This window comes from Malaclemys terrapin, unplaced genomic scaffold (genome assembly GCF_027887155.1).
Source record: "Malaclemys terrapin pileata isolate rMalTer1 unplaced genomic scaffold, rMalTer1.hap1 H_1, whole genome shotgun sequence".
Classification (NCBI taxonomy): Eukaryota; Metazoa; Chordata; order Testudines; family Emydidae; genus Malaclemys; species Malaclemys terrapin.
Genome location: NW_026530195.1, coordinates 844,459 through 980,899, shown reverse-complemented (window position 1 = coordinate 980,899; position 136,441 = coordinate 844,459). Strand labels below are relative to the sequence as shown.

Here is a 136,441-nt window from a genome sequence, read left to right as displayed (position 1 = left end):
CACTCCAACCAGCGTTTGCACAGGCAGGCACACACCCAGCTGCAGGTGCATGCAGGCTGTGGCCAGCCACTGCATGAACCAACAATCGAGAGGCTACAGCCAAGATAACCCCCAGCCTCCCAGGCTAGGACCCCAGAGCTGAACCATCCTGCCCTGGTCAAAACCCCACCAGTATGAATGTATTACCCGATTCAACACTTCTACAAAGGAAAGTGGATGTGCACCAACTCTTGTTCATGAGCTGAGATCTAGCCCCTTTGCACTTCGAACAACACACAGTGTCTTAGGTAAAATCTAAAATAGATTTACTAACTACAGAAAATAGATTTTAAGTGATTATAAGTGATAGCAAACGGATCAAAGGAGATTATTTAGCAAATAAACAAAACTGCCAACTGAGCCTAAAATACAAGAAAGATTGGGTTTGAATTAGCAGTTTCTCACCCTGGCTGATGTTACAAACAGTCCACCAGGTTTCCGGCTAGAAATCCTCTTAGCCTGGGATCAGCACTTCCCCCGGTTCAGTCTTTTTCCTCTGGTACTTTCAGGTGTGTGGTTGTAGGAAGAGTGACATGTAGTCATGATGTTATTTCTCCCTTTTATATCTTCTCCTCACTTGCTGGAAAGCTCTTTTGCTATGACCTGGGTCAGACAGTTCCCAGTGTGCAGTACAATCTCTGAGAGGTTTCTATTGCACACAGTTCCTGGGGTAATCCTTGTGCTTGTGAGCATTTCCTCAATAAGGCATTAACATTGTTTGGCCTTTTTACCGTCGTACCTGAAAGGCTGCTTGTGGGTGTTTTCAGCCTCACAACATGTTTGAGTAACACATACATAGCCAAACTTCATAACGTCACATATAACAATAGCACATCCAATCCAATGAAATATTAATGCCTAGCAGATCAAGACTTTTAGAATAATACCTCACAAGACAGACTTTCTACAAAACATATCCTAATTATTATTATATGACCATATTTAATATGGGGGTGTCACAGGGAGCTGGATGTGTTGGGGGCTGGGTGCATGGTGGGATCTGGGTGCATTGGATGGAGTATCGGGGGGGCTGGGTGCACGGGGGGAGTTGGGTGCATTGTGGGTTGGGTGGATTGGAGGGAGCTGGGTGCATTGGGGGCTGGGTGCACGGGGGGAGTTGGGTGCATTGTGGGTTGGGTGGATTGGAGGGAGCTGGGTGCATTGGGTGGTGTATTGAGGTGCGGGGGCCAGGTGCACAGGGGGAGCTGGGTGCATTGGGAGTTGGGTGCATGGGGGATCCGGGTGTGACGGTGCTGCCCGTAGGAGCCAGCTGAGGTCACTCAATCAGGGTGAACTGCAAACAAAACGGGGCAGACAAACCCCAAACGCTGGTGGATCTTCCAATACTTAGATTTACCAACCAGCACAAAACAGCTTCTATAGAACTTCACTGGTTACTCAGAAGTCCAAACAATGCAGTTCCCTTGAAGTGCCCAGCCTCAGGCCTCCGTCCAGACACACCTGTCAGATATGATGATGATTACTGAAAATCTTACTTCATCATATAAAAGAAAAGGTTCTTCCAATCCCAAAGGATCAGCCACATACCCAGGTTCAATTATAACTTAGATCTTACCCAAAATACACACTATAGCCAATTCTTATTAACTAAGCTAAATTTTATTAAAAAAGAAAAGAGAAAGGGAGTGTTGGTTAACAGATCAATATACAGACAGACTTGAATTCAATTCTTGAGGTTCAGACACAGCAGAGGTGATCTTGTAGTTGCCAAAAGTCCTTTTAGAAATAGTCCATAGGTTATAGTCCAATGTCCATATTCAGGGTGACTCCAGTCAGTGACTGGGGATCTCAATCCTTGTGGCTTAGGGTTTCCCCCTCTTGAAACCCAAAGCAGATGTGAGATGAAATAGCATCATGTCCCAGGGTTCTTATACATTTCCAGCAGCCTTTTGGCCTGAGAAAACAATAGACTTAATTCTCCTTCCAAACATCCTGGCAATTAGCACAGGGTCATTTATCCATTAAACAGTTCAGACACAGGTTACCACAACCTTCAAAGAGACATATAGACAATAATACTATTTTACTCAAGTATCATCATAAATGTTAATATTCCTTTTTGATCTTTGAATTAAAGTTACAGCAATAGACAAGACTTGTTTGCTTACATCACAAGCCCTGAGCAAACTTCTACGCTTGAGATCTCCAACAATGCAGACTTGCATTTCAAAGCTCTATTCATTTACATATCTTCCTAACCAGTTTCTACAATTCACCCATGGTTCAGGTCAGTCAGTGAGTTAATTAACTCTTTCTGGCCCTGTCAACTTTCAATGAGATATTATATTACACTCATAACCTCACACCAGGTGCATTGGATGGAGTATTGAGGTGTGGGGGCCAGGTGCACAGGGGGAGCTGGGTGCATTGGGGGTTGGGTGCATGGGGGATCTGGGTGCATTGGATGGAGTATTGAGGGGGGGGGCTGGGTGCACGGGGGGGGAGTTGAGTGCATTGTGGGTTGGGTGGATTGGAGAGAGCTGGATGCATTGGGGACTGGGTGCATGGTGGGATCCGGGTGCGTTGGGGGTTGTGTGGATTGGAGGGAGCTGGGTGCATTGGGTGGTGTATTGAGGTGTGGGGGCCAGGTGCACAGGGGGATCTGGGTGCATTGGGGGTTGGGTGCATGGGGGATCCGGGTGCATTGGATGGAGTATTGAGGTGGGGTGCTAGGTGCAAGGGCGGAGCTGGGTGCATTGGGGGTTGGGTGCATGGGGGAAGCTGGGTGTGTTGGGAGCTGTGTACATGGGGGGGAGCAGTGTGCCTTGGGGCCTGGGTGGATGTGGGGAGCTTGGGTGACGAGTGGAGTGGGGTATGTTGGGAGCTCGGTGTATGGAGGGAGCTGGGTGCATTGAAGAGGTGTATTGCGGTGCAGGGAGCTGGGTCCATTAGGGGCTGGGTGCGTGGGGGGGCTGGGTGCATTGGGGGCTGGGTGAGTGGGGGGAGCTGGGTGCATTGGGGGCTGGGTGCATCGGAGGGAGCTGGGTGTGTTTGGGGTATATTGAGGTGGGGGAGAGCTGGGTGCGTGGGGGCTGGGTGCGTTGGGGGAACTGCGTGAGTGGGGGAGCTGGATGCATTGGGGGTGTATTGAGGTGGGGGGGAGCTGGGTGCATTGGGGGTGTATTGAGGTGGGGGGAGCTGGGTGCATTGGGGGAACTGGGTGAGTGGGGGGAGCTGGATGCATGGGGGGCTGGGTGAGTGTGGGGAGGTGGGTGCATGTGGGTGTATTGAGGTGGGGGGGAGCTGGGTGCATGGGAGCTGGGTGTGTTGCGGGAACTGGGTGAGTGCGGGGAGCTGGGTGCATTGGGGGTGTATTGAGGTGGGGGGGAGCTGGGTGCATTGGGGACTGGGTGCATGGTGGGAGCTGGGTGCATTGGGGGTTGGGTGGATTGGAGGGATCTGGGTGCATTGGATGGAGTATTGAGGGGGGGCTGGGTGCACGGGGGGAGTTGGGTGCATTGTGGGTTGGGTGGATTGGAGGGAGCTGGATGCATTGGGGACTGGGTGCATGGTGGGATCTGGGTGCGTTGGGGGTTGGGTGGATTGGAGGGAGCTGGGTGCATTGGGTGGTGTATTGAGGTGTGGGGGCCAGGTGCACAGGGGGAGCTGGGTGCATCGGGGGTTGGGTGAATGGAGGATCTGGGTGCATTGGATGGAGTATTGAGGGGGGGTGCTAGGTGCAAGGGCGGAGCTGGGAGCATCGGGGGTTGGGTGCATGGAGGATCTGGGTGCATTGGATGGAGTATTGAGGGGGGGGGCTGGGTGCACGGGGGGGGAGTTGAGTGCATTGTGGGTTGGGTGGATTGGAGGGAGCTGGATGCATTGGGGACTGGGTGCATGGTGGGATCTGGGTGCGTTGGGGTGTCACGGAGTATTGGGGGACTCAGGGCCCTGCACCCCCGGCTTCCTGCGATTCACCATGACTCTCAGCCAGCCAGTAAAGCAGAAGGTTTATTTGGATGACAGGAATACAGTCCAAGACAGGTCTTGCAGGCACAGACAACAGGGACCCCCTCAGTTAGGTCCATCTTGGGGTCCCCGGGCATCCCAGCCCAGCCCCCCTTGGGAGGTCAGAGCCATCTCTGCCCCCCAGCCCTCTCTCCCTGCCTGCTTCCAGCACTCTGCTTTCAGCGACCCCTCCCACAGCCTTTGTTCAGTTTCCCGGGCTAAGGAGTCGCCTCCCCTTCAACCCCTTCCTGGGTTCTCATGTTACACACTCAGGTATGCGCCCTCGGGCGCCCTCGGGCAGATCCCATCCTGCAATGCAGACTATCCCAGAACACTCCCCTGTCAGCATTCACAGACCACCGTGAGAACAGGCCCAGTTCGTCACATCTCTCCCCCCTTCGAGACCGAACTGAGCAGGGTCACTTTAGCCAGTGACCCGGGGAAGTTCGAACCTACCCCCGTTCCCATGGATGCCCCCGCATCCCTCCAGTTCCTTGGTGGGAATTACACCAGGCCCCTTCAGTTTCACGCCCCCCCTTAGGTCGGGGTGCTTGATGGCACTCGCAGTTCGCATGTGGGAAGGTTTATGCGGCCTGTGCCCTTTTCCCACCCCCATACCTCTGGGGTTCCAACTGGGCTGTGGTCTTCTCCCAGCGCTCCAGTCTGGAGGTCTGTGCTTTGGGCTCTCTTGGTTTAGAGCCGCCCTTTTAACCTTGGCCACCCTCTGGAAAGGATCCTTTATGCTGGGCAAGGGTCCTAAAGCTGTTTTCCCCTTGTCCCAAGCCTTCCTCCCCCTCTGACAGGGGTCACAGGATCCGCAGTACTGTCGGACAGTAACAAAGACCCCAGGCCAGTAAAAGCTCCGTAGCAGCCTCTGCTGGGTACGCCAGGTTCCCTGGTGCCCTGAGAGGGGAATATCATGGGCCCGGCACAGCAGCTGGCGGCGATACTTCTGGGGTACCACCAGCTGCCTCCTGATCCCCCCTGACTCCATTTCCCCTGGGGGAGCCCATTCTCGGTACAGGAACCCCTTCTCCCACAGGAACCTTTTCCGGCCACCTCGTCCCATGGTCTGTACCGCATTGAGGTCGGCTAGGTCCCTTATCTTCCGCAAGGAGGGGTCTCTCTGTAACTCGGCCTGGAACTCAGCAGCTGGGACAGGGATGGCCACCTGCTCTTCCTCGCCCGCTGGGCCTGAAGCTGCAGCCTCCCTGAGCCGTGTCCCTGGGCGTTCCCTCCCCACCAGGTTAGGGTCCTGCGCCTCAGGCAAGGCACCTCCCCCAAGGCCAGGGCGCAGTGCCCCTCGCCGGCTCTGACTGCGGGTCACAACCAGTGCCTTTTGGGGGTTGCTTGGCCAGTTCTCCAGGTCCCCCCCCATCAATACCTCAGTGGGCAAATACGGGTGTACCCCCACATCCTTGGGGCCCTCCTTGGCCCCCCACTTCAGGTGTACCCTTGCCACGGGTACTTTGACTGGTGTTCCGCCCACCCCCGTCAGGGTCAGGTAGGTGTTGGGCACCACCTGATCTGGGGCCACCACCTCGGGCCGGGCCAGCGTCACCTCTGCGCCCGTATCCCAGTATCCACTGACCTTCCTCCCATCCACCTCCAGGGGAACAAGGTACTCTCTCCGGAGGGACAGCCCCGCGCCTACCATATAAACCAAAAACCCTGAGTCTGGAGCATCCAGCCCCCTAGAGGAGCTGGCCTGGAGCTCTCCTCCCTCCTTAGCAGGTGGTACTCTGCCAGCCCCTCTTCCCTGGGAATGCTGCCTTTCGCCGGGCTGGGTCTCTACCCAGTTAACCCTCTGTGGGTTCGGTCTGCTCAGTCTGTCCCTGAGCCTAGGGCACTGGGCCCGTATGTGGCCCTTTTGGCCACAGTGGTAGCAGCCCATGTCCCATGGGTCCCCTTGAGTAGGTCGGATGGTCCTGATGCCGGATGCTCCCCTCTGATGGGTTTTTTCTGTATTTTCCCATGGGGAGGTCCCATGGTGACTCTCTCTCTGCGTTGTGGTGGGACTGTTCCTTTGGGACTCCTCCCTTTTATCTCCTGACCGGCTCTTTACAAACTCATCAGCCAGCTGCCCGGCGTGTCGCGGGTTCTCTGGCTTTCTGTCCACCAACCACAGCCTCAGGTCGGATGGGCACCGGTCATACAGTTGCTCCAGTACCAGCAGTTTAATCAGGTCCTCCTTCGTCTGGGCCCCACCAGCCCACTTGCTGGCGTATCTCTCCATGCGGGCGGCTAGTTGCAGATATGAGATCTCAGGGGTTTTATCCTGACTCCGGAACCTTTCCCGGTACATCTCAGGAGTCAGCCCAAACTCTCGTAGCAGGGCCCTTTTGAATAGTTCGTAGTCCCCTTTCTCTGCCTCTCCCAGTTGGCGGTACAATGCCACGGATTTGGGGTCCAGTAAGGGGGTAAGGACCCGGAGTCTGTCCGCGGGGTCCACACGGTGCAGCTCGCAGGCCGTCTCAAAGGCCTCCAGGAAGTCATCCATGTCCTCCCCCTCCTTGTATGGGGCCATGATGCACTTATCAAAGCTCCGTGCAGTCCTGGGTCCCCCCTCACTCACCGCAGCCGGGGGTTCGCTGCCCTTCAATCTCGCCAGTTCCAGGTCATGCTGACGCTGTCTCTCATTCTCCTCCCGTTCATGCTGTCTCTGTCTCTCTTCACGCTGATGCTGTCTCTCTTTCTCCTCCCGTTCATGCTGACGCTGTCTCTCTTTCTCCTCCCGTTCACGCTGATGCTGTCTCTCTTTCTCCTCCCGTTCATGCTGTCTCTGTTGTTCACGATCCTCCAGCTCTCTCAGTTTTAGCTCTTTCTCCCATTCCAGCCAATTCCGCTCCCCGGATGCCGAACGTCGCCGGGAGGATCCTCTGCTGGCCGGCGGGCTTCGCCGGGGGGATCCCCTGCTGGCCGGGGGGGTCACGGCGCCCTCGGTATTTGCTGGGCTCCTCCCCACCCTTCCCCTAGGCATAGGAAGGAGGGGTCTCGGGAAGCCCTCAGCAGCCGGCTGACCACTCCCAGCTGGGACAGACACTGGTGCCTGCGCTGCATTTGCCAGGCTGCTTCCCTGAGACACAGGGATCAGTTCATTCGCGCGATCTTCCGCCTCCAGCTGGGCAATGAGCTGTTCTTTGGTGAGCCTCCCAATGCGCAGCCGCCTCTGCTTGCACAGCTCCACCAGGTCGCTCTTAAGCCGCTTGGCATACATCTTCCTGCTGCCCACTCACCGGCCTGTGTGCTCACAGCTCCCCACAGTTCCCAGGGGGACCCCTAGTGTGCCAGCCCTTCTCGAGGACACCGCCTCTCTGCCAGGGTCGAGCTGCAGACTCCTCCGCCCCTGGGACCACTCGCTGCGATCCCCTCGGGGGACCCTGTTACTGCAAAAGTCCTTCTCGCTGGTCACACACTCCCAGGGGTAATAACCGTCTCTCTCTCACTCTTCAGCACGCCTGGTCCCCGTCAATCCCCCTTCGTTTTACTGCTCCCCAGTCACTTACTGCAGGAAGCGCCGAGGAAGCGCCGTCCACGGGGTGCAGTAGATCCCACCGCTGCCACCAGTTGTCACGGAGTATTGGGGGACTCAGGGCCCTGCACCCCCGGCTTCCTGCGATTCACCATGACTCTCAGCCAGCCAGTAAAGCAGAAGGTTTATTTGGATGACAGGAATACAGTCCAAGACAGGTCTTGCAGGCACAGACAACAGGGACCCCCTCAGTTAGGTCCATCTTGGGGTCCCCGGGCATCCCAGCCCAGCCCCCCTTGGGAGGTCAGAGCCATCTCTGCCCCCCAGCCCTCTCTCCCTGCCTGCTTCCAGCACTCTGCTTTCAGCGACCCCTCCCACAGCCTTTGTTCAGTTTCCCGGGCTAAGGAGTCGCCTCCCCTTCAACCCCTTCCTGGGTTCTCATGTTACACACTCAGGTATGCGCCCTCGGGCAGATCCCATCCTGCAATGCAGACTATCCCAGAACACTCCCCTGTCAGCATTCACAGACCACCGTGAGAACAGGCCCAGTTCGTCACATGGGGGTTGTGTGGATTGGAGGGATCTGGGTGCATTGGGTGGTGTATTGAGGTGTGGGGGCCAGGTGCACAGGGGGAGCTGGGTGCATTGGGGGTTGGGTGCATGGGGGATCCGGGTGCATTGGATGGAGTATTGAGGTGGGGTGCTAGGTGCAAGGGCGGAGCTGGGTGCATTGGGGGTTGGGTGCATGGGGGAAGCTGGGTGTGTTGGGAGCTGTGTACATGGGGGGGAGCAGTGTGCCTTGGGGCCTGGGTGGATGTGGGGAGCTTGGGTGACGAGTGGAGTGGGGTATGTTGGGAGCTCGGTGTATGGAGGGAGCTGGGTGCATTGAAGAGGTGTATTGCGGTGCAGGGAGCTGGGTCCATTAGGGGCTGGGTGCGTGGGGGGGCTGGGTGCATTGGGGGCTGGGTGAGTGGGGGGAGCTGGGTGCATTGGGGGCTGGGTGCATCGGAGGGAGCTGGGTGTGTTTGGGGTATATTGAGGTGGGGGAGAGCTGGGTGCGTGGGGGCTGGGTGCGTTGGGGGAACTGCGTGAGTGGGGGAGCTGGATGCATTGGGGGTGTATTGAGGTGGGGGGGAGCTGGGTGCATTGGGGGTGTATTGAGGTGGGGGGAGCTGGGTGCATTGGGGGAACTGGGTGAGTGGGGGGAGCTGGATGCATGGGGGGCTGGGTGAGTGTGGGGAGGTGGGTGCATGTGGGTGTATTGAGGTGGGGGGGAGCTGGGTGCATGGGAGCTGGGTGTGTTGCGGGAACTGGGTGAGTGCGGGGAGCTGGGTGCATTGGGGGTGTATTGAGGTGGGGGGGAGCTGGGTGCATTGGGGACTGGGTGCATGGTGGGAGCTGGGTGCATTGGGGGTTGGGTGGATTGGAGGGATCTGGGTGCATTGGATGGAGTATTGAGGGGGGGCTGGGTGCACGGGGGGAGTTGGGTGCATTGTGGGTTGGGTGGATTGGAGGGAGCTGGATGCATTGGGGACTGGGTGCATGGTGGGATCTGGGTGCGTTGGGGGTTGGGTGGATTGGAGGGAGCTGGGTGCATTGGGTGGTGTATTGAGGTGTGGGGGCCAGGTGCACAGGGGGAGCTGGGTGCATCGGGGGTTGGGTGCATGGAGGATCTGGGTGCATTGGATGGAGTATTGAGGTGGGGTGCTAGGTGCAAGGGCGGAGCTGGGTGCATTGGGGGTTGGGTGCATGGGGGATCCGGGTGCATTGGAGTGGTGTATTGAGGTGGGGGGGCCGGGTCCACAAGGGGAACTGGGAGCATTGGGGGTTGGGTGCATGGGGGAAGCTGGGTGTGTTGGGAGCTGTGTACATGGGGGGGGAGCAGTGTGCCTTGTGGCCTGGGTGGATGTGGGGAGCTTGGGTGACGAGTGGAGTGGGGTATGTTGGGAGCTCGGTGTATGGAGAGAGCTGGGTGCATTGAGGAGGTGTATTGCGGTGCGGGGAGCTGGGTGCATTGGGGGCTGGGTGAGTGCGGGGAGCTGGGTCCATTGGGGGCTGGGTGGATTGGAGGGAGCTGTGTGTGTTGGAAGCTGGGGTGCATGGGGAGAGCTGAGTGTCTTGGGGGCTGGGTGCATGGAGGGCTGGGTGCATCGGAGGGAGCTGGGTGTGTTTGGGGTGTATTGAGGTGGGGGAGAGCTGGGTGCGTGGGGGCTGGGTGCGTTGGGGGAACTGCGTGAGTGGGGGAGCTGGATGCATTGGGGGTGTATTGAGGTGGGGGGGAGCTGGGTACGTTGGGGGGACTGGGTGAGTGGGGGGAGCTGGATGCATTGGGGGTGTATTGAGGTGGGGGGAGCTGGGTGCGTGGGGGCTGGGTGCGTTGGGGGAACTGCGTGAGTGGGGGAGCTGGATGCATTGGGGTGTATTGAGGTGGGGGGAACTGGATGCATTGGGGGTGTATTAAGGTGGGGGTGAGCTGGGTGCGTGGGGGCTGGGTGCGTTGGGGCAACTGAGTGAGTGGGGAGAGCTGGGTGCATTGGGGTCTGGGGGAATTGGAGGGAGCTGGCTGCGTTGGTGAGAGCTGGGTGCGTTGGGGGAACTGGGTGAGTGGGGGGAGCTGGATGCATTGGGGGTGTATTGAGGTGGGGGGAGCTGGGTGCGTTGGGGGAACTGGGTGAGTGGGGGGAGCTGGATGCATGGGGGGCTGGGTGAGTGTGGGGAGGTGGGTGCATGTGGGTGTATTGAGGTGGGGGGGAGCTGGGTGCATGGGAGCTGGGTGTGTTGCGGGAACTGGGTGAGTGCGGGGAGCTGGGTGCATTGGGGGTGTATTGAGGTGGGGGGAAGCTGGGTGCGTGGGGGCTGGGTGCGTGGGGGGAGCTGGGTGCATGCAGGTGTATTGAGGTGTGGGGGGGAGCTGGGAACTCTAATCCCCCATCATCGCTGGGTCTGAGGAGAGATTGTGTATGGTGCAGAGGAGACTCTATTGTGTGCCCCCCCCCCAGTCTGTGTCAGTGGTGAGTTCACACCCATGGAAGGGGCCGGTAGTGCCTGGGGGCAGCGTGTTGGTGTCACTAGTGCAAGCACTGTTCCCTGACACATGGGTGTGCACAGGGGCTGCTCAGGGACCTTGCCCCCCCCATCCATCTTGAAGGAGCTGTGGGGCTGGGCCATGCTCCGTTACCCTATAAGGGACCTGCTGGTCTGCGTGCGCTGAAAATAAACAGCCCAGCCGGGGGAGGGGAGCAGCTGCTGCCCCCGGATTAGGGATCCTAGCGCAGAGATTTCCACCACCCCAGCCCTGGCCGCAGCTGCCCGCGCCGCCCTGGGGTGCAATCCCCAGGCACTGAACCCCCCCAGCACCAACCCCCGTCCCACACCATGGCACTGCCCCCCATGGTACTACTGCTCCATGGCTCCACACATACACACCACGCTCCTGGGGATTGGCCCCAGGGCACCACCCATTCCCCCATCCTGTGCAGCTCTGTCTCTGCTCCTGGGGCCCAGCCCGGCCCGCCTGCTGGGACACTGCCCCATGTGGGCCTGCATCCGCTAAGGAGCCAGTTACAGCCCCTGTGTCCTGCACATGGGAGCACTAAACCCGCCCCATAGAGGGGACACTGACCCCTTGTGAGCCCCATGTCCTGTATATGGGGCACTGACCTTCCTGTGGTCCCCATGGCCTGTATATGGGGCACTGACCTTCCTGTGTTCCCCATGGCCTGTATATGGGGCACAGCCATGGGGCACTAACTGTGATGGTTCTTGGGGTACCAGGACTCTGAGACCCCTCGGTACTCCTGCCCAGCAGGACGGAGTCTAGTCGCTGCTGGGCGGCTCCTTGGCCCCACCAGCCTGCCAGCTGCTCACGCGCTCTATCTGGGCTACACCAGCCTGGCGCTCGCCCCGCAGGGTAATGGTAGGTGCTCCCCCAGTTCCCGTGTTGCTTTGCATCACTCCTCTGTGCCATGCAGCCCAACACTGGCTGCTCACAGCCAGCCCAGAGCCTCTGCCCCACAGGAGCCATGGGCCCCCATGTTCCCTCAAACCGCGCCCCAGGAACCAGGCAGCACCTGGGCGCTCGTGTAGCAAACCATATGCAGGTTTATGGGAATGATGAGACGTGATGGGAACACCTGGTTACAACCCAGAGCAATCACAAGCCACAGCCCTGGCTCTGCCTGTCTCTGCAGTACCCCGGGCTAGCTACCAGAGCAGGGTTCCCTGCCACGCCCAAGGCCCACGAGCCAGACGTTCATGGAAGCCCCTCGCCAGGGGTTCCCTCAATGACTGTGCACCGAGGGCCTCTGCTACCCTGAGATGCGATTGTCTTTGCTCCCTACCAGTGCGCTCTCCGGCGGGCTGGGTCACCTCCCACTGGCTGTGCTCATCGGCAATTGTCTTTACTGGTTTTCCAGCGACTGGCTAGGCTGTGGCCAGGGCAGACTAGAACCGGCATTACCTGGCTAATGGGGGGTGGGGGGGAATCAATGACTGGTTCAGACCCCTCCCCATGGCTGAGTTGCACCCCGAGCTCCCCACACACCCTGGCAGTAGCAACACAGTCTTTGTTAGCTCTTTGGGGCACATGGCGCACAAGGATTGTGAATCTTGAGAAGTCAGGCGCCTCCTGCAGCCTCTCACGTTCCTCCTTCTGGCAAAACGGCCTGTACAGCGTGTTTGGAGCAGTGAGTGTGTCAGGTCTGCGGCGAGAGATGTTTGCAAAGACCAGCTGGCCCTTTGGCAAGTCTCTGGGGCACGCTAACCCCGCCCCATGTCCCACATGTGGGGCACCAGCCACAACCCTCCACCCATCCGTGGGCCAGGGTGCTGTGTTCCAGACCCAGTGAGGGGCCCAGGATCCTGAGAGATGAGCCCCTTTATGTTCCAGCTGGAGGAGACCAAGTCCCCTTTGTGGTGGGGGTGGCCGTGTCTGACTCTCTCTTCCCCCCCCCCGACACAGTGCTCCCCCTCCCTCCCAGGCAGAGGGGATATGAAAAGCCAGAGGCCTGGGCTGCAATTCAGCCGCCAGTCCCCACCCAGCCTTCTCCCATGGCCAGAAGAAAACCCCAGGAGCCTTCTAGCCCCAACCTGGCTGGCTGGGCCCTGGGAAGCTGCTACCCCAGTGACATCCACCCAGCTGCCAAGGAGGCAAGCTCATTCCCAATCGCCCTGATGCCTGCGTGGGGTGAAGAGGTCCCAGGAACTTGGGTGTAGCCAGTGGCCATGCCCCCACCCAAGCATGCCGGCTCCATGCCCCATCCCTGCCGTGCTGCCAGCTCTCATCCTGTTTGCGGGTTTCCACTGAGCCCCAGCTCCTGGAGTCCTGTGATTGCAGCAGGATCTTGGCATCCCTAAGTCAGATTCTTGCCCTTTGCAGTCAGCAAGACAAGTTGGGAGGACGCAACCCCCCCAAAAGCTGCAGAGGCAGCAGGCAAATAAGCAGCCGTTGGCATTTTGCATGGTGGAAAACCTGGTTTTCAAACTGATCTCTCAACTGATGAACACGAGATGGGGTGGCGGCGTTGGTGTCACACCCACTGAGAGGAGGGCTCTGAGGCACGCCCAGCAGCAGGCACTCACGCACATGGCTATGGGGCGGGGGGGGGTGAGCGAGCCACCAGGAGCTTCCCCAGTTGCTCAAACTGTTTATTTGGTTCCAAAACCAACCCAACGTGCTGCTCTATTTGTACAGCCCCTGGCACACCAGGCTTCTGCCCCAGGACTGCAGCTCCAGGGTGCTCCCATAAGACACACAAACACATACCACTAATTTGAAGCCCAAATGAAAAAGCGCTCTGGCTTCATGTCAGCGTTTCCCGTGGGACAGGGCGGTTTTCACTAGGGTTACTTCTTCCTGTGAAAAAAATCCATGAGGCAGAAGTCCCATTTTCCCAACTCCTCTAGGAACTGACCTGTGGGCCACTGTGCCTTTGGGGAGTGGATTCTCCGCCGTTCGAGGCATCGCTCACTCTGAATGCTCAGCACCGATCATAGGGCTCCCTGCAGGCATCCCTCTGGGCTGGCCCTTCCCGCCCTAGCTGGGCTGCTGCAGGGTGCCACCTGGCTGGTCTTATTTGGGGGTCTGTGGCAAGGTGCGAGGCCCCAAGGGAAGGCCGGACATGCACTAACGCCTCTCATGAGGCCAGAGTCCCAAATGATGGGCTAACCCTGCCTGCACCCCCCTCCAGCCCCCAGCCCAGGGGCCCGCCCCCCTCCTTCACCCACCTCCAGTTTAACAAGGTGATCAGTTTTCCAAGGGATCCCTGATGAGTCTGGTGGGTTCCTGCCACACACCCCCCCCCCGGCCTGCAGCTGTCCCTGTCTGTCTCCACAGAGCCAGGTGGCTGCTGGGAACAAGGTCACGCAGAGCAGCCTTGTCCCCGGGGGGTTCTGGAGCACTGAGGGGCGAGCGCTCGGCACACAGGGCGCTCTGGGGAGGGCAGCTGGGCTGGGGCTTCCACAGCCCCCCACGCAAGTGCAGTCTCAATGCCCCATTCATGTGGGGGAGGGGGAGGGGCAGGAGCTGGCTGCCCCACAGAACCAGACTGAGCCCCCCACCCCCCTGGTGGATCCAGCTGAGGACCAAGGGCTTTGACTCAGTCTCCCCAGGCAATATGTCCCCCAGGGGAGCCCCAGCAATTCCCTACCAACCCCGTGAGCCCCTGCGCCAGGACATTGCTCCAACCTGGACCTGGGGAGCTGGTACTGCCCCAAGCTGGGCAAAAGGGGGGGGGCCCTATGGGACACACACCAGCCCCCGCCCAATTCCAGCTGCCACCCCCTCCCTGCATCACTGCCTTCCCCTCAGCCCCTACACACCCCGCACCTCCACAGCCCACGCGGACCCAGAGAACAAGGGCAGTTGCTGTCTGAGCTGGGAATAGAAGCCCAGTGAAGCTGCCACAAGCTCTGCAGATGCCCCTCAACCCCCTACTAGCCCAGTCCTGGACTCTTGCCCCCCTCCCCTGATAAGCCGGTGCCCCTCACTCCCAACCCGCAGCCCTTGCTAGCCCAGCCCTGGTCTCCCCCCCCCCCCAGCTCTGCCGGTGCCCCTCACTCCCGACCTGCAGCCCCTGCTAGGCCAGCCCTGGGTTCCCACACCCTGTGCCCCTCCTGACCCCCACTTCTGATCTCCCACATGCAGTGATTCTGGTTTATTCGCTCTCGGCTCCGTGTCCCCGGGTGGAGGGGAGCTCCCAGGGAAACCACAGGGACCAGCAGCTCCCCCTGGTGTTTTGATCCACTCCCAGCACCCACCTCCCAGGCCAGCCTGGTCCTCTCTGGTCCCGGCTGCCAGGTGGGGGGACCCAGGTCCATTGTACCTGGAGCCAGGACAGGGCACAGAGGGGCTGCAGCTGGGAGCCAGCAGGGGCCTGCCCCCCGTGTGAGCTGCGCAGCCATGGGGTGCGGGGGGGGTGGGTTATCCTTCACCCCCCCCATGCCATTACTCACCCCCAGCAGCACCAAGGGGCAGGCCCCACTGCTCCAGTCTGGGGCAGGGGGTATCCCATACTGTCCCCACGGGGGTCCCAGCTGAGCTGTGACCAGCTCTGGCCAGGGGTCAGCGCCACACGTTTGCACTGACCATGCAGCACCCGCTGCAGGCCCCCCGCACAGCCAGGCTGCGGTGCTGAGCAGGAGGGACGAGGCCAGGGCCCGGGCAGAGGGGGCTGCACGCCCTCAGCAGCAGCACGGGCTCTGGAGGCCGGGGGTGGGGTTTACCCTAGCGGCTGGGGCTCATCCTGGTGTCTATCCTGTACCCTCACGGTCAGCATGCTGGGGACTCTGGCCTGGGGGAGAGATCTTAGGCCCCTCCCTTCCCAGCACTGGCCCAGCTCCCTGCGGCCTTTGCCCTGGGAGGCACAGGGGAGTATTTATCCCCCAGGGACCCGCTCCCACACTGGGTGCAGGGGGTGTCCCTTTAGCCCCCCCATGCCCGGGGGGGGGGACATTTACTCCGCCATAGTCACCCCACTCCTTTGCGAGCACTGTCCCCAGGCCCTTGGGGGGAGGGGTGTCTCACACTCCTTTGGCGCTGGGGCGGCCGCTCCTGGGGGCAAGGCCAGTGCGGGGCGTGTGACGATCCAGACCCCAGGGCATAGAAGAGACGGAGCCACTGCTACTGCAGTCGAGCTTTTCTTTCCCTCTTTTTCTTTAAAAGGTGAACGAGGTTCGTACAAACACCAAAAAAAATGAACAAAAAACCAACAAACGGACCCTGGCCAACTAAAAACCAGACACAGCAGAGTCACGGGGCTGGGGTGGGGTAGGGTCCAAGGCTGGGTCGGGGGAGGATAGTCTAACTACTCCACAGTAGAAAAATAATTTTCAAAGGGGGCAAGGAGGGTGCGCCGTGGAGGGCGAGGGGCACTGCTGTGCGGGGTGAGACCGGGCAGGGAGGAGAGAACAGATGGGGGCAGCGCACAGGTTGGGGGACATACGAGGGGACAGACATATATAGTATCTTCTCTTTAATTTACTGGGGGGTCCGTAAGGTGCGGCCAGTCGAACGTGGGGTGTCGGGGCCTGGCCCGTAGCCCTAGGCTGGCTCTGGGAGGTGTATAAATATGTTGCTTTGGGGTGGGAGGAGGAGGACAGGGCCAGAAGGGGGCTGAACGCCCTGGGGTCAGAGGTCACACTGGGGGATGCATGAGAATACATTCGGAGACTCGATACATTCAGTGACAGCGTGCGGAGCGGGGGCGAAGGGGGGGGGAGAGGGACAGACCCCCTGGCCTTGAGAAGACCAGTCCCTTACTCCCCGTAGCGCTCTAGAAGCCCTGCCCTGTAGTGTTTCGGTGCCCAGCCCCTCTGCCAATGGGGGGGCAACGTACCTTCATGCCCCAATGGGCTCTGTACCGCTGAGGCCAACCTTGCGGGGAGGGGAGAGGCTCAATGATCACATGTAAGGTGGGAGGTTGGGAAGCTGATTCAAGGGGGCTGGCCCCCTCTCATGGGGCCCGGGTGCATACAGTGGGGCTGGGGTTCCCTTGAGGCAGGGCCCCGGGGGTGCTCAGTGGGGCTGCCCCACCCCCAACGTGGCTCAGACGAAGGAGTACTGGTTGTTGACGGCCCGGGCATGCCCCGTGTCTCCCTCTGGCTCCTCAGCCTGGAGCTGCAGGAGCCTCCCCGTGGCCCCGTCCTCCGGGTCCCCTGTGGTGCCCCCTTCCTCCTCCTCCTCCGGCAGGGAGGGGTTGCCGGGGGCTGGGGCTTCGGGGACGAGCCAAGGGGGCTGCAGGGGCCCCTCCTCCAGAGCTGCGTGCCAGGATGGGGGCTGGGGGGGCCGGCTATGGGAGGTGCTCGGCTCTGTGGAGACAGACAGACAGACAGACGGGGTCAGGTGTTAGCTGATGCCCTTGACACTGAAACCCCAGCCCCCACCCCCCGATCAATAACAGGGTGACAGCCCCCCACTCCCCACATCAGGGACAGGGCCACACAGGAGGCCGTGAGGACCAGCCTGACAGACCTAGGACCCCTCTCCCCTAGCAGCTGCTGCCCCCCAACATCTGTAACAGCCCCCTGCCCGCGGGAGCTCTGGGGAATAGGGGTGAGCAGCGGCAGCTCACAGACACGCCCCCACCCCCCATGGATGGCATGATGGGCCATGGCGCACACAACAGACACTCACTCCCTCGGGGCCAGGCCCCCCGGCGCGGCTCACACTTACAAACAGTCATTCGCGCCGATGGAGACGAGGCCGGGCGAGTCAGGGCTGCGCTGGGTCGGCTCACAGGCGGCGGCTCGGCTGCCCGCCCTGTCCCTGCCTGCAGGGGTGGGGGGCACGAGGGGGGGGAAGACAGAGACGCCCGTCAGATACGGGGACAGATGGATGTGGGGGGGACAGACGGGGACAGCCGCCCGGCCTGGGGGGGACAGACAAAGCACAGACGGATGGACAGTCATAGGACAGGACAACTGCCAAATAGGGCTTGAACGACCCCCTCTCCTAACACAACTGCGCCCTCCCTTCCCCCCCGATGGACCCATGCCCGCCTTCCCCAAGCACCTCCCTCCCTCCCGAACCGTACACACACTGCGCCCACCTCCTTCCCCACCAAGCCGTATGCACGCCACACCCACCTCCATCCCCCACCCCCAGCTGGACCCACACACTCCCCCCCGATCCCCGAGCCAGACGCATGAGCCCACCTCCCTCTGCCCCCCTGGACACATGCACCTACCTCCCTGAGCCAGACACAGGCGATGCCGTCTCCCCCCCGCTGAGCCAGACGCATGCCACGCTCCCCCTCCCTGCTGAGCCAGATACACGCCCACCTCCCTCCACACATACCCCCAGCCCCAGATAGACACAAGCCCTCCCCCACAACCACATGCATGCTTCCTCTTCCAGGCAGCAAGACTCAAACACATTCCCCCAAGCCAGATGGGGAACAACCAGCCTGGGCTTGGAAATGCCCCTCCCCTGACAGCCACTCTCCAGACAGCCGGATGGGAACCCCCACGGCACGGAGACCCAGCCTCGCAGACAGACAGACAGAGAGGGAACAGCCAGCCCCATGGCTCCCCTCCCCCCCAGAGCCCACGGGGGAGCAGGCGGACAGGGAGCCTCCAGCCACGCCTCCTCCAGCCAGTTATGAATGAGCTGTGAGCCTCCAATGGAACTGCAGCTGATGTGCCCTTCCGGGCGCCCGGCACACCCACCCCACAGTGCCCCCACTCCCGGTGCAGCAGGGCCCCCTGCCACGCTCTCACCATGCAGCCGCTGCGAGGCCACCACATAGCTAACCAGGGTGACGTCGCTGGAGCCGCCTGACTCCAGCGGGATGGGGTGCACTCGGAAGTGCTCCAGCATGTCAAAGATGGTCTGGAACCAGAGGTGCTGCACGCGGCACTGCCCATCCTCGTTCAGCGACAGGCGCAGGTGCTGGCGGGGGGAAGGGGAGAAGCAGGTCAGACCATGGCCACAGGCTCCGCGGCCCCAGGGCTCCTGGCCCTTCTCTGGGGATGGGTCCACGGGCTCGGGCACTCACCTTGGCCTTGCCCTGGAAATTGAAGGTCAGCACGTACTCCCCACGCCGGGTCTCGCTCTGTCGCACCAGGAAGACACCATGGCTGCTGGGGCCGCCAGCCAGGACCAGCTGGGCAGCCTTCAGCCGGGACAAGGTGCCGTGGAACCAGGGGTACTCGGAGAGGGGGTGCTCTGGGTCGCCCCCCCCGGGGTCCGGCTCCCCCTGGAACAGGAACGAGCCTGACACGGGAAAGGGGAGTGAAACAGCACACGGGGGGCACGGCTCCCCGCTCAGTCCCCGTCCCCTTCTCCCGACCTGCTTCCCACTCGGCCCCGTCCCTGGCACATTCTCCCGACCTGCTCCCCACTCAGCCCAGTCCCTGGCATGTCCCCCCGACCTGCTCCCCGCTCAGTCCCCGTCCCTTCTCCCTGACCTGCTCCCCGCTCAGCCCTTGTCCCCAGCACATCCCCCCAACCTGCTCCCCATTCGGCCCCCGTCCCCGGCACGTCCCCTTGACCTGCTCCCCACTCAGCACCTGTCCCTTCACCCCAACCTCCTCCTCCTCCTCCTCTCAGCCCCATCCCTGGCACATCCCCCCAACCTACTCCCCACTCGGCCCCCATCCCTGGCACGTTCCCCCAGACCCATTCCCCCCTCCCCTGAACACACGCCCACCAGACCCAGTACACCCCCCCAGCATGCCCCTCCTACAGACCTGGTATCCCCAGCCCCCCAAGCACACCCACCAGCAGAGACCTCTCCCTCATCCCACACCCCCTTCCCAATTACACCTTTGCTTCCCACAAAATCTCTTTTCCACTCTGGGTCCCGCTCCTGACACACACCTCCTGGAAACCCTCCCATCTCTGGCTACATGGTCCCCCTGAACTCCTCATTACTCCTCCCCCAGTATCCCCGCATGGACTCCTCTGCTCTGTACCTGTGGCGTCAGGAGTGTCGGGGAAGGGCGTGTGCAGCAGGCCAGGGGGGTACGGACCCTGCAGCCGCTCAGCTGCCTCATCGATGGGGACCCGGGGGGGCAGCTCAGGAGGCAGCAGCTCCATGGAGTTGAAGTGGGAAGCAGCAATGGAGATGGAGCTGGGGGAGATGGAAGCCGAGGGGCGCTCGGACAGACCCCCATACGCACCTGGGGGGACAGATGCAAATGAAGTTACCAATCCCCACAGAGCTGGGGGCGCTGGGACAGACCCAGTTCAGGGTTGGCTCATGCTGAGGCCATCCCATGCTGTGTGGCTCATGCTCCCTCCTCAGCAGGTCCAGCTGGTCTGGGTTTCTCTGGAAGCACCCAATTCCTGAACGCAGTGTGATCCAGTGGCGGGCAGTTCCACTGGCCCAGGGCAGCACATTCTCTGGATCCACCATTCCCCATGTACCCATCTCAGCTCTCTCTTCTCTCCGTTATTGTCTACCGTGTCTCCTCTCTCTAGTCACTGCCACCCCTGCAGACCCCGCCCCTGAATAAGACACTCTCAGCCCATGGCTGCTTCGAGATCCCCTGGGCCCAGGGGGTAACTCTTTCTGCACCACCTCCCAGCCACAGGGAAGCCCATGCCAGCTTTGGCTGTGCTGGGTCACTGCACCCAGAAGCAGTGGATGGAAGAGAAGTCAGGAGCCAAGTGTGAAAAGGAGGAACCAGGCTGGGGAGAAGGGAGCTGGGGATGGAGAGACAGGCTATGTGTCTAGCGTGGCAGGTGTAGGAGAGAAGATGGCTGAAGGAGCTGGTCTAGAGGAAGGGCTGGGGGGGGGGGACCAGCTATGGGGTGCTAGTACCTGGGGGGGGGGGGGGGGGGAGAGAAGAGTGGGGTTTGGGGACCAGTTATGGAGTTAGGGTGCTGGTATGGCAGGTTGTCACAAAGTGACAATTTTTTGTAACATTTTTATACAGGTTGGTGTGTGTGCACCAGAGTTTCCCTCCTGTGCTGCATTGTTGCTCAGAGGGGAGAACAGGTCTGTGTGCTCTCACCAGGCTAGGACACAGGTGTGGGTGTCGCCTAGTTGTCTGGACCCTTAGATCCCATATCAGTGGAGCTCTTCAGAAGACAATGACAAATCCAATACCTAGCAACCAACAACCCAGAGACATACCGATTTCCCTGCTGTGACACCCTGTACTCCATGGTCACCACTTTTATATGGCTGCGATCTATTTGGTACAAAGTGTGCCTTGTGAGGTATCATTTGAAAACTCAATCTGCTGAACATCACGGCCCCATTGAAATGTGTGTAACAACACTTCATGTCAAATTATGAGGTTTTACTGTATGATTGTTAGTGAAATATGTTGTGATTCTGCATAACCCCATAAGCCAATTTCTCAGAGACAAAGCTATGCCAGCTAGGGGCTAAAAGATCACTGCCTGCTTAATCAGAGATTCACCAGCAGGGGACTTGCAAACAGGAAATTTACAATTCACCTGAGCTGATGTACACCATGGAACCGCCGGCCCTATGACCCAGCAAGGGCTTGTCCAGCACAGAAGGCTTGGGGTGTCAAAGAGGGGGAAACGCCTCTAGCCACCTCTCCTCTCCTCCTACATCAATGAAGACCTGCAGGGTACTGAACTAAGGGGAGTAGTCCCAGGCTGAAAGGAGAGAGAGCCTATGAACTGAGAATTACCGGCAGCATCTGGTGTGGAGAGAATGATGTTTGCTTCAAATCTTATTGAGCTTGGTAAAGTTTAGGAATTAGCTAGTGGTTTTATCTTTTTCTTTTGTAACCAATTCTGACTTTTATGCCTTTTCCCTTATCACTTAACTGGGTCTTTCTCCAGATAATAAACTCTGTTTACTGTTTTCTCTAAACCAGCTGGTTCAATTGAAGTGTTTAAAGAAACCTCGACTTGAGACAACAAAGGCTGGTGCATGAACGTTACCCTTTGTTGGGATGTTCAACTGTCTATGAGCTTGTATTGTCCAGTGGGCTACTGAGCAGTGTAAGACGCACATTACGGGGGGGGCCAGAGCTGGAACAGGGGATATGCGGGTGCCACCCTGTGTCGACTCATGGCTGGCTGGGAGAGCTTCATGTAAACATCTGCGAGTGGCTGTCCATGCTAGGGGCTGCGCGTGAGCAGTGTTCAAGGCACCAGGCTGGAGAGCTAAGGGGACATGGCAGTCCAGTCAAGGGAATGCCACACCCACCTCTTAGCAGGGGTCTGAGCTGCATCTCCCCAGCTTGGGGGCAAAGGACTGGGGGGAGGGGGAAGGGAGGGGAAGTACCCTGACTGCCTCCAGCAGACCACAACCTGGGAGCCTGACAAAGAAGATCAGACAGACGGGGAGAGAGCCTGCCCCAAGGGACTCCCCACAGCCTGGCGGGGCTCTGGGCTGAGCAGAACGGACTGGGCTGTAACCTGCACCCCTCTGCGCTACCCTAAGGGCTCCCTGTGCCGTGGCCAGCTAACACACCCGACTGCACGCCAGCGCTATGGGGCTGTCCCTGCCACGCTGGGCGAGGGGCACCGTCCCAGCAGTGTGGGCATGTCTCTGCCAGGGTCTGGGTTAGCGGGACTCGCTGGGCAGAGCTGGGGGAAGCAGGAGGCTGCAGCCCAGAGGTCCAGTCTAAGCAGGCAGTGAAGCCACATGGCTTATCCAGGAAGAAGAGAGACCCCAGGGGGTCTGGCTCACTGAACAGGTCCTCTAAGAGACTGTTCCAAAGCTGTGGCCATAGCACCGACCGTGCGGCTTTGGGACAGAGCCGGAGGGGGCTGGGAGCATGCCATCCATCTATGGTATGGGAGGAGGCAGGGCTTGGGAAGGGGGCTGGCTAGAGGCCCCTGGTAAATGGGGATGCAGGGCAGGGGGGCCAGCTACGGGGTGCTGGTTTGGGGGGAGAAGAGGCAGGCCTGGGGAGGGTACAGGGTAGAGAGGTTGGGGATTTGGTTACGGGGGAAGATGGCTTAGGGGGTGGTTCGGGGGGCTGGCAGGACCGGGGGTCTCTGCTGACACTCACCCTGGGAGAGCTGCTCGTTGCTCTCGCTGGGCAGCAGGGGTAGCTCCCGGCTTGGCATGCTCTCCGAGTGGTTGAGGCAGGGAAGGTCTGTGCTGTCCGTGTTCTCCCTGCAGGGACACCGGCATGATTCACAGGTGAAGGACACCCCCACCCCGGGGGATGCTGCCTGGCTCCCCCTCCTAGGAACAGGGATCTGGACCCTGCACTGAGCGCAGGCCCGGAGAAGGAACCCAGGGCAATGCAGGGGGTGGAGGAGTTGGTGGCACAGGGGGATCCCAGAGCAAGGCAAAGGGGACCCGGAGCCCTGTTGCCGTGATGGGGAGATGTCAGAGCTGGGGTTGCGGCCGGACGCTGGCTCACTCACCCCGGGCTCATGCAGTCCTGGATGTCGGCCAGCCACGACCTCATCTGCAGCGAATCGACCGTCTCCAGGATGTACTCGAGAGAGTTCTCCATCTGCCAGGTACACCGGGTCAGCACCAGTGCCCCGGGCACCCCCTTCCCAGTCCCTCATGGTGCTCCTCCCTCCACCCCTCCAGCATCCCAATCCCCCAGCCCTATGGCACCCCTCTTCTGCCACTCCAGCCTCAGGTGCTCCCACCCCCCTCCTCCCATCCCCCACCAGCACGGCACCCCCAGGACATCTTCCAGAACCCCTCCTGCACACGCCTGTGGGGCCACCCCCAACCTCCCAGAACCCAATTACACCCCTCCCCCACTGAACATCTCCACAGCCTGGCCCCACAGCTGGGGCTTCCTGCTCAGACCCTCAGCACTGGGGGATGATCCCCTCCTCCCTGCTCCCCCCCCCGGTGGGGGGGTGTGTGTCACAGCCCTCAGATGGTTCCACCTGCTCCACCCCAGCCCCGTGCTTAATCCACGACAGCAGTGGTGCAAGGAAGGGGTGTGGCTGATTCTCCCCCCCCCCCCCCCCGTGAGCAATTCCCCCCACAGCGCCTCCCAGTCCCCCGCACCCACCTTTAAGACAAAGGTGTTTTCCTTGTCAGGCATCTCCAGCGGCGTGGTGGTGCGCACATCTGTCACCGCCGAGCAGAGGATGCTGACCCGGGCCTTGGTGGACTGAGGGCAGGTGAGAGACAGCAAGGTGAGATGGGACCCGCAATCAACCCAGCCCTGGGCCGGGCCATTCATCCCCTCCCCACACAGGGCTGTGTCAGGCCAAGTGTGATGGGACAGGAGTCATTACTGACCTGTTACACTGAGGGTGCAGCCCAGGGAAGGGACTTTGCCAAGACTGCACAGCCAGATCAGGAACCCAGGAGTCCAACCTGACTCTCCTACCCCCGCTCTACCCCGGTGGTTCTCAAACAGGGGTATATGTACCTCTGGGGATACGCAGAGTTCTTCCAGAGGGTACATCAACTCATCTAGACATTTGCCTAGTTTTACAACAGCTACAGAAAAAGCACTAGCGAAGTCAATACAAACTAGGGCTGTCAATTAATTGCAGTTAATTCAAGTGATTAACTCAAAACAAATTAAACAAACAAATTAATTGTGATTAATCACAGTTTTAATTGCACTAAATAAAGAATAATAGAATACCAATTTACATTTATTATAAATACTTTTGGATGTTTTTCTACCTTTTCAAATAAATTGATTTTGATTACAACACAGAACACAAAGCGTACACTGCTCACTTTAAATATTTTATTACAAATATTTGCACTGTAAAAAACCAAAATAAATAGTATTTTTAATTCATCTCATACAAGTACTGTAGTGCAATCTCTTTATCGTGAAAGTGCAACTGATAAATGTAGATTGTGACATAACTGCACTCAAACATAAAATAGTGTAAAACTCCAGAGCAAGTCCACTCAGTCCTACTTCTTGTTCAGTCAATCGCTAAGACAAACAAGTTTGCTTACAGTTACCGGAGATGCTGCCCGCTTCTTATTTACGTCACCAGACAGTGAGAAGAAGGCATTCAGATGGCACTTTTGTAGCTGGCATTGCAAGGTATTTACGTGCCAGATATGCTAAACGTTCATATGCCCCTTCATGAACCATTCCAGAAGACATGCTTCCATGCTGACGACGCTCGTTCAAAAAATAACGCATTAATTAAATTTGTGACTGAGCTCCTTGAGGGAGAATTGTATGTCTCCTGCTCTGTGGTTTTACCTGTGTTTTGCCAGATATTTAATGTTATAGCAGTCTTGGATGATGACCCAGCACGTTGTTTATTTTAAGAACACTTTCACTGCAGATTTGACAAAATGCAGAGAAGGTCCCAATGTGAGATTTCTAAAGACAGCTGCAGCACTTGACACAAGGTTTAAGAGCCTGAAGTGCCTTCCAAAATCTGAGAGGGACGAGGTGTGGTGCTTGCTTTCAGAAGTCTTAAAAGAGCAACACTCCGATTTGGAAACTACAGAACCTGAACCACCCCCCCCAAAATCATCCTTCTGTTGGTGGCATCTGACTCAGATGATGAAAATGAACGTGTGTTGGTCTGCACTGCTTTGGATCATTATCAAGCAAAACCCGTCATCAGCATGGAAGCATGTTCTCTGGAATGGTGGCCGAAGCATGAAGGGGCATACGAATGTTTAGCATACCTAGCATGTAAATACCTTGCAACGCCAGCAACAACAGTGCCATGAGAACACCTGTTCTCACTTTTACGTGACTGTAAATAAGAAGTGGGCAGCAGTATCTCCTGTGAATGTAAATAAACTTGTTTCTCTTAGCGACTGGCTGAACAAGAAGTAGTGAACTTGTAGGCTCTAAAGTTTTACATTGCTTTCATTTTGAGTGCAGTTATGTAAAAAAACCAAACCAAAACCAAAACATTCTACATACATAAGTTGCCCTTTCATGATAAAGAGATTGCACTACAGGACTTGTATGAGCTGAACTGAAAAATACTCTCTCTCTTTTGTTTATCTTTTTACAGTGCAAATATTTCTAATAAAATATAATATAAAGTGAGCACTGTACACTTTGTATTCTCTGTTGTAATTGAAATCAATATATTTGAAAATGTAGAAAAAACATCCAAAAATATTTAAATGGTATTCTATGATTGTTTAGCAGTGCAATTAAAATGGTAATTAATCACGATTAAATTTTAATCTCATGATTACTCGCAATTTTTTTAATCATTTGACAGCCCTAGTACAAACTAAAATTTCATACAGCCAATGATGTGTTGCTCTATGCACTATACATTGAAATGTAAGTACAATATTTATATGAGCCCAGTAGTTTATAAAACTTGGGGTACACAAGACAAATCAGACTCCTGAAAAGGGTACAGTAGTCTGGAAAGGTTAAGATCCACTGCTGTACCCCGCTAAACCCCCACTCTCCTCCCAAAGCCAGGCAAGGTACCCAGAAGCCCCGTCTCCAGAACACCTTTCATTCCACCTCGTCTCTCACAATATGTACAGCTCTAGCAATGCTCCTTAATCCTGAACCGCAGCTCTCTGCCACCCCGGACCTGAGGCTCCCCCGGCCAATCCCTACTAGCAGCCCCCCCATGAGGAATCCCATCAGGTGGGGGGCTGCCCCCCAGGATGGGACACAACTCCCACTGCCTCTCACCTTGGGGGGGATGTAGAACTCCAGCAGGTAGCCCTCGCCCTCTCCCTTGCCTGCCTTCCGCAGCAGCAGCCGGCATTTCTGCCATCGGGCCCGGCTACCACCCCCCCCTCCGCTGTCATCGGCCACGATATAATTGAGTAGCCCCTCCCGGCGCACACTGGACAGTTCCACTTTGGGGGCAGGCGCCTTGCTGAGCCGCAGCCTCTCAAACTTGTGTGTCCAGCGCTCGGTGGGCAAGGAGTCCGCGGCCCCACCCCCTGAGGAGTTGGAATTGGTGTTGGCCCCGCCAGCCTCCTCCTCGGTGGGGGACTCGGCTGAGCTCTTCCACTGCAGGATGCCTCGCATGCTGCCCCGCACACTGCGGCTGACGTTGCGCAGGGAGAAGCGCTTCTTGAGCTTAGGCTTCGTGCTGGCAGTCGCGGCAGAGGCTGAGACGTCCTCAGAGCTACGAGACTGGCTGCTGGACAACCCCGAGGCCAGGCCGGGCTGTGGCTCCACCGGAGAGGCCACCGAGGAGTCGCTGCAGGTCTCGGAGAGGTCACGGGTGGAGGAGGAGGAGGCGCCCCCAGGGCAATGGTGGGCACCAGTGAAGGGAGCGATGTCGCAGCGGGGGGGTGAGTCGCCGGCACAGGCCCGGCTCACCTCGGCCTCGAAGTGCTCCACGAAGTGCTCCGCAAAGCGGCGGGAGAAGGCAGCCTCAGCCCCTGGTGCTGCAAACTGGGGGTTCTCGCTCAGGAAAGCGCGGAAACGCCGTGCGAAGTCCAGGGCGGCTGCCCGGGCATGGGCCTCGCAGAAATCCCGCCAGCCGGGCGAGGGCAGCGGTGCTGCCGCCGCCTCCACCACCCCCGGTGGCGCCACGCTGCCGTTCATGCTGCTGCCACTGTCCAGGAGACAGGGGCCCCGGGAGGGGCTGGGCGCCAGGATCCTGACCACCAGGAGGCTGCTGCTGCTGCTACTGTCGTGCTCACCTGGGAGAGTGGGGGAGACAGAGAGTGAGAAGACAAGCAGGAAATGTAGCGCTGTGGGGTGAGCCCAGAGGCCAGGGGAGCAGAGCACCATAGGGGGACTTTGGGGGTGCACCAGGAAGCGATTGGTAAAGGGGGCACAGCTCCAGAGTGAGAGAAGAAATAGCCCCAGGACACACCACATGGCCGGGAAGCTAAGCAAAGGTGACAGAAGATCCTGTGGGGGTGGAACTCTAGGGTGGGAAGAGGGCACAGCACAGAGACCTCAGGGTGGGGGATGGGAAGGGGCTGGGAGAGCCCCTAGAGATACCCTGGGGAGCATGGTGCTGGGCTGTGGGAGGGCACTGCACCCAGGCCACTGCACCAAGGGGGCATGAACCCCAGGAGGGGAAGATGGGCTGGAGGATTCCCCTGGGAAGAAGGGGCAATGAAGTGCCTAGGGGAGTTGCTGGGGAGACGTCCAGGTGGCAAGAGGGAGAAGGTGGCTCCAGGGTGTAACACTGGAGAGGATTGGGGGAGACAGCACCGTGGGAAGGAAAAAGGCTGAGGGGAACGACCATTCTGTCTCCCCCTTTCCCCTTACGCCCAGGCTTAGCCTCCTTCTCAGTGCCCCTCAGTTGCCCCAAACCTCCTTTCTTCAAGCTCCTGCCCCAGCCAGGCCCCCACCCCCAGTGCCCCTTAGCCCCCCCAAACCTCCTTCCTCTGGGCTCCTGCCCCAGCCAGGCCCCCAGCGCCAGTGTTTTCCCTGGGAATTGAAATTAAGTGGGGGTGTTCAAATTTACAGGGGACTGAGGGCGGATGAGAGGTTAGACTGTGAGGGTGAAGGTGGGCTGTATGGCACCATAGTAAAAACTGAAAAATGTTTCACAACCATTTTATTAGATTTAACTCATGTTTTAAAATCATCATACAAATTAAAGTTGGCTACTCAAGCCTGCTATGAAGCACGACTTCTACATCCTTCTTGGTTTCTTCTTGTAATTTTGCACAACTCTGTTAATGAACTTCTCAAATGTACTGCATTCATTTTTTGGTGGCTTCTCATGTGTCCGGTACTTCCAGTCCTTCAGGATATGCTCATGATTATGCAGAAGGCAACTCCTTTCAGAACACAAAAGTCTATTCAACGAGGAAAAAGAACACTCAACTGTAGCTGTTGAGACTGGGAGTAGCAAGAGATGTATTCCTACTTTTTTCATCCCAGGAAACATAGCACAAAGATCAGGTCGAGCCACGAGTGATGAAAAAGAAAAAGTTGAAGTCAAATCTTTGTCCGTTCATCGTATGATATTCCACTCTGTGTTCAAATTCTTTGCTCTGTCCTGATCACATGGCAGCCCCATTGTTGGTAGTGTCTCACTTCACTTAACAGTCGGTGTTTTATAAGACAGGCATCTGTAAAAGCTACGTGGAGGTTGAGTAGAATCCAGAAGTCGCTGTTGTAGATTTGTAAGAATCAAGTCTGTGTACTTTTTCAGCTGTCTTAACAAACACTTCTTGTCTTCTTCACTTAAGGATTCAATATAAGTGCCTTCATTAGTCAACTTCTTGATTGAAGTCTTTGCTTCTTCCAGTACATTTTCAATGGCTCTCTCTTTGATTGATCCAAGCGTAGCAGCTATTGCTGGACAGAGATCTACTATGCCTGGATGGCATTGTTTAATGACCCAAGTGGTTTCAACAGTAGACTTAAGAGAGAGAGAATGGTGATAGTCTTCTGTAAACTTAGTAGCAAAAGTTGTCCACCAGCCTCACTACTTAGATCTGTCCTATCTCGGTAGATACTTTCCAAAGCCAGTAATAATGGTTGCAGTAATTTTAAGACAACAGCCAAGGATCACTCATGAGAAAGCCAGAGGGTTTTCCCAGGTTGGACTAATTTGAACTTCAGTCACATTGTATCTTATATTTTTTCCAAGACATTCAATCCTTCTGGACTCTTGCTGGGGGGGGAGGGGGAAGAGTATAATGAATACATTAAACTGATGGCTTTTTAAATATCTTTTGAAGATTCTGCACTCATACTAGTGCTAGTTGGAGAAGATGGTCTCTGCATTGTGTATAGGAGAGATTAGGGTTATACTTTTCTTTGAGCAAAGCTTATACTCCACTACGTCTTCCAGAGAAGTTTGCAGCTCCATCAAATGCACAAGCAGCCATCTCTCTGGGGTTCAATTTACAAGCAATTAACTCTTCTAAGACGTGGGTTGTCAGAGATGCAGCAGATGTGTCGTCTATAATCTGAACATCTAGAAATGCAGCTGTTGGCCTGCTACTGACGTGAAAATAATCAAAATGACTTAATAATTGATGCCCATGTGCATCGATTCATTCATCGGCCACATATGCACATTTTCTGAATGCAGTGAGAGTTCTTCACTTTTTCAACTGCTGAACCTTTCACTGCTGCACCACATGCTTCTAACCAGCCAGTTGAGTTTCTTGCAGAAAGATAGCGAACATTTGCTGGTCTTGTTCGGAACCAGTGTCCAACTTCAGGATTAACAACGGAAAACTAATTTAACATTGGACTCCTGTTTGCAGGGTGTGGTATCTCTTGCTTAAATAGAAAGTACGATTGTTGTGACAGCCACATTTGTTCTCAAAACTGTGTTGTGTCTCCAGAATTCTTAAAAGCCTCGTTAAGTTCTTCTAAAATTGGCTTTGATAGTGACTGGCTTACAAGGCTTTCTGCATGTCGACGCAGTCCAGAGGCTTGGCGTTTTGCAGCCTTTTAATGTAGGTTGTCAGCATTGGCTTTGCTGATCAGTTTGGCAAACCAAGCTCCTCCATTTTTAATATATAAACCCACGGTATGCCCACATCTTGAATACTGCATGCAGTTCTGGTCACCCCATGTCAAAAAAAGATATATTGGAACTGGAAAAGGTACAGAGAAGAACTGAAATGATTAGGGGTATGAAATAGATTCCATATGAGGAGAGATTAATAAGACTGGGACTTTTCAGCTTGGAAAAGAGATGACTAAGAATGGATATGATAGAGGTCTATAAAATCTTGACTGGTGTGGAGAAAGTGAACAAGAAAGTGTTATTTAGCCCTTCAAATAACACAAGACCTAGGGGTCACCCAATTACATTAATAAGCAGCAGGTTTAAAACAAACAAACACAAGGAAGTATTTCTTCACACAACGCACAGTCAACCTTTCAAACTCTTTGCCAGAGGATGGTGTGAAGGCCAAAACTATAAGAGGGTTCAAAAAAGAACTACGTAAGTTCCTGGAGGACAAGTCCATCAATGGCTATTAGCCAGGATGGGCAGGAATGCAACATCATGTTCTGAGTGTCCCTAGTCTATGCGCACCAGAAGCTGGGAGTGGATGACATGGGATGGATCACTGGATGATTACTTGTTCAGTTCATTCCCTCTGGGGCACCTGGCATCGGACACTGTCAGAGACAGGATACTGGGCTAGATGGACAATTGGTCTGACCCAGTATGACCGTTCTTACGTAAAATGAATTATAATATAATAATACAAATGTTTAGTACTAAAAATCCCCAAGATAGTGATCTCTCAAGATAGCAACAATGTGAGATAATTACTTTGGCAAATAATGCATTTTAAAAATCTTGACCTACTAGGAAATGTATATTTATATTAGTTTCCCAGTCACAAATCTAGCATTTGGGAGCAAAGTCACTAAAACGTAGTCCAACAAACAAATGTTCCTTTAATGTACTCCTCCCTTCTCCCTCCACTGCACCCCACTCATAGCTGTTGTCCTTGGTCAGTGGAGACACAGAATTCAGAGGTGCTTTCATGTGAGTTCACCTCCCACCCTGCGGGGGGAGGTTGGGGGGGGAGAAGGCACCTTGTTCTTTCCTCCAGACGCTCGCCACTTGCTCCGGCTGCTCGCTCTGGCTGCTGTTTGTCATGCCACCATTCACTCCACTGCCAACGGCCCTACGCCGTCACCTCCCACTGTGAGCTCTGCGAGTTGGTCTCTTGAGGTTCCACCAACTCTCAGTGGGGAACCTCACTGCTAGTGCAGCCTGGACAGGGTCTTCCACAGAAATGCTGTCCTGCAACAAGTCTACGCCCTTAGATTATCAGTGGTCACTTAAAAAACCAAAAGACTATGGAGCCTAATCAGCTCTATCCTTAAACCAGGGAGAGGGGCAGGTCAAATGGCGCCTGTGACTCTTAGGCAGAGTTGACACCACCAAGCAAAACACCTGTCCCCCACCCTTTCTCTACGCTGGGATCTGGCATCCAACCCCCTGCTTACCGAGTGCAGTTCAGCTGACGGTGAGCAATGCTTAATTTGTAATGAAAAAGGTGCTGGGGTTCCAACAATTAAGTGCCAGGGCTCCAGCAAGTTTTTTACATTAATCATTGATGTGGCAAACCCAGAGGCCCTGGGGCTATGAACTGCCAAGTCTAGAGGTGCCAGGGCTGAGAGTAACCCCCTCAATCAGGACAGGGTAAGCGCAGTTCTGTTGCCCTTTACTCCTACAATAACAACATTTAATGACTCCTGCTGTAACCCAACACCAGACAAACTTGATCAGTTGGGCAGCACAGCTCTGTCTGCTGGATACCAAGGCAGAGTGGATGTGTTCATGTAAATACAATCTGGGCCTGAAGCCTTTTTCTCTCCCCAGCTCATCACCAGCTGTCAAAGGGGAGCTCACTCACACCTTGTCTACAAGTCACAATTGTAAATTATTAGGTTGGCCAACGTTGCAGAAACGGATGCGCCGACGCTGTGGTAACAAACTGCAACCAGGTAAGGGAACTGCTCTTTGTCCCCACGTTCCCCACCTGCCAGTCTGGCTCAGGTGACAGGCTGTCACCCTGTGCACGACTGTCACCTGGCTGTCACAGCTGTAACTGGTGTCGGCTGTAACAGGTGTCACTGCTGTCACCCTGCGCAGGGGTGTCAGGCTGTCACTGGTGTCACCCTGCGCAGGGGTGTCAGGCTGTCACTGGTGTTACCCTGCACGTGAGTGTCAGGCTGTAGCTGGTGTCACCCTGTGCAGGGGTGTCAGGCTGTCACTGGTGTCACCCTGCGCAGGGGTGTCAGGCTGTAGCTGGTGTCACCCTGCGCAGGGGTGTCAGGCTGTCGCTGGTGTCACCCTGCGCAGGGGTGTCAGGCTGTCACTGGTGTCACCCTGCGCAGGGGTGTCAGGCTGTAGCTGGTGTCACCCTGCGCAGGGGTGTCAGGCTGTCACTGGTGTCACCCTGCGCAGGGGTGTCAGGCTGTCACTGGTGTTACCCTGCACGTGAGTGTCAGGCTGTCGCTGGTGTCACCCTGTGCAGGGGTCTCAGGCTGTCGCTGGTGTCACCCTGCAAGCGGCTGTTCCCAGTTCATCCCACAGCTGCAGGCAGTGACGGAACTGGCCGCGCGGCGGGGAAGCAGCTGAGCGGGGGGGGGGGAGGGAAGGGGGGGGTCGGGTCCCTGCCCAGCTCCAGCCGCACCAGGCCGGGGTCGGGGCCCAACGGGAGCCCAGGCGGGGTCGCGGGGGCCGGACCGGGCCGAGTCTCACCATCCCGCCAGGCGGCTCCGGCTCCTCCCGAGTCTCGGCAGCGGCAGCTTCCGAGTCTGTCTCCGTTACAGCGAAGAGGGGACAGGGCCCTGTTTTCGTCACTTCCGCTTCCGGGTGTTCCGTCCCTACGTCGCAGGTCTAGGCTTCCGCTTCCGGGAAGTAACCGGAAACCCCATCCCACAGAGAGCGGGACTAGAGCGGCTGCGCAACAACAGCACCATAGAGCGGAGGCGGTTACGGGCTAGAGCGATTCGTGCAGCCGGCATAAAACCATAGACGAGTTAGACTGAGACTAGAGCGGCGATACCGCAGCGGGGCTAGAGCGACTCCTGCGGGCAGAGTTACCATAGAGAGGAGACTCGTTCGCTAGAGCGACAGCTGCGGGTGGCAAATACCATCGCTCAGAGGCGCCGGGTGAGTCTGGCGCTGGAACGAGTCCTGGCACCGCACAGACCAACAGCCGGGCCGGGGCCGGGGCCGGGCCGAGTCTCACCGCACAGACCAACAGCCGGGCCGGGGCCGGGCCGAGTCTCACCGCACAGACCAACAGCCGGGCCGGGGCCGGGCCGAGTCTCACCGCACAGACCAACAGCCGGGCCGGGCCGGGCCGGGCCGAGTCTCACCGCACAGACCAACAGCCGGGCCGGGGCCGGAGCGTTCGCGGGTGAAGTCCCACTTCGCCAGGCGCGCATGCGCCCACGCAAGCTCCGGCTCCAACACCCGGTTCCTCTATCAGCGGCCACAGGCCTCGGTGTTGCTTTTTACAGATCATAGAGTGGTCGAGGGGCTACGCCAGAGCGCCTCCTATGGGCGATCCGCACCATAGAGATGAGGGGCTGGAGGGACGAGAACTGCCTAGAGCGCCACACTTCTACCATAGAGGCAGGGAAGTCAGGCTAGAAGGAATCTCACGAACAGCAAACACCATAGAGCGAACGAGCTAGAGCGGCCGCTCCCCATAAACCTCAAGTGGTGGCGGACAGCGGGAATGGAACGGCGCCTGCCATAGAGCCCAGCCCACGCGGGGACAGAGCGCCGCGCGCTGCTCGCGCGTCCCCTGCAGGAGCGACTGCCCGCCGGGCCATGGGGGGGGCAGGGAACGGGCCTCGTCCTAGCCCCGCCCCCTTCCCGCCTCTGCCCCTCCCTCCCCGCCCCCACCCCGCTGCCTCCCCCGTGCAGCTCCCACGCCCCAAACCCGCCAGGAGGCTGGTGGCACCTTAAAGACAAGCTGATGTATTTGGGCATCCGCTTTCGTGGGTATCTGAAGAAGTGGGTTTTACCCACGAAAGCGGATGCCCAAATACATCGGTTGGGCTTTAAGGTGCCACCGGACCCCTTGTTTTTGTGGATACAGACTAACGCGGCTAACCCCTGATACTTCAAACCCCAAAGGCCCCCCTGCCCCCATTACAGCTGATGCACCAGCCTGGGGCAGTAGAGCTGAGGCGCCAATCAGATTAATAAGGGCCAGGGGAGTTTGCAGCGCAGAGCGATGGGCTCAGGCTCTCTGCAGACTCAGGGCAGTGGTGCTGTTAGTCACACTTGTGGCAGCTCCTCCATCTCCAAGAGATGGACTCAGGTAGCATTGGTTACCCTCAGCATTGGTTGTTTTTGGAAGGTTATCGCTACAGCCATGAGGTTTAGCCACTTACTCTTTAACTGTAAGCTGAGGGTCAGGAGAATCTGAATACACCTGTGGGCCCCACACAAATGCCTCCTGGGGCCTGCATGTTTGTCGCACACCTGTTGTCATTTTCAGCTGGGGAGGTGTGGTCAGTTGTCTTGCAGGTCCATGTTGCTAAAGCTTTGGATTGAGTTGGTTTTGGGGTGGCTGTCTTGATTTAGGCGGCACTGGAAACGGAGTGTCCCTGATTTGTGCCTTAATTGTAGCAGGAGCCATCCAGGCTTGATTTAAATACTTCAAGGGATGAAGAATCCAGCCCATCCTTAAGTGAGTTGTTCCAATGATTAATTATCATCACCATTAAAAACTTGTGCCTTACTTCCAGTATGAATGTGTCCCGCTCCAGCATCTAGGTGCTGAATTAAAGAGCCCTCTGCTATGAGAAACTGCCTCCCGATGTAGGCCCAACATGTCAGTAACAGCAGTGTGCAGGACGTCAGATTAGATGATCACAGTAGTCCCTTCTGACCTTAAATAGGGTTACCATACGTCCAGTTTTTCCCGGACATGTCCGGCTTTTCGGCAATCAAACCCCCGTTCGGGGGGAATTGCCAAAAAGCCGAACATGTCCGGGAAAAATACCGGCCGGGCACTTCCTCTCCCGCGGCTGCTCTGCTCCTCCCCGACTCAGACTTCGGCTCTGTTTAAGAGCCAAGCTGCCCGAGCCAGCGCTACCGGCTTTGGGCAGCCTCCGGACCCCGAGCCGCCGGCCAGGCACTTCCCTTCCGGGGCTCCGGCTGCTCTGCTCCGGCGGTGCAGGGTCTGGAGGCAAGGGGGCTGCCTGAAGCCGGAGTGCTCGGGCAGCTTGGCTCTTAAACAGAGCCGAAGTCTGAGTCAGGGGAGGAGCAGAGCAGCTGAAGCCCGGGAAGGGAAGTGCCCGGCCAGGGGCGCAGGGTCCGGAGGCAAGGGGGCTGCCCGAAGCCCGAGCGCTACCGGCTTCACGGTTTGCTGGGCAGCCTCCAGACCCTGTGTCCCCAGCTGGGCGCTTCCCCTCCCGGGCTCCAGCTGTGCTGGGGAAGTGCTGGCCGGGGGCGCAGGGTCTGGAGGCTGCCCGGCAAACTGTGAAGCCGGTAGCGCTTGGGCAGCCCTTTTCGCGTGGCTGGGAGGGAGGAGGGGGAGTTAGGGCGGGGACTTTGGGGAAGGGGCGGAGTTGGGGCGGGGCTGGGGGTGGGAAAGGGGTGGGGCCAGGGCCCATGGAGTGTCCTTTTTTTTTTTTTTTTTTTTTTTTAAATATGGTAACCCTACCTTAAAGGCTGAGTCTATGTCACCTCTTAACCTTCTCTTCTATAAGCTAAATAATTTGTGCTTTTTCAGTGTCTCTCTGTGAGGCAGGTTTTCCAGACCATGCGTTGATCTTGTGAATTTTCTGAACCCTTTCCAATTTATCAACATCCTTTTTGAAGTCTGGACACCCGAACTAGACACAGTATTCAGTAATGATCTCACTGATGCTGTAACTCCCCTTCCCAGCTCCTACTTGATACTTCCCTGTTTATATATCCATGATCATGTTTGCCCTGTTGGCCACCGCATCAACTGGAAGATCCTGTTTGGTTCAGTGTACAGTAGGGTGGGCTGGATAAACCCAGAAAAACCTGCTGTGATGATCTAGTCTGACCTCCTGTATAACACGGGCCATAGGACTTCTCTTGAGTTAATTCCTGTTTGAACTGGAATAGATCTTTTAGCAAAACATCCAATCTTGATTTAGAAATCGCTGTCACAGCCCTGCTAAATTGTTCCCTGGTAAAAACTTGCATCTTATTTCCAATCTGAATTTGTCTAATTTCAGTTTCCAGACACTGCATCATGTTACATCTCTGGGCTGGTCTACACTGTGGGGGGGGGGGGATCGATCCAAGATACGCAACTTCAGCTACATGCATAGCGTAGCTGAAGTCCAAGTATCTTGGATCGAATTACCTGGGGTCCACACGGTGCGGGATCGACGGCCGCGGCTCCCCCATCGACTGCGCTACTGCCGCTCACTCTGGTGGAGTTCCGGAGTCGACGGTGAGCGCATTCGGGGATCGATATATCGCGTCTTAACGAGATGTGATATATCGATCCCGGATCAATCAATTGCTACCCGCCAATACAGCTGGTAGTGAAGACGTACCATACGTCTGCTAGATTGAAGAGCCTTCTACAGGCGAGTCTCATCTTATGTGGGGGTTCTGTTCCGCAGTTAGCGCGTAAAGCGAAAACCGCATATAGTCAAAATTACATTGAGTTGACTGGCGGGTGGAATCGCCCGCACTACAGGTACAGTATTCAAATTGTTATATTTCTCTTTTTTTCTTTTTGTTTTTGCCGACCGCGTAAAGCTGAAATCGCGCATGTTAAATGCGCGTAAGATTCAACAGACCTGTACTATCAAATCTCTGTTCCCTATGTAGGTACTTATAGATCAGGGGTGGGCAAACTTTTTGGCCAGAGGGCCACATCTGGGTGGGAAATTGCATGCAGGGCTGGGGCAGGGGGTTGGGGTGCGGGGTATGGGAGGGGGTGTGGTGAGCAGGAAGGAGCTCAGGGCAGGGGGTTGGGGTGCAGGAGGGGTGCGAGGTGCAGCAGGGAGCTCAAGGCAGAGAGTTGCGGTGCAGGAGGGATGCGGCAGGGGGCTCAGGGCAGGGAGTTGGGGTGCAGCAGGGGGCTCAGGGCAGGGAGTTGGGGTGCAGGGTGCGGCAGGCAGTTGGGGTGCAGGAAGGTGCTCAGGGCAAAGAGTTCGGGTGCAGGAGGGATGCGAGGTGCAGCAAGGGGCTCAGGGCAGGGAGTTGGGGTGCAGGAGGGGTGTGGGGTGCGGCAGGGATTTGGGGTGCTGGAGGGGTGTGGCAGGGGGCTCAGGGCAGGGGGTTGGGGTGCGGGATGGGGCTCAGGGCAAGGTGTTGGAGTGCAGGAGGAGTGTGGGGTGCAACAGGGGGCTCAGGGTTGGGGTGTGGCAGGGAGTTGGGTGCGGGAAGGGGCTCAGGGCAAGGAGTTGGGGTGCAGGAGGGGTGTGGGGTGCGACGGGGCTCAGGGTTGGGGTGTGGCAGGGAGTTGGGTGCGGGAAGGGGCTCAGGGCAAGGAGTTGGGGTGCAGGAGGAGTGTGGGGTGCGACGGGGCTCAGGGTTGGGGTGTGGCAGGGAGTTGGGTGCGGGAAGGGGCTCAGGGCAAGGAGTTGGGGTGCAGGAGGGGTGTGGGGTGCAGGAAGGTGCTCAGGGCAGGGAGTTGGGTTGCAGGAGGGGTGTGGGGTGCGACGGGGCTCAGGGTTAGGGTGCGGCAGGGAGTTGGGGTGCAGGAAGGGGCTCGGGGCAGGGAGTTGGGGTGCAGGAGGGGTGTGGGGTGCGACAGGAGGCTCAGGGCAGGGGGTTGGGGTGCCGGAAAGGTGCGGGATGCAGTGGGAGCTCAGGGTTGGTGTGCAGCAGGGAGTTGGGTGCGGGAAGGGGCTCAGGGCAAGGAGTTGGGGTGCAGGAGGGGTGCGAGGTGCAGGAAGGTGCTCAGGGCAGGGAGTTGGGTTGCAGGGTGTGGCAGGGAGTTGGGGTGCGGGATGTGGCGGGGGCTCAGGGTTGGGGTGCGGCAGGGAGTTGGGGTGCAGGAAGGGGCTCGGGGCAGGGAGTTGGGGTACAGGAGGGATGTGGGGTGCGACAGGGGGCTCAGGGCAGGGGGTTGGGGTGCCGGAAAGGTGCGGGATGCAGCGGGAGCTCAGGGTTGGTGTGCAGCAGGGAGTTGGGTTGTGGGAAGGGGCTCAGGGCAGGGAGTTGGGGGGCAGGGTGCAGGAGGGGTTCGGCTAAAGCATTTTCCAGAAAGGTCTCCAGCCTGGATCTGGAGACATCAAGAGATGCAGAATCCACCCCTTCCTTTGGGAGTTTGTTCCAGTGAGTAAGGCACACATTTATACCTGTGAGGGTGATTATTTCTCATTGGAATTCAACTGGCTTCCGCTTCCAGCCAGTGGTTCTTGTTCTGCCTGTCTCTGCTAGAGTAAAGAGTCCTTTAGTACCTGGTATTTTGTCCCCTGAAGGTCCTGCTGCACCATAATCCTGTCATCTCTCAATCTGATTTTGGATAAGTGGAACAGACTGAGTTCATTAAGGCTCTCCCTCAAAGGCCTCAAATAATTTTTGTGGTTTTATTCTGCATCCTCCCCAATTTTTCAACATCCTTTTAAAATCTGGACACCAGCCCTGGATGCAGTATCCAGTATACAGGTAACCCCGCCCATCCTTTTCCTTACACGCTACTCCCGTTTATACATCCAAGACTGCCTCAGACCCTTTTGTCCCAGCCTTGTGCTGGCAGTTCATGTTGAGGGCTGAGGGTATGTCCCCCTCTCACTTCCCGGTGCCACACAAAGCACAATTAACCAAAAGACAGCCCTGAGTTCTGCAGGCTTGAAAAAGAGATTCAATATTTGTTCGGAAAATGAGGACATCCTGAGCGACATGAAGGAGAGTTAAAAACACATCCCAGGCTTCCTCACAGCGGATCAGTTTGTGCTGCAAGCCAGCGGGACTCAAATGCTGTTTTAAGAAGAAGCGGGGAGTGATGGGGTCAGGCCCAGGGGCAGTGGTGTGTGTGATTATAATAGCCGCATGGGGGTGGGTGATGGTAATTAATCAAAATAATTGTTCATGCTAATAATAAGTCTGTGGCGGGAATATCAAGGATTGGGATCTACGTAACACCCCACGATTGGCACATGATGATGAAATACTGCATATTCCAACAGTAATTCCAGAAGATGTTAAACTCTTAGACATTTTAAAATCAGCATGTCTAGAGAACTTGCAACCAAGAGTTTTAAAAGAGCTATCCAAGGAGTTAGTTGGGCCATTAATATTGATTTTTCAACTAATAATGTGCCAATATTTATAAAGGGTAAATGCCATGACCAAGTTACACCTCTACCCTGATATAACGTGACCCGATATAACACTAATTCGGATATAACGCGATAAAGCAGCTCTCCGGGGGGGGCGGGGCTGCGCACTCCGGCGGATCAAAGCAAGTTCAATATAACACGGTTTCACCTATAACGCAGTAAGATTTTTTTGGCTCCCGAAGACAGCTTTCTATCGGGGTAGAGGTGTAGTTATAGGCCTGTCAGCCTGACGATGCAAGGCAAAATAATGGAGCAGCTGATAAAGGCCTCTATTATGAATAAAGAATTAAAGGAGGTAACATAATTAATGGCAATCAACATGGGTTTATGGAAAACAAATCCTGTCAAACTAATTTATTGCTTTCTTTCATGAGATTACAAGTTTGATATAAGTCACTGTTGATTTAATATACTTAAACCTCTGTAAGGTATTTGACTAGGTATTGCAGGACATTTTGATTAAGAAACTAGAACAATACAAAATCAACATGGCACACATGAAATGGATTAAAAGTTTGCTTACTGATAGGCCTCAAAATATAATTGTATAGGGGGAAGGTCTGTTTCCAGTGGCCCCTGCAGGGATCAGTTCCTGGCCCTGCACTATAACATTTTTATCAATGACCTCGAAGAGAACATAAAAGCACCAGTGCAGCTGACGAGGACAGGTCACCTGATGCAGAGCTATCTGGATTGCTTGATCAGCTGAGCACAAGCAAACAATATGCATTTTAATATGGCCAAATATAAAGTCAGACATCTGGGAACAAATAATATAGGCTGTGGTTACAGGATAGGGGACTCTATCCTGAGAAGCAATGACCCTGAAAAGATTTGGGTGTCATGATGGACAATCATTCAGACATGAACTCCCAGTGCAATGCTGTGACTAAAAGGGTTAATGTGATCCCTGAATGTATAAATGGGAATATCGAGTCGGAGTAGACTAGTTATATTACCTTTGTATTTGGTACTGATGCAACTACTGCTCGAATCTTGTGTCCAGTCCTGGTGCCAACAATTCAGAAAGGATGTTGATAAATTAGCAAAGGTTCAGAGAAGAGCCACAAGAATGATAAAAGGATTAGAAAACACACCGTATAGTACGGACTCCAGGAACTAAATCTAGTGAGCTTAACAAAGAGGGTGACTTGAACACAGTCTATAAGTACCTACGTGGGGAATAGAAATTTAATAACAGAGAGCTCTTCAGTTTAGCAGAGAAGAGGCAATGACATGAAACTGCAGTTAGGCCTTGTCTATACTGCAGAGTTTTTTTGTTTTTTGCCAAAAGGCAGCTTTTGGTGATGAAACAATACTGCAAGGCCACTTTCGGTGACAAAACTCTTCAGTTTTGGTGACAAAATAAAACCACCTAAACGAGAGTCATAGGGCCTTTTAACAAAAGTATTGTCACCAAAGTGCCAGTGTAGACACCACGCTTGATTTTTATCACCTGGCCTCCAGAAAGTGTCCCACAATGCCCATCCTGACCGCTCTGATCAGCAGTTCCAATTCCACTACCCTGCATCCAGGTAAGCAACTGTCCGCCCCTCCTCCTTTAAAGGCCTGGGAAATTTTGAAATTCCACTTCCTGTTTGCTTGGTGTGGAAAGCTCACATCACATCATATCTTCCCAGCTGACCATGGCGGTTCCATGCGGCAAACGCTCTCCCGTTTGGACCAATGTGGATCTGCTGAGCAGGGCCAGCTCCAGGGTTTTGGCTGCCCCAAGTAGCCAAACAAAAAAAAAAAAAGCCGCAATTGCAATCTGCGGCGGCAATTCAGCAGGAGGTTCTTCGCTCCGAGCAGGAGTGAGGAACCATCCGCCGAATTGCCGCCGAACAGCTGGATGTGCCGCCCCTCTTGAAGTGGCCACCCCAAGCACCTGCTTGGTAAGCTAGTGCCTGGAGCTGGCCCTGCTGCTGAGTATTTGGGGAGAGGAGGCTGTGCAGTCACAGCTGCACTCCAGCCATAGGACTTTTGATACCTACAGGCAGATTTCTCAAAGCTTGGTGCGTCCAGTCAGGAGCTGTTCTCCACTCCAAAGATATCTAGCCAGTCTTGGCCGTCACACTGCAGCGAGCAAGAAGCAGGAGCAGAGACCCCCTGATAAGTGGTTTTGCTTTGTGAAGGGCTGAGGTGGGTTGAGGGCATAGAAATGGCTATGTTTCTATGTGCTAGACATTTCCCTGTGCAGCTAAGCAGTACCATGGAGATACTTGGCAATCCTCTGTTGAAGGTTTCTTGGCAGAGCTGCTTTGTTCCTTCCCCCATTAAAGGAAACTTTCCCATGCCGTTCTGCAATCACTTGTGCAGGGACAAAGGGGCACCCAGGTGAGCAGCATAGGGATCGGGGCGGAAGCCACAAGCGTGTAGTAGATGCACCCCCGCTTCCCTGCTTACCCTCAGGAGTGAGATAGCTGGTATGAGCCCCCCCCCATGGAAAAGGTTGGAAAATTTAGAATATTGTCCCTAGTCAATTGTACCACAACCGTTTCATACTGATTTTCTCCCCACATACAATGCCCCCTGCCCCAGGGTACACTCACCACGTTTGGGCTGTTGGCTGGCATTTGGTCAGTGAGAAAGTGATTGGTATGTTACTAGAGGTGTATTTTACTGTACTGTTTCAATGCTGTGCGCATATTTAATCATGCTTCTGTGTATTGTTCCTTGTGCTTCTGCAGATGTGGCCTTCAGAGGCATCCCCTACACACTGGCAGAGCACCTCCACCAGATAAGAAAGCATCCAAGATGGAGCAAGGAAGATATGTTCCAGGAGATGCTGCAATAATCAGATGCAGAAAAGAGGGAACGCAGGCAGTGAAGGGAAATGGAAAGGCTGGACAGAAAAGAAAATGAGGCTTTCATTAGGGATGCAATGGAGAGGATGATTAAAGTTATGGAGAAGCAAACTGAGATGCTTCGGTCCCTCATAATACTCCAGACTGAGCAGATGGGTGCCTGCCCTTCCCTTCAGCACATTCAGAACTCTTTCCTATGCCCTCCCCAAACTCCACCCGCAAATTCCTTTCCACAGTCTGGGACTTCTCGTTTTCCTGTTCACTCCATCCCCACGGACACCTTTTCAAATGATAGCTGGACTCAGGGCCGGCTTTAGGAAGTGTGGGGCCCGATTCGAACAGTTTCGACGGGGCCCCGACAGGGATGACTTGACAAAAAAAACAAAAACAAAAACACATAAAAAAACCACGTGGGGCTTGTACTCACCCGGCCGTGTTTCTAGTCTTTAGCGGCGGGTCCTTCACTCACTCCGGGTCTTCGGCGGCACTGAAGGACCCGCCGCCAAAGACCTGGAGCGCCTCCAGGTGAGTAAAAATTAAAAAGGTGCCTCTAGCCAGGGAAGGGATTCTCTGCCACTTGCCCCCCAATCTGGGCAGCCCTGCCACTGGACGCGGGGCCCTCTTAGGCGCGGGGCCCGATTCGGGGGAATTGGTGGAATTGGCCTAAAGCCGGCCCTGGCTGGACTAACACACAACTCTGAAAGTCAGCCCTCCCCGGTACCTCTTCCCCCTCCCCAAAGCGTGTGTGTGTGCTGGTGTAGTTTTTTGTGCAATAAAAGCAAAATTTTTTGAATGATAAGCACTTTTTATTTGTTTCCTGGAAATTGTGACAGGAGATGGCAGCAACAAGTAAACAAGCAGTTTAATCATTTGCTTACATTGAGTCCTAGGCCACAAAAATCACAAGTACTTCCTTGCAAAACTTGAAGGTGGAGAGCTGAACTGAGGGGTAGCTCCCCACAATGCATTGCTTTGTTGATGCTACTGCCCCCAGTGTGGATGCACTCTGCTGTCAGAGGAAGACAACACGAAACAACAATTTTCTTTTAGCGCTTTTTGATCATTGACAAAACTTTCGGTGAAAAAAAACTCTGCCAGCGTAACCATGGCCTTAGATTGGCTAGAAGTGAGGTGTGAACTTTTAACAGGGAGGGTAATTAACAACTGGGTCAGTTTCCCAAGGGTCCTGACTGATTCTACTCCACTGACAGCTTTTAAATCAAGACTGGATATTTTTCTTAAAGAGCTAATCTAGTTCAACTAGGCATTAATTCAAGGCAGTCCTATGGCCTGTGATACAGGAGGTCAGAGGAAATAATTGCAGGGTCTGTTCTGGCATGGCACTCTGTGACCATCTCAAATATCTTCTGGCCCCCACACGTGCCCTTCTGCCCCCCTCCCCCAACTCCACCCCCCATGTGCCCCTCTGCCCCCTCCCCCAGCTCCACCCCCCACACGTGCCCCTCTGCCGCCCTCCCCCCTGGCCCAACTCCACCCTCCACACGTGCCCTTCTGCCCCCCTCCCCCAGCTCCACCCCCCACATGTACCCTTCTGCCCCCCTCCCCCAGCTCCACCCCTCACGTGCCCCTCTGCCACCCTCCCCCCTGGCCCAGCCCTACCCCCCACACGTATCCCTCTGCCCCCTCCCCCGCCTGCCCCCTGGCCCAGCTCCACCCCCCACGTGCTCCCCTGCCCCTCCGAGGGCACAGGGTGTCTATGTAACCAGGGTTACATGTACACGTCACGGGGGGGTGTTCAGGTTGCGCGGGCAGGAGCCGGGACTCATTCTCTCGTCCCCTCTGTGAGGCGGTCCGGCGGAGGGATCACTCTGCGCCTGCGCTCTCAGCTTTACCTGCCCCCAACTCCGGCAAGTTCCCTCCCCAGGAGGCCCATGCGCAGCGTGGGGCGGAAGGTCTTTGGGAGGGACGCGCACGCGCAGAGGCCGTGGTGCTTGCTCCCTCCCCCCGGCTACGTGACGCTGTACGCAGGCGCACAAGCCGAGGGCCGCCGGAAGGTTTCCTCAAACGCGTAGCGGGCCCGGAGACCCGGTCACACCTCGCGCATGCGTACCGAGGCAGCGCCATTCCCTCCCTTCCGCTCTGTGGTGCGGCGCGTGCGCAGCGGCCGCGAATGGGCTTCTTACCTCGGCGGAAGGATCAAAAAGTTCCCGCTTTTGGATCACGTGGTGCGACCCATCACCGCGGTGCGGATGTGCCCGGCTGGCGGTGCCGTCGGCGCAGGCGCACTGAGCTGGCTTCCCCGCCGCGCTGCCCCTTCTCCTCTCCGTCCACACAGGCTCATTGTGCGGAGGGAGCCTCGAGGAGAGCGCGCGGGCCGGGTTCCGATCCGAACGCCCCTCCCCCTCCCCCTCCCCCGCGGCCCGCGCGCGCCGCTCGCCAACGGCCGCGCCCACCGCCTCGCGCCCTCCCCGCCTCGCGCGCGCGCCCGCCCGCCGGGTGGCTGATTCGCTCGCGCCCGCCCCGCCGGGGTTGACTGGGGCCGCGCCGGCGCCGCCATGTTGAAGCAGCCACAGCCGCTGCCCCCGCAGCCCCCCCCGGGCGGCCCCGTGCCCCAGGCCGGGCCCCCGCCCGCCCGCAAGGCCCCCCCGCCGGGGGCCGCCCCCAGCCCCAACGGCAGCCTCAGCCTCAGCCCCAGCGGCGGGGCGGGGCGGGCCGCGACGGCGGCCCCGGGCGGGGGGGGAGGCGGCGGCGGCGGCCCCGGAGGAAGCGGCGGCGGCACCAGGTAACAGCCGGGTCCGGGGGGGAGGGGTCGCGGCCCGGGGGGGCGCCGGGAGGGTCCCGTGACTGCGCGCGCGCGCGGCAGGGAGGTGGGGTGGGGGACAGCGCGAGCTTGGTGCTGATTGGCCGGTTCTGCAGCCAATCCCCGCCCGGCGGCGGCACGAGGGAGAGGGAGACGACACCCCCCCCCCCCCCAGAGTTCTGGGAGTGCAGGGTTGGGACCCAGGCGTCCGGGCTGCCAGCCTGGTGAGCCCTGCCAGAGGGCGCGGGCCCCTCGCGGGAGCGGGGTGGGGGGGTGTCAGGGCCCGGCGGCGCAGTGCTACTGTAACTAGCTCTACCTGTGATTTGTTTTCAGGGGGCAGAGCACAGGGAAGGGGCCTCCCCAGTCTCCAGTAAGTACCTGAGGCTCTGTCTAAAGGGGAGAGGGGGGAACCTGATGCTGGTCTCCCAGGAGAGCCAGGCTGTCTGTTGTACTGACTTCCTGGTCGAGAGCCTCTTTTCCTCCGCAGCAGCCGCGGGTGGCTGGGCAGGCCCTTCCTCTTTCTTGAGAACATGGCATGGGCTGGAGATGCTTGTGTTGGCCTCCGTTAATGCCTCAGACAATATCTTCTCTGTACTGCTCTTCCCACAGGCTTCTGCTGGACTTGCCTGGCATTTCCTACTTTCTGCATCGTAATTCAAGTTCAAATGTTTCCCAAAAATGTGTACTAGAGAAGAGAGGGACCCGACCTGCCACCCAGCACTCTGACCTTTAACTGCTTCCTTGTGGCCCAGATCTTAATGAGTGTGTCTCATAGTGTTTTGGTAGCACTTGCTTCCCTTTGATCTCAAGGGACACTAGTGTGATAGGAGTCCCCAGTGAGCCAGACAGATGCCATTCCTCACCCACTGAGCCAGTCAGTCCAGATTGGAGCTAGTGCCCTGTGGAGGGGAAAGTCCCATATCTCCTTCCCTGATATCTTCTGAGCCAATTTATTCCTCCAACCCAGGGCCAGATTGGAACTCTAGAGGTGAAAGGTCCCATAATTGCCTTCAGTCCCCAGGGTATCTGTGCTTTTAAGTTGGTCCCTCCCCTTCACTCCAAGTATGCAGCTGAACACCTCCCCATTGGCTTCCCATCACTGCGGGGAAGGTGTGTGTGTTCTGCTCTGAAAAACTGCTTTAGAAGAGATGTTCTGCTTCAGGTTCATGGTCTCGTTCCAAGTCCAAAGATGTGTTCTCTGGTTCCCTGAAGTTGGATCCTCTGCCGTGTGTCTCTGCAGTAACAAGTGCAGCCAGAATTTACCCTCAGCAGAGCTGTTCGCTCAGTCCCTGTAGCAGGATGGGGGGCAGAGGGGCGGTGCATAAGGCACAGCTTCAGGGGCGTTGCAGTGCTAGTGGGAGTACAGAGTCGCCAGTGGGACTCTGACATCCAGCTGTCTCTCTCTCAGATCCACCTTGGAGGAGGTTTCCCTGCAGTGCTGTCTCTTCCCTCTCACTGGGCCATGTGCTGGGGTTGCTGGGTGAGATTCTCTGGCTTGGGTTACGCAGGAGGCCAGGCTTGATCATTCTGGCCTTAAGATCTGTGAATCCTTGGATTGTCTCCTCCTGGAAAAGAGGGGGCAGGCTCACTCTGGGCCTGCTGGTGCCGATGGGGTTGGCATGAGCTCAAGGCTCCAAAGTTTGGGGGTCGTTCAGGACCCAAGCCTGCGTCTCCACACAGCAGCACGTGGCTGGCCCTGGAGTCGTACCCCAAGCATGCCCTGTAAGTGTAGCATCACAGAGGTGATTGCTGTTAGTACACCACTCATCCTGGTAACTGCCCTGGCTCCTAACCCGGGTGCTGAGGGCGGTGCATACAGGGGAAGCCTGGGGGATGAAGGTTGTGTATTCATTGCTCCTTGTTGATGGGTTCATCTCACTGTGTTAATGATAGGTGTTCGAAGGTGTCTATAACAATTCTCGAATGCTGCATTTCCTGACGGCTGTCGTGGTAAGTGCTGTCAGTTCCTGTTCCAATGCTGAGGGGGTTGCCTAGCATGGTCCATTCAGGAGCAGGCTGTTGCAAGGGTCTCGGGGGCGGGGAGGAGTTTCTGGCTTTGGGGGGAGGACAGTCATACTGTCCCCTCTCTCAGAAACTCCCTGTTCCCAGCATTGGACTTTGAGTTGGGAACTAGGGAGGGAGGTGAAGGGGTGCGTGTGTCATCCAGCAGGACATGTCCATGGGAGTGTGGGGAGGGGGGGATCTGGAGAGAGAGGGGCGGTGTGGGGTATTTTCTGCTGGGGGGTGGACCTGGGCCTGTGGGAAGAGAGGAAAGGAGCAGCAGCTGTGTTGGTGGCAGGGGCCGGAGGGATAAGGAGCTGAAGGCCAGGCTGGCACTGCAGATTGGGAGGTAATGCTGTCCACTTCTGTGCCTGTGCTCATCACCAGAGCATCGACGCGCGGCATACAGCATCCAAAAACGGATTCCTGTGCAGGAGGCCTGGATTCCTCCTCCTCCTCCCCCCCCCCGCCCCCCCCCCCCACACACACACTTGCCACTGTCCTCAGAGAGACTGGGGAGAGGTCACCGGCTGCAGTGTGCGTCCTGCTGTAGAAAGAGAAGTTCTTGGGGGTGGTCTGGGAGTTTCACAGCCAAAGGTCTCACCCCATCTCAGTCTGCAGGCTGCCCCTGGGCTCTGGCAGTTCTTGCCTTCACAGTGGGTCACAGTGGTGGGCTCCCAGCTGAGTGGTGCTGCCTGGGCTAGGATAGTACGAGCCTCTGGCGTGCTGGGCAGCCGTGAGTCTAGTAGGACCCTGTGTAACAGGTGCCAGTGAGAGAGTGTGCTGCTTCCCAGAGTGATTCCCTTTGGGCATCTCCTCTCTTCTCCCAGTTCTGGGGGGTGGGCCGGGGGACCCTGGGAGCTGCAGTGGGGGTGGGGATGGTGTGAAGGAGAAACAGATTGTGCTCTACTGGAGGGAACCTTGGACCCTGTGGTATGTGCTTTCCCAGACAGTGCTAATCTCTGGCTCTGTCCCCAGGGCTCCACGTGTGATGTGAATGTGAAAAATGGCAGCACCTTTGAGGGGATTTTTAAAACTCTCAGCTCTAAGGTAAGTGTCGGGGGGGATAGTGGAATGCTGGGGTCCCCGTGGCTGGCCAGTCCTCTGGGAAGCAGGAGGCAGGCTCTTGGGACAGGGCACACAGTGTCTGAGTTCCGTGGTGAACATCTGGGGTCCCCCTGGGCAGTGGCAGGCCTGGCTCTTGGGACATGGCACAGAGCATCTAAGCTCAGTGGTTAACATGTTACTCATGGGGGAATTCTGCGCCAAAAAAATAAAAAATTCTGTGCACAATATTTTAAAATTCTGTATATTTTATTTGTCAAAATAACACAATATGATCAAAATACCTTACCTGTCAACAATACAGACAACAGCAAAAAAGATTCCCCCAGGAGTAAATAGTTAAAGAAACCCCTACAACAACCCAGTTCCAGATTGGGGGGCTGGAGGGAGCTGTTGGGTCCCCAGAGCCCAGACACCCACACCCCCTTCCCCCCAGAGCTGAACCACGGGGCAACCCCCAGCCCAGACAGCAGTCCCTCCAGAGCCTTTACTTCCCCCAACTTCTTTACTGTCCCACCGGGGCACATGTTGTGGTGCGGCCGTGCCCTTCCTTACCCTTTGCCAGAGCTGGCTGGGTTGTCCCATGCACTCTCCAGTCCCTGCAAGAATGAGGATCAAAAAGCATGCAGCTTCCAACCCAGCTGGGCTGGGCGCTCTGCTCACTGCAATCTGAGCTCTGCAGAGACCAGTGGCCTGAAATTCTGCGGGGCAAACAGGAAATTCTGCATTCTGCAGTGGCACAGAATTCCCCCAGGAGTAACCGTGGGGTCCTCCATGGCAGCGGGAGGCTGGCTCCTGGGACATGGCGCAGAGCGTCTGAGCTCTGTGGTGAACATGTGGGGTCCCCCATGGCAGTGGGAGGCCGGTTCTTGTGGCAGGGCGCAGAGCGTCTGAGCTCTGTGGTGAACATGTGGGGTCCCCCATGGCAGCGGGAGGCCGGTTCTTGGGGCAGGGCGCAGAGCGTCTGAGCTCTGTGGTGAACATGTGGGGTCCCCCATGGCAGCGGGAGGCCGGTTCTTGGGGCAGGGCGCAGAGCGTCTGAGCTCTGTGGTGAACATGTGGGGTCCCCCATGGCAGCGGGAGGCCGGTTCTTGGGGCAGGGGCACAGTGTGCAGTAATGGTGGCTGTTTGCAGTTCGAGCTTGCTGTGGATGCGGTGCACAGGAAGACCCCAGATCAGCTGGTGGGACCTAAGCGGGAGGACATTGTGGACACCATGGTCTTCAAGCCCACCGATGTCATGCTGGTGCATTTCCGTAATGTTGATTTCAATTACGCCACCAAAGGTAATGCTGGCCCTCTAGATGGGGCCTGTTCCCGCTTGGGGCTGGGGGGTCACCCAGAGGGGGTGGCAGACCTTATGGCCCATTGTCTGCTCCTAGACAAGTTCACGGACTCTGCCATCGCCATGAACTCCAAGGTTAACGGGGAGCACAAAGAGAAGGTGCTGCAGCGCTGGGAAGGAGGGGACAGCAACAGTGACGACTACGACCTGGAGTCTGACATGGTAAGACTTCGCCCCTCCTTGCATTCAGGGCCTGAGGTGAGGTGGGCAGGGGTTAGCATGGGGAGAGGGCTCTGGGGTACCCAGATCCTTTCTGCTGCTTGGCGCTCAGCGCTGGGGGCTCTGCAGAGCCTGTATCTAATACTTGTCCTTGTTGCAGTCTAATGGCTGGGATCCCAATGAGATGTTCAAGTTTAATGAAGAGAACTATGGTGTGAAGACAACGTACGACAGTAGTTTGTCCTCCTACACGTGAGTGTGGGCCTGGGCTCTGTGTGGGAGGGAGCTGTCGCTCTTGGGGAAGAGTGTGTGATTCTTGGGTCCAGTGCCTTTGTATCAGGCTACAAAGGCCAAAGGGGCTGCCCCTTTTGAGAAGAACTGCAGTACCACACATGGCTCCGTTGAAAGAACAAGGGTGTAGCTCTCAGTAGTGAGGGAATAGCCAAGTTCAAGCTGCCCAGGCTGGCTTTCATTTAAAGTCACACCTCCATCAGGAGGATTTTGTTCACTCTTCTTCCACGCAAAAAATGATCCGTTTCCAGCTTGTTTTCTTTGGGGATTTGTCTAGTCCATCTTTCTGTTTTCCTGAGCCAGTGGTTCTCAACTTATTTACCATCGTGGGCTGTATATGCAGCTGTACGTGTGTTGTGGGCAGCATCCACACAATATATATACTACCTATATGGCCCTGAGGATGTGAGTTGGGCTGCAGCTGTATACCGATTGGGCCGCATGTGGCTTGCAAGCCAGGGGTTGAGAACCACTGCCCTGGGGAATCGGATACTGTTTCCTTTGTCCTTGTGGGCCTTTCACGTAGCAGAACGGGGTGGTGGGGGAGAGATTAGAAAAGGAACAGGCGGTTCTGAACCCACAAAAATGGATAGGAGCCTCGGGGGCAGGTGCGTGTGTGCGGTGGGAGGGGTTGGCTCAGGTTGGAGGACCTTGGATAGGTGCGTAGGGCAGGAGTTGGAGCTACTTCTAACTCCTTTTCTTTAACTGCCTTCATCTGGAGTTGATGTCCCTTTCATGTAGATTTTTTTTGGTATAAAATTTCCTAAGAAAACATCCAGATTAAACTGTTTAGTAAGAAAATGTGTCTGGATGCATCTGAACCACAAAAGTGACCCAGGGTTTCTGCGTGCAGGGTGATTTTCATCCCCCTTGTGCTCAGATGGGCAAACGAATTCCAGAAACAGGCTCCCTCCAGTGGAGACCAGAGCAGCAATTGCCACCCAAAATGGGGGGCTTCAGACAGCTCTGAGCCATAGTGTCATCCTGTACAGCTCTTGGGAGGGTCAGCTGGCACTGAGGCCTGTCTCTGTCTGTCCCTGTCCTAGCGTCCCTCTAGAGAAAGATAACTCAGAGGAGTTCCGGCAGCGGGAAGCCCGGGCGGCCCAGTTGGCCCGGGAGATTGAGTCGAGCCCCCAGTACCGCCTGCGCATTGCCATGGAGAATGACGACGGCCGGACGGAGGAGGAGAAACACAGCTCTGTGCAGAGGCAGGTGTCTGGCAGGGACAGCCCCAGCTTGGCCTCCAGGTGAGAGAGGCGCATGCACACATGTGGGGTGGGGTGGGGAGGGTGTGGGAGCCGATGTAACTCCTCTTCCATCTGTGTCTGCAGGGAGGGCAAGTATGTCCCGCTGCCACAGCGCGTCAGAGAGGGCTCGCGAGGAGGCGTCCGGTGCAGCAGCTCCCGGGGTGGGAGGCCAGGGGTGGGGTCCATCCCTCCCCGGGGCAGTGCGCACCATCCAGACAGCAACTCTAGTCCTGTCCCGGAGCAGCGAGGGATCAATGGAGGTGAGATCCGGGGACCTACATGAGAGGCTTCCTAGGAGGCTCTAGCAATGCCTGAGGCTGGTCTCCAGTGCCCTTCAGCCCGGAGTTCGCACACTGCTCTCTGGGAAGGTCAGGGACTGTGTCCAAGCTGCTTCACCAGCCCTCTAACCCCCTCCTATGCTTGCTTGCTTTCCAGGACCCTCCCGAATGTCTCCGAAGTCCCAGCGTCCCATCCGGGGTGCCAAGACCATGTCTTCCCCGTCAAGCCGCCCTGTGGAGGTCTCGGCAGCTCCCCCTGCAGGTAGGCAGGGTGGGGATCTTTCTGCTCTGATGGCTAGAGAGGGGTCTGCGGCTGGAACATTGCCCCAGTCACTGTTAGCCCGGTGGGCAGGAGGAGCGGCTGAGGGTTAACCTGCAGGGCCCTGCTGGAGACAAGGGTGGTGGTTTATAGAGTCTGAGAGCCCTAGTCTGTGTGGTTGTCCCTGTGTCTCTTGCTGTGTATGTGGGGGGGGGGGGGATCAGGACCTATGTTCTCACCCGGTCTCTAATGTTTCTCCCTGCAGTGGGCCGCATGTACCCTCCTCGCTCTCCCAAGTCTGCCTCAGCCACTCCAGTCTCTTCCCAGGATTCTCCGGTGGGATCTGCCATGCCAGCAGCACCCGCATCCCCGTCGGAGGCCAGAACTGGCCTGGAGTCGAGTGTTTCCCCAACCCCCCCTTCTCCCAAAGTAGCCGCCCCCGTGCCGGCCACTGCTGTTGAGGGTAAGGCCCAGGGAGCAGCGTGGGGCTTCTGGGGACTCTTGTGGCTGCTGTGAGGAGATGGGCCTGGGGAGCTGTGCCTTGGAGCAGGGGTCGGGTGGGGCAGGGCAGGGCAGTGTAGTGTGTTAAGGGATTTCCATTTTCCCCTCCCAGGGAAAGAGGCTCCCACATCTGTGGCTAAAGATCCTGGCAGAACCTTGGAAGTGACGGGGCCATGTGAGCTCAACAAGGCAGCCAGCAAAGGTGTGTGTGTGCGTCTAGGAGTCAGCACTGACAGGGCCGGGCCCCAGCCACCCTGTGACGCCTCAGAACCTGGTGTGTGCCCCTGAGGGAGACTGCTCCAAGCTTCGCTTCCCAAGCGAAGGGACCTGGGGAGAAGATGCAGGGGCCTGCATCCTCCTGTTGGGGGTCTTTTCTGTGACCTGTCCCCCTCATGGAAGCATAACCCGTCTGTGTTGGCGGAGCTTTAGTGAGGCTGGGGGGTTGGGGTGGGGAGTGGGGGTTCCCTATGGCTGGGGGCACCCTGAGGCTGCAGCAGCCCCTCTGCTCACTCCTCTGTTCTCCACAGCAGGGCTGCAGAATGAGCAGAAGCGGACCCAGCTGGAGGAGCTGCGCAAGTTTGGGGCCCAGTTCAAGGTAAGGCCTGGTGACAGCAGGGAGGGTGGGGGGAGTGGGCGTGTCTGGGCTGGCCTCACCACGAGTATCTGGCTCCCCCACAGCTCCAGCCGAGCAGTTCCCCAGAGACCAGCCTGGAGTCCTTCAGTGCCAGGCCCAAGGAGCCTCTGGAGGGCAAGGAGAAGTCCCTTGAGCCGGGCATCTGCGAGGGTCCTGAGGAGGCGACCACCATGAGCATGGTGCCAAAGCCCAGCGGGACCAGCCTGGAGCTGCTGCCGGAGAGTGGCAAAGAGGAGAAGGGTCTGTGTGAGGTGGCCGAGCAGCAGGCGGCCAGCCCCCCGGGCAAGGGCGAGCCCGAGGACAAAGAGGAGGGGCCTGTGTCTGAGTGAGTCTGCAGCGGAGGGCCAGGGGTTCTCTCACAGGTTGGGGAGGGCAAGGCAGGCTGCACTCAGGGGAGTGGGGTGGGGGGCATGGCAGGCTCCACTGGGGGGGAAGTGGGTTGGAGGGAGACGCTGGGCTCTCCAGGGTTTTTAACCCTGATTTGTCCTGCATTGGTTTCAGGCAAGTGAAGAAATCGACCCTGAATCCCAATGCCAAGGAGTTCAACCCCTCGAAAACGCTGCTTTCTGTGGTGAGTGATCTGGGCTGGAGGGAGTGGAAGCCCCATTGGCTCCAGCGGCTGCTGGTCCTCCCCATCGCTGGTGAGGATCTGGCTGGGTCCCATGCTCACCTGCTCTATCTCTGCTTCCAGAACAAGTCAACGAGCACCCCCACGTCACCGGGCCCTCGTGCCCATTCCACTCCCTCCATCCCAGTGATCACGGCCGGCCAGACGGGCATGTACAGCCCCCAGTACATTTCCTACATACCTCAGATCCACATGAGCCCTGCCGTCCAAGTGAGCCCCCCATCGCTGTATGGGGGAGGGGAGGGGGGCCACACTGGCAGCAGGAGATGAGGAAGCTGTGTGTGTGTGGGGGGGGGGGAGCAGGGCCTGTCCAGGGGGGTGGGGGCACACTGGGAAAGCTGGGGGGAGGAGCTGCAGGGATGGCGGGGGGGAAGGCTGCAGGGATGAGGGAGCAAGGCCTGTCTGGGGTGGGGAGGAGGGAGTGGGAAGGAAATGGGGGATGGGGAAGCTGCAGGGATGGGGGGAGCAGGGCCTATCCAGAGGGGGGGCGGGGGCACATTGGGAAGAGGGCAGGAAGGGGGAGCTGCAGAGGGTGGGTAAATGTGTTTGGGGATGGGGGGAGCTGGGTTCTGAGGGGGCAGGGGAGCTCGCCTTGTTCTTAGGTAACCACCCTGCTGCCGCTCTCTCGTTGCAGGCGCCCCAGATGTACCCATACCCTGTCTCCAGCTCAGTGCCTGGCCAGCAGGGCAAGTACCGAGGAGCCAAAGGTGAGCCTGGCGTTTCTCAGTGGGGCATAGCAAGTCTGGCACCAGCTGCACTGATGGGATGGGGGGGCTGGCTAAAGCATGGACAGAGCTCCCCTCCCTGGTGGGTGGGGCTAACCTGGAGCCCCTCCCAGGGCAGCAGATGCTGATCCACTGGAGTGATGGGATGTCTGGGGAGAGATGGCAGCAGGGACCATTGCGTGGGGCTGGAGGGGAGGGTCCCTCACCATAGGGTTGAGGCAGCAATACAGCCTAGGGGCTTCTGGGGTCCGTTTTGAGCAGCTGGCTCCTTTTCCCACAGGTTCCCTCCCACCCCAGCGCTCCGACCAGCATCAGCCGACATCTGCACCCCCCATTATGCAGGCGGCAGCGGCGGCAGGGCCCCCCCTGGTAGCAGCTACGCCCTACTCCTCCTACATTTCCTATAACCCCCAGCAGTTCACGGGGCAGCCCACCATGATGCAGCCTATGGCGCACTACCCTTCTCAGGTAAGGGCCACGGGGAGGGGAGGGAGGAGCATGGGGGTGAAGCGAGAAGGGCCCTTCTGTCCCATTGTGGCCTCAGTGGGGCCATCTGGGAGCAGAGGGGTGAGTGTGTGGGGATAGTCTAACAGTCACGGGGCCTGGCTCCTGCAGCCTTTGGGGGCAGAGGGGTGTGCCGGAGGCAGTGAGGGGTGAGCACACAGGGGTGGTCCCTCTAACAGCCGTGAGGCCTGGTTCTTCCCTTGCAGCCTGTCTTTGCCCCGATGCTCCAGAGCAACCCCCGCATGATGACATCTGGCAGCCATCCCCAGGCCATTGTGTCGTCCTCCACGCCCCAATACCCCCCCTCGGAGCAGCCCACGCCCCAGACGCTCTATGGTGAGTCTATAGGCTGGGGCCGGGGAGCCCCGGGGGCTGGGGCCAATTCTGCTGCTCGGGGTCTGACTGGGTGTCTCTCTCCAGCTACAGTTCATCAGTCCTATCCCCACCATGCGACACAGCTGCACCCCCACCAGCCTCAGCCAGCCACCACCCCGACAGGGAACCAACAGCAGGCGCAGCACGCTGCCCCCAGCCCCGTACAGGTGAGGGGGGACGTCCCCCGGGGCTGAGGGGGACGGGAGTGGGTGGGGAGGTGTTTGACTCCCTGACCCGGCTCACGACATTCCTGTGTCCTGGCGCAGCACCAGGCTGGACAGCCGCCCCACCTGGCCAGTGCCCAGCAGCAGCAGAACCTGTACCACACGGCCACGCTGACAGCCACGCCGCCCTCCATCACGCCAGGGCCCAGTGCCCAGTCCCCCCAGAGCAGCTTCCCACAGCAGGCTGTCTATGCCATCCACGCCCACCAGCAGCTGCAGCACGGCTACACCAACATGGCCCATGTCACCCAGGTAGGTGGCAGGGGCAGCAGGGCTGCGGGCACTACACGGGCCCCACCCACCAACACTCATCCCCCTGCTCTCCCCTCCCACAGGCCCATGTCCAGACTGGAATAACAGCAGCACCGCCCCCCCACCCCGGGGCGCCTCATCCCCCCCAGGTCATGCTGCTCCACCCCTCGCAGACCCATGGGGGGCCCCCCCAAGGCGGCGTGCCACAGAGCGGGGTGCCCACCCTCTCAGCCTCCACACCATCTCCATACACCTATATAGGACACCATCAAGGTCAGTGCTGGGGGTGGGGGGATGTCTCAGAGGTTCAGGACTGGTGGGTGTGTGTGATGGGCCAGGCTGGTACCAGAGTAACCCCCCACCCCCTATGCTGGCAAGCTGTTGAGGGGCTACCCTTCCTTCTCAGAACTGAGCCCCCAGCTCAGGGAGATGATGGAGGGTCCGGCCCCTAATGTGAAGGCCTGCAGTGAGGGGGCTGTCTAGGCATCAGTGTGACAGGCCTGCAGTGCTCATTGCCCTGGGAGATGAGCGTGGTGAGGGCAGGGCATGTTCTCGCCTTCCTCCTGCAGCAGGTGCTGTGGGTGGGGCTTGGGGAGGCCTCTATGCAGTGGGGTGGATAGGCCACCTGGCTCCAGGCCCGGGGTGGGCAGGCGGGCTGGCTGCAGCCCTGTCTCCCTGCTGTGGGGGTCCAGTGCTCGGCCTCCTGTCCTGCTTTGCTCACTAACAATCTCTGCTCTCTTTCTAGTTCAGTCTCACCCATCCCAGCAGCTCCCATTCCACCCCCCTGGAAACTGAAGCCTCGATTCCTGACTGTGAACTGAACTCCCAGTGCCGGCCCCTGCCCGGGATCCGGTTTGCTCCTTCTGCCCCCTTGTGTGCGCCCCGGCCTGGCAGCCGGGCCCTGAGGTGGAACCCCCAGCCTGCCCCTTACGGGGCCATAGCTGGGGGCGGGGCTTTACCAAGCACCTTTTTTGTTGGTTTGCAGAGCGTGCAGCGGCAAGAGCCACCTGCCCCTGGCTCCTGGAGCCGCCAAGGTTTTATTTTCTATTATTTATAACTCCAATCGGGCTGTTAAACAGAGTGTTGGGCTCCCCTCCCCTAGTCATGCGACCACAGGAGCAGACCAGACTGATGAACACCGACTTTTTATTACATAAAAATATTTAAAAAGTGGAAAAAAAAAAATAAAATAAAATTTTAAACTAACTCCATGGTGGGTGTTGGGGTGAGTCTGTGGGGGCTTGTGAGGGGAGGAGAATAGCCTAAGGAGGGGTTACACTTGTGGAAGGGTGGGGTTGGAGTCCTGGCTTCTGTTCCCTTCATTTCTGCTGTGTGTAGGGTGGGCCCTGGTGAGATAGCAGGCACTGGCTGCTAACGATCTCTAATGGAGTGACTAAAACAAGGTAGGGCAGCCAGACCAAAGCCTGTGAAGGGAGGGAGTGAGATCTGCAGCTTCTACCCTGCTGCCCTCTGTTCCTACCCCTCAGCTGGAGCAGCAGTGGGTGTCCACTCTCAGCAGCCTGCTCCCCCCTGTTGGGGGCTAGGCCCCAGCTGCTACTGGAAGACATGAAGGAGCCTACTGCTCTGCACCCAATAGGGCCCTGCTCTTTACACGGGGTGGGAGGGAGGGGCTGTTCCACCCCATCCCATCTCTACCCTGACTTGAGGCAGGGTTGTTTGTCCCTATTTGCCCTTCTGCCACCATTCTCCTTCAGCTTCATCAGCCCCAGCTCTGCTCCCTGGGAGCTAATCCCCCCTTCTCCCACTGCTTTGCTAGGCAAGCACCCAAAGCTGGGGGCTGCCCCTCTGCTAGTCCACTGGGCCAGTGCCCTGGACAAGAGCTGGGACCTGCCTGAGAGCAGGCCAGGGTGCTGCCTGGTCCCTACAGAGCTAGTATCACTGGCCCAGCCCCACCCATGGGGGGGACATGAGCCTCTGTCACCAGCTGCTCCCCTGCCAGGAACCCCCTTCATCTAATGGTCACCTCCAGCACACTTCCCCCCCCCAAAGCAGGAAGGACTCAGCCATGATTCTGCATCTTTATTAACAAAAGAAACCAGACAGCAGGAAGCTGCATAAGCCCCCTACTGGAGGGGCTCTGGGCAGGAGAGCCACCACGGGAGGGCAGTTCCATTTCTGTTGCCCCATGGCAGAGCAGTTCATACAACAGGCAGCTTGCACCCCGCTCTGGGTGACCATGATGCTGCCAGGGGCAGCAGCAGTTCGTAGGGAACACGAGCCAGAACTAGCCCCTCCCCCACTGTTTGCAGACACAGGCCTGGGGGCAGAACCAGCTCAGCCCAGCCTTTATGCCCCCCACTTGTCATCATCTGGCCCCATCTCCAGCGTCTTGGTGACCACACCGGTGCCAATGGTGCGGTTGCCGTCACGCAATGTGAAGCGCTGACCTTCCTCCAGCACCATGGGGTACCGAAGGGTGAGGGTCAGGGCTGTGTCCTCGCCGGGCATCACCATCTCCTGCAGGGGGACGGGGGGGGGGGGGGAAGAGTGGGAGAAGGTCAGAGTGGCAGAGGCTGGCTGCCAGCCACCACTGACTGGTGGGGATAGGGACTGCGATGGGGAAGTTTGGGGAAGCTGGTTCCCCATGGTGAGCCCACAGCCAGTGCTGGGGGCAGGGAGGGGGGGGCTCTGTACCTTTCCAGGGGGCAGGATGGTCCGACAGGCCATGTCCCAGGTCAGGGAGAACATGACAGGCATGTAGTTAGAGACGAAAGGCTTGTGCCGCCCGCCCTCCTCCTTGCTGAGGAGGTACACCTGGAGGGCAGAGGAAGAGACTGTTACAGCCCAGCAGCCCACCTTCCCCGCCCCCCAGCCCACTGCCCCAGCACAGGCCCCACCTGGGCCTCAATCTTCTGATGGGGCTTGATGGAGCCCGGTTTGCACATCACCATGCCACGCCGCACGTCCTCCCGCTTCAGCCCCCGCACCAGTGCGCCAAGGTTGTCCCCGGCCTCGGCCCGCTCCAGGTTCTGGTGGAACATCTCGATGCCTGCGGGGGAGGGATGGGGTGAGCCCGGGTTCCCCAGCCTGGGCAGAGGGGTTTCCCCCACCTCTGGGAGGGGAGAGCAGGTGAGGGGTTCTGTTAGCTGCGTCCCCTACCTGTCACCACGGAGCGCATGTTCCGGTTGCGTCCCACAAACTCGCAGTCATCCCCCTTCCTGATGATGCCACGCTCCAGCGTCCCCGTCACCACCGTCCCACGCCCTGCAAGGGCAGAGGGGTCAGTGCCATGGGGCCCGGGATAGGGGTCCCTGGAAATGCACGGGGCTCAGTATGGGGGCTGGGGAGGGGTGGGGGGCAGCGGGCGTTACCTGGAATGGAGTAGATTGATTCGATGGGCAGCAGGAACGGCTTGTCCAGCTCCCGCATGGGCAGTGGGATGTGCGTGTCGACCGCGTCCAGCAGCTTCATGATGGAGTTCAGTCCCAGCTCGGGGCTGCGGTGCTGGGGGAAGGGAGGGCATTAGCATAGGCAGTGGGCAAGTGAGGCACTGGTGGGAGGGAGAAGGCAGGACTCACCTCCAGGGCACAGAGGGCAGAGCCCACAATGACGGGCGTCTTCTCCCCATCGTAGCCAAACTCGGAGAGCAGCTCCCGGATCTCCAGCTCCACCAGCTCCAGCATCTCCTGGTCCTCCACCGCGTCCGCCTTGTTGATGTACACCACGATGTGCTGCACCCCGATCTGAGGGGACCACAGGGTGAGGGGCAGCCCAACCAGCCCCAGCCTGGTCCTCAGGGAGGGGATCCCCTGGATCGCAGCCCATGCCCAGGGCTTCTGGCGAAGACGCCCCGTGACACTCTACCCCCACAACAGCGACCTGGCACCCCCATATTCACCACTGTGATAGGATTATGACTTGTTCGGTACAAAGTCTGCATTGTGAGGTACATAAGAATGGCCCTACTGGGTCAGACCAAAGGTCCATTTAGCCCGATATCCTGTCTCCCAAAAGTGCCCAGTGCCAGGTGCCCCAGAGGGAATGACCAGAACAGGGAATCATCCAGTGATCCATCCCCTGTCGCCCCTTCCCAGCTTCTGGCAAACAGGCTATGGACACCATCCCTGCCCATCCTGGCTAATAGCCATTGATGGACCTATCCTCCATGAATGTATCTAGTTCTTTTTTGAACCCCATTATGGAGTTGGCCTTCACAACATCCTCTAGCAAGGAGTTCCACAGGTTGATTGTGTGTTGTGTGAAGAAATACTTCCTTTTATTTAAGCCTTCTGCTTATTAATTTCATTGGGTGACCCCTAGTTCTTGTGTTATGAGTAGTAGTAAACAACACTTCCTTATCTACTTTCTCTACACCAGTTATGATTTTTTAGACCTCAATCGTATCTCCCCTTAACCGTCTCTTTTCCAAGCTGAAAAGTCAGTCTTATTAATCTTTCCTCATACAGAAGCTGTTTCATACCCTTAATCATTTTTGTTAACCTTTTCCAATATATCTTTTTTGAGATAGGGCGACCACATCTGCATGCAGTATTCAAGATGTGGGCGTACCATGGATTTATACAGAGACAACATGATATTTTCTGTCCTATTATCTATCCCTTTCTTAATTCTTCCCAGCATTCTGTTCACTTTTTTGACTGCCACTGCACATTGAGTGGATGTTTTCAGAGAACTATCCACAATGACTCCAAGATCTCTTTCTTGAGTGGTAACAGCTAATTTAGACCTCATCGTTTTATGTGTCTAGTTGGGATTATGTTTTCCAATGTGCATTACTTTGCATTTATCAACATTAAATTTCATCTGCCATTTTGTTGTCCAGTCATCCAGTTTTGAGGGATCCTTTTGTAGTTCTTCGCAGTCTGCCTGGGACTTAACTATCTTTAGTAATTGGTATCATCTGCAAATTTTGCCACCTCACTGTTTACCCATTTTTCCAGATCATTTATGAGCATATTGAATAGGACTGGGCACAATACAGACCCTTGGGGGACACCACTATTTACCCCTCTCCATTCTGAAAACTGACCATTTATATCTACCCTTTGTTTCCTGTCTTTTAACCAGTTACCAATCCATGAGAGGACCTTCCCTCTTATCCTGTGGCAGCTTACTTTGCGTAAGAACCTTTGTTGAGGGACCTTGTCTAAGGCTTTCTGAAAATCTAAGTACACTATATCCACTGGATCCCTCTTGTCCACATGCTTGTTGACCCCCTCAAAGAATTCAAGTAGATTGGCGAGGCATGATTTCCCTTTACTAAAACCATGTTGACTCTTCCTCAACAAATTATATTCATCTATGTGTCTGACAATTTTATTCTTTACTATAGTTTCAACCAGTTTGCCCAATACTGAAGTCAGGTTTTCAGGCCTGTAATTGCCGGGATCACCTCTGACGTTCTTTTTAAAAATTGGCGTCACATTAGCTATCCTCCAGTCATCTGGTACTAGGGTGACCAGATGTCCCAATTTTATAGGGACAGTCCTGATATTTGAGGCTTTTTTTTTTAAAATATGGGCTCCTATTACCCACCACCCCGTCCCGATTTTTCACACTTGCTATCTGGTCACCCTATCTGGTACAGAAGCTGATTTAAATGAGCTAGTTAGTAGTTCTGCAATTTCACATTTGAGTTCTTTGAGAACTCTTGGGTGAATACAATCTGGTCCTGGTGACTTCTTACTGTTTCATTTATCAATTTGTTCCAAAACCTCCTCTAATGACACCTCAATTTTGGACAGTTCCTCGGATCTGTTGCCTAAAAAGAATGGCTCAGGTTTGGGAATCTCCCTCACATCCTCAGCCGTGAAGACCAATGCAAAGAATTCATTTAGTTTTTCCACAATGGCCTTATCATCCTTGAGTGCTCCTTTAGCACCTCGATCATCCAGTGGCCCCACTGATTGTTTGGCAGGCTTCCAATGTACATAAAAAAAAAAATTGCTATTACTTTTTGTATCTTTGGCTAACTATTCCTCATATTCTTTTTTGGCCTTCCTAATTATATTTTTACACTTCCTTTGCCAATGCTCCTTTCTATTTTCCTCATTAGGATTTAACTTCTACTTTTTAAAGGGTGCCTTTTTGCCTCTCACTGCTTCTTTTACTTTGTTGTTTAGCCATGGTTGCTCTTGATTGGTTCTCTTACTATGTGTTTTAATTTGGGGATACATTTAAGTTGAGCCTCTATTATGGGGTCTTTAAAAAGTTTCCATGCAGCTTGCAGGGATTTCACTTTTGGCACTGAACCTTTTAATTTCTGTTTAACTAACTTCCTCATTTTTGTGTAGTTCCCTTTCTGAAATTAAATGTTACAGTGTTGGGCTGCTGTGGTGTTTTCCCTGCCATGAGGATGTTAAATTTCATTATATTATGGTCACTATTACCAAGTGGTCCAGCTATATTCATGTCTTGGACCTGATCCTGTGCTCCACTTGGGACTAAATCAAGAATTGCCTCTCCTCTTGTGGGTTCCAGGAATAGCTGCTCTAAGAAAAAGTCATTTAAGGGTCAAGAAACTTTATCTCAGCATCCCATCCAGAGGTGACATGTACCCAGTCAATATGGGGATAATTGATATCCCCCATTATTATTAATTATTATTATTATTATTGAGTTTTTTTATTTTAATAACCTCTCTAATCTCCCTGAGCATTTCAGTCACTATCACCATCCGGGTCAGTAATATATCCCTACTGCTATATTCTTATTATTAGAGCACGGAATTTTTATCCATAGAGAGTCTATGGCACAGTTCGATTCATTTATGATTTTTACTTCATTTGATTCTACGCTTTCTTTCACATCTAGTTCCACTCCCCCACCAGCACGACCTGTTCTGTCCTTCCAGTGTGTTTTGTCCCCTGGTATTACTGTGTCCCATTGATTATCCTCATTCCACCAAGTTTCTGTGATGCCTATTTTACCAATATTCTCTAGTTCACCCATCTGATTATTTAGATTTCTAGTATTGGTATAGAAGCACTTTAAAAACTTGTCTCCTTTTAGCTGTCTGCCGTTACATGATATAATTGAATCGGACTATTTTTTATTTGATTGTTTCTGATCAGACCCTGCCTGTATTTTATTCCGTCCTCATTAGGACAGAGAGATTCTCTATTAATAGAGCCTCCCCTAAGGAATGTACGAACCATGTGCTCCTCCGCACCGGTCGGCTTTCCCCCAGCCATTAGTTTAAAAACTGCTCTACGACCTTTTTAATGTTAAGTGCCAGCAATCTGGTTCCATTTCTGTTTAGATGGAGCCCATCCTTCCTGTACAGGCTCCCCCTTTCCCAAAAGTTTCCCCAGTTCCTAATAAATCTAAACCCCTCCTCCCTGCACCATCGTCTCATCCATGCATTGAGACTCTGCAGTTCTGCCTGCCTACCTGGCCCTGTGCGTGGAACCGGGAGGTATCATGTTAAAAGTCTTGAGCTGTTGAAAATTAATATCCTGTTGGATTGTAGGTGCCGTCATTGGATGGGAAGTTATAAAGTTTTGCTGTGTGTGTGTTAGTGAAATATGTTGTGAGACACCCACAACCAGCCTTTCAGGTACAGCAATGGAGGAGCCAGACAGCGCTGATGGCCCATTAAGGGGAATCCACACTCCCAGGGACTGTCCCAGGAACTGTGTACAATGGAGACCTCTCAGAGAGAGCAGGTACACAATGGAGGCTGCTTGACTCAATCACAGCAAAGGTTCTTTCCCCAGCTGGAAGAAGCTACACAAGGGGGAAGTGACATCATCACTGGTCCTCACCCCCCAACTCAGCTCCTGGGAACCCAGCTGGGGGACACTGAACGGGGAAGGGGGTCCCAGGCTGGAAAGGAGAATCCCAGGGCGAGACACAGCCGGATTCAAACCCTGTCTAGATAACAGAACTCAGGCTGCAGACGTGTTTCATTTCTTAGGTAACCAGCTTTGAGCTGCACACCTATTACTTATAATTACTTACAATCCACCTGTCTGTCGCGAATACACCTGTTTGGTACATTACCTACAACAGCGCGTTTTGGCTGAAGTGCTTGGGGAATCTGCTCAGGGGGCAAGGCTGGTGCATGCCCACTGTCCTTTGTAGGAGTGGCAGACTGGGTAATAAACGTACACCGGACAGGCTTCTGACCAGGGCAGGACAGTCCAGGTCTGGGGGCCTAGGTTGCGGAGCTGGGGGGGATTGGCTGGAACCTCTCTAGTGCTGGTTCATGAGTGGCTGGGAGAAGCCTTCATGTAACTGCAGCTGGGTGTGTCCCTGTCTGTGTGCAGGACCTGGAGGGGTTTGCAGCTTGTCCCAGCATCACAATGAGGGAGGGGACCCAGGCTGGTGAGCTCAGTAGTACCCCAGTTCCAGGTTGCACCCTGGGGAACCCCTGAGCCCCCCCTCACCTGTTTGGCTAGCAGCAAGTGCTCTCGGGTCTGCGGCATCTGCCCGTCTGTCGCTGCCACCACGAGGATGCAGCCGTCTAGGGGAGAGGTGCCAGTGATCATGTTCTGGAAGAGAGGGACGGCGGTGCTCAGATGCTGGTACCTAGGGATGGGGTCAGGGGAGCCAGCACAGGCTGGGGAGGGAACGGAACTGGGGGGCGGGAATGTGTTATTGTTGCACCGAGCTTGGCGGTGAAGTTGTTGGGGTGACACACACAGACCCAATCCCCAGTGAAGGAAGAGTGAAACCACCCACAGTACAGCCGCTCCCCGCCCACGCCCTTCGCTGCTCCCTCGCCCACACCCTGCTCCTCCCCTGCTCCCCCCCGGTCCCCACCCACCCACTGTTCCTCCGGGGCTGGGAGGAGGAAGTGGTGGGGGGGAGAGAGAGAGAAGGGGAGGGGGTCTCAGGGCCAGGGAGGAGGAAGCGGGAGGGTCTTGAGGGCTGGGAGGATGAACGGGGGTGAAGGTGTCTCAGAGGCTGTGTAGAGGAAGCAGGGGTGAGGGAGGTGTGTCTCAGGGGCCAGGCGAAGGAACTGAGGGTGTGTGTGGGGACAGAGGAAGGGATGGGGGGGGGGGGGAGGGGTCTATCTTTGGTAGGGTGACCAGACAGCAAGTGTGAAAAATCAGGACAGGGGGTGGGGGGTAATAGGAGCCTATATAAGAAAAAGACCCAAAAATCGGGACTGTCCCTATAAAATCGGGACATCTGGTCACCCTAATCTTTGGGAATAGAAGGATGGAGAGTGGTGAGTGTGGGGACAGAGGGATGCACAAAGGGAGGGGCACAGAGGTGGACAAAGGTGAGTATGTTTGGGGACAGAAGGAGGGGCAGGCTAGAGGGGGTGAGTTTGGGGGTATGGAGGTGCAGAGAGGCAGGCAGAGGGCTGTGTGTGGGGACAGACGGAAGGACAGGTTGGGGGGGTGCGTTAGGGGATAGAGGGGGCAGGTTTGGGGGTACGGAGGTGCAGAGAGGCAGGCAGAGGGCTGTGGGGTTAGGGATAGAGGCAGGAACAGGAGGGTGTGGGCAGGGACAGCGGGGCACATGGGGGTGCACGTGTGAGGATGGAGGAAGAGATTGAGGGGGTGCGTTCGGGGACTGGAAGGCAAGGGGAGGCTTGGACCTTTAAGACAGCAGAATTCTGGGAAATGTGGCTGCCTAGCAGTACCACGACAAAGGTAGGGGCCCGGGCAGAGACAGATGCATCATGGAGGTGAATGCCTGGCTGCGAAGATGGTGTCGCCAGGAGGGCTTTGGCTTCCTAGACCACGGGATGCTATTCGAGGAAGGACTGCTAGGCAGAGATGGCGTTCACCTTTCGAGGAGAGGGAAGACCCTATTCGGACACAGACTGGCTAACCTAGTGAGGAGGGCTTTAAACTAGGTTCGACGGGGACAGGTGAGCAAAGCCCACAGGTAAGTGGGGAACATGGAGACCGGGGAAATGAGTCGGAAACAAGAGGGAGTGTGGGCTATATTGGCAGAGAGAAAGGAGAGTCAGGAAAAAACTGGGAGGAAAGATCAAACCAGTATTTTAGATGCCTATATACAAATGCGAGAAGTATGGGGAATAAGCAGGAAGAACTGGAAGTGCTAATAAATAAATACAACTATGACATTGTTGGCATCACTGAAACTTGGTGGGATAATACACATGATTGGAATGTTGGTGTGGATGGGTACAGCTTGCTCAGGAAGGATAGACAGGGGAAAAAGGGAGGAGGTGTTGCCTTATATATTAAAAATATACACACTTGGACAGAGGTAGAGATGGACATAGGAGACGGAAGTGTTGAGAGTCTCTGGGTTAGGCTTAAAGGGGCAAAAAACAAGGGAGATGTCATGCTAGGCGTCTACTACAGGCCACCTAACCAGGTGGAAGAGGTGGATGAGGCTTTTTTCAAGCAACTAACAAAATCATCCAAAGCCCAAGACTTGGTGGTGATGGGGGACTTCAACTATCCGGATATATGTTGGGAAAATAACACAGCGGGGAACAGACTATCCAACAAATTCTTGGACTGCATTGGAGACAACTTTTTATTTCAGAAGGTTGAAAAAGCTACTAGGGGGGAAGCTGTTCTAGACTTGATTTTAACAAATAGGGAGGAACTCGTTGAGAATGTGAAAGTAGAAGGCAGCCTGGGTGAAAGTGATCATGAAATCATAGACTTTGCAATTCTAAGGAAGGGTAGAAGGGAGAACAGCAAAATAGAGACAATGGATTTCAGGAAGGCAGATTTTGGGAAGCTCAGAGAGCTGATAGGTAAGGTCCCATGGGAATCAAGACTGAGGGGAAAAACAACTGAGGAGAGTTGGCAGTTTTTCAAAGGGACACTATTAAGGGCCCAAAAGCAAGCTATTCCGCTGGTTAGGAAAGATAGAAAATGTGGCAAAAGACCACCTTGGCTTAACCACGAGATCTTGCACGATCTAAAAAATAAAAAGGAGTCATATAAAAAATGGAAACTAGGACAGATTACAAAGGATGAATATAGGCAAACAACACAGGAATGCAGGGGCAAGATTAGAAAGGCAAAGGCACAAAATGAGCTCAAACTAGCTACGGGAATAAAAGGAAACAAGAAGACTTTTTATCAATACATTAGAAGCAAGAGGAAGACCAAAGACAGGGTAGGCCCACTGCTTAGTGAAGAGGGAGAAACAGTAACAGGAAACTTGGAAATGGCAGAGATGCTTAATGACTTCTTTGTTTCGGTCTTCACCGAGAAGTCTGAAGGAATGCCTAACATAGTGAATGCTAATGGGAAGGGGGTAGGTTTAGCGGATAAAATAAAAAAAGAACAAGTTAAAAATCACTTAGAAAAGTTAGATGCCTGCAAGTCACCCGGGCCTGATGAAATGCATCCTAGAATACTCAAGGAGCTAATAGAGGAGGTATCTGAGCCTCTAGCTATTATCTTTGGAAAGTCATGGGAGACGGGAGAGATTCCAGAAGACTGGAAAAGGGCAAATATAGTGCCCATCTATAAAAAGGGAACTAAAAACAACCCAGGTAACTACAGACCAGTTAGTTTAACTTCTGTGCCAGGGAAGATAATGGAGCAAGTAATTAAGGAAATCATCTGCCAACACTTGGAAGGTGGTAAGGTGATAGGGAATAGCCAGCATGGATTTGTGAAGAACAAATCATGTCAAACCAATCTGATAGCTTTCTTTGATAGGATAACGAGCCTTGTGGATAAGGGTGAAGCGGTGGATGTGGTATACCTAGACTTTAGTAAGGCATTTGATACGGTCTCGCATGATATTCTTATCGATAAACTAGGCAAATACAAATTAGATGGGGCTACTATAAGGTGGGTGCATAACTGGCTGGATAATCGTACTCAGAGAGTTGTTATTAATGGTTCCCAATCCTGCTGGAAAGGCGTAACGAGTGGGGTACCGCAGGGGTCTGTTTTGGGACCGGCTCTGTTCAATATCTTCATCAACGACTTAGATATTGGCATAGAAAGTACGCTTATTAAGTTTGCGGATGATACCAAACTGGGAGGGATTGCAACTACTTTGGAGGACAGGGTCATAATTCAAAATGATCTGGACAAATTGGAGAAATGGTCTGAGTTAAACAGGATGAAGTTTAACAAAGACAAATGCAAAGTGCTCCACTTAGGAAGGAAAAATCAATTTCACACATACAGAATGGGAAAAGACTGTCTAGGAAGGAGTACGGCAGAAAGGGATCTAGGGGTTATAGTGGACCACAAGCTAAATATGAGTCAACAGTGTGATGCTGTTGCAAACAAAGCAAACATGATTCTGGGATGCATTAACAGGTGTGTTGTGAGCAAGACACGAGAAGTCATTCTTCCGCTCTACTCTGCTCTGGTTAGGCCTCAGCTGGAGTATTGTGTCCAGTTCTGGGCGCCGCATTTTAAAAAAGATGTGGAGAAACTGGAAAGGGTCCAAAGAAGAGCAACAAGAATGATTAAAGGTCTTGAGAACATGACCTATGAAGGAAGGCTGAAAGAATTGGGTTTGTTTAGTTTGGAAAAGAGAAGACTGAGAGGGGACATGATAGCAGTTTTCAGGTATATAAAAGGGTGTCATAAGGAGGAGGGAGAGAACTTGTTCACCTTAGCCTCTAAGGATAGAACCAGAAACAATGGGTTTAAACTGCAGCAAGGGAGGTCTAGATTGGACATTAGGAAAAAGTTCCTAACTGTCAGGGTGGTTAAACACTGGAACAAATTGCCTAGGGAGGTTGTGGAATCTCCGTCTCTGGAGATATTTAAGGGTAGGTTAGATAAATGTCTACTAGGGATGGTCTAGGCAGTATTTGGTCCTGCCATGCGGGCAGGGGACTGGACTCGATGACCTCTCGAGGTCCCTTCCAGTCCTAGAATCTATGAATCTATGAATCTATGAATTCACCCACAGGCCGAAAGGGGCAGGTCTCCCCCACCCGCCCTGCCCTCACCTTGACGTAGTCGGCGTGGCCGGGGCAGTCGGTGTGGGCGTAGTGCCGGTTGGCCGTGGCATACTCCACATGGGAGGAGTTGATGGTGATGCCACGAGCCTTCTCCTCTGGTGCATTGTCGATCTCCTCGTACTTCTTGAACTTGGCACCTCCAGCCTCAGCTAGGACTGGGGGGGAGGGGGGGGGCAGGAAAGGGGGGTGAGTAACCAGCTGGGGAGGAGAGGCGGGCTGGGAGCCAGGACGCCTGGGTTCTATCCCAGCTCTGGGAGTGGAGTCTAGTGGGTTACAGCAGGGAGGGCTGGGAGCCAGGACTTCTGGGTTTAATACCTAGCTCTGCCAGTGACCTTCTCTATGACCTTGGGCCAGTCCTTTCTCCACGTGGCTCTTGTTTCCACTCTCACTAGGGTTACCATATTTAGTGCCTCCGAAAGGAGGACACTAAAGGGGCCCCAGCCCCACCCCCGCCCCCTCCCCAAAGTCTCCGCCCCCTCCCCTGCTTCCCGCGAACATTTGAGTCGCGGGAAGCCTGAAGCAGGTAAGGGGGGGTGTGGGGGGAGGAGGCACGGCCCACCCCCGTCCCCCGAGCCCCCAGCCCGGCCCGGCACCCGAGCCGGCCCGGCACCGGGCCCCCCCGCCCGGCACCCGAGCCCCCGGCCCGGCACCACATGTTCGATTTTCCCGGACATGTCCGGCTTTTTGGGATTTCCCCCCGGACGGGGATTTGGAGCCCAAAAAGCCGGACATGTCCGGGAAAATCCGGACGTATGGTAACCCTAACTCTCACCCCTTTAGCCAGGGAGCTCTTGGGGGTAGGGGTTGTTCCCTTTGGGGCTGTGCAGCACCCATCATCAGCACACCTGGTCAGGGGCTGTGGGCAGCACCTGGGCTCAGCAGGGGCCTCTGGCAGCTACCATGACCCAATCAATGGGGCCAGGGGCACAGGAAACCCCAGGACACGCAACCCCCTGCTCCAGGCCCCCCCACTCACCTTTGGTGATGGCAGCCGTCAGTGTGGTCTTGCCGTGGTCCACGTGCCCGATGGTGCCCACATTGACATGGGGCTTGTCCCGCACGTAGGTTTTCTTGGCCTCGACAGCGAAGCTGCGCAGCAGGAGAGGGCAGAGGCGGGAGGCTGGGCTGGGCGGGGATACCTACGGGCACAGGGAGCCGTGGCATGAGTATATCCCCCACAACCTCCCCACACAACTCCACAGCCCCCCCACCAACCCCACCCACCACAACTCCCCACATCCCCATCCCTCCACTGACCCTACCTGGGCTCCATCCCCCAACCCCACCCCCCACAGCTCCCCATATCCAAATCCCCCAACTCCACCCCCCACAGCTCCCCACATTGCCATCCCCCCACCCAGGCTCCACCCCCAACCCCACCCACCACAACTCCCCACATCCCCATCCCTCCACCAAACCTACCTGGGCTCCATCCCCCAACCCCACCCCCCCACAGCTCCCCACATCCCCCCCCACCCAGGCTCCACCCCCCACATCCCTCCACCGACCACACCCAGGCTCCACCCCCCAAAGCTCCCCACATCCCCATTCTCCCTGCCAGCTCCATTCTCCCCCCCCCCCCACTGACTCCACCATGGCTCCACCCTCCACAGCTTCCCCCTACAGCTCCCCACATCCCCACCAACCTCACCTGGGCTCCTCACATCCCCATCCCCCCATCAATCCACGACATGCACCACAGCTCCCATAGCCACCCCCAACCTCACCAGCCACCCAACCCACCAGGGTTCTCCAAGCCCCCCCTCCCACCACACACACAGCTGGGCTCCCCACAATCCACTTGTTACGGAGTGTGGGGGGCTCAGGGCCCTGCACCCCCGGCTTCCTGCAATTCACCATGACTCTCAGCCAGCCAGTAAAGCAGACAGTTTATTTAGACGATACGAATACAATCCAAGACAGGTCTTGCAGGCACAGACATCAGGACCCCCTCAGATAGGTCCATCTTGAGGTCCCAGGGCACTACACCACAGCCCCTTGGGAGGTCAGAGTCCCGTCTGCTTCCCAGCCATTCCACCAGCCAGCCCTGAAACTCTCTCCTCTTTCCGGGCAAAGAGGTCACCTGGCCTCTAACCCCTTCCTGGGTTCTCATGTTACACGCTCAGGTATTCTCCCTCGGCCAGTCTCCCATCCCCCAATGCAGACCATCCTAGCCACACTCCCCTGTCAGCATTCAAAGACCACATTAAGAACAGTCCCAGTTCGTCACACCACTTTCCCAACCCTCACCTCATTTATGGCCCCCTACCCACATCACCCCCACACCTCCCTAACAACTCCAACCCACCCAACATAGCTCCCCCACTGCCCCTAACACCCTCCTCACCCCCAGTTTCCCCCTTCTGTGGCCAAGGCCCCAAACACCCCAGTGCACTGGGGGAGCGTGTGTGTGGTCACGGCAGTTACCCGCACAGCCCATCCCAGACAGGTGGCTCCTTACCGTCCCCAAGACGCCCAGCAGGTAGTGGGAGAGGCAGCCCCGGAAACCTGTAAGAGGTACAGGGAAAAGCTGTGATCACCCTGTCATGCTGTTCAGTCACCGCCCCCCACACCCATCTCCCGTCAGCCTGGAGGCTCCCCCCACCCCCTGTCTGGTCATCAGGAGCCCCTGGTGCTTCTCGACTTGTGCCTGGATCGGAAGCTCTTTGGGGCAGGGACTCTCTCTATTGTTTGTGCAGCAACTTGCTCACTAAGCGGAGTGGCCCTGGGCTGGACTCCTGGGTTCACTCCCCAGCTCTGGCGTTGAACAAGCCCGATCTCCTTTCCACACTTCACTTTCCCTCTCCGACTCTACCTAGAACTGCACATTCTTTGGGGTAGGCGATCCTCAGCATGCCAGGAGCCCGCTCTCCGCTGGGATCTAGCACCGCCAGCTAGTCATTATCCTCACAATACAAAACCGCCTTGAGAAAGTGGAGAGTTGGACTGAAATCAACAAGATGAAATTCAGTAAAGACAAGCCAAGCGCTTAAGTTAAAATCCAAGGCAGAGCTACAAACCGGGGACTCGCTGGCTCGCAGCTGCACTGCTGCTCAGGATCTGTGGTTAGAGCAGGTCACACACTGAATGAGTCAGTGATGTGGCCCAGGTGTGAAAAGGCAGATCTCAGTCTGGGGCGTATTAACAGGTGTGTTGCATGTAAGACACAGGAGGTAGTTGTCGCCCGTGGCAATGGTGAGGCCTCAGCTGGAGTGCTGGGTGTATGTAATTCAAGGTGCCAGAGTTTAGGAGAGATGGGGACAAACTGGAGAGTCCACAAAAGAGCAACAAAACTGATCAAAGGTTTAGAAAACCTGACCTGTGAGGAAAGTTAAAAACCTGGGCTTGTTTAGTCTAGAGAAGAGAAGACGGAGGGGGGACTCTTCAGCTTGGTTATGGACTGTTATAGAGGATAAGAACATAAGAGCAGCCAGACTGAGTCAGACCAGAGATCCATCTACCCCAGTATCCTGTCTTCCAACAGTGGCCAATGCCAGGTGCCCCAGAGGGAATGAACAGAACAGGGAATCATCAAGTGACCCATCCTCTGTCATCCATTCCCAGCTTCTGGCAAAGAGAGGCTAGGGACACCATTAATGGATCTATCCTCCATGAACTTATCTAGTTCTTTTATCAATCATGTTATAGTCTTGGCCTTCACAACATCCTCTGGTGAGGAGTTCCACAGGTTGACTGTGTGTTGTATGAAAAAATACTTCCTTTTGTTTGTTTTTAACCTGCTGCCTATTAATTTCATTTGGTGACCCCTAGTTCTTGTGTTATGAGAAGGAGTAAATAACACTTCCTTATTTACTTTCTCCACACCAGTCATTATTTTATAGACCTCTATCCTATCCCCCTTAGTTGTCTCTTTTCCAAGCTGAAAAATCCCAGTCTTATTAATCTCTCTTCATACGGCAGCCGTTCCACAGCCCTAATTTTTGTTTTCCATTTCTGTACCTTTTCCAATTCCAATATATCTTTTTTGACATGGGGTGACCACATCTGCATGCAGTATTCAAGATGTGAGCGTACCATGGATTAGAGGCAATATGATATTTTCTGTCTTATCTATCCCTTTCTTAATGATGCCCAACATTCTGTTCGCTTTTTTGACTGCGGCTACTCATTGAGTGGATGTTTTCAGAGAACTATCCACTATGATTCCAAGATCTCTCTCACGAGTGATAACAGCTAATTTAGACCCCATTGTTTTATATGTACAGTTGGGATTACATTTTCCAATGTACATTACTTTGCATTTATCAACAATTGAATTTCATCTGCCATTTTGTTGCCCAGTCACGAGTTTTATGGGATCCTTTTGTTGCTCTTCGTACTGGGACTTAACTATCTTGAGTAGTTTTGTATCATCTGCAAATTTTGCCACCTCAGTGTTTACCCCTTTTTTCAGATCATTTATGAATATGTTGAATAGGCCTGGTCCCAGTTCAGAGCCTTGGGGGACACCACTATTTACCTCTCTCCATTCTGAAAACGGACCATTTATTCCTACCCTTTGTTTCCTATCTTTTAACCAGTTACCACTCCATGAGAGGACCTTCCCTTTTATCCCATGACAGCTCACTTTGCTTAAGAGCCTTTGGTTAGGGGCCTTGTCAAAGGCTTTCTGAAAATCTAAATACACTATATCCACTGGATCCCCCTTGTCCATGTGTTTGTTGACCCCCCTCAAAGAATTCTAGTAGATTGGTGAGGTATGATTTCCCTTTACAAAAACCCTGTTGACTCTTCCCCCAACAAATTATGTTCATCTATGTGTCTGGCAATTTTGTTCTTTACTATAGTTTCAACTAGTTTGCCCGGTACTGAGGTCAGGCTTACCGGCCTGTGATTGCTGGGATCATCTCTGGAGCCCTTTTTAAAAATTGGCATCACATTAGCTATCCTCCAGTCATTTGGTACAGAAGCTGATTTAAATCATAGGTTACAAACTACAGTTAGTAGTTCTGCAATTTCACATTTGAGTTTCTTCAGAACTCTTTGGTGATACCATCTGCTGCTGGTGACTTCTGACTGTTTCATTTATCAATTTGTTCCAAAACCTCCTCTAATGACACCTCAATCTGGGACAGTTCCTCAGATTTGTCACCTAAAAAGAATGGCTTAGGTTTGGGAATCTCCCTCACATCCTCAACCATGAAAACCGATGCAAAGAATTCATTTAGTTTCTCCGCAACAGCCATATCATTCTTGAGTGCTCCTTTAGCATCTCGATCGTCCAGTGGCCGCACTGGTTGTTTACTAGGCTTCCTGCTTCTGATGTAAGCAAAAATTTTGGCTAGCTGTTCTTCAAATTCTTTTTTGGCCCTCCTAACTATATTTTTACACTTCCTTTGCCAGAGGATGCTCCTTTCTATTTTCCTCACTAGGATTTAACTTCCACTTTTTAAAGGAGGCCTTTGTGTCTCTCACTGCTTCTTTTACTTTGTTGTTAGCCACGGTGGCTCTTTTTTGGGTTCTCTTGCTATGTTTGTTAATTTGGGGATACATTTAAGTTGAGCCTCTATTATGGTGTCTAAAAAGTTTCCATGCAGCTTGCAGGGATTTCACTTTTGGCACTGAACCTTTTAATTTCTGTTTAACTAACTTCCTCATTTTTGTGTAGTCCCCCTTTCTGAAATTAAATGCTACAGTGTTGGGCTGCTGTGGTGTTTTCCCCGCCACAGGGATGTTAAATTTAATTATATGATGGTCACTATTACCAGGTGGTCCAGCTATATTCACCTCTTGGACCAGATCCTGTGCTCCACTTAGGACTAAATCCAGAACTGCCTCTCCTCTGGTGGGTTCCAGGACCAGCTGCTCCAAGAAGCAGTAATTAAGGCATCAAGAAACTTCATCTCTGCACCCCTTTCTGAGGTGATATGTACCCAGTCAATATGGAGATAACTGAAATCCCCTGTTATTGAGTTTTTTTTATTTTAATAGCCGTTCTAATATCACTGAGCATTTCAGGTGGTCAGTGATATATCCCTACTGCTATATCCTTATTCTTAGAGCATGGAATTACTATCCATAGAGATTCTATGGTATAGTTTGGTTCATTTACGATTTTTACTTCATTTGATTCTACGCTTTCTTTCATGGGGATCAATGATCTGTGTTCACTGAAGGTAGGACAAGAAGTAACAGGCTCAATCTTGGCAAAGGAGATTTAGGTGAGATAGTAGGAAACACTTTCTAACTAGGAGGCTAGTTCAGCTTTGGAACAGGTTATCTAGGAATGCTGTGGGGTCCCCATCTCTAGAAGGTTTTGAGAACAGGCTGGACAAACCCCACTTGGGGTTGGGCTAGGGTTACTTAGCCCTGCCTTGGTGCCAGCGCTGGACTAGATGACCTCTCGAGGTCCCGTACAGCCCCATGTCTTGTGGTACTTGTGGCTGACTGGCCCCAGCTCCAGTGGGAGCATGGACTGCGCCCTTCCGTGGGGTCGAGCAGGGGGCACCCTTCTGGATCAGTGGGCGCTGGCACTGCTGGTACAAATGCTCAGGGTTTGTAGTGCTGGGGTGAAGGCAGGGCCAGGGTTATGAGGGATCTCGGTGAATGGGGCAAGAGACAGAGCAGATGGATTCAGACTCTCGGCTGTTCAGGCCAGAAGCACCCACTCTGTGACCATCCAATCCAACCTCCCACCCAGTCCTGGTGGAGAATCTCACCCAGTGTCTCCTGCTGACTGCACTGGGGCAGCCCACCCCCAGAGCTGCAGCCCCCAGTAGTTTCTACCCCTATCTCAGTCACTCTCCGACCTAACCCTAACCCTCTCTCCCCAGTAATCCCCTTCCCGCACCCCCCACTTCCTCCAACACCCCCCAGACTACTCTGCTCCTCACCCATCCCCAACCCAGACCCCATCCCTCTCCTTTCAGGATCTCTGCTCCCCCTGCCATCACCACCCTTCCCCCACCAAAATTCCTCCCCCTCCTGCCCCATCTCCCCCTCTTTTGTCCCACAACCTGACTCTTGCCACCCCCCAAATCCCTTCCCCCTCCTCCCATCACCAACCCCCCCAAACCCAGATCCCTCCTCCTCTGCATAACCCTGTAACCCCCCTCCACAGCGTAACCTGCGTGCTGCACCCCCTGCTCTCCACACAATCCCTCCTGGCCTGATCCAGAGCCACCCCTTCTCTCTCAGGATCCCAGCTCCCCGCTTAGCCCCTCTTCCACCATCATCAAGCCCTCAAATGCCCCACCACATCACCACCCCCTCCACAGTCACCTGCTCTCCTGAACTCACCTCCTACCCCCAGATCCTCCCTGTCCCCAACAACCTCTCCCTCAACCCCTGCTCCTCCCCATAATCTCCATCCACCACATAACCTGCCCCTATATTCCACCCCCCGAGCCTTCTCTCCCCTCTCAGGATCCCTTCTCCCCCCCCAAAATTCCCCCCTTCCCAGATCATCCAATTACCAAACGGTAATTAACGACTGGGACAATTTATCAAGGGTCGTGGTGGATTCAAACAGATCAGCTCTCAGATTATTGTGGGGCAGGTCCCTGGCCTGTGCCAAGGGGTCGGACTAAATTATCACACTGGCCTTTCCAGCCCTAAACACTGTGAAAGCCAGACCTACCCCCCACTTCCCAGAGACTCCCCCGACCTCCTGCTCCCCAACCTCCCCCACACCTACCAGAGACTCCCACCTCCTGTAACCTCCCCCCACCTCCCAGAGACCCCCGCACCTCCTTCCAGCCCCCTAACCTCCCCCCACCTCCTTCCAGCCCCCTAACCTCCCCCCACCTCCCAGAGACCCCCCAACCTCCTGCTCCCCAACCTCCCCCCCACCTCCCAGAGAGCCCCCGCACCTCCTTCCAGCCTCCCAGAGACCCCCCACCTCCCAGAGACCCCCCCGACCTCCTGCTCCCCAACCTCCCCCCCACCTCCCAGAGACCCCCCCACCTCCTTCCAGCCTCCCAGAGACCCCCGCACCTCTTTCCAGCCCCCTAACCTCCCCCCACCTCCGAGACCCCCCCGCACCTCCTTCCAGCCCCCTAACCTCCCCCCACCTCCTTCCAGCCCCCTAACCTCCCCCCACCTCCCAGAGACCCCCCAACCTCCTGCTCCCCAACCTCCCCCCCCACCTCCCAGAGACCCCCGCACCTCTTTCCAGCCCCCTAACCTCCCCCCACCTCCGAGACCCCCCCCACCTCCTTCCAGCCCCCTAACCTCCCCCCACCTCCCAGAGACCCCCCCACCTCCTTCCAGCCTCCCAGAGACTCCCCCGACCTCCTGCTCCCCAACCTCCCCCCCACCTCCTAGAGACCCCCCCACCGCCTGCTCCTGTCCTTCCTGCCCAACCTTCCCCCACGTCCTTCCGGGCCCCCAGAGACCCCCGACCTCCTGTAACCTCCCCCCAGGTCCTTCCTGCTTCCCAGTCACTGACCGGCAGCCCCGCTCCGTCCCCCGCGGACCAGCATCGCGTGCGCCGCCATCTTTCAACCTGACCGGAAATGATGCACAAGCGGCGGGCTCCAGAGCCAATGAATGAAGCGGGAAGCAGCCGCTTCCGCCAGAGAGTCGCGAGCACACCGGAAATGTGGCGCAGCCGCTCTAGCACCTCTTAAGAACTCTATGGTGTACCGGCAGCCGCTCTGTCTACGACCAGGGGGAGACGCTATTGTACCGGAAGTGCTTCTCTAGCCCCCGGCTAAAGGGAGACTCTATGGCGCTCCTGGAGCCGCTCTATCCTCCGCCAGGCGTCACTAGGCACGGGAGCAGGGACTCTATGGCGCACAGGGAGGCGCTCTGCCCACTGACAGTCTATGTTGAGCCTCGCTAGCCAGTTGGGGCCTCTATGGTTGCCGGGGGCTGTGACCCCCAGCACGGCTCGGGCAGAGCCGCTCTAGCTCCCCGCGGGGACTCTATGGCAAAGGAGGAGGCTTCCCCTCCAGACTCGAGGATGGAAAGGGGGCAACTCTACCCCCAGGTTAGACTCTATGGCCCTGGAGGACTGAGGGGGCCGCTCAGCTGTGGGGTCCCAGGTGCTGACAGACCCTGGGCCTGAACCCACCCGCGTTTCACTCTGCCCGGGGGGGGGGCGGGGGGGTCGCTCCCCTCGGCCCTGGACCGGCTCCAGCTCGTCCCCGTCGCTCGGTGCCCAACGCGGACCCGCAGCGCCCGGCTGAGCACAGGGCAGAGCGGCAGAATTACAGCTCGTGTCCGGCTGACAACGCTCCGGCTCCTACAGCCCACACGGATGTTCACCTTTTTTTTTTTTGCAGCAGCGTTACGCTGTCGATTCATATTTAGCTTGTGACCCCCACATCCCTTTCCGCAGGACTCCTTCCTAGGCCGTCATTGCCCATTGTGTGTGTGCAACTGATCGTTCCTTCCTAAGTGGAGAACTTTGCATTTGTCCTTATTGAATTTCATCCTAGTGACTTCTGACCATTTCTCCAGTTTGTCCAGAATTGGAGCTACCCCCCAGCCAGGCTGCATGGGATAGGGGTGTGTGGGGGTGTGTGTGTATGTGGGGGGGAATCACCTAGTGCAGCCCCCTCCCCACCAGCCCCTAGGGGGGAGCAGGGCCACTACAACCAGCGAGACTGAGGCTGGGGCTGTCCCCGGCTGAGCTCCCCAGGCAGGGAGCTGGGACGCTCGGGGGGCTGGCTTGCCCAGGCAGTAGGAACCAGACACAGCATGAAGCAGAGCGGCACTATGCGAACGCTGGACAGCCCCAGCTGCCCCTGCTTAGGGCACGAGTGTGTTTCTCGAAGCCCTGGCTGCAGGAGGATCTCAGCTCTCCTTTAATACCCAGCACCTGGGTCCAGCTGTGGCAGCAGGGGAGAAAAGCTGAGACAAAGAAAAAGAACCAACATCATTTTACAGGGTGGGACTCGTGATTTTTTAGAATAGGTTAGGCTGGCAAAGGCGCGGGGGGGGCGTGGGGTTCCAGGCCCTACATCTTCGCCTGCGCTGCCTCAGTCAGTCTCACGCCATTGTCCCACTTAAGCCCCCCATTGCCCAGGGCAGCTGACATGGAGAAAGCGGCAGCAGTTTAACCTTAAAGCAGACAGATGGATGCAGGTGGCTCAGACGAGTATGGTCACAAAGTCACCTTTATTAACCCTGCCCCCGTGGACCCTCCACACAAAGACAGGCTGGTGGAGTGTTAGTGTCAGGGGAGCCGGCGGGCCCTGCTTGGCCCAGCCCCTTCCCCCCCATTGTGGGGGGAAGGGAGAACGAAGGATGGACACCGAGCTGGAGCTGGCCTCCCCCAGCTTGAGCCCAAATCCCTCCTCAGTGTTAGTAACTGTCAGTAACAGGCTGCCTCCTGTGGTGGGAGCCAGAGCTAGGGCCATGCCATGACTCCCTCCCCCATAGGCCTCGCTCTTGCGTGAGTGGGGAAGGGGGGGTGGACAGCAGCTGCATCTTTGGTTAGTGTGCAGGTGGGGGGCACCATCCCTGAGCTTGGGGGGAGAGAGGGCAGAGAGGGGCTGGGACCCATTTCTCCAGGCTGACAGCCCCAATCCCCCACAGGTGCCTGGGGAGAGGGGTTAGTAGAGGATGGCCACTCAGAGCCTGGCCCGGGGCATGGGCAGTGTCCAAGGCCCCCCTAGTGGGGAGGGGAAGGGGTTGGAGTCTGTGCCCGCACAGGGGGAGGGTGGGTGGCATCTGTGCCCCCCCAAGGGGAGGCCCCTTGCTGTCCCAGCCTTTCAGGGCTCCTTGAGATCTGCTACATCCTTCAGCCGCGTCCCATCCACAATGCTGCGCACCTGCTCCAGCGAGGGGGCCTGGCGGATCCGCTCCAGCTGCACCTGAGGGACAAGAGGGGAGTGAGAGAGACGCCTCCCAAGATCCTGGGCCATGGAGACTCCACCCCCCACAGGGCACAGCTCCCCCATGACAGACGGCACCTGCTCCAAGACACCCCCCAGCCGGTACCTGCAGAGTCTGCGAGAGGCGGACAAAGTCTCTCTGCACCTGCTCACTGGTGTCCAGCTCCGCCTGCAACCGCTGCAGCTTCCCCCGCTGCTCGGACAGCGCTGCCTCCAGCCTGGCCTGGGGGAGAGACTGTCACAGCCCAGAGACCAGGCTCGGTCCCCCACTCCTCTGCACCCCCCACCCCGGAGGAGAGTGTCACAGCCCAGAGACCAGGCCCCCCACATCTCCCCATTCCTCTGCACTCCCACCCCTCCAGCCCAGCCTGGGGGAGACCGTCACATCCCTGGGACCAGCCCCCTCCCCCAACTCCTCTGCACCCCCTCTCCCCAATCCTGTGCCCCCTCCAGCCCAGCCTGGGGAAGAGAGACCATGAGAGCCCTGGGACCAGCCCCAGCTGGGGACCATGGTTAGGGTCCCTGCCTTACGTGCCTCACCAGGGTGGGGTGGTTGCAGAGCACTCAGGGAAGGTGTAGGGTGGAAGGAGGCATGTGGGAAATATTGTAATACTTTTCTGAACCAGGGTGGGGCTCAGTTTACACGCCCCCTTTGTCCAGGTGGAAGGATTCATCCCCCCCAGGTGCACTGGTGGAGGGATTAAGGTGTCATTCGACTCCCCTTCAATCTCACACCGGCAGCCACCCAGACACAAGCGGGGTTCCTGGCCTATCGGGTCGGGGCAGTCACAGGAGGCTGGACCGTGCCAGCCCAGCGAGCCCCCGGCCTGGGGAAGCGCTGCGGAGCAGGGGGCTGGAAGGCAGGGCAGGGGCCATGTGCTCATCGAGAACTGAACGGGAAGGTCCCAGGCTTGGCCGGGAGGGGAAAGGCAGGAGCCAGCGCTGGGGCTTTCCGTGGGTGGGCGCAGAGCCAGAGGCTAAGCTGGCTCCCAGGCGAGATGCCCAGATTGTCCCGGCAGGTACACGTGGCTATGGCGCTCCCCAAGGAGCCAGTCTCTCCCGGAGGAGCTGGAATCCAGGACAGACAAGGGGCACCCCCAACGGCACTGCCTAACAGCCACTGCCCTGAGTCCCCAGAGATCCGTGCGGGGCACCGGGGGCGTCTGAGTGGGGAGCCCGCCCTGGGGCAGGGGGGTGGTGCTGTGCAGGGGAGGGGCTGGCTTGGCTCACTCACCTTCTCCTGTTCCCAGGCCTGGCCCTGCTGGTCACGCTGGGTCAGGTCCCCCTGGAGCCGCTGCATGTCCTGCTCCAGCGCCTGCGCCCGCTGCTCTGCCTTCAGGGGAGAAGGGAAAACCAGTATGACCCCTCCGTCCCCTCTGCCCCCCCGGGGCATGTCCTGCCTGTGGGAAGAGTTCAGCATAGACCTCCCCACCAGACACACTCCCTGGGGGGCACAGAACAGGCCCCTCCCCATTCCCGAGGACCCCCCTGCTTCCCCATAAAACCAGCCCCCTCACCTGCCCCAGCTGCTGCTGTAGCCGCTCCATCTCCGACCGGACGCTGCACAGGGAGGCTGGGGAGAGACAGACAGGGCAGGGGGTGAGTCACCGTGAGGGGCGGGGGTGAGCGACAGACACACCAACCCCGCTCCCCTAGTCCCCACTTACCCTCCATGAGCTCTGCGGGCAGGAGCGATGGAGCCACAGCCGGGGGGGGGGGAAGAGAGACGATGTTACAGTGAGAGGGGGTGCTTTACTTGCCATGACATTCCCAGCCCCCCACCAGCCCCTTTCCCCCCCCCCCCAGTCTCCACGACCCCAGCCACCCCCTTACGGCTCTCCTCGCGCTGGGCCCCCAGCTGGGCCTCCAGAACCCCCTGCAGCCGGGCCCGGGCAGCCTCCTCCTCATCCAGCTGCTCACGCAGCGTGACGATCTCAATGCGCAGCCGCTCGTTACGGTGCTCGCTGGCTCGGCGCAGGGTCCCGGCCTCTTCCTGCAGCCGGCGCACCAGGGCCTGCAGCTCCTGGGGGGCAATGGTGGGAGAGAGCTATACCCAAAGCCAGGACCTGCTGCTCCTGGGGGCGATGGGGGAGACCCATACCCCAGTACCCCCAGCGCCAGCATCTACAGCTCCTGGGTGGTGTGTGTGTGTGAGACCCACACCTCGTTATCCCCCACTCCTGCAACTACAGCTCGAGGGGGGGGGGCAGGAGTGGGTGAGACCTATACCTCAATATCCCACCCCCCACCCACAGTTCCAGGGTGGGGGGGGGGTGAGACCCACACCTTGATATCCCCATCCCACCACCAGCGCCTACAGGTCCATGGGAGTGCGCCCCCTTCCCCACCCCACACACCTCCCCGGGGAGGGTCAGGGAGATGACCTAGAGGCCCCCCCACCCCCCGTGCATCTGGTCTCAGCCCCTGCGGTACCTGCACGGAGCTCGGCAGTAGCGGCTCTTCAGGAGGGGTCGGGGGCGGCCGGGAGCCTCGCAGCCCCTCGTTCTCCTCGCTCAGCCGCTGCACCTCGTAGCTGAGTCGCTTGTGAGATGACGCCAGGTCGGCCTGGGGGAGGGGGTGGGGTGAGCAGAAGGATTGGATCCCCCCCCACGACCCTCACCAGTGACCCCCACCATGGATCCCAGCCATCACCCTCCATTCCCACACCCACTCTCTGCACTGTGTCTCCCCCACCCTACCGGGCACCCCCCTGCTCTGCCCCTCGCTCACTATCTGCTCCTGGGTCCGGTGCTGGGTCTGGGACACGGTCGCCTGCAGGTTCTGCAGCAGCTGCTCCGAGTTCTGGATCTGATCCAGCAGCACCAGCACCTGGGAGAGACTCAGCCGTCAGCACGAATCAGCCTGGCCACAGGGAGAGGGGCTGCACGTTAGCACTGGGGGCACCGGCAGAGCTGGGGGGGGGCAGGGCTGGGCTAGCAGGGGCTGCGGGTTGGGAGTCAGGGGCACCGGCAGAGCTGGCTGGGCTGGCAGGGGGCTGCGGGTCGGGAGTGAGGGGCACCGGCATAGCTGGGAGGGGGCAGGGCTGGGCTAGCAGGGGGTGGCGGGTCGGAAGTGAGGGGCACCGGCAGAGCTGGGGGTGGAGGGGGGGAGCCCAGGGCTGGGCTAGCAGGGGGCTGCGGGTCAGGAGTGAGGGGGCACCGGCAGAGATGGTAGCAGGGCGGCCCAGGACTGGGCTAGCAGGGGGCTGCGGGGCACCGGCAGAGCTGGGGGCAGAGGGGGGGAGCCCAGGGCTGGGCTAGCAGGGGGTGGCAGGGCACTGGCAGAGCTGGGGGCAGGGCTGCCCAGGTCTGGGCTAGCAGGGGGTGGCGGGGCACCGGCAGAGTTGGGGGAGGGGGAGCTGCCCATGATACCTGCTTGGCACAGTCCTCACTGCTCCGTCTCAGCGCCTCCTGCAGTCCCAGCTTCTCCTGCGTCGCTGCCTCCAGCTGCTCGCTCAGCTGCTGCAGGGACTCCTGGTACCGCCTGGCCTGGGGGGGCCGAGGTCACAGGTCACTCTGTCCCAGCCAGATCCCCCCACCCCAGCTCCAGCAACCCTGCACAGCATCCTCCCATGTCCCCCAGGATCTCCGTGCCCCACAACCCCTGCTCCCCCCATGTCTGTCACCTCCCAGCCCCTCCCACCTCCCGGCCCCCCACCCTGCCTGCAGCTCCCCCCTCTGGTCTCACCTCCTGCTGCAGTTGCGTCCACTCCCCATCAGGCACCAGCTGGAAGCCGGGGGGCGGCAGGTAGATGCTCTCGGGCACCAGGGTGCCGGTGGACAGCAGGGAGGCCGTGTCCTCGTGCTCCGGGCTGGGCCGGCGCCGGGGCCGGGGGGAGCCAGCGCTGGAGCTGGCGATGGAGATGATGGAGACGCTGTCGCAGCCGCGGGCGAAGGCCAGGCCCCCTCCCGGTTCCTCCTCGCCCTCCAGTCCGGAGCCTTCATCCCCCTCTCCCCCAGGGTGGGCAGGGGGCACCCGGCTGGGAGCCTCTGCGTCACACAGCAGGGACTCCGACGAGCCACAGAGCGAGCCCTGGGGAGGAAGGAGTCACAGGGCAGAGTGAGCCCCACCACGCAGTCAGAACCACCCCAGTCCACCCACATCGGGCACCCCTTCCCTCCCCCCAGCCCCCCTCCTGCATGGCTCGGCTCTCCACCACCCTGCTCCCCCCCCCACGGTTCCCCCCTCCGGGTCTCACCTCAGGCCCCCGCAATCCCTGGATCATCCCCTCAGCCCGGGAGAGTTTGCTCTTGAGCTGGGCGATCTCCTCCTCCATGGGCAGCACGATGCTGCGCAGCCGCTCGGAGTCCTCCTGCGCCTGGGCGGGGACAGGCTGAGCCAGGGACCCCCAGCACCCCCTGCCCCCAACACCCCCTCTGCTCCCCCCAATGCCCAGCAACCCCCACGCCACAGCCGCTCGGAGTCCTCCTGCGCCTGGGTGGGGACAGGCTGAGCCAGGGACCCCCAGCACCCCCTGCCCTTGCACCACAACCCCTGAGCCCCAGTACCCCCTCTGCACCCCCCGCCCTTCACCCACAGGCACTCTGAGTCCTGAGGCATAAGAACATGGGAATGGCCAGACTGAGACAGACCAAAGGTCCATTTAGCCCAGTATCCTGTCTTCTGACGGTGGCCAATGCCCGGTGCCCCAGAGGGAATGAACAGAACAGGGCAATTATCGAGTGTCCATCCCCTGTTGTTCAGTCCCAGCTACTGGCAGTCAGAGGTTTAGGAACACCCAGAACATGGGGTTGCATCTCTGCCCATCCTAGCTAATAGCCATCAATGGACCTACCCTCCAGGAACTCAGTTACAGCAGAACCGCAGAGTTACGAACTAACCACCTCCTTTGGAACCGGAAGTACACAATCAGGCAGCAGAGACCAAACCAAGCAAATCCAGTACAGCGCTGTGTTAAACGTACACTACTAAACATACAGGGAAAGTTTGAACAAAGATCTGACCCGGTAAGGAAACTTTCTGTCTTTGTTTCATTTAAATTAAGCTGGTTAAAGCAGCATTTTTCTTCTGCACTGTAAAGCTGCAAAGCTGGGTTAAGTCACGGTTCGGATGTAAACTTTTGAAAGAACAACCGTAACATTTGGTTCAGAGTGACAACCAACCTCCATTCCCAAGGACTTCATAACTCTGAGGTCCTGCTATCATCCTTTTTTGAACTCAGTTATATTTTTGGGCTTCATGACGTCCCCTGGCAAGGAGTTTCACAGGCTGACTGCGTTGTGTGAAGAAATACTTCCTTTTGTTTGATCTGAACCTGCTGCCGGTTAATGTCCTTTGGTGACCCCTGGTCCTTGTGTTATATGCCCCCTCAGTCGTCTCTTGCAAGCTGAACAGTCCCAGTCTTTGGAATCTCACCTCATACAGAAGCTGTCCCATCCCCTAATCACTTTCGTTGCCCTCCTCTGTGCTTTTTTCATTTCTAATAGATCTGTTTTGAGATGGGGCGACCACATCTGCACGCAGGATTCAAGATGTGGGTGTACCATGGATTTATAGAGAGGTAATATATTTTCTGTCTTATTATCTAACCTTTTCCTAATGATGCCCAGCATTCTGTTCACTTTTTTGACGGCCGCTGCACATTGAGTGGATGTTTTCAGGGAACTATCCACAATGACGCCAAGATCTCTTTCCTGAGTGATAACAGCGAATTACCACTCACAAAAAAGATCTTGGGCAGAGACCACATGTGCCAGGGACCCCACAGACCTCCACCCACAGCCCCAACCCCCTCAGCCTCCAGCCCCTACTCCTGAACCCACACGAAGGCATGTCCCGCCCCCGACCCTGCACCCGCTCAGAGTCTTGCTTGGTCTGGGAAGCAGGGCTGGCAAGAGTCAGGACCCCACAGCCCCCCAACTCCCCATATCTACCTTCTCCAGCCCCCCGTACCCAGCATCCCCCACCCTTCTCCCACAGCCACTCAGAGTTCTCCTGAGCCAGGGACCCACCCACCCCTCACCCTTAGCACCCCCTCAGAGTTCTCCTGGGCCCGAGGATCACCCTGAGGTCTCCAACACCCCTCAAGGGCCCCTCCCCCCACCCCCAGGGGCTCATCCTCCCCCTGCCTCACCTTCTCCATCTGCCGCTCCAGCGAGTCCAGGGGGTTTCCCTGCGTCCGCTGCTGCTGCAGGCGGCTCAGCTCCCGGCCCCCCCATGAACCCCCACCATGCTGCTCCTGCTGCAGGGCCTCCAGGCGCGCCTCATAGCTGCTGATGGTTTCTGGGGAAGCAGTGGAGGGCACCGTGAGGGGGACAGGGAGCACCGGGTCCCACCCGGCAAACGCCCCGGACCTCTGGGAGCAGAGGCCCATTCCCAGGCTGGGGCAGCACAGACACCCACAGACAGCGGGAGTGCCGGGGGGTGTCTGGCTTCTCCGGACACTGGCAGCTCACGTCCAGCTCATCCGACATACATCCCCACTGATGGGCACCAGGGAAGTGGGGCACACAGGAGGAGGTGTGGGGCGGTGTCCTGGGATGTAAGGGGGCTGTATCGCACTGGTGGCAGGTGGGAGGGGGGGGCTGGGCATGGGGGGCTGGGTGGGGAGGTCTGTATCGGGCTGGTGGCAGGTGGGGGGCTGGGCATGGGGATCTGTATTGGGCTGGTGGCAGATGGGGGGCGGAGGTGGGGGGGATGAGCGTGTGGGCAGATTGGGGACGGCGGTAGGAGTAAGGAGGGCGTGTGGAATGGCGGTAGGCATATAGGGGTGTGGATGGGACGGTGGCAGGTGTACGAGGGTGCATATGGGGCCATGGTGGCTGGCCGGGAGCCGTGGCGGGTGTACGAGTGTGCATATGGGGCAGTACCAGGTGGCTGGGAGCCATGGAAGGTGTATGGGGGTGTGTATGGGGTCATGGCAGAAGGCTGGGAGCTGTGGTGGGCATATCAGGGTGCGTATGGGGCTGTGGCGGGCGTACAGGGCTGTGTATGGGGCCATGGCCAGTGTATGGGGGTGTGTATGGGGTAGTACCAGGTGGCTGGGGGCCATGGTACATGTATGGAAGCGGGGGGCACGTGAAGACAGCAGTAGGAATACGAAGGTGTGCGGGGAGTGGCAGTAGGCATGGCGGGGATGTGTACGGGGGCAGCGGGGAAGTACAGGGGCAGTGGGGGGGCATACAGGGGGATATGGGGAAATACATGGGGCAGTGGGGGGGTGTATGGGGAAGTACGTGGGGCAGCAGGGGGTGTATGGGGGCAGCGGGGGGTGTACGGGGGCTATGGAGAAGTACAGGGGGCAGCAGGGGGTGTACGGGGGCTATGGGGAAGTACAGGGGCAGCGGGGGTGTACGGGGGCTATGGGGAAGTACAGGGGCAGCGGGGGTGTATGGGGGCAGCGGGGGGGTGTACAGGGGCTATGGGGAAGTACGTGGGGCAGCAGGGGGTGTATGGGGGCAGCGGGGGGTGTACGGGGGCTATGGAGAAGTACAGGGGGCAGCAGGGGGTGTATGGGGGCTATGGGGAAGTACAGGGGCAGCAGGGGGTGTACGGGGGCTATGGGGAAGTACAGGGGCAGCGGGGGTGTACGGGGGCTATGGGGAAGTACAGGGGCAGCGGGGGTGTACGGGGGCTATGGGGAAGTACAGGGGCAGCGGGGGTGTACGGGGGCTATGGGGAAGTACAGGGGCAGCGGGGGTGTACGGGGGCTATGGGGAAGTACGTGGGGCAGCGGGGGTGTACGGGGGCTATGGGGAAGTACAGAGGCAGCGGGGGTGTATGGGGGCAGCGGGGGGGGGTGTACAGGGGCTATGGGGAAGTACAGGGGGCAGCAGGGGGTGTATGGGGGATATGGAGAAGTACAGGGGGCAGCAGGGGGTGTATGGGGGCTATGGGGAAGTACAGGGGGCAGCGGGGGGGGTGTACGGGGGCTATGGGGAAGTACAGGGGGCAGCGGGGGGGGTGTACGGGGGCTATGGGGAAGTACAGGGGCAGCAGGGGATGTATGGGGGCTATGGGGAAGTACAGGGGGCAGCGGGGGGGTGTATGGGGGCAGCGGGGGGGTGTACGGGGGCTATGGGGAAGTACAGGGGGCAGCAGGGGGGTGTACGGGGGCTATGGGGAAGTACAGGGGGCAGCGGGGGGGTGTACGGGGGCTATGGGGAAGTACAGGGGGCAGCGGGGGGGTGTACGGGGGCTATGGGGAAGTACAGGGGGCAGCGGGGGGGTGTACGGGGGCTATGGGGAAGTACAGGGGGCAGCGGGGGGGTGTACGGGGGCTATGGGGAAGTACAGGGGGCAGCGGGGGGGTGTATGGGGGCAGCGGGAGGGGTGTACGGGGGCTATGGGGAAGTACGTGGGGCAGCGGGGGTGTACAGGGGCTATGGGGAAGTACAGGGGCAGCAGGGGATGTATGGGGGCTATGGGGAAGTACAGGGGGAAGCAGGGTAGCACGGGAGAGCTGCCGGGGGGTCTCACCTTTGAGGATGGCCTGCAGCGAGGCCACCTCCTCCTGGCACTGGCGCCGCACGGCGGCCACGGCCTCCTGCTTGGTGCCCTCGCTCACGGTGGCCACGGCTCGCAGCGTCTCCACCTCAGCCAGCGCGGCCGCCAGCTCCCCCCGCAGCGCCTGGATCGTCCCCCCGGGGTCCGGCTGCGGCTCCGCGCCCACTGCCTCCACCGACACGCCGGGCTCCTGGGGGGCTGCGGCCTCCCCAGCCAGCCCGTCCGCCCCACACGGCTCTGGGGGCAGAGATGGGGGGTCACAGACCCAACCTGCCGGGTGTCACCCCCTCCCCCGGGACACCAGAACCCCACCCCCGAGGTCACCCTCCCCCACACACACCCTGAGCCCCACCCCCAGGGGTCACCCCCCCCACACACACCCTGAGCCCCTCCCCCAGGGGTCACCCCCCACACACACACCCTGAGCCCCATCCCCAGGGGTCACCCCCCCCACACACACCCTGAGCCCCTCCCCCAGGGATCCCCCTCCCCACACACACCCTGAGCCCCTCCCCCAGGGATCCCCCTCCCCACACACACCCTGAGCCCCTCCCCCAGGGGTCACCCCCCACACACACACCCTGAGCCCCTCCCCCAGGGGTCACCCCCCCCACACACCCTGAGCCCCTCCCCCAGGGGTCACCCCCCACACACACACCCTGAGCCCCTCCCCCAGGGATCCCCCTGCCCCCCACACACACCCTGAGCCCCACCCCCAGGGGTCACCCCCCCACACACCCTGAGCCCCTCCCCCAGGGGTCACCCCCCACACACACACCCTGAGCCCCTCCCCCAGGGGTCACCCCCTCCCCCAGGGGTCACCCCCCACACACACCCTGAGCCCCTCCCCCCCCCACACACCCTGAGCCCCTCCCCCAGGGGTCACCCCCACACACCCTGAGCCCCACCCCTAGGTCACCCCCCCCGCACCCTGAGCCCCCCCGAGGGTCACTGGCCCCCCCGGCCTCGCACCCTCCATGCTCCGCTCGCGGCTCCCCCAGCGCAGGCTCCGCACTTCCGCGTTCGGGGCCAGCTGGGGGCGGGGCACCCGGGCGGTCCCGGAAAGAGCCGAGCGGCTCCGGAGGGAGCCGAAAGCCCGAGCCGGGCCGAGGGGTCTCGGGAGGCAGCGGAGAGGCCCGAAGGGGCGGGGCGGGGTCTGTCTGCGGGGCCGCCAGCCCGAGCTTAGGAGAGCCTGGCAACCCCCGCCCCGGCAACCGCATCCCCCCGGCAACCAGCCCCGGCAACGGCCTCTCCCTGGCAACCCCCCTGGTAACCGCATCCCCCCGGCAACCAGCCCCGGCAACGGCCTCTCCCTGGCAACCCCCCTGGTAACCGCATCCCCCCGGCAACCAGCCCTGGCAACGGCCTCTCCCTGGCAAACCCCCCCCTCCCCCCGGTAACCGCATCCCCCCGGCAACCAGCCCTGGCAACGGCCTCTGCCTGGCAACCACCCCAGCAACCGCCTTGCCCTAGCTACCACCCCGACAACCGCACCCCCCCGGCAACCAGCCCTGACAATGGCCTCTCCCTGGCAACTACCCCAGCAACAGCCTCTCCCTGGCAACCAGCCCTGGCAACCGCCTGACCCTAGCTACCCCCCTGGCAACTGCCTCTCCCTCGCAACCACCATTCCTCTCTGCAACCACACCTGGCAACTGCCTCTCCCTAGCTACCAACCCCAGCAACCACTTTGGGCAACTAAATCTCCCTGAAAAAAGAACAGGAGTACTTGTGGCACCTTAGAGACTAACAAATTTATTAGAGCATAAGCTTTCGTGGACTACAGCCGAAGAAGTGGGCTGTAGTCCACGAAAGCTTATGCTCTAATAAATTTGTTAGTCTCTAAGGTGCCACAAGTACTCCTGTTCTTTTTGCGGATACAGACTAACACGGCTGCTACTCTGAAATAAATCTCCCTGGTAACCACCCCTGGCATCTGCCCTTGGCAACTGCATCCCCCTGGCAACTGTGTACAGAGTCACAGGGCCAATGCTCTGGAACTGCTTCGAATGAAGCCAGTCAGGAGTCGCCAAGGCAAGAAGCCTATACGGCTTCGGCTTCCTGGGTTTGACCTCAGAGCATTCAACCTCCCCTTCCACACGGTGCGCTTCCCACAGTGAGTCCACCCGGGCGGGGCTCCTGGGGAAGCCAGAGAGCCCTGCACCCCAACTCCGCAGCCAGTCGGGACTCTCAGCCAGCGTGTGACATGGACAGGTTATTAGTTGACAGGAACACAGCACAGGACAGAGCTTGTTAACACAGACATTAGGAACATTCAGTAAAGTCCATTGTAGGGGGAGGGGAGCCCAGAGCCAGTGTCCTGGCCCTCCCCCTGAGCCCCAAGCCAGCAGAGACTGACTGACTTCCAACTGCCTGGCCCCTGACACCCCCATTGCCCCTCCTCTGGTCTTTGTCTCGCTTCCCGGGCAAAGTGTCACCTGGTGGCATCCCCCTCCTGGGTCTCAGGTTATGAAGGGCACTGCCCATCACTTATGTACAGGCAGCTGGAGCCACCTCACCTGCCCCCAAGGGTCTCAGCAAAAGTCACACCCCCTATTCCTTCCACCGAGGTATTGGTGCAGCACACAGGGAAACTGAGGCACACACCGCATTCATACAAAACAGTAAGACTCACATAGGCTCACGTACAACATAATAAGGAGGAAAAAACCCACTTTGTCACAACCGCTCTTTGGTAATGAGCTCCTCCTTCCACTCACTGCCAGCAACCACATCCTCTTGGCAACTGCCCCCTAGCAATCACCCCCAGCCACCATGTTCCTCTGGCAACCACTGCCTTAGAGACCCTGACAACTACCCCCCCGCCACACACACAAACACAGACCCTAGCATCTCCCCCCTCCTCTGTGGGGTTGGGCCCGAAAATCACAGGATCAGGCCCAGGAATCACAGGCTGTTCTTACCCTGCCCCCCTCACTAATGAACAATGTGCATTCGCTGCCTGGCTGAACCTTCAGAGGCAGCGTTTCCAGCCCCCCCCCCCCCCCGCCCCGTCTACGCCAGTGAGAGCTGGGATTCCCCTGCCAACCCCTGACTCCAGGAGCTGAGGATTTAGGGAGAACTTGGGACTTGGTGAGAACATCAGGTCTGATCACCCAGGCAGAAAGCAGCCCCCCTCCCTCCCGCCCACCCCGTGCTCCTCATGCACCTGCAAGGGTGTTTACACCAACCCAGAGTCCCCCAGGGACATGCCAGGAAGTGTGGAGGCCGGGTAGAGAGAGACACTCACAGACACAGGGCCGGCACTGGGGCAGACAGGTTGCATGGTGGGGATTCAGGGTGGGGGTTCCATGGGGTGGAGGGGACACACTGGGGAAGATGGGGTGGAGCTACCCATGAGAGGGGACACAGGATGTGGGGCAGCAGGACAGGGTGGGTGGTCACAAGATGGGGGATGTGGGGTGGGAGGGAGGTGGGGTCAGGGGACGTGGTCTGCCCCCATCTCCTTTTCCCTTCAGTGGATGCCTTGTCACAGGCAGGAAATCCCAGGGGCGTTCAGGCCTCACCCCTCCGATCAGAGAACTAACCCCCAATCTATGGGGCTGCACCCCCCCTCTTGGCACCCCTCCGCTGTGGACCCCATGACCCTTCCCCACCAGCTGCAGGGCCCAGCTACCCCCTGGGATCCTCTGCCGAGAACGTCATGGTCCAGGGCCCCGCCCGCCACAACCACAAGGCCCTGCTGGAAATAGCAGCCCTAGCTCTGGGCCCGCCCGCCCCTGGGGCCCTCCCCTCGCCAGGCGCCCGCCGTGGGGCCATTGCACTGGGCAAGGGGATGGCGCCCAAGCTGCACTGCCTCCTGCTGCTGACGCTGCTGGGCTGGGTGGTGGCGGCCGGGATCGGGGCCCACCCGAGGCAGGGGGAGACGGCCAGACGGGTCAATGCCACAGGTGGGAGGTTCTGGGGGAAGCAGTGGCCCAGGGAGACTGGGAGGAGGCTAAGGGGGGAGTAGGGGAGGGTCTGGGCCAGGGCTGGGCCCGGGTGATGTCTCAGGGCTGGGGGAGCCAGGGGGCGTGTGGGAGAGGCTGGCGAGCTGTGACAGGTGGAGGATGGGCCAGGCGGTGGCTGGACCGGGCTGGGGGGGGGCATGGTGAGGGGGCTGGTCTGTGGGATCAGGCCACAGCAGGACTGGGGAAAGGTGGGGGGCTGTGACTGAGGGGGGAGGCTGGGAGGCCATGGCTGGGGAGGAGGCTGGTTCCCCGTTTATGTGTCTCTTCTCCCCCTCTCCCCCAGAGTTGAAGGCTGCAGTCCTGCCCTGTGGGGAGTCCGGGGCTGTGTATGGGGACCCCCCCACTCAGCTGTCACTTTCCTGGCTGTGGAGGGTCCCATGGGGCCAGGAGCTGCTGAGTCTGAACGTGACCCTGGGGGAGCTGCCCCCCCGCACCAGGATTGGCATCGGGGCCCAGGGGTCCCTGGTGCTGCCCAACGTCTCCACCGCAGACGCAGGCGTCTACAGCTGCCAGTGGGACAGGGACAGCGGGGGGAACGTGCTGCTCAATGTGCCAGGGAACCGTGAGTCCGGGGGGATCAAGGGGCTCATGTGGGGGGCAGGGCAGTGGGGCAAGGTCTGGATGGAGGAGACGACTAGGGGGAAGGTGGTGGTTGGAGGGCGGGGTGGGGAGTTAGGGGGCAGGCACTGGAGGTGTGGGGCTGGCCTAGGGGACTAAGCCATGGCAGGCAGTGGGGTGGGGGGCAGAGTGCAGATGTGGGGGGCTGATCCAGGAGGCAGATAGTGTTTTGGGGAATGTTAGGGGGCTGATCCAGAGAGGGGAGGGGGCAGATCCAGGGGGGCAGTGTCAGGGACTCAAAGGCCCCCTGTTCTGGGCTCTGTATGGCCCCTGGGAGTAACCCCCCTTCAGCGTGACAGCCCCCTGCGAAGGTCACACTCCCTTAGGGATAGGTCCCCTGCCCCTGCTGCCTCTGGAACCGCACCTCTGAGCTTTCAGCACGCCTGTCTCTGCTGTGGGCCCCTCGGGCAGTACCCTCGCTTGGCACCCCCCAGGGCCCCCACCCCCAGGGGGAACGATGCCCCCTGATCTCTAGCCTGCAGTGACTCAGATGGTGTAACACAGGAGGTTTATTGAGCGTCTGAACCCAGCACCAGAAACTCTCCGGCCCCTCAGGCCTGGCCTCCCTCAGCATCATACATCTAGGTCTCTCCCCCATCCAGGTGGGCTCCGGCTGCTCCCCCTGCCCAGTACTGCCACCCCCTCCTTCCAGCTGAGCCCCCAAGATCATCTCCCCTTTGGCCCCTCCTCATCCTTTGTCTTCGGTCCCAGGTAAACAGGTCGCTGGGGCCCTCTCTCTTCCATCCTTTGTTCCCCTCTGGCTGGAACTGGCTGGTCAGGTCACCGGGGTCCTCTCTCCCAGTCGCTAGGGCCCCCCATCACCAGGCCATTGTCCGGGGTCCTGGCTGCCAGGCGAGGTCACACTTGTTCCAACAACAACCCCTCTCCCACCGCCCGGTGCCATAGGAACAGCACGCTGTCCTACCAGCCCTTCTGCTTCCCTTGGGCCCTGGCTAGATTCTCCCTGGCCACACCCATGAGCTCCATGAGCTCTCCCCAGAATTTTCCTTTCGTCTTCCCCTCCCAGTGGCCCCTCATCAAGCCGAAGGGACCCTCACTCTCTTTCCAGACACCAACTCGAAAGGGGGGACCCCTGTGCATTTCTTGGGCCGTAAAGGTTCTGCAGCAGCCTTTGCCCGGTGTGCTGGCCTCTAGAGAGAGGTACCGCGCAGCCAGGTGCTACCACCAGTGGTACTTCTGGTGGACCACCAGCTGCCTCCTGATCCCCCCAAGGTTTTGTTTCCCCCCCAGGGAGCCCTGTCCCAGTAGCGGGTTCCTTCTCTCACATGGATCTTTCCCTGCAATCCTCCCCCAGGATCTTGCAACACCCTGGCCCGCAAGGGCCCTCAGCTTCTTCCAGGCAGGACCCTTCTGCTGCTGGATCTGGAATTCAGCTGCTGGGGTCGGGGCATACATCCTCCTGCTGGCCACTCGCCGGCCTGTGCTCTCCGCTTTCCACCGTTCCCGGGGGACCCCTAGTGTGCTAGTCCTTCTTCAGGTCACCACCTCTTTGCCAGGGTCGAGCTGCAGACTCCTCCGCCCCGGGACCACTCGCTGCGATCCCCCAGGGACCCTGTTACTGCAACAGTCCTTCTCTCTGGTCACACACTCCCAGGGGTTAATCGCCCCCTGAACTGTCTCTCTCTGACTCTTCAGCACACCTGGTCCCCGTCGATCCTCCTTCGTTTTATTGCTCCCCAGTCACTTACTGCAGGAAGCGCCGTCCACGGGGTGCAGTAGATCCCACCTCTGCCACCAGTTGTCACGGAGTGTGGGGGGACACAAGGCCCTGCACCCCCGGCTTCCTGTGATTCACCATGACTCTCAGCCAGCCAGTAAAGCAGAAGGTTTATTTAGATGACAGGAACACAGTCCAAGACAGGTCTTGCAGGCACAGACAACAGGATCCCTCCCAGTTAGGTCCATCTTGGGGTCCCAGGGCCCCACAGCCCCCTTGGGAGGTCAGAGCCCCGACTGCCTCCCAGCCATTCCACCAGCCAGCTCCTGAAACTCTCTCTCCAGCCTTTGTTCAGTTTCCCAGGCAAAGGTGTCACCTGGCCTCTAACCCCTTCGTGGGTTCTCATGTTACATGCTCAGGTATTCTCCCTCGGTCAGTCTCCCCTTCCCCAATGCAGACTATCCTAGCCACACTCCCCTGTCAGCATTCAAAGACCACAGTAAGAACAGTCCCAGTTCGTCACACGTCCCTGCTAGCAAATTGTCTTTGGCTCAGTTCTAGCCGCCAGCCAGGAACCTCTCGCTCCCCCGGTCCCTGCCAGCAGATTGTCTTTGGTACTGCTGCTGATCCAGCCAGGCACACACTCCTTTCTTCTCTAGCTCCACAAAGCAACTAACTACCGCTGTAGTCTGCAGCTCCTTTTCTAGGGCCCTCCTGGCCCCTGATTGGCCGTTCCAGCAGCCCCTCTGATTAATTGCTTCCTCATCACTCTAAGCCACTTGGAGCATCTCTCCACCGCTCCTTCCCTGGGATGGGAGTGGCAGAATCCTGAGAGCTCCAGCAAGGGGCTGTTGGGCCTTGTTCACCCCATCACAGGGGGTTAGACAGCTGTGCCTGTCCGCCGGGTCAACCTGATTCAAACCACAAGCCTCCTCACAGGCAGTGCGGGAGGAATCGATATTCCCCCCCCCCCCCCCCGCCCCATTACACCGGGGCACACTTCAGAATCTAGGCTTCCTGCAGAATTGGCACCTCGGGGTCCTTCCCCACTTACCCCGTGGCTGGTCCTCCTGGCCTGCCTCTCCTCCAGCTCATGTTTTCACTGCTCCGAGCGGTCAGCTAGCCTCCGCCTCTCCAGCTCCAGCTCCTGCACTCTCAGCTCCAGTTTCCATCTCTTCACATCCACTGGGGGGAGCCCAGGTTGGGAAGACCCCCTCCTGGCTGGGGAACTGAATCTGGCCCTCCTGCTGCTACCCTGACTGCCCCCTGCTACTCCCAGGCTCTCCGGGCATCCCAAAAGCCCCCCTGCGATCTGGAACTTGCTCCTTGGACTGGTCACTCTTTACCAGCCGGGCGATCAGCTGCTCCTAGGTAAGCCTCCCCACGCTCAGCCCTCTCCCCCTGCACAGACATGCCAGGTCCCTCTTACGGAGCTGGTTCTAGACCCTTTCCTTGCTGGTTCCTTCAATTCCCTTGTTTTATCCCTGGCAGCCACTCACTGCAAAGCGCCAGCGCTCGCAGCCAATTGTCTGTAGGGTGCATCCACCAACCATCCTCTGCTACCATATTGTCACGGACTCACAGATCGTGCCCACTCTTGGCCCCGTACGGTCCCTGGAGGGAACCCCCTTCAGTGCGACAGCCCTTCTCGGGGGTCCACTCTCTCTCGGGGGTTAAGCCCCTCTGCCTCCTGGAGCCGCACCTCTCTGAGCCTTAGCACGCCTGTCTCTTGCCATGGGCCCCCAGGGAGTCCACTCGCTCTGGACCCCCGGGACCCGCATGCCCAGAGGGAGCGATGCCCCCAGATCTGCAGCCTGCAGCGACTCTCAGCCAGTGTCACACAGGAGGGTTTACTGAGCATCTGAACCCAGCACAGGCAGTTCTCAGGGCCCTCGGGCCTAGCCAGTCTCAGCACCTTATGTCTAGGTCTGTCCTGCATCCAGGTGGGCTGTGGCTATTCTGTCTCCCCCGAGTCCAGCAGCCTCCTCCTTCCAGCCGAGCCTCCTATATCCCCTCCCCCCTCGACCCCTCCTCCATCCTTTGTGTTCGGTCCCAGGTAAACAGGTCGCTGGGGCCCTCTCTCCTCCATCCTCTGTTCCCCTCTGGCTGGAACCGGCTGGTCAGGTCACCGGGGTCCTCTCTCCAGAGCCCATTGTCCTCCCACTGGCCAGAACTGACTGACTGCCAAGCTGGGGTGGGCCTCCTGGTCACCAGGTCACCAGTTGCTAGGGTCTCCCATCTCCAGGCCTCTGTCTGGGGTCCCAACTGCTAGGCAAGGTCACACCTGGTCCTTTGTAACAACAAACCCTCGCCCACCTCGTTAAACACGCAACACATAGGGAAACTGAGGCACACACTGTTCATGCACACTAAGAAACCCCACCCACTTCATCACAGGCAGGCAGTAGGGGGAGGGGGTGATCCAGAGGGCAGTTGGCAGGGGGCTGATTTGTGCGGGTCCTGGGAGCTGATCCAGGGGGGCAGGCGGTGGGGGGAGCAGGGATGATCTGGGGGACAGGTGGTGGGGGGCTGATCCATTGAGGCAGGCAGTGGGGGGCTGATTTGGGGGGCAGGTGGCAGGGGACCTGGGGGGGCAGGCAGTCGGGAGAGGAGGGCTTATCTGGGGGACAGGTGGTGGGGGGTTGATCTAGGGGGGCAGGAAGTGGGGGGCTGATTTGGGGGGCAGGTGGCGGGGGGCCTGGGAGCTCATCCAGGGGGGCAGGTGGTGGGGGACTGATTTGGGGGAGCAGGCGGCAGGGGACCTGGGGACTGATCCGGGGGGCAGGCAGTGGGGGGCTGATTTGGGGGGCAGGCGGCAGGGGACCTGGGGGCTGATCCGGGGGGCAGGCGGTGCGGGGAGGGCGGCTGATCCGGGGGTGAGGCAGTGGGGGGCTGATCCAGGGGGGCAGGTGGTGGGGGGAGGGTGGCTGATCCGGGGGCAAGCCGGTGGGGGGCTGATCCAGGGAGGCAGGCAGTGGGGGGCTGATTTGGGGGGCAGGCGGCAGGGGACCTGGGGGCTGATCCAGGGGGGCAGGCGGTGGGGGGAGGAGAACTGATCTGGGGGACAGGTTGTGGGGGGTTGATCCAGGGGGGCAGGAAGTGGGGGGCTGATTTGGGGGGCAGGCAGCAGGGGACCTGGGGGCTGATCCAGAGGGCAGAGACTGGGTGGACACGGGGCTGGGCTGCAGTCTGAGCTCACTCTCACCCCTGCCAGGGGAGCTCTACATCTCTGGGACCCGGGGGGGGCAGGTCGTGCTCCCCTGCGCCGGGGGAAATGCCACTGCTGTGGACTGGTTCAGGGATGCAAACAACCAGTCGGTCCGCGCTGGCCCTCGGCACCAGCCCAACGGCAGCTCCCTGCTCATCGAGGGGCTGGAGTCAGGGGACGCCGGGCGGTACCAGTGCCAAGCCGGGAACCAGAGCTGGACTGTGCAGCTGCACCTGGGAGGTGAGGGACCCTGCGGTGCCCCCGGCTAGAGTTACCGACTTTCTGATTCCAGAAAACTGAACATCCTTGTCCCGCCCCCTGCCCCTTCTCTGAGACCCCACACTCACTCCTTCCCCCTCCCTCTGTCGCTCACTCTCCCTCACCCGCTGGAGTGGGGCTGGGGATGAGGGGCTTGGGGTGCAGGACTCAGAGCTGGGGCAGGGGGTTGGGGTGTGGGAGGGGGTGAGGGCTCTGGGGGGAGTTTGGGGCCAGGGGGCGCTCAGGGCTGGGGCAGGAGGTTGGTGTGTGTGGGGGTGTGTGGGCTCTGGAGTGGGGCTGGGGATGAGGGGTTTGGGGTGGGGGGGCTCAGAGCTGGGACAGGGGTTTGGGTTGTGGGAGGGGGTGTGGACTCTGGGAGGGAGTTTGGGTGCGGGAGGGGGCTCAGGGCTGGGGCAGGGGGTTGGGGTGTGGGAGGGGGTGTGGGATCTGGGGGGGAGTTTGGGTGCGGGAGGGGGCTCAGGGCTGGGGCAGTGGGTTTGGGTGTTGGGGGGTGCTGGCTCTGGAATGGGGCTGGGGATGAGGGGTTTGGTGTGGGGGGCTCAGGGCTGGGGCAGAGGGTTGGGTGCGGGGGGGTGAGGGCTGGGGAAGGCTGGGGATGAGGGGTTTGGGGTGGGGGGGCTCAGGGCTGGGGCAGAGGGTTGGGGTTGGGGGGCTGAGGGCTCCAGCTGGGGTCAGGGATGAGGGGTTTGGGGTGCAGGTTGTGGGCTCTGGGGGGGAGTTTGGGTGTGTGTGGGGGCTCCGGGCTTGGGCAGGGGGTTGGGGTGCAGGGGGGGTGAGGGCTGTGGGGTGGGGCTGAGGCATTTGGGGTGCGGATTGTGGGCTCTGGTGGGGAGTTTGGGTGCGGGATGGGGCTCAGGGCTGGGGCAGGGGGTTGGTGTGTGTGGGGGGGTGGGCTCTGGGGGGGCGTTTGGGTGTGTGTGGGGGCTTCGGGCTGGGGCAGGGGGTTGGGGGGGTGTGGGCTCTGGGGGGGAGTTTGGGTGCGGGATGGGGCTCAGGGCTGGGGCAGGAGGTTGGTGTGTGGGGGGGGTGGGCTCTGGGGGTGAGTTTGGGTGTGGGAGAGGGATCCGGGCTGGGGCAGGTGGTTGGGGTGCAGGGGGGGGTGAGGGCTGTGGGGTGGGGCTGAGGCGTTTGGGGTGCGGGTTGTGGGCTCTGGGGGGAGTTTGGGGGGGAGGAGGCACAGGGCTGGGGCAGGGGGTTGGGGTGCGGGGGGGTGAGGGTTGTGGGGTGGGGCTGAGGCGTTTGGGGTGCAGGTTGTGGGCTCTGGGGGGAGGAGGCACAGGGCGGGAGCAGAGGATTGGGGTGTGGGCTCTGGGTGGGAGTTTGGGTGTGGGAGGGGGATCCGGGCTGGGGCAGGGGGTTGGGGTGCGGGGGGGGTGAGGGCTCTGTGGGGAAGTTTGGGTGCGGGATGGGGCTCAGGGCTGGGGCAGGGGGTTGGGGTGTGGGGGGGTGTGGGCTCGGGGGGGGGAGTTTGGGTGTGTGTGGGAGGCTCCGGGCTGGGGCAGGAGGTTGGGGTGCAGGGGGGGTGAGGGCTGTGGGGTGGGGCTGAGGCATTTGGGGTGCGGGTTGTGGGCTCTGGGGGGGAGGAGGCACAGGGCTGGAGCAGAGGATTGGGGTGTGGGCTCTGGGTGGGAATTTGGGTGTGGGAGGGGGATCCGGGCTGGGGCAGGGGGTTGGGGTGCGGGGGGGGTGAGGGCTCTGTGGGGAAGTTTGGGTGCGGGATGGGGCTCAGGGCTGGGGCAGGGGGTTGGGGTGTGGGGGGGTGTGGGCTCGGGGGGGGGAGTTTGGGTGTGTGTGGGAGGCTCCGGGCTTGGGCAGGGGGTTGGGGTGCAGGGGGGGTGAGGGCTGTGGGGTGGGGCTGAGGCGTTTGGGGTGCGGGTTGTGGGCTCTGGGGGGGAGTTTGGGTGCGGGATGGGGCTCAGGGCTGGGGCAGGGGTTTGGTGTGTGGGGGGGTGTGGGCTCTGGGGGGGAGTTTGGGTGCGGGATGGGGCTCCGGGCTGGGGCAGGGGGTTGGTGTGTGGGGGTGTGTGGACTCTGGGGGGGAGTTTGGGTGTGTGGGGGGGCTCCGGGCTGGGGCAGGCGGTTGGTGTGTGGGGGGTGCGGGCTCTGGGGGGGAGTTTGGGTGTGGGGGGGGGCTCAGGGCTGGGGCAGGGGGTTGGGGTGTGGGAGGGGGTGTGGGCTCTGGGGGTGAGTTTGGGTGCGGGATGGGGCTCAGGGCAGGGGCAGGGGGTTGGTGTGGGGGGGTGCGGGCTCTGTGGGGGAGTTTGGGTGTGTGTGGGGGATTCGGGCTGGGGCAGGTGGTTGGTGTGTGGGGGGGTGGGCTCTGGGGGGGAGTTTGGGTGTGGGGGGGGGCTCAGGGCTGGGGCAGGGGGTTGGTGTGTGGGGGGGTGGGCTCTGGGGGGGAGTTTGGGTGTGTGGGGGGCTCCGGGCTGGGGCAGGGGGTTGGGGTGCGGGGGGGGGGGTGAGGGCTGTGGGGTGGGGCTGAGGCATTTGGGGTGCGGGTTGTGGGCTCTGGGGGGGAGTTTGGGTGCGGGATGGGGCTCAGGGCTGGGGCAGGGGGTTGGGGTGTGGGGAGGTGCGGGCTCTGGGGGTGAGTTTGGGTGTGTGTGGGGGGCTCCGGGCTGGGGCAGGGGGTTGGTGTGTGTGGGGGAGTTTGGGTGTGTGTGGGGGGCTCCGGGCTGGGGCAGGGGGTTGGTGTGTGGGGGTGTGGGCTCTGGGGGGGAGTTTGGGTGTGGGGGGGGGCTCAGGGCTGGGGCAGGGGGTTGGAGCACAGAATGGGGTTCAGGCTGCAGGCTCCGGGTGGTGCTGACATCAGGCAGCTCTGGAGAAGCAGACGGCATGTCCCTCCGGCTCCTAGGCATAGAGGACAGGGGGTCCACGTGCTGCCTGCGCCCACAGGCACCACCCCCATGGCTCCCATTGGCTGTAGTTCCCGGCCAATGGGAGCTGCGGAGTCGGTGCTTGGGGTAGAGGTATCGCACGGAGCCCCCTTGGCTGCCCCCGCACCTTGGAGCCGAGGGACATGTTGCCGCCTCCTGGGAGCTGTGTGAAGCCGGGCAGGGAGCCTGCCAGCCCTGCTCCAACCGGACTTCTAATGGCCAGGTCAGTGGTGCTGACCGGAGCCGCCAGGATCCCTTTTCGACCGGGTGTTCCAGTCGAAAACCGGACACCTGGCAACCCTAGTTCCTGCTGACACCCCGGCACCCCGATCGCCTCCTGCCCTCTGCTGCTGCCTTCCTGCCCTACAACCCCCCAGGCCCTTCCCGGCCCAGCCCTGACCGTCCCTGTTCCCCGCAGGGGAGCCGTCGTTCTCGGTGCTGGCGGGGGACACGGCCTGGCTCCCCTGCAATGGCTCCATGCCGGACGCCTGGGTCCAAGGCTCCCTGGCGTGGAAGCGGCTGGGCCCGGGGGGCTCATGGAAGCAGCTGGTGGAGCTGGCGGCTCGGCGCCACGGAGCCTACATGTTCCAGCTCGCCCTGGGCACCGGGGCAGCCCTGGTGCTGCCGGCAGTGACGCTCGACCAGGCCGGGACCTACCGCTGTGTCCGGGGCAACCACAGCCACACCGTGGAGCTGGAGGTCACGGCCCGCACAGGTAGGGGGCAGAGTGACCGGGGGGGGTCACGGCCTGCACAGGTAGGGGGCAGAGTGACCGGGGCTGTCACGGCCTGCACAGGTAGGGGGCAGAGTGACCGGGGGGGGGGTCACGGCCTGCACAGGTAGGGGGCAGAGTGACCGGGGGGGGGGTGTCACGGCCCGCACAGGTAGGGGGCAGAGTGATCGGGGGGGGGGTCACGGCCTGCACAGGTAGGGGGCAGAGTGACCGGGGGGTGTGTGTCACGGCCTGCACAGGTAGGGGGCAGAGTGATCGGGGCGGGGGTCACGGCCTGCACAGGTAGGGGGCAGAGTGATCGGGGGGGGGTCACGGCCTGCACAGGTAGGGGGCAGAGTGACCGGGGGGGGCACAGCCCATACAGGTAGGGGGCAGAGTGACTGGGGGGGGGTCACAGCCCGCACAGGTAGGGGGCAGAGCGACGGGGGGGGGTGTCACGGCCCGCACAGGTAGGGGGCAGAGTGACCGGGGGTGTCACGGCCTGCACAGGTAGGGGGCAGAGTGACCATGGGGTGTAGGGTGGGTTGTGGAGCAGGAGGGTGACGATGTCTTTGCCCAAGGGGTGGGGAAATTAGTGGGGGTGGGTACAGGGGGGCAGTAGCGGGGGAGATATGGGGAGGACATGGGGGGGTGAGGCCAGGCCCGTGACGATGTCTCTGCCCAGGAGGGTGGCAGCCCTGGATCGTGGGGGCTGCGGCACTTGGATACGTTGCTATTGGCCTGGCCTCCCTCTTTGGATACTACCAGATCCGCCGAGGTGAGTGGGGGGCCGGGACACCCCCAGTCCCTGCCCCACATCTCAGGCTCTCCTTGTAGCCCTGCCTCCCCAGCCCGCTCTGTGCTGTGGGGTGGGTGGATGTGACTGGGCTCAGCCCTCAGGGCTCTGGGGAGGGGGTCCCCACTGTGGGGGGCGCCTTCCCCCCAGATGGTACCTTCAGTCTTGGGGTGATGACCCTGGCCATAGGGAGCAGAGGTCAGGCGGGGGCAGAGTGGAACAGGTGCTGGGTGTGGGAGCGGTGCTGGCTGGGTGGGGAAGGGGGGCTGGCTGGGTGGGGGAGGGTGTTGCATGGGGTGTGGAGGTTTTGGCGAGTGGCTGGTCGGGAGGAGGGGTGCTGAGTGAGGTGGCTGAGTGGGGGAGGAGCACTGGGTGCTGGGGGCACTGGGGGGGTGGCTGGGGGCTGGGGGGGACTGGCTCCCCTGTGCCCCCCTCACCGCCCTGTCCGGTTCCAGCCCTGCAGACCAGGAGGAGGAGGAAACGCCTGATGGATCCGGCCAGGAGGTGACCTGGGTGGGGAGAACCTGCTACCTGGGGTGGGGAGGGAGGGTCTGTGCCCCGGGCGGGATGGGGTTGTCTCTGGGAGCCAGAAGAGGGGTCTGTGTGGGCTGTGGGGAGGGGGCTGCTGTAAGCAGGAAGGTCCCTGGCTGGGGGAGGCTCTGGGGTGTCTGGCAGCCAGGGACAGGATGTCTCTGACCCATGCGGTGTCTGTGGGGTGTCTCTGGGAGCGGTGGGGGGCAGGGTGGGCCGGGGTTTCTGCCTGGCAGTGGCAGGGGTGTGTGTGCGGAGTTTGTGATTCTGATTTCCTGGTGATGATTACTCCATTTCCAGGTTTTTCAAGGTGACTGGGAACGGGGCTCACACCCCTTACGGGAATGTCCTACCCCTTGCAGACACCACTGGTGAGTGCCCCTGCCCCCTAACCCCTTCTACCCAGCCCCTCAACAGCCACTGCTCCCAACACCTTCTACCCAGCCCCTCAACAGCCACTGCTCCCAACACCTTCTACCCAGCACCCCCAGCCCCCCAACAGCCACTGCCCCCCAACACCTTCTACCCAGCCCCCCAACAGCCACTGCTCCCAACACCTTCTACCCAGCACCCCCAGCCCCCCAACAGCCACTGCCCCCCAACACCTTCTACCCAGCCCCCCAACAGCCACTGCTCCCAACACCTTCTACCCAGCACCCCCAGCCCCCCAACAGCCACTGCCCCCCAACACCTTCTACCCATCACCCCAACAGCCACTGCCCCCCAACACCTTCTACCCAGCACCCCCAGCCCCCCAACAGCCACTGCCCCCCAACACTTTCTACCCAGCACCCCTAGCTCTCCAACAGTCACTGCCCCCCAACACCTTCTACCCAGCACCCCCAGCCTCTGCCCCCCACAGGAACATCCTGCCCTCAGCAGACACCCCCAGTGCGTGGCCCCTGCGTCCACTGGGTCCCCCAACACCCCAACGGCTCCTTTTGCCTCCCAACACACACCCTGCCTGCCACAAGAACAGTCTGACCCTTCAAACACAGCTGGTGACTGTCCCCCACACCCTATTGCCCCCCTGCTTCCTCACCCTCTACAGGAACACTCTGCCCCCCAGGTGAGTGCCCCCCCATATTTTCATGGCGATCAAGGCCCAAAGAGGCTATTGGATCAGCCTGACCCCCTGCGTATCACAGCCCATTGTAACCCCCCCCCATGGACCCGTTGCACTGAAGTGGTTTAGTCCCAAGGAGGCTGAGCTGTTGTGGCCCCAGGCAGAGAATGGGGGAGCCTGGGGTGCCCCCAACGCCTGCAGCAGCCCATGGTCCCCCAGTGTCCCAGCCAATCTGACCTGGGGAAAGAATCTTTCCTGACCCTGCAAAGGGCCATGAGCGTCACTCTGAGCACAGGAGCCAGCCCCACCAGCCAAGTGTGTCGGGACCCACCTCAGAGCCTGCCCGCCCGGTGTCCCCTCCCCAGTGGGGCCAGTCCCTGGTGCTTCAGAGGAAGGGGAAATAAAACTGAGAATCCAGCCAGCCAAAGGGGGACAAGTTCCTTCCTGACCCTGCAAGTGACAGGCCACAGCCCTGAAGCATGCGACTGAATCACAGGCATTGTCTTAATGCAGAGCCCCCCTCGCCTTGTGTACCCTCACTCCAGTCACCCAGGGGGCCGCATCCCCACAGTCAGCCCAGGGAGGGGTGTGCTGATGCCCTGCTTCAATCCAACTCCAGAGCTTGTGGGGCTCGATCCCAGGGATGGCCAGTTGCCACATCTGGCTGCATTGACCCCCTTCTCCCTGCTCCTGCCCAGGCCAGCTGGTGTGACTCCCCCGTCCATGCTGCCCTTCCCTCACTGTGCGTCTTCTGGTGTTCCCAGGTGTGAGGCAGACGGATGCACTGCCCTATGAGAACGTGGCAGCGGGTGCAAGAGGGCAGGGGCGGCCACTGCCTGCAGAGGGGCCCATCAGTACTGTCGAGTCAGAGGGTGAGTATCAGACCCCCCCGGGGTGACCCCAACCCAGTCCCCCCCCCGGCTCTCCAAGCACTGCAGGAGTGGGGTGCAGAGAGGGGGCAGGGGAACAGACTGGGAGGATGGGAGTGATGGGGGGCACATATTGGGGTGGGGTGTGTGACGGGATCCTCGGGGTGCAGCCTGGGACCGTGGGACCGCTGTGCACCCTGAACTGTCTCCAGCCTGGGCTGTCTTTCACAATGCCTTGCTAGTGACCAGCAGCAAACCCTCCAGGCACTGTGATCACTCAGCACAACAGCATGTGGAGCCCCACACCCAGCTAGATTGCACGAATGCTCCCAGAGCCGCTCATGAATCTCGCAGAGAAAGGCACCTGCCAAATCTTCCCAGCTCCCAGCCTCTTACCCCAGGAATATATCGTCTTGCGCTGCTCAAGACGAGCAATGCACATTTATTAATTGGTTCCCCAGCCTTTGTAAATCTTTGCAGATTTACTAAATCCTTCACACAAACCCACTGGTAAAGATAAACCGTTAAACAAGTGTATTGACTACAAAAGATAGATTTTAAGTGATATTAAGTGCAGGGCCGGCTCCAGGTTTTTTGCTGCCCCAAGCACATGCTTGGAATGCTGGTGCCTAGAGCCGGCCCTGATTAAGTGATAGGCAGAGTTAGTTACCAAAAGAAATAAAATATAAGCTCACAGTCTAAACTCTCAACCCTATTAGACTGTGCAACATCTAGATTACGCAGTTTTTCTCACTTCACTGGATATTGCAGTTCCTAGTACACAGATTTCACCCTCAGTTGGGGTCTTCAGAGTGTCCTTGTTGCTTGCAGCGTAGGTGGGGGGAGGAGAAAGGCCCAGCGTGGGGCCCCTGTGTCTGTTTTATACCCTCCGTCCATGTGCTTGGGACACACAAGTCCAGGCCTGTCTGGGGGCGTTGCTGAGTCCCCAGGCCAGGCTGAGCAATTCCCCTGGTGTGGCCTCGTGCAGGTGAGTCATTGCATTGTAGCTCCCTTGCTAGACAATGGCTGGTGATGGGCTGTTTCACACCCTGCCCAGGTGTTGGTTACTTTCCTTGCTGTTGCCTCTGGGGAGCCAATATCTGGCTGATTCCCCAACTCACAGCATGTTCTCAGTGGTACCTGATGACAGAACAAGGAGTAATGGTCTCAAGTTGCAGTGGGGGAGGTCTACGTTGGATATTAGGAAAAACTTTTTCACTAGGAGGGTGGTGAAGCACGGGAATGGGTTCCCTAGGGAGGTGGTGGAATCTCCTTCCTTAGAGGTTTTTAAGGTCAGGTTTGACAAAGCCCTGGCTGGGATGATTTAGTTGGGAATTGGTCCTGCTTTGAGCAGAGGGTGGGACTAGATGACCCGAGGTCCCTTCCAACCCTGATATTCTATGATTCTATGACAACCACACAACACAATCTCATAACTTCCTATGCACTAAAGATACACCTCTATGGATAGAGAAGTGACTCTCAGCAGATCATAACCTTTTCCTTGATACCTTACAAGGCCTGCTTTCTATGTGAGATCACAATTATATAAAAATGAGGAATATGGGGGTTACAGGACGCTCCCCCAAGGTATAGAATGTCACAGGCTGTGATGGGGCTACAGCCAGATGAATGGTTGGGGGGGGTACTGAGGGGGCAGGGGCACACAGTGGGAGAAAGGGGGGGTAATGGGGGACCAGACGGGATGGGGGCAGCAATGGGGGCCAGCCACAATCAGGAAGAGCCAGGAAGGGGGGTCATGGGCCACAAAATGGGGTGATGGCCAGACAGGGGAGTGATTGGCATGGGGTGCAGTGGGTGGGAGGGGCAGGGGGACTACAAGGACAGATGGGGGAGGGGGATCCTTGCCCCCCAGGGGGCCCTATGGAGCGAGAGATGGCAGCTCAGCACAGGGAGGGACCAGAGTAAAGGGACGGGGGGCACAAGACCCACATTGACACTCCCTCTCCCCACAGATGAGGAGGAGTATGAGCACCCGGACAGTGAGGAAGAACCAGCACCCGAGGGTGAGTGGGGGGCAGGAGAGGCGGGGAGCTGGGGTTAGAGAGGGGGGTTGGGGGCATGACAGGGCAGCGATGGGGTGGAGGGGGGCGCTGGGAGGGGACAGGATGGGGGGCATGGGGAAGGGTGATGGGAAGGGGTGGTGCTGCCCCCCCACCCCAGGGCCATGGTTTGGGGTCACCTGCTCTGTTTTTCTCTCCTGGCTCCAGATGGCGATGGCTATGAAAACACCAATGGGGACATGAAACTGTGCATGGGGGACAAAGGGTCCAGCGGTAACAGCCCCCCTAAAACCACCCCCGGCTCCCCCACCCTACCCTGCACCACCCACTGCACAGGGGATGAGACGGGACTGACCGCCCTGAGCCAGCCAGTCCCTGCCCTGGGGCTGGGTGGGAGCTGGCGTCCCCTAAAGGGGAACGGCCCGTGTCCCATTCCCTGCCTCCCTGAGCCAGCCAGTCCCTGCCCTGGGGCCAGATGGGAGCTGGCGTCCCCTAAAGGGGAACGGCCCGTGTCCCATTCCCTGCCTCCCTGAGCCAGCCAGTCCCTGCCCTGGGGCCGGATGGGAGCTGGCGTCCCCTAAAGGGGAACGGCCCCGTGTCCCATTCCCTACTCCCCTGAGCCAGCCAGTCCCTGCCCTGGGGCCAGATGGGAGCTGGCGTGCCCTAAAGGGGAACGGCCCCGTGTCCCATTCCCTACTCCCCTGAGCCAGCCAGTCCCTGCCCTGGGGCTGGATGGGAGCTGGCGTCCCCTAAAGGGGAACGGCCCGTGTCCCATTCCCTGCCCCTTGAGCCAGCCAGTCCCTGCCCTGGGGCTGGATGGGAGCCAGTGCCCCCTAGAGGGGAAAGGCCCCGTATCCCATTCCTCACTTCCTCAGTCTTTCTGGCCCTAGTCTGCATTGGGGCCTGCGATCTCCACAGGGGGCGAAGCTCAGGGCCTGTTTAGGGGCATCCGCTCCCCTGACGCCCTCCCATCCTTCCCCCAGACGGCGCCTGCTACGAGAACAGTCTGGAGGAGAACAGAGCAGGAGGCAACTGGACTTCAGGTAATGGGGGCACTTGGATGGGGGGGCAGGGCTGAGAGCAGGGTCTTGGGGGGGGTGAGGCTGTGGTGTGGCAGGGTGCAGGGCTGAGTGTGGAGTTTCGGGGGGTCTCCCCTGGGCTGAGAGAGCCCCCTGCCCTGCACCCCCAGTTCCCTGTATCTCTCACTTACTGGTCTCCCTCCTCCCGGTCCCCAGATGCTGCCCACTACACAAATGCTCGCCAGAGCCCCGGGGCCGAAGACCAGGTCTCTGAAGGTAACAGTGTGGGGTGCTGGCGGGGGGCTGCCCTGAGGCCACACCCCACTCCCAGGCATCCCCCAGGGTGGGAGGGGCCCATCACCCTGGGGTTTGGGGGTGGGTGGGGATCTGCGCGCCCAGGGCAATGGTTTCCCAAGGTCCAGAGCATCGCCCTGGTAACAACACCCCTGGCAACCCATTCATCACCCCGGTAACGGCTCCCCTGGTGACACTGGCCTATGGCCCCAGGTAATGGGATCCCTGGTCACTCCAGGCAGTCCAGGGGCTTGCCCTCCCCCCCCCAGTAGGGTGCCCCTGCCCCACAAGCCCATCGGAGGGGAGCAGGCACGGGCTGCTGCTGACAGGGACCTGCCCCTGTGTTGGCAGACAGCGAGTGTTACGAGAACACGGAGGAGGACAGCGCCCCGCTGAGCCCTGGAGCTGCGCGGCTCGTAACAGGTGATGGGCTCAGGGATTGTGGGGACCCTGGGTGGGGGGGCTCGGGGTCAGTCTTCCCCCCCAGGATCTGCGTGTGTCTGGGATCTCAGGGTGCCTATAAGGGGCACTGTGTGTGTGTGTGTGTGTGTGTGAATCCCATGGAGCCTGTAGGGGGCGTTGTGCGTGTGTGTGTGGGGGGTGAGTCCCGGGGTGCCTGTAGGGGGCACTGTGTGTATGGGATCCCAAGGTGCCTGTAGGGGGCACTGTGTGTGTGTGTGAATCCCCTGGAGCCTGTAGGGGGCATGGTGTGTGTGTGTGTGGGGGGTGAATTCCAGGGTGCCTGTAGGGGGCACTGTCTGTGTGTTTATGGGGGATTCCGGGATGCCTATAGGGGGCGCTGTGTTTGGAGGGGGATCCTGAAGTGCCCATAGGGAGTGCTGTGTGTGTTTGTGCGTGTGGGGTGAATCCCAGGGTGCCTGTAGGGGGCGCTATGTGTGTGTGTGTGTGTGTGTGTGAATCCCAGACCGCCCATAGGGGGCACTGTGTGTGTGTGTGTGTGAAACCTGGGGTGCCTGTAGGGGACGCTGTGTGTTTCTGTGTGTGTGAATCCTGGGGTGCCTGTAGAGGGCGCTGTGTGTGTGGGGTGAATCCCAAGGTGCCTGTATGGGATGCTGTGTGTGTGTGTGTGTGAATCCCAGAGTGCCTATAAGGGCATTGTGTGTGGGGAGGGTGAATCCTGGGTTGCCTGTAGGGGGCGCTGTGTGTGTGTGTGTGTGAATCCTGGGTTGCCTTTAGGGAGCTCTGTGGGTGTGTGTGTGAATCCCGGGGTGCCTATTGGGGGTGCTGTATGTGTGTGGGGGTGAATCCCAGGGTGCCCTTAGGGGGGTGAAGTCTGGGGTGTGGTGTGTGTGTGTGGATCCCGGGGTGCCTGTAGGGGGCGCTGTGTGTGTGGCTCCCGGGGTGCCTGTAGGGGGTGCTGTGTGGCCTCACCCAGTGGCTGGTCTCTGCCCCCAGACCTGCGGATGCTGCTGCTGGGTGCGTGTGAGGAGCCGGAGCGGGATCGGCAGGACGGACACAGCGAGGGCTCTGCTGGTGAGAGGGGCTGGAAGCTCTCCCGGGAGGGGGGGGGGGGGCGAGAGGGTCCCCTGACCTTTCCCTGATGCCCCCTTGTTCCCCACAGGCTCCCAGGCCTATGAGGAGATGGCCGGGGCTCTGTATGCAGCCCCCGCCCGGCACCTCCGCCTCCGGGACCGCAGCCAGGAGGAAGGTGAGCTCTAGGAACGGGGCTGGGACCCCAATATCCCACTCAGGGTCACCCGCGTTGTCACGGAGTCCCCGGGCGATGCTCTGGAACTGCTCCCCACAAAGCCAGTCAGGACTCTGGGGAGCCTCCTCTCCCTCGGAGCAGACTGTCTTCAGGGCAAGAAGCTCACACGGCTTCACCTCCTGGGTCTGACCCCGGAGCATTCAGCATATGCCCCTCCGTGCGCTTCCCACAGCGAGTCCGCCCCGGCGGGGTCCTGGGGAAGCCAAAGGGTTCTGCACCCCCACTTTGCAGTCAGACGTGACTCTCAGCCAGCCAGTAACACAGAGGTTTATTAGATGACAGGAACATGGTCTAAAACAGAGCTTGTAGGTCCAGCGAACGGGACCCCTCCGCCGGGTCCATTCTGGGGCCCAGTGAGGCAGACCCCCGTCTGCCCTCACTCCTAGTCCCCAGGTAGCTCCAAACTCCAACCCCCTCCAGCCCCTCCTTCTCTCAGCTTTATCTCTTTCCTGGGCCAGGAGGTCACCTGATCTCTTTGTTCACCTTTAGCTATTTCCTTGCAGGGGGGGAAGGGCCCCAGCCATTTGTTGCCAGGGAGACAGAGTGTCAGTGATTTATGCACACTGGCCTTTATCCCTCCACCTAGAGACTTAAGAAATGCATAGGGGAAACTGAGGCACCCACACAGTATTCAGAGGAAACGTTAAGAACAGTCCCACTTCATCACACGCATATCCCAGCACACCAAGCCCCCTTACCTGGGGTCACCTCCATATCTCAGCCCCCCGAGTCTCCCTTCCTGGGGTCACCCCATATCCTAGTGCCCTGAGCCCCCTCCCTGGGTCACTCCCATACCCCAGCACCCTGACACTCCTGAGGTCACCCCATCTCCCAGCCCCCTTCCCAGGGGTGACCCAATAACCCAGCATGCAGGGACCATCCCTGGCCTTGGGGCCCCCACACCAGGCCCTCTCCCTGATGCACCCAAGATGTTTCTGCCCCCACCACACCAGCTGCCCCCCCCAGGGCCAGGGGTGCAGGGGGAGGCTCCCCAGGAGAAGGGCTGGGAGGGGCTCAGCCCTCCACCTCCCTCACCGGAGATGAGATGTGTATGGGGGGCGGAGTGGGGGCAACAGCCCCCCCAGGCCCTGGCTCTGAGCCCGGCTCCCATCCGCAGATGCCGATTCCTACGAGAACATGGAGGGGGGGCCAGGCTGCGTCCTGCCCCCCCGGGAGGGGAGCCTGGAGCTGCGAGGAGACGGTGAGTGATGGGTGGGTGGTGGTGAGATGGGCACTGGGGGGTACCCGGGGCAGGGCCTGGGGGCAGAGGTCAGTGGCGGGGGCGCCCCTGGGCTCTCACCTGTTTTCTCTCATTGCAGCTGCGGGGCTCAGGGCCCCAGGGCCCGTGGGAGCTGAACCCGCCAGGCGGGCGGTGCCCCGGAGCCTGACTCGGGACTAGGAGACGCCGCCCCTGGGCCGAGACAGGCAGCGAGTGTAGCTGAGCCCACGAGCACAGGGCTCTCGGGGAGGGCCCCGCGCCCCCATGGATCCGCTCCCCATCCCACGTCCTGGGCCCCGCTGCCGGGGACGACCCCAAGGCTGCGGGGCGCCCGTGGGCTCAGGGAGCTGTGCCGCAGGGCTCCAGACACTGTTTCCATGGCTCTGCCATGGCCAGCTGCCGACACCGTGCCCCCAGGTGCCTCTGGCCTGCCCCCGCCCCGGGCTCGGCTGCCCCACACGGGCAGCTCCATCCAGCTGGGCTGGACCGCATTCCCTCGGCGCCTGACACGTGCATGTCCAGGCTGGGGACAGGGCCCCCCCAGTGCCTGTACCCCCTATGACATGCTGGGGACAGGGCCCCCCAGTGCCTGTACCCCCCCCGATGACACGCTGGGGACAGGGACCCCCCAGTACCTGTACCCCCCATGACATGCTGGGGACAGGGACCCCCCAGTGCCTGTACCCCCCATGACATGCTGGGGACAGGGCCCCCCAGTGCCTGTACCCCCCCGATGACACGCTGGGGACAGGGACCCCTCAGTACCTGTACCGCCCCTCCCATGACACACTGGGGACAGGGCCCTCCCGATGACATGCTGGGGACAGGGCCACCCCAGTACCTGTACCCCCCAATGACACACTTGTGTACCGCCCCCCCCATGTCTGTACCCACCACCCCATTACACGCTGGGGACGGACAGGTTGGCCCCAGCACCAGTACACACCCTCCTGAGCAGCAATCTCTCCCCACACATCTCCACTGCCCCTTGGCCTGATGTGTACGCAGGGGCGGCTCTATGTGTTTTGCCGCCCCAAGCACGGCAGGCAGGCAGCTTTCAGCGGCGCACCTGCAGGAGGTCCCCGGTTCCGCGGCTTCTGCGTATCCATCGCCGAATTGCCGCCGAAGCCGCAGGACCAGTGGACCTCCGAAGGCACGCCACCGAAGGCAGCCTGACCGCCCCCCGCGGCTTGCCGCCCCAGGCACACGCTTGCTGCGCTGGTGCCTGGAGCCGCCCCTGTGTGTATGAAGAGCAGGGGCCACGGCAGGCAACATGCCCCCCAAACATCCTACCCCCCCCACCCCAGTGTGCCCCCGTCCGTAATAAATCCTATTATCCTTGGCCTGAGTTTGTGTCACTGGGGTCAGGTTACAGCCAGAAGTGGGAAGGGCGTGGGGTTGGGGGCGGGGTTGGGAGTCAGGACTCCTGAGTTCTATCCCTGGCTCAGGGGGTCTAGTGGTTAGAGCGGGCAGCTGGGAGCCAGGACTCCTGGGTTCTCTCCCCATCTCTGGGTGGGGAGTGGGACTTAGAGGGTTAGAATGGGGGTGGGGGTGGGGGAGAGGCTGGGAGCCAGGACATCTGGGTCCTGAGAACAATGGAAAAATCTTGTCCCTCCCGCGCCATTGAGAATAATGGAAGCTGAGTTCTTTGAACTCTGGCCTTGTATGGCCCCCCTCAAAGAGAGGGGTCTCCGTGGGACACTGGCTCCAGGCGGGTGTGGGGGGGACCCTGCTGTGTGTGAGGGCTGGGCCGTGAAGCTGTATGTGGAGGGCTGGTATCACCATGGCTTTGAGCCACCCCTGGGCCCAGGTGTGGCTGTGTCTCAGCTCTCCCAGTGGCCCTGCAGCCCCGATCCCGGCCTGGTTTCACTTCCATCTCACTGACGACAGTGAGACGCCCACAGACTCCGCTCCTCGGGGGTGGGTGGGAAATGACGCTGCCACTGGTGGTTGGACGCGTTCTGCGCTCTGACCGAGGGGCCATCCCGACCCAGCCGCCGCTGAACGAGGCTCTCTGTAAGATTGGCTCAGAGCCGCAGCTCCCGGGGGCTCGGCCCAGGGGAGGCAGCAGGATTTGGCGTCGTTCTGGCGAGTTGACTGGCGCCCTCACGTGCGAAAGCCTCGTGTCCCGACGCCCGGGCGCTGCGAGGGGTTGATGGAGAATCTGCGCCGGCTCTAGGTGAGCAGCTCCACTGTCACTTTCGAGGTTGTCACTCTGCCCTGCTCTGCTGGCCGCCGAGGGCTCTGCTCTCAGGAATCCCCTCCCCGGGCAGGTGTCCCTCACCACTTCGTGCGGCTGACCAGAGTGGATCCAGCTCCGCCAGGCGGCCCTTTGCCAACCCCTTCCCGGCGTCTCCCCGTCTGTGCAGTGCAGAGCCCAGCCCTGGACGCAGCACCCAGTGATGGTCACACCCAGCTCTCTCCGGCTGGGGGCTTGGCTCTGTAGGGCGGCTGCAGGACATCTCTGTTACCTGGCGCCCTTGGCACCGTGGCCAGGCCCTGCACCCAGGGTGGGCACCACAGGCTGGTTTCTCGCTGCTGGAACCAACCAGGTGTGAGTACAGAATCTGCCGGGCGTCTCCCTGCCCTGCGAGAGCCCGGAGCCCTCGGAGACCCAGCAGCCGCCCCAGGGCTTGTTACCAGCCCAGGATGTGTCGCATGCTGCCCATCTGGCTCGTCCTCCTCGGCTGCCTCCCGCTGCAAGGGTCAGGTACCATGCGGGGGCTGACTTCAGGGATCCTGGGGGGAGGTGGGTGGTGCGGGGACAGCAGGCCTGGGATGGGGAGTGGGGCAGGTTCCTGGTGAGTGGGGCAGCCTGGGGAACACACGCCAGGTGAGAAGGGGAGGGATGCTCCTGGCAGCAGGGGGAGGGATGGGAGGTTGGGGAGAGACCCTGGCAGCAGAGTTGGGGGAACTGGGGAAGGGCAGGGTCGGGGAAGGTCCCCAGCAGCAGGGAGTCTGGGAAGGGGGGAGGGTTCCCAGCAGTGGGGGGTCCAGAGATTGCAGGGGGGGTCGCAGCCTCTCCTGCTTCACTCTATGTCTCTCTCCTCCCCCGCAGAGGTCCGGGTGCATCAGCCACCGGAGCTGAGGGCCTCCCTGGGGGGCTCCGTGCTCCTGAACTGCACCTTCTCCGCCGCCCCAAAGGCCTCCAAGCTGGCAGTGACCTGGGTGCGGAGCGCACCCGGTGGCAGTGGGGAGGTGCAGATCTACCCCCCGCACCACCAGGTCACTGAGCTGCGCAGCCGCGTTGCCCTGGACTCGGGGCGCTTTCGGCACCAGCGGGACGCGTCCCTGCACCTGGCCAACCTCACCCAGCACGACGCCGGGCTCTACCGCTGCTTCATCTGGACCTCGGCCACCAGCAGCCATGCCGGCAACGGGACTGAACTCAGCGTCCTGGGGGAGAGACCAGGTACCCCTCCACCCCGTCCGTGTGACCCCCTGGGGGACAGGGGAGCCGGGGGATGGAGGGAAGGAGGAAGGGCAGGGAGAGGAGGGGGATGGAGGGAAGGGGGAAGGGCAGGGAGAGGAGGATGGAAGGAAGGAGGAAGGGCAGGGAGAGGATGGAGGAAAGGGAGAAGGGCAGGGAGAGGAGGGGGATGGAGGGAAGGGGGAAGGGCAGAGGAGTGGGAGGATGGAGGGAAGGGCAGGGAGAGGAGGGGGATGGAGGGAAGGAGGGGACAGAACAAAGGAGGGGAATGGATGATGGGGGACCCCCAGCAGCCCATGGTTGCCCCCTGTGCAGGGACCCACACATGCTCCCTTCTGTTCCCTCTCCAGGATCCGGGGTGCAGTGCTGGGCGGCCTGTGGCCCCCTGGGAGTCCTGGCGCCCATCCTGCTGGTCCTGCATGCCATGGTGTGCCGGGAGTGCCAGGGCCTGCGGCACCGTCGGAGGCACATGAGGTCTGGTGCCCAGGGACAGGCTGGGGACCCGCAATCACGGCCAACCCTTGGGCTGGCAGGGAAGGACGGAGCCCCCCGACCCCTCTGATGGCTGGTCGGCCGCAGGGCACCATCCCCTCCGCTCCGGGGCCCTCTTGTCCCCAGGGTCCCCTCCCTTGTTCCCGTGCAGTCGGCTGGGGGACAGCAGCGGCCGGGGAGGGAACCCCCGGGAGTCCCCTGGCAACCTGCGCCCTGGAAAGGAGAGGAGGTGCCCGATGTGAGGCGGCTGTGAGATGAGGGGCCCGGGACGTGCGGAGGCTCTTTGGGAACCCGGGGGCCCAGCAGGTCTCGCTCCCCCAGGAGGGCATTGAGCAGACAGTGCACAGGCTCCATGTGGGCGATGCCATTCCCGCCACAGCCACACAGCCCCGCCGCATGGTGCAGGGCCAGCGACAAGCAGCTCTCGCCCCCACAAGCCACAGCCCCAGAGCGCAGCCCGGCCTCCCCGCGTGGTCTGCAGCCTGCAGGGGAGCCTGTCTCTGCCGGGGGAACTGAAACAGCAGCCACATCTGCTCGCAGGGCCGGGAACAGCTCAGGGCTGAAATAGCAGCCGAGGGGCACTGCTGAGGTCTGCCACGGCTGCAACCCCAGCGCTACGGGACGGACCAGGGGTCTTTGCATCCTGTCAGGGCTGGAATGCCGGTTAGGCACAGGAGGCACGTCCTAGGGGCGCCGGCAAAAGTTGCCAAGTACGTGCTCTGCTAGCCCAGCTGGGCTATATTCCGCTGTCCATTGCTGCGGTTTTTTAGCAGTTGTGCACTGCGGCATTTTATTTTGCTGCCCTGTTGCTGCTGGTCACACTGCTGGGGACGTCTCAGGAGGGAGGGAGCCTCCGGGTCTGCCCCGCCCCCTGTGCTGACACCCCACACTCCACTTGTCCCACATCGCGCTCCTCCCCACAGCAAGCGCAGGGTTCTTGTCCGAGGGAGGCAGAATTTTGTTTCTGCAGAAAATATGCTGCAGTTCTGCCTTTTGCCCACCAGAGGCGCTGCTGTGGTGCCAGACCAGCCTGAGCCGGCTGGTGTGTGTGTGTGTGGGGGGGGTGGGGTGGCGTTTCTCTGACTGTAATTGTGAGGAAGTGGGGATTTTCCCTTGTTGTGTTGTATGCGAGCCTATGTGAGAGTCTTACTGCTTGGCATGAATGCTGTGTGTGCCTCAGTTTCCCTGTGTGCTGCACCAATGTCCAGGTGGTGGGAATAAGGGGGGTGACTTGCGGGGGCTGCTCCAGCTGCCTGCAGGGATGCTGTGGCCCCTTCGTAACCTGAGACCCAGGAGGGGGACGCGACCAGGTGACTCTTGGCCCAGGACAGAGGAGGAGCAACAGGCCAGGCAGGGGCCAGGCAGCTGGAAGCGAGTCAGTCTCGGCTGGCTTGGGGCTTGTGCGGGGGGAGGCAGAGCCCTGGCTCTGGGCTCCCCTCCCCCCAAGATGGACTTGGCTGAAAGTCACTGATTTCTGTGCTAACAAGCTCTGTCCTACGCCGTGTTCCTGTCGACTAATAAACCTTCTGTGTTACTGGCTGGCTGGAAGTCACGTCTGACTGTGGAGTTGGGGTGCAGGGCCCTTTGGCTGCCCCAGAAGCCCCGCCCGGGTGGACTCGCTGCGGGAAGCGAACAGTGTGGAATACTGAACCTCACTTGCATCTGAAGAAGTGAGGTTCTTACCCACGAAAGCTTATGCTCCCAGTACTTCTGTTAGTCTCAAAGGTGCCACAGGACCCTCTGTTGCTTTTTAGTGTGGAATAGGGTGACCAGATGAGAGGAAGAAAATATCGGGACACATTGGGGGCGGGGGGTCGCCGGCGGAGCAAAAAAAAAAGAGGCGTGCTGCCGGCGGAGGAAAACAAAAACAAAAACAGAGTACCATGAAATATCAGGACAAATTGCGTCCTGACCAAACCCGGTCGGGGACGCGGGACAAATGCCTCAATATCGGGATGGTCCCAATTTTATCGGGATGTCTGGTCACCCTAGTGTGGAAGGGGAGGCTGAATGCTCCGAGGTCAGACCCAGGAAGGTCAAAGCTGTGTGAGCTTCTTCAGTCTGCTCAGAGAGACGAGGCATGCTGTGTGTTGGGGGTTTGACCGGGGCTTGTTCCTCTCCGGGGCGGTGGGGAACCACACCGTCTTCCTACTTCCTTCCTAATGGTCTTAACTTGCAGTGGGGGAGGTCTAGGTTGGATATTAGGAAACACTATTTCACTAGGAGGGTGGTGAAGCACTGGAATGCGTTACCTAGGGAGGTGGTGGAATCTCCTTCCTTAGAGGTTTTTAAGGCCCGGCTTGACAAAGCCCTGGCTGGGATGATTTAGTTGGGGTTGGTCCTGCTTTGAGCAGGGGGTTGGACTAGATGACTCCTGAGGTCCCTTCCAGCCCTGAGATTCTATGAGTCTATGATTCCAGTCGCTGACGGGGAATTCGCCTGGCCGCGGGGGTCTGTCCGCGGGAGGCAAACACAGACAGTGATTCGCACCTGGCCCGTGGTCGGCGGCAATAGTGAGTCACGGGCTCAGGTCCTCAGGCAGGGGCTGAAGACCAGTTTGTGCAATAGCAGGTCCAGGCCCTGGGTCAGGGCCGGGCAGCAGAGAGTCAGTGGCTCAGGCAGGGGCTGAGCTAAGACAGGTTAACAACCAGCCCAGGCTCTCGGCTCAGACGTCCGGGGAGATGGGGAGACTGAGACCCGCGAGTGGGGTGGCAGGGGGGACGCAGGCCTTCCCACTCCACTGCGTCCCAGCCCGGGGCCCCAGCAGCGGCAGATGGCTGGCTGCTGAGCTAGTGGGATCCCGGCCGCAACACACTGACATGGGCTCTGGCAGCGTTGCACCCAGACTCGGGTCGGCTGCCCCCGGGCCACTTCCTACCTCCCCCTCTGGAGGTACCTGGGCCATACAGTGTCCTCTGGGGGGCCCAGCACCATGGGCTCCTCTGGGTAACTGGCGAGGGGCAGGCTGGGCAGCTCCTCGGGCTCTGGTGGGCGTCGGCAGGTCAGGCCAGTCCTCGAGCCGGCCGTAGGTCACTGGGGTCTCCCAACCGGGAACTAGGCACAGGGCCGTCTCTTCCATTTTTGCCGCCCCCAAGTAAAAAAAAAAAAAGGCGCCCGAATGGTGCCGCCCCAAGAATTGACGGAATGCCGCCCCTTAGCATGTGCCGCCCCAGGCATGTGCTTCCTCCGCTGGTGCCTGGATCCAGCCCTGACTAGGCCGGAGGCGTCTGGCCCCGAGCAAGCTCTGGGTTTGGGCTTTTATAGTTCCTCTCCTGCGCCTTGACCTGTGGGGGGCGGGCGCGGGACTCGCTGGCTCTGCTCACTCTGGTGTTGAGAGGCGCTCGTCCCTCTCCGGGCGGCGGGGAACCACACGGCCTCGCTGCATCCCCCAGAGTCCTGCCTGGCTCCGTAGGGGGCAGTTCCAGAGCATCGTCCACTGGCCCCATGTGACGTTATGAGTGTAATATAATATTTCATTGGGAGGTGACAGGGCCAGAAAGAGTTAATTAACTCAGACTGACCTGACCCATGGGTGAACCTAGACTGGTTAGGAAGATCTGTAAATGAATAGAGTAGGGGTCGGCAACCTTTCAGAAGTGGTGTGCCGAGTCTTCATGTATTCACTGATTTAAGGTTTCGCGTGCCGGTAATACATTTTAACGTTTTTAGAAGGTCTATTTCTATAAATCTATAATATATAACTAAACTATTGTATGTAAAATAAATAAGGTTTTTTAAATGTTTAAGAAGCTTCATTTAAAATTAAATTAAAACTCAGAGCCCCCCGGACCGGTGGCCAGGACCCGGGCAGTGTGAGTGCCACTGAAAATCAGCTTGCGTGCCACCTTCGGCACGCGTGCCATAGGTTGCCTACCCCTGGAATAGAGCTTTGAAATGCAAACCTGCATTGTTAGAGATCTAAAGGGTAGAAGTTTGCTCAGGTCTTGTGATGTAAGCAAACAAGTCTTGTCTATTGCTATAACTTTAATTCAAATATCAAAAGAAGAATATTAACATTTATGAAGACACTTGAGTGAAATAGTATTATTGTCTCTATGTCTCTTTGAAGGTTGTGGTAACCTGGATCTGAACTGTTTAATGGATAAATGACCCTGTGCTAATTGCCAGGATGTTTGGAAGGAGAGTTAGGCCTATTGTTTTCTCAGGCCGAAAGGCTGCTGGAAATGTATAAGACCCTGGGACACGATCCTGCTTCATCTCAGATCTGCTTTGGGTTTCAAGAGGGGGAAACCTTAAGCCATAAGGATTGAGATCCCCAGTCACTGACTGGAGTCACCCTGAATATGGACATTGGACTATAACCTCTGGACTATTTCTAAAAGGACTTTTGGCAACGACAAGCTCACCTCTGCTATGTATCTGAACCTCAAGAATTGAATTCAAGTCTGTATGTATATTAATCTGTTAACCAACACTCTCTCTCTTTTCTTAGCTTAGTTAATAAGAATTGGCTAGTAGCGTGTATTTTGGGTAAGATCTAAGTTATAATTGGACCTGGGTGTGTGGCTGACCCTTTGGGTTTGGAAGAACCTTTTCTTTTATATGAAGAGATCAGATTGTCAGGAATCCTCATCATATCTGACAGGTGTGTCTGGATGGAGGCCTGAGGCTGGGCACTTTAAGGGAACTGCGTTGGTTGGACTTCTGAGTAACCAGTGAGGTTCTACAGAAGCTGTTTTATGCTGGTTGGTAAATCTAAGTATTGGAAGATCCACCAGCGTTTGGGGTTTGTCTGCCCCGTTTTGTTTGCAGTTCACTCTGATTGAGTGACCTCAGCTGGCTCCCACAGGCAGCAGCGTCACACCCCATGACAGTAATAAAATCCTCTTGGATCCCGAGGAGCCATCTGATCCTCACGCCCAGGGAGGTAGAGCCTTGAGAGCTGGGGGATAAAGTGCGTCAGGCCCCCGAGGGGACACAAGGATGGGACTTTAACCCTGACTCACGTTCTGCGGGGTGCTTCTGGCTGCCTGTGGGCAGGTCTAAGACACCCCCATAAAGCCCACGGGTGCAGGCAGGCCCCCAGGTGTGAACCCAGGTACAGATCGTGGGGGCAGGGAGCCGCGGCACTGCGTGGAGCCGGGCGGGTTACAGGTGTTCTCTGGCTGGCAGTGCAGGGGTTAGCGTCCCTGCTGTAGCCTGTGGGAGCTGGGAGCGTGGCCCTGAGGGGACACAGCGAGACAGCGCTCCACGGGGCAGAAGAGGGGCAAACGTGGAGGTTTCTGAGCTTGGCGCTGCTGGTTGCTATGTCCAGGGCCACCACGGCTTGTCCTTTGTCAGGAAAGAGGGTTGCACTGAAGAAACACCTGGCTCGGATCAACGGTTTCCCCTCCTCCCGGGAGCCAGGCCCCAGAGGTTGGCGCCCCCTCCCCCCTCCCGGCCAATGCTTACCTAGACTAGCTTCCGTGTGGCAGCACGTCACACTGTGTAAATCAGGGCCAGGCTGGCGTGCACCCAGCAGGCCTGGGCATGGCTCTGTTTGCTCACTGCCTGGCTGTGCAGAGGGCAGAGACAAGGCAACCAGCTATACGGGAAGGGAAAGTGAAAGCATCCGGTCACTGCTCCCTGCTGTAAGCCCAGGATCTGCACACTGCTAAGGTGCAGCCAGGCAGCTGGAGCCCCTCCCGGCCAGGGCTATGGCAGCGCGAGTCGGGCTCTTCTCTCTGCTTCTCGGGGGCGTCTGTGAGTATATGGGCAAGGACCCAGCCCTCTCCCCAGTTGCTGCCAGGCAGGGATCGGGGCCTGAGTCTCTCCCACGGCCGCACAAGGTTTGCACAGGGGAGGGAGCGGCTCTCAGGCAGCACTAAACGTCTGGTTGTTGTTCACGGTGTCACCTCCGCCATGAACCAGAGACTCGCCATCTACCGATATCGCTGCCTTTGCCTTTGTCCATCGCCCGTCCCCAGTGTCTCTCTCCCTCCGGGGTGCATGGATCTGCTGCCCCGCAGCCAGCCCCTCCCCCAGCCACCAGAACCACCAGTGACCAACAGTTCATGTTCACACTGACGCGTCATCCTGGGGCGGTACAACTGAGGCTCCAATCAGACTAATAAGAGCCAGGGGAGTTTGCAGCTCAGAGCAATGGGCTCAGGCTCTCTGCAGACCCAGGCAGCGTCACCGTGTCAGTCACATTCAGGGCAGTTCGTCCCTCCCACAGCGATGGGCTCAGGCTCTCTGCAGACCCAGGCAGCGTCACCGTGTCAGTCACATTCAGGGCAGCTCGTCCCTCCCACAGCGATGGGCTCAGGCTCTCTGCAGACTCAGGCAGTATCATTACATAAGTCACACACAGAAGGTTCTCTGCAGCCATGAGGGGTGTGATGAAGTGGGAATGTTCTTAATGTTTTCTCTGAATACTGTGTGGGTGCCTCAATTTCCCCTATGCACTTCTTGGGGGGTATCTTAGGGGGTCCTGTTGTCTGTACCGGCAAGACCTGTCTTGGACTGTGTTCCTGTCGTCTAAATAAACCTTCTGCTTTACTGGCTGGCTGAGAGTCATGGTGAATTGCAGGAAGCCGGGGGTGCAGGGCCGGGTCTCCCCCACACTCCGTGACAAGGGGTAGAAACGTACTGTGTTTTAAATGAAAGCTGAAATTCTGGCGAACCTGTTGTGTGTGGTGCATCTGGCCCCCAGACTGGATGTTTAAAGGTCCCGACTTAGAGGATATTTAGTTGAACAAAAGCTATTTAATCCCCCTCCCCAAACCTCTTCTCCTTCCTCTCCTGGCTCCACTTCTCTGCGTCCCTGTGTCTGGCTGCGAGCCGTTCTCTGGAGCAGGCTGGGGATGAACCGGGCTCCATTCCATGCAGGCGCCCAGCTGGAGGTGATGGTGGATTCCCCAGTGGCGGCTCAGCTGGGCTCCCAGGCTCTCCTCCCATGCACCTTCAGCGTGGCGGACGCCCCCATCAGCCTAGAGTACCTGGCTGTGCACTGGTATTTCCAGGACCAGGAGCTGGTGTCATACGATGACTCCCTCAACGTCTTCCGGCCGGGGGCCTCCATGGACACGGAGCAGCTCGCCAGCGACAACGCCTCTCTGGTTCTGCGCAATGTGACCGTGTCCGACCAGGGAGCCTACCAGTGCCTGGTCATCCACAGCCCGGACAGAGGGGAGCAGAGCCTGCACCTGGCAGTGCTGGGTCAGTGCTGGCGAGGGAGCGGGGTGACAGGCGCGGGAAATGGCTCTGCAGCCGGCCCCTCTGCTCTGGGCACGGCCCACACTGTGCGTGTCGCTGGGGCTGGGCAGGGTGTTTCGGGGATAGGTGGGCAAGGGGTTTCCTTAAATTCCCAGCACGTGACTTGGCAGCCCCCACCCGCCCCGCCAGCCAGGAGCTGGTGCCTCCAGGGGGCTGTTTGCCTGCCCTGGCGTTCCTGTTCATAGTTGGGCAGCTCTGGGTGTCCTGGGGGGAGGAACCACCCAGCCCAGCAGGGGATGCTTGGGGCCCCCCGACCCTCCCCCGAGCTCTCCCTGCTGATGCCCTCTGGTTCCCCGCAGCTGTGCCCACCGTTGCCGTCCCCAGTAAAGCAGTGCTGAGGGGGGAGCCGAACTTGCTGAAATGCTCCGTGTCCGGCTTCCATCCGGCCGACATCACGGTGACCTGGCTGAGGGCTGGGGAGGTCCTGCCGGCGTCCCCGCTCCCCACGCCCCAGAGGAACCCGGACGGCACCTTCAACGTCAGCAGCTCTCTGACCTTCCAGCCCACGGAGCAGGACCAGGGCGTCACCTTCTCCTGCCAGGTCCAGCACGCCGCTGTGCCACGGGGCGCTCTGCAGACAGACTTCCAGCTCGTGTTCGGAGGTGACAGCATGGGCGGGGGGCAGAGGGGGAAGGGCTCCGGGAGGCACTGACTGGCCGGCCCCAGGGGATGGGGTGGGGGCATTCCTGGGGGAAGCATGGCCCGGTAGTTTGGGCACTGGCTGGGCCTCAGGAAACCTGGGTTCAGATCCCAGCTCTGCTCCGGACTCCCTGAGCAACCTGGGGCCAGTCACTGACTCTGGGCCTCTGGTCCCAGAGCTGCCGCTTCGCCAGATTCCTCCTCTTCCCAAAGCTGCGCCCCCATCCCGTCTCCTCGCTCCCAGGGTGCTGGCGCTGGCGTGCACATGCCCGGGCACGGCGGTGTGGCTAGTAACAGTGGTGGGGGTGCTGCGGCAGGCAGGCCTGGCCATAGGGTTGCCAGGTGTCCAGTTTTTGACCGAAACGCCCGGCCGGAAAGGGACCCTGATGGCTCCAGTCAGCACTGCTGACCGGGCCGTTAAAAGTCCAGTTGGTAGCTCAGCAGGGCTAAGGCAGGCTCCCTGCCTGCTGTGGCTCCGAGAGGCTCCCAGAAGCTGCAGCATGTCCCCCGTCAGGTCCCTATGTGTAGGAGCAGCCAGGGGGCTCTGCACACTGCCCCTGCCCCAAGTTCCGGCTCTGCAGCTCCCGTTGGCTGGGAACCGCAGTCAAGGAGAGCCGTGGGGGTGGTGCCTGTGGATGGGGCAGCGTGCAGAGCCACCTGGCTGCGCCTCCACAGAGGAGCCGGAGGTGGGACATGGCGCTGCTTACAGGAGCTGCTTGAGGTAAGTGCTGCCCAGAGCAGGCACCCCTGACCCCCTCCTGCACCCCAGTACCCTGCCCCAGCCCTGATTTCCCTCCCATGCTCCAAACCTCTCAATCCCAGCCCGGAGCCCCCTCCTGCACCCTGTCACAGAGTCCCTGGGTGACGCTCTGTAACTGCTCCCTACGAAGTCAGGCAGGTGAAGTCTCCTCTCTGTGAGCAGACTGTCTCCAGGGCAAGAAGCTCACACGGCTTCACCTCCTGGGTCTGACCTTGGAGCATTCAGCATCTGCCCCTCCGTGCGCTTCCCACAGCGAGTCCGCCCTGGTGGGGTCCTGGGGGAGCCAGAGGGTCCTGCACCCCCCACTTCGCAGTCAGATGTGACTCTCAACCAGTAAAACAGAAGGTTTATTGGTCAACAGGATCACAGCGTAGGGCAGAGCTTGTTAGCACAGAAATCAGTGACTTTCAGCCAAGTCCCTCTGGGGGAGTCGTGGGCCAGATGCCCTGGACTTCTCCTCTTCCATTCCCCCCAAGCAAACTGCCCAGCTTCCAGCGACCCCACCCCCAACACTCCCATTGCTCCTCCTCCTTGTCTTTGTCTCGCTTCCTGGGCAGAGTCACCTGGTCGCATCCCCCTCCTGGGTCTCAGGTTACAAAGAGCACCGGTTATAGCATATGGGCAGGCAGCTGGAGCAGCTTCACCTGCCCCAGAGGTCTCAGCCGAAGTCTCACACCCCTGTTCCCACCACCGAGGTATTGGTGCAGCACACAGGGAAACTGAGGCACAAACCGTATTCATGCAAAACAGTAAAACTCACATAGGCTCAACAGTAAGACTCACATAAAACGTAACAAGGGAAAATCCCCACCTCATCCCAACCCCAAACCCCTCATCCCTGGCCCCACACCAGAGCTCACACCCCATCCGTAGCCCACACCCCACCCCCACACCCCAACCCCCAGCCCGGCGCCCCCTCCTACACTCCGAACCCCTCAGCCCCAGCCCAGAGCCCCCTCCTTCACCCCAAATCCCTCATCCCCGACCCCACACCAGAGCCCGCACCCCCAGCTGGAGCCCCACCCCGCCCCAGCCCAGTGAAAATAAGCGAGTGAGTGGGGGGGGGGAGAGTGAGCGACAGAGGGAGGGGGGATGGAGTGAGCAGGGGCGGGGCCTCAGAGGAGGGGCGGGGCAGGGGGCGGGGCAAGGGTGTTCGGTTTCGTGCGAGTAGCTAGTTGGTGACCTTACCTGCCTCGTACCCTGCTCTGCCTGTCCTGTGGGATCTGGATCCTGGCCTCGCCCCGCGGGCTGTCCCGGGGTGGTGCTGTCTCTCTGAGCGTCCGTGTAACAACTCACACGGACCTGGTGTCGTTAACCCCCTCTGCAGTCTCCCCCATGGTGAACATTCACGCCCCCACGTTTGTGCAAGGCAAGGCCCAGGTGTTAACGTGCGACGTGAAGGGTTTTTACCCAGAAGCCATCGCTGTTAACTGGCTCCTCAACGGGGTCCGGACAGAAGCCCCCCGCGTGAACCCTAATGGCACCTTCAACCTGGAGTCGTTCTACCAGTTCAAGCCCGCGGCGGAGTTGGAGGGCGCTGAGATCAGCTGCGAGGTGCAGCACGAGACGCTGAGCCGGCCCATCGTCCGGAGCGTGCGGGTGCACCTGGAGCGTGAGTGAGGGGACAGGGAGGGAGAGCGGGGGCTGGTGTCAGGGGCCTGCCAGCTGGAAGGGAGGCGGGCTCCTGCCGCAGAACCGGGGGAAGGGACACTAGTCTCACCCTCCCTTGGACAGCTTGACATTGTCTGGCTCAGGGGGCAACACAGGGTCTTTCCCTGTTAGGGGGCGCTGGCTCTGATCCAGCTCCAGGGCAGGGGACAGGCCAGCTTGGGGGCGGGGAATGGGGCAGGGGTCTTTCCCTGTTAGGGGGCGCTGGCTCTGATCCGGCTCCAGGGCAGGGGACAGGCCAGCTTGGGGGCGGGAATGGGACATGGGGTCTGTCCCCTCCAGGGGGCGCCAGCTCCCATCCGGCCCCAGGGCAGGGACTGGCTGACTCAGGAGGTGGGGAATGGGATATGGGGCCTGTCCCCTCTAGGGGGCGCCGGCTCCCATCCGGCCCCAGGGCTGGGGACTGGCTGGCTCAGAGGGCGGGGAATGGGGCAGGGGCCTGTCCCCTCTAGGGGGCGCCAGCTCCCATCTGGCCCCAGGGTAGGGACTGGCTGGCTCAGAGGGCGGGGAATGGGACATGGGGCCTGTCCCCTCCAGGGGGCGCCAGCTCCCATCTGGCCCCAGGGCAGGGGACTGGCTGGCTATGGGGGCCAAACCCAGGTTCCCTTTCTCCCCAGGTGAGGGGACTCAGGTCAGTGTCATAGTCCTGGTGGTGTCCGTGCTGGGCTCAGCGCTGGCGGTGGCTGGAGTCGCGTTATTCCTGTACAAGAGAAGCAGCGGTAAGGGATGGCTCGGCCGGGTGCAGCTGCACGGGGCTTTCTCCTGCATCTCCCCACACGCCCGGTCCCGGGGGCTCCCGGCAGGGCAGGTCTGAGTTTACAGACCCGTGTGTGGTGCCAGTAGTTCAGTGCGTTGCCGGCGGCGGGCGCCAGGTCTAGTTTTTAACCGTCACTCGCACAAAGAAACGATTTTCATTGGGCCATTAAAAAAGCCCGTCAGTGTCCCTGGGGCAGGGTCCCTGCTGCATTTCAAGGGTCTAACACCAACCCAGCAGACACCAGAGGGGTTCATCCCCCCAGTACAGTTGGTGACAAAGCTGTCTGTGTCCCCCCCGGTCCCTCCCCCCAATTCCTTCCGTCTCTAATAATGGCTGAGCTGTTTTTGCTCTTTGCAAACAACGGTACCCGGGAGAGCCGGGCCAGGTGTCAGCCCAGACGGGCGCCGGCTGACAGAGTCCTGGTGCCTGACGTGGCCCTTTAGAACGGAAACGCGTGGGCAGCATTCGCTGTACATGCGGGTACCTGTGACCGGGCTTTCAAACGAGCCGTAAATGTCTGCGAGGCCTCACGCCCGGTTCCCCCTTGACTTCCAAGCCGCGCAAGGATGCCCAGAGAGGCCCGCTGCAGGCTAGCACTGTTCCCATCGTGTTGGGCTCAGCGCCTGGAGGCTGCACTGACCGGCCCTTGGTTAGGGTGACCAGATGTTCCGATTTTATAGGGACAGTCCCAATATTTGGGTTTATTTTCTTATATAGACTCCTATTACCGCCCACTCCCTGTCCCGATTTTTCACACTTACTGTCTGGTCACCCGGCCCTCGGTAAATCCACCAGGAGTTGGATTTCAGAGTCCTGAGCCAGTCGGTACATTTCTCTTGGTCTCCCTTTCTCTGTGTCCGCCTCTGCCCCCATGAAGAGTGGGCCTGCACCTCGAGGCTGAGGTGTGAGACTGGCAGCACTAGCTCTGGTCGAGGGAGCTGGCTAAGATTAGCTGTGCAGCCGCGGCAGCACAAGAGGGGCTGGCCGCCTGGATATGTGCCTGTCTTAGATGCTCGGCACGGACGTGGGCAGCTTGCCCCTTGTACCCCCCGTGGTTAGCATGATCCGTGTGCGCACAGGCCTGGCTCCATGAGCTGGGCCTTGCACTCCAGCTCCAGTGTAGACGCACCCGTGGGGTAACAGCAGCAGCGTTAGAATGGAGATTCTCTCTCCCACGGGGTCCCCACAACCCCCCCAAAAGCACCTGCTCATAACCAGAGATCACCGCTTGTCCCATCCCCACAAGGGCCCTGCTCCATCGCTGGGTCAGAACAAAGGCCTGAGTCAGCCGAAACTCAGGCTGTTTCTTCAGAAGCCCTTTCTTTGTCAGCAGGCCCTGGGAGAATCCAGCCTGGGTCTTCCACTGGCCTCACGTCACAGGTGATCCACAGCCAAAAGGCCACACGGCAAAAGCTGGGGAGGGGCACAATCCACACACACCCCCTGCCCAGTACTCCCTAGCAATTCCACCCGGCACACGTCGTCCCGAACGCTCAGTCATCTGCCACGTTGTTCAGCGCAGACGTCGGGCGTTCGCCTCATCTCCCAGCGATGGCAGCAGCCCAGCCTCCTCCTCCAGCAGTCCCACGCCGGCCCACCACCCAGTGCCAACACTGGTGCAGGCTTGTCCCGGATCTCTGTCCCAAGCAGCTCCCTGCAGCCCCCCCGAAAGCTCCTTGCTGCTCCCCTTCAGACTCCACGGGAACCCCAGACATGCAGCCACGGCCAGGCAGCCGGGGAGCTGGGCCCACTGCACAGCCCAGAGTCAGAACGTTCCCATCATTTCCTGGGGCTCCCCCTCACCTTTGTCGTGTCTCCGGCATCTCTCGCCCTCACCTCCATTGCAGAATCTCTGGGGCGGGGCCGCTTTTCATTACACCCCGCGCAGTGTAGCCCTGGCCCTTGACGGGGGTGCTGGTGCGGTATAAATAATCATAGAATCATAGAAGATCAGGGTTGGAAGGGACCTCAGGAGGTATCTAGTCCAACCCCCTGCTCAAAGCAGGACCAATCCCCAACTAAATCATCCCAGCCAGGGCTTTGTCAAGCCTGACCTTAAAAACCTCTAAGGAAGGAGATTCCACCACCTCCCTAGGTAACCCATTCCAGTGCTTCACCACCCTCCTAGTGAAATAGTGTTTCCTAATATCCAACCTAGACCTCCCCCACTGCAACTTGAGACCATTGCTCCTTGTTCTGTCATCTGCCACCACTGAGAACAGCCGAGCTCCATCCTCTTTGGAACCCCCCTTCAGGTAGTTGAAGGCTGCTATCAAATCCCCCCTCATTCTTCTCTTCTGCAGACTAAACAATCCCAGTTCCCTCAGCCTCTCCTCATAAGTCACGTGCTCCTGCCCCCTAATCCATTTTATTGCCTTCCGCTGGACTCTTTCCAATTTTTCTACATCCTTCTTGTAGTGCGGGGCCCAAAACTGGACACAGTATTCCAGATGAGGCCTCACCAATGTCGAATAGAGGGGAACGATCACGTCCCTCGATCTGCTGGCAGTGCCCGTACTTATACAGCCCAAAATGCCATTAGCCTTCTTGGCAACAAGGGCACACTGTGGACTCATATCCAGCTTCTTGTCCACTGTAACCCCTAGGTCCTTTTCTGCAGAACTGCTTCCTAGCCACTCAGTCCCTAGTCTGTAGCAGTGCATGGGATTCTTGTCTCTATACGTGTCTCTACAATGCTTTCTCTCTTTAGCCGCCAGCCAGACGTTCACCGTGAGCGACATCGTGGGGCCTAAAGTTTGGGTCCCCGGGGAGTACGTTTCCCTCGTGTGCATTGGCTACCACTGCCCGGTGGGCACGAAGGCCACGTGGGCAAAGTACGAAAATGAAGAGCTAAAGCCCATCACTGAGGGTAAACCGGCTGTGAGCGACAGGGAGAAGCAGACGCTTGTTCCCATCAACACTCTGTACAAAGTCCAGACGCAGATGCTGCCCTTGAACAAAGGCTCAGCCACTCTGGCCACGACGCTCATGTTTCGTGTCAGGAGCCCGGAGGACCTGGGAGCCCGGTACCAGTGCTGCTTCATCAGCAAGGATGGGAGAACGCTGAGCACCAAGGAGTTCGGAGACTACACCCTGCACCGTGAGTCTGGGGGTGCCGCTGGATCGCCGCGCAGGCCAGAGGTTCACGGGGGCGGGGGGGAGGCTGGGAGTCAGGACTCCTGGGTTTTGTTCCCAGCTCTGTAACTGGTTTGCGTTAGGCCTTTGGCAAGTCACTTTTTCTCCTTGCCTCAGTTTCCCCCCTCGTGACGACACGGACCCCTTCGGGGGTGGGGTTTGTGGGGCTTCAGTAGCGTGTGGCGAGCTCTGTGCCATGGGGACGTGCTAAGAGCCGTTCCCAATTGGGAAGGGACGGCAGCAGCAGGGCCCCCAGCTGGCCAGCCAGGTCCATAGGAACCAAGAAGGTGCATTGATGTGGGGGCGACCTTGGGGGGCGGGTTCTGCTACGCTCATTTGGCCCTTTGTGGTGGGAGTGACACCACCAGGGCTCCTGGGGACCCAGCAGAGCAGAGGTGTGGCTGGGGCGGGTGTAAAACACACTTCTGGCCCGAGGGAGTTGAGCTGGGTGTAACGTGTGGGCTGAGGGACCTGAGCCCGGGGGATGTTAGACTCCCGCTGAGCTGGCCCAGGAGCTCCCGAACTGCTTTGCTTTGCAGCCTCCGGTCAGACTCAAGGACCAGCTGTGGACCTGGCAGCAGCCCGGCCTGCAGAGGAATAGCGGGGACAGCACCCCAGCCTGTTGGGGGTCCCAGAGACAGTACGAAGCACCTGGACAGTATTGAATGGAACACCCCTGTTATAACTATAAAGGGAAGGGTAACAGCTCTCCTGTGTACAGTACTATAAAATCCCTCCTGGCCAGAGACTCCAAAATCCTTTTACCAGTAAAGTGTTAAGAAGCTCAGGTAACCTGGCTGACGCCTGACCCAAAAAACCAATAAGGGAACAAAAAGAACAGGAGTCCTTGTGGCACCTTAGAGACTAGCACATTTATTTGAGCATAAGCTTTCGTGGGCTACAGCCCACTTCATCAGATGTATCCGAAGAAGTGGGCTGTAGCCCATGAAAGCTTATGCTCAAATAAATGTGTTAGTCTCTAAGGTGCCACAAGTACTCCTGTTCTTTTTGCGGATACAGACTAACACGGCTGCTACTCTGAAATACGGGAACAAGATACTTTCAAATCTTGGTGGGGGGAAGGCTTTTGTTTGTGCTCTTTGTTTTGGGGGTTGTTCGCTCTTTTGACTAAGAGGGACCAGACATCAATCCAGGCTTTCCAAATCTTTCTGAACAAGTCTCTCATATTTCAAACTTGTAAGTAACAGCCAGGCAAGGTGTGTTAGTTTTACCTTTGTTTTCTCAACTTGTAAATGTTCCTTTTGCTAGAGGGTTTACCTCTGTTTGCTGTAACTTAGAACCTAAGGCTAGAGGGGGTTCGTCTGGGCTCTTTGAATCTAATTAGCCTGTAAAGTTATTTTCCATTCTGATTTTACAGAGATGATTTTTACCTTTCTTTCTTTAATTAAAAGCCTTCTTTTTAAGAACCTGATTGATTTTCCCTTGTTTTAAGATCCAAGGGGGTTGGATCTGGACTCACCAGGAACTGGTGGGGGGGAAAGAAGGGTAGAATGGTTAATTTCTCCTTGTTTTAAGATCCAAGGGTTTGGATCGGTGTTCACCAGGAAATTGGTGGAGAAGTCTCTCAAGGCTACCCAGGGAAGGGTTATAGTACTTGGGAGGGAGATATTCGGGGGCGGGGGGAGATAGACAGAGTTTCCCAAATGACTCATAAATAATTTGGGTGGTGGCAGCAAAACCAGATCTAAGCTGGTAGTTAAGCTTAGAGGTTCTCATGCAGGTCCCCACATCTGTACCCTAGAGTTCAGAGTGGGGAAGGAACCTTGACAATCCTGAACCCAGGGCTTCCCGCTGTCGATGTCTCACAGCATGGGGTGGGGGAGGGACAGCGCACTAAGCCCGGACTCTCACTCCAGTTTGAGCCCAAGCCCCCCTTCCATTCACACACAAATCAGTGTGACGCGGGTCAGCAGCACTCAGGGCCTGGGTCCCAGGACCCTGCCAGGGGGTGTGTCAGAGCTTGAGTCCTGCTGTGACTCGGGTCCAAGCCCTGTCATTGTGCAGTGTGAATGCAGCTCAAGCCGCAGCCCCGAGTCAGAAGGTCTGCGCAGTGCAGTACAGATGTGTTAGCGCGGCCGTGAGACCTGGGGCCAGCAACTTGTGAACTCAGGGTTACAATGCAGTGGATATGCTCCAGCATGGGCTTGGAAACACCAAATCCACAAGCCCAATGTGAGTGCCTCAGTTTCCCTCAGACATTGCATTGCTACCGGTGGGGGACGGCGGATTAAGTTTGCTCTCAGGGCCGGCTAAGAGCCACAGGAGTGTGTGTGTCGCCCAGCTGTCTGAGCAGAGTGAATGGGTCATTAAAAAGGACAGGCCATCTCAATGGAGAACTGAGAAGACAACGGAAAGCCCAATCACCAGCACACTGACACATGGATGCATGTCCCCACCCCCCAGCAGGGAAGCTGGGCAGAGACCCCAGCTCGGGAACAAAGGGCTGGGAGGTGCAGGAGAAAGGGCTGGCTGCGGGAAGGAGCCTGGTCTCTCTCACCTGGGAACTGAGGAAGTCAGAGAGACACAGAGCCTGTAAATGGAGTTTTGCTCCTGAGGGAATTCAGCGCCAAACAATTAAAAATTCTTTGCACAGAGGTGGGAGATCACTGTGCAGCTCCCCCCCCCCCCCCCCGGGACACGGACTCTGTGGTGAGGCTGCACCTGACTCTGACACGACACAAGGGCCGGGCCTGCCCCTCCGTTCCAGGTGCAGCAGGTGTGGGCAGGCAGGCTCAGCCCAGCAGGATCCGCGTGTGGAGGTGTGATGTTATCTGATTAGAATATGACCATGTAGATCATTGCTGCTACCACTGTTATACAACTGCAACAAATCTTGTACAAAGTCTGTCAAGTAAGGCATCTATGGAAAGGTCATTTGGTTTGCTGAATATGATTATGGTATTTCTAGGCATGTATCACATTTGTATCTGAAGTTATGAATGTTAACGAGGTACCTGTATTTCAAATGTTTGCTTGTGTGGTAACATCAATAAGGTAAAAAGAAGAACAGGAGTACTTGTGGCACCTTAGAGACTAACAAATTTATTAGAGCATAAGCTTTCGTGGACTAGTGGACTGTAGTCCACGAAAGCTTATGCTCTAATAAATTTGTTAGTCTCTAAGGTACCACAAGTACTCCTGTTCTTCTTTTTGCGGATACAGACTAACACGGCTGCTACTCTGAAACCAATAAGGTATTTAGCCCATCAAAGAACACTTAACTCCCAATGGGAGATGCCTGTCTACACCAAACGGACTTGCTTGTGAACGTTCTAACTGGAGTGTGGGGAATGGCCTCTGCTGTGACTAAAGGAAGCCGGCATGGACATGTGACTTGCCCATGTGACTCCAAACCCCATCTTATTATCTGTAATTTTCCACAGTGAGAACAATGGGGGATTCCCTTCACTTGGCATAAGCTATAAACGGCCCTGGACACATCTCCATTTGGCCTCTTTCCTGCTCAAACCTCGAATCCCTCTAAGCTGCCAGCTGCCTATTAAGCCCCGCGCAGGGGCTCAGGGCTACGGCCAGGGGAGAGGCGCCCCTCCCTCAGCCCAACCCAGCCCAGCCCCGTCGGATCTGCCGCAGCCGGGGAGAGGCGCCTCTCCTTCAGCCCAGCCCAGCCCCGAGCTGCTGCGGCGAGAGAGGGTGGGGGGAGTTGTCTCTCCCCACTTCAGCCCCAGGGCAGCCTGTGCCCCAAACCCTTCATTCCTGGCCCCACCCCAGAGCCTGCACCCCAACCCTGTGCCCCAGCCCTGAGCCCCCTCCCACATCCCAAACCCCTCATTCCCACCCCCACCCCAGAGCCCACATGCCCAGCCAGAGCCCTCATCTCCCCCGCACCCCAACCCTGTGCCCCAGCCCTGAGCCCCCTCCCACATCCCAAACCCCTCATCCCTAGTCCACCCCAAAGCCTGCACTCCCAGCCAGAGCCCTCACCCCCGCCCATGACCCAACCCTCTGCCCCAGTCCTGAGCCCTCTCCCGCCTTCCAAACCACTTGGTCCCAGGCCAGAGCCCCCTCCGCACCCCAAACCCCTCATCCCCAACCCCACCCCAGAGCCTGCACCCCACATGGAACCCTCACCTCCCCCACACTGCAGCCCCCTGCCCCATCCCAGAGCCCCCTCACACACCCTGAACCCCTCATTTCTGGCTGCACCCCCATCCCAGAGCCTGTATCTCCTCCCACATCCCAATCCCCTGCCTCAGCCCGGAGCCTCATCCCATACTCTGAATCCCTCAGCTCCACCCCCCGCAGCCTGGAGCCTTCTCCTATACCCCAAACCCCTCATCCCTGGCCCCACCCCAGAGTCTGCACCCGCAGAGGGAGCCCTCACCCCCCCTGCACCCCAGCCCCCTGAGCCAGGCTGGTGAAAATGAGCGAGTGTGTGAGGGTGGGGAGAGCAAGCGACAGAGGGAGGGGGGCTGGAGTGAGTGGGGACGGGGCCTCAGAGGAGAGGCGGGGCTGGGGCGGGGGTCTCAGAGGAGGGGCGGGGCTGGGGCGGGGGTCTCAGAGGAGGGGCCGGAGCGGGGCGGGGTATCAGAGGAGGGGCGGGGCCAGGGCGGGGTCTCAGAGGAGGGGCGGGGCCAAGCAGGGTCTCAGAGGAGGGGCGGGGCGAGGGCGGGCGGGGTCTCTGAGGAGGGGTGGGGCAGGGGTGTTTGGCTTTGTGCGAGTAGAACGTTGGTAACTCTACCTGGCTCCGGGCTGCTCCGGCTCCAGCTCCCGGCTCCCCCTCCTCTGGCCCCTCTGCTGCTGCTTCTCTGCCCCCAGCTCAGCGCAGGCGGCTGCTCTCCCCTTAGCTCTGCCCGCTCTGGCTCAGGCAGCTCCAGCTCACCCGCAGGACGGGACCCCGGGCTCCTGGCTCCCTCATTGGCTGCCTGCCCTGTCTATTGGGCTGACCTGGAGCAATAGCCTTTCCCCATTGGCCCTGGGGACCGTCAGGCTCAGGATCTCGATTTCTCTTCAGCCCGTCCCCTTTCTTTTGGGGCTGGGAGAGGGGCCAGCCAAAATCCCCCTCAGTGTAAGTGAGGGGCCAGCAGCCCCCTGCTATACAGGGACTATGTGTTACGCTGATAAACTACCCAGGATCTTTTCAGGGGACAAGGCAATATGCCACGTTTATTATGAGAACACAATTTGATTTATAACCAATAGCTAATACCTAATACCTACACACAGACACACACACACACACACATACTCAGATGTTCTGCAGCTGCTGTGTAGTTACCAGTCCTGGACGTAGCTTGAGTCTGTAGCTTGGTTTCGCAGCTTGAGTTCGCAGCTCATGGTGGCTAACTGGATAGGAAAGCCGGGCACAAGGAAGGGCCAGTCTCTGTTGGGCGCACCGATGCCCTTCGATGTTGTCAGCAGAACGTTACCCAACGTCTTCCATCTCATCCATCCTTTTTGTAGGCTTTAGTTTGAACAAGAGTCTATGGGTCTTGCTGTGTCATGCTGCCTCTGGGTACTGTGTGATTGATCCCCCATCAATTGCAGACCTGACTGTCAGCCTCGGACCTGACTTTGATCTTGTTTCAATTGCACCTTTGTTCTTTTCTTTTAGGGTGGACTCGTCTCACTTTGTCAGGGCTGTTGTCTGCATCTTCAGCCGTTGGTGTTTGCACTTCACTTTGTCAGGACGGGCTGGGGCTGGAGGTTGATTCCATCATCCATACATCCCTCATTCACGCATCTGAACTAAGTAAATAAGGTTACAGCAGGTTTTGCAAAATGGAGTGAGCATTTCAAAATGGAGTTTGAGTTACAATACGGAGTCTTATCAAAACAAGTGTCATGAACAATTTACAGTGTTGGGAGGCAGACAGTGAGCAGGGGTTACAATGGTAAAACAGTGACCCCCAACAGCAAGGATCAGTGACCCAAACAGCCATTGAACTGATACTGCAAGAGCAGCCGGCCGAACAGCCGCGGCTCTAACGAGCGGACAGTAATTGAACTGAACAGCTCCTTATCACGGACTTTTCGATACGCGCCAACTCCGGGGGCTTAACGAGCAGCTTTATTGCCATTTCGCTGGTTCTTGCGAAAGCCGGTTTTATGAATGAACACTGTTTCAGTCATAAAACTTTACTCATGAAGTTCTGTTTGTTCATTTGATACAAAATAAAGTCATATTAATAAAGTCTTAATAACAATAGTAATTAAAAAGAAACAATTTCATTCGTCAGCTCTACATATGGGAAGCAACTGTCCCTTCCTGCAGCTTCTCACTGAACTCTCCGGTCTCCAGGGCCTTGTCTCACTCAGTCTCTCCTGCTTCTGGGCTCATTGCGGGAGCCCATCACCCTGCGGCCGCTCCTCAGGCCTGCCCCAGGCTGACTGCCCACGAGTTACCCTTCTCCAGGGGCGACTAAAGGAGCAACTGCCCTTCTGCAGCCCCCCACCACTCAGTAGAGCCACTTGCTGGCTTTTATACTCATGTGCTCCCTCCCCAGCTGGGTCGGATAACAGAACAGGACTGGCCGGCCCAGCACCACTGTCCCTTACATGTGTGTCTACACAGCGCTCTAAGCCCGGACTCTCACTCTGGTTTGAGTCCCCTCTTCTGTTCCCATACAAATCAGTCTGACACGGGTCAGCAGCACTCAGGGCCCAGGACCCTGCCAGGGGGTGTGTCAGAGCTTGAGTCCTGCTGTGACTTGGGTCCAAGCCCTGTCACTGTGCAGTGTGGACGCCGCTCAAGCCGCAGCCCCAAGTCAGGAGGGCTGCACAGTGCAGTACAGACGTGTTAGCACGGCTGTGAGACCCAGGACTGGCAATTGTAACCCCGGGTTTACAGTGCAGTGTGGATGCTCCAGCGTGGGCTTGGCAACACCGACTCCCCAAGCCCCGTCCCACAGATCAAGGTTAGTGAGCCGTACGGATGCGCTCTGAAGGGGCAGGCTGCCCGCTTGGGTCTGACACATTTCTGGACTGGAAAAACAAAGCGTTGAAATGATGAAAACGGCCAGTGGCAACTTGGTGAAACCAAAACATTCTGGTTTGCAACAACTTTGTGTTTCACGCGTTAAGCTAATTAGAGCACCAGTGTTTTAAAAAGGACAAAAGGACGACTTCCAGGTCACCTGGTGCTGGCTCCATCTTGGAATACCAGTGTTTTTCCACTGACGGGCGTGGGAACTAAGCTTGGAGACAAAAGGTTCCCGCCATATGCAAAAGCTACTTAAGGCAGGGAGTGACATCATCGGGACTCTTCACTGACTCCCTGCCCAAGTCGACTCCTGGAAACGCCTGCGGAACAAAGACTGACCGGGGGAAGTGCTGGACCCAGGCTAAAGGGATTTCTAGCCTGTGAAAAGATCACCTGGGGATTCCAAGCTGTGAGCAAGTGCAACTGGCCCCTTAAGAATCTCTGCAGTCTGCTTGAATCATCATTTAGGGGGAGAATTTGCTACTCGTATCCAATCTCGTTAGTATATTAAGCTTAGTTTGCGTTTTTGTTTTGTTTGGTAGATAACCTGCTTTGATCTGTTTGCTAGCCCTTATAATCACTTAACATCTATCTTTTGTAGTTAATAAACTTGTTTTTGCTTTGTCTAAAACCAGGTTGTGGGAGTCATAACTCGGGGTAAACGGCTGTTGCATAGCTCTCTCCACATTGAGGGAGAGGCTGAATTTAATGAGGTTACGCTGTACAGTTCCCTGTGCAGCACAAGATGGTATAATGTTGGGTTTACACTCCAGAGGGGGGTGCGCACTTTAGGAACTCGGAGGTGCCTTAGCTGAGCCGTCCCAGGCAGGGGCTGGTTAAAGAACCCGTGTGTGTAACTGCAGCTGGGTGTGTCCCTACCTGTGTGTGTGCTGGAGCCTGGGAGAGGGCTTGGCAGGCTGGTCCCAGCAGCACAGGGTGAGAGGGAGCCCAGTTGCTGGGTCAGGGGGGCTCTGTGGTACCCCAGTTCCAGGTGTCACCCTGGGGGGGGGACCCGTCACAACCATCCCTGTCCACCCTGGCTAACAGCCATTGAAGGACCTGTCCTCCATGAATTCATCTCGTTCTTTTTTGAAACCTGTTATAGTCTTGGCCTTCACAACATCCCCTGGCAAAGAGTCCCACAGGCTGGCTGTACGTTGTGTGAAGAAATGTTTCCTTGTGTTTGTTTTAAACCTGCTGCCTATTAATTCCATTGGGTGACCCCTAGTTCTAGTGTTATGAGAAGGAGTAAATAACCTGTTTGCCCGGG

General features: G+C 58.5%; 7 protein-coding genes and 1 long non-coding RNA gene across 8 annotated transcripts; 5 read left to right on the top strand and 3 right to left on the bottom strand.

The window, feature by feature from the left end:
- Positions 1–15,600: 15,600 nt before the first annotated feature.
- On the bottom strand, positions 15,601–32,714 carry LOC128829653 (SH2B adapter protein 1-like). The gene is made up of 9 exons (XM_054015127.1): positions 32,484–32,714; positions 26,003–26,970; positions 23,405–23,506; positions 22,791–22,882; positions 22,427–22,533; positions 19,394–19,600; positions 18,475–18,692; positions 18,197–18,368; positions 15,601–16,786 (listed from the first exon to the last, which is right to left on the bottom strand). The coding sequence occupies exons 2-9, from the start codon at positions 26,870–26,872 to the stop codon at positions 16,524–16,526; spliced, it is 2,031 nt and encodes a 676-aa protein (XP_053871102.1). The 5' UTR covers positions 26,873–26,970; positions 32,484–32,714; the 3' UTR covers positions 15,601–16,523.
- On the top strand, positions 32,642–42,628 carry LOC128829654 (uncharacterized). The gene is made up of 2 exons (XR_008443371.1): positions 32,642–32,897; positions 41,719–42,628. It is a non-coding gene; the product is annotated as an uncharacterized LOC128829654 (long non-coding RNA).
- A 1,338-nt stretch (positions 42,629–43,966) lies between these two features.
- LOC128829638 (ataxin-2-like protein) lies at positions 43,967–56,294 on the top strand. Its single transcript, XM_054015115.1, is given in 27 exon segments — positions 43,967–44,131; positions 44,134–44,274; positions 44,277–44,578; positions 44,930–44,966; positions 46,490–46,546; positions 47,576–47,647; positions 48,797–48,947; positions 49,044–49,168; positions 49,326–49,417; positions 50,503–50,703; positions 50,788–50,963; positions 51,139–51,243; positions 51,506–51,703; positions 51,854–51,943; positions 52,269–52,336; positions 52,420–52,700; positions 52,877–52,946; positions 53,067–53,213; positions 53,638–53,710; positions 54,009–54,196; positions 54,439–54,568; positions 54,653–54,774; positions 54,874–55,083; positions 55,167–55,266; positions 55,269–55,356; positions 55,834–55,999; positions 56,001–56,294. Coding segments are annotated over 27 exon segments (3,795 nt in total). The 3' UTR covers positions 56,241–56,294.
- An 816-nt stretch (positions 56,295–57,110) lies between these two features.
- Positions 57,111–76,442, bottom strand: LOC128829639 (elongation factor Tu, mitochondrial-like). Its single transcript, XM_054015116.1, has 11 exons — positions 76,362–76,442; positions 70,413–70,459; positions 68,928–69,090; positions 67,940–68,106; positions 63,456–63,560; positions 58,623–58,787; positions 58,416–58,548; positions 58,204–58,308; positions 57,942–58,093; positions 57,739–57,858; positions 57,111–57,561 (listed from the first exon to the last, which is right to left on the bottom strand). Exons 1-11 carry the CDS (start codon positions 76,408–76,410, stop codon positions 57,391–57,393), a joined length of 1,377 nt encoding a protein of 458 aa, XP_053871091.1. The 5' UTR covers positions 76,411–76,442; the 3' UTR covers positions 57,111–57,390.
- Positions 76,443–78,018: 1,576 nt separating this feature from the next.
- On the bottom strand, positions 78,019–88,261 carry LOC128829641 (rab GTPase-binding effector protein 2-like). Its single transcript, XM_054015118.1, has 14 exons — positions 88,195–88,261; positions 87,196–87,459; positions 84,851–84,999; positions 82,955–83,074; positions 82,444–82,788; positions 82,128–82,244; positions 81,487–81,585; positions 81,190–81,321; positions 80,590–80,779; positions 80,424–80,435; positions 80,274–80,329; positions 79,991–80,089; positions 78,863–78,979; positions 78,019–78,735 (listed from the first exon to the last, which is right to left on the bottom strand). The coding sequence occupies exons 1-14, from the start codon at positions 88,199–88,201 to the stop codon at positions 78,634–78,636; spliced, it is 1,809 nt and encodes a 602-aa protein (XP_053871093.1). The 5' UTR covers positions 88,202–88,261; the 3' UTR covers positions 78,019–78,633.
- Positions 88,262–90,886: 2,625 nt separating this feature from the next.
- Positions 90,887–111,384, top strand: LOC128829624 (uncharacterized). The gene is made up of 17 exons (XM_054015101.1): positions 90,887–91,133; positions 91,477–91,755; positions 96,704–96,937; positions 100,271–100,567; positions 101,250–101,342; positions 101,816–101,864; positions 102,192–102,262; positions 103,722–103,829; positions 105,803–105,853; positions 106,058–106,123; positions 106,834–106,893; positions 107,086–107,145; positions 107,515–107,586; positions 108,580–108,657; positions 108,746–108,832; positions 110,010–110,093; positions 110,212–111,384. The coding sequence occupies exons 1-17, from the start codon at positions 90,887–90,889 to the stop codon at positions 110,289–110,291; spliced, it is 2,016 nt and encodes a 671-aa protein (XP_053871076.1). The 3' UTR covers positions 110,292–111,384.
- Positions 111,385–111,945: 561 nt separating this feature from the next.
- LOC128829655 (natural cytotoxicity triggering receptor 3-like) lies at positions 111,946–115,632 on the top strand. The gene is made up of 3 exons (XM_054015128.1): positions 111,946–112,821; positions 113,170–113,523; positions 113,892–115,632. Exons 1-3 carry the CDS (start codon positions 112,761–112,763, stop codon positions 114,101–114,103), a joined length of 627 nt encoding a protein of 208 aa, XP_053871103.1. The 5' UTR covers positions 111,946–112,760; the 3' UTR covers positions 114,104–115,632.
- Positions 115,633–120,756: 5,124 nt separating this feature from the next.
- On the top strand, positions 120,757–129,103 carry LOC128829647 (signal-regulatory protein beta-1-like). The gene is made up of 6 exons (XM_054015123.1): positions 120,757–121,194; positions 121,551–121,853; positions 123,978–124,262; positions 124,936–125,037; positions 127,786–128,175; positions 128,750–129,103. The coding sequence occupies exons 1-6, from the start codon at positions 120,840–120,842 to the stop codon at positions 128,809–128,811; spliced, it is 1,497 nt and encodes a 498-aa protein (XP_053871098.1). The 5' UTR covers positions 120,757–120,839; the 3' UTR covers positions 128,812–129,103.
- The last annotated feature ends 7,338 nt before the right edge of the window (positions 129,104–136,441 follow it).

Excerpts from the sequence above, each read along its gene's own strand:
- LOC128829653 (XM_054015127.1), bottom strand. The coding sequence starts at position 26,872 with ATGAACGGCAGCGTGGCGCCACCGGGGGTGGTGGAGGCGGCGGCAGCA. Across the intron at positions 22,883-23,404 it reads AAAACACCTTTGTCTTAAAG|ATGGAGAACTCTCTCGAGTA; the intron begins GTGGGTGCGGGG and ends TGTACCTGGCAG. Across the intron at positions 18,369-18,474 it reads ATTTCCAGGGCAAGGCCAAG|CACCTGCGCCTGTCGCTGAA; the intron begins GTGAGTGCCCGA and ends TCCCCCCGCCAG.
- LOC128829641 (XM_054015118.1), bottom strand. Across the intron at positions 83,075-84,850 it reads TGGAGCGGCAGATGGAGAAG|GCGCAGGAGGACTCCGAGCG; the intron begins GTGAGGCAGGGG and ends GTCCCCGCCCAG. Across the intron at positions 80,780-81,189 it reads TACTGCCGAGCTCCGTGCAG|GAGCTGCAGGCCCTGGTGCG; the intron begins GTACCGCAGGGG and ends ATTGCCCCCCAG.
- LOC128829647 (XM_054015123.1), top strand. The coding sequence starts at position 120,840 with ATGAACCGGGCTCCATTCCATGCAGGCGCCCAGCTGGAGGTGATGGTG. Across the intron at positions 121,195-121,550 it reads CCTGCACCTGGCAGTGCTGG|CTGTGCCCACCGTTGCCGTC; the intron begins GTCAGTGCTGGC and ends GGTTCCCCGCAG. Across the intron at positions 128,176-128,749 it reads CGGAGACTACACCCTGCACC|CCTCCGGTCAGACTCAAGGA; the intron begins GTGAGTCTGGGG and ends TTTGCTTTGCAG.
- LOC128829655 (XM_054015128.1), top strand. The coding sequence starts at position 112,761 with ATGTGTCGCATGCTGCCCATCTGGCTCGTCCTCCTCGGCTGCCTCCCG. Across the intron at positions 112,822-113,169 it reads CCTCCCGCTGCAAGGGTCAG|AGGTCCGGGTGCATCAGCCA; the intron begins GTACCATGCGGG and ends CCTCCCCCGCAG. Across the intron at positions 113,524-113,891 it reads CGTCCTGGGGGAGAGACCAG|GATCCGGGGTGCAGTGCTGG; the intron begins GTACCCCTCCAC and ends TTCCCTCTCCAG.
- LOC128829624 (XM_054015101.1), top strand. The coding sequence starts at position 90,887 with ATGGTCCAGGGCCCCGCCCGCCACAACCACAAGGCCCTGCTGGAAATA. Across the intron at positions 91,756-96,703 it reads GCTCAATGTGCCAGGGAACC|GGGAGCTCTACATCTCTGGG; the intron begins GTGAGTCCGGGG and ends CACCCCTGCCAG. Across the intron at positions 108,658-108,745 it reads ACACAGCGAGGGCTCTGCTG|GCTCCCAGGCCTATGAGGAG; the intron begins GTGAGAGGGGCT and ends TGTTCCCCACAG.
- LOC128829639 (XM_054015116.1), bottom strand. The coding sequence starts at position 76,410 with ATGGCGGCGCACGCGATGCTGGTCCGCGGGGGACGGAGCGGGGCTGCC. Across the intron at positions 69,091-70,412 it reads TGCTGGGCGTCTTGGGGACG|GTATCCCCGCCCAGCCCAGC; the intron begins GTAAGGAGCCAC and ends CTGTGCCCGTAG. Across the intron at positions 58,788-63,455 it reads ACTTGCTGCTAGCCAAACAG|ATCGGGGTGCAGCACATCGT; the intron begins GTGAGGGGGGGC and ends TGGTCCCCTCAG.